A 141979-nucleotide genomic window follows, 5' to 3' on the forward strand; every position below is an offset into this window, starting at 1 on the left:
GCAGCTTGATAAGCAATGCCCCTTAGACTGTAGAACTCCCACTTTGCATCTGAGTTCTACATTGAACTCCACAGACATTGAAGACCTTGAATTGCAGCAGCTGGGGCTGTGTCCACAAAGACTCAATTCATGGTGATGGACAAGCATTCCGGGGGCTTTGAATGGCCTAGCAACTCAACATCGGCAGTCATAAGCCACCTAGACATGGAATTTAGGATGCACTCGGGGGAGAGTGGGTAGCGTGTGTCTGGGACAGAGGCTCCTGTGTGTCAGGTGCAACCAAGCAGAGCATAAACCACAGAGTGTCTGCTGCTTCCCGACATGGCACCAGGTAGCAACTTGGGCCAACAAAGAGCTTCTTCAAGAAAAAAAAAGTGAAGCCTGGTGTGGGCAGCAATCTTGACTTACATGGAAAGAGAATTTAGGAGGTGGGAGGCCCAGGCTCAGCAGTTCCTGCTGGCCTAAGAAGCCAGCAGATGGGGCATGGCTGACTCCTACAAGTCCTTACCAGATGTGCAACTTCAGGTGGACAGAAGTCTGTGCCCCTGTGTGACACGTGTCATGCACAACGTATGCATTCACCTTGTCTGAGGCTGTCAGCAGGACACAGCTGGGCCCTGCCAAAAGCTGGAACTTGTAGCTTTCAATGGACGGATTGCCTCTGAAAATGAGAAGTCAGCAAATTAGGTTATCATAAGGCATTCACTTGAACTTGGAATCAGTAATGAAGGCCCTGGATTTTTTGTGTCTACCAGTTAAGTCTCCCAGAGAAATGTTAAGGGCTACTGGAGAAACAACAAAAAGGATGTGAGGAGTGCAGTTTGCTGAGTTTGCACAGATGAGCATAATGTGCCTTCCCCACCCCAGAGTGGCACGGAGCGGCTCCTCCTCTCCTGCAACATCTTTACAGCTCACAACCTCATGGCTGGCTAAACCTGCATGGGAGGGCAGATTCTGCCCGATGCCAGCTGTTTCAGAAGACACCGCTGGGTTTCTCAGTCCCTGTGCCACTGTGCCAAGCTGATGACCCAGGGGCCCCTCACCTTACCCGTCCTTTAGGGTGGCTTTGGCTTCCCGACGGTGGTCCTTGTTTTCATGTCTATCTCCCCACAGGCTGCAGCTGAGTCCCTAAAGCTTATGTCCGTAGGCTTGCACGGGGTCTGCAGGAGTGCGTGTTGGGCCAGCGTTGTCTGATGGACTAAAGTGACGGAGTGAAAAGTTTGCAGGCTCACCTGCAAGCAGGAGGGTCCTTGCCTTAGGGACTCAGGGATTGCTTCCTGTTAGCTGTCCTGGCTGCCACCTTTGGCATGTAAGCCATAAGCAGTGCCCCTGCTCAGCCCTCAGCTCTGCCTCCTCCTCCCTTCCTGCCCACCTACAGCCACCCTGGTCTGTGCTACTGGTTCTGTCCCTGCTGCTGGCTGGTTTGCTCGTCTGTGCTTCTGCAGGGATCCTGTTCAGCTCCCCCAGCATCTATGATTGTCACACTTCATCACCGCTTGGAGTCTTCTAAGGAGTCCTCGTTCCCTCCTCTGCACCCCCTCCTTCCTCTCCTCTTTCCTGAACCCCTCTATTTCCTCCCTCCCTTCTCTCCCAGCTCTTTCTCTTTCTTAAGCATCTATCAAACACTGGATATGTTTGTTGGTTGATCGGTTTACTTAGCACCCATTCCCCACGCTGGAATACAAGCTCCACCAGGTCTTGGCTGCACAGGGCTGAGTTCCTCACAGGATCCAGGCCCTTTTGGTGTCAAGCAGGTGCCCTCCTATTTGCTTAGGGCATGAGGAGTTCCTGGAAGCAGTGCAGGATATGGCTTCCTGTTACCCTGTGGGTGGGTTGCTGTTCATGGGGCCTTGTGGACCATGGAGAAAATGGCTGAGAACAACTCCAGCTCATCCAGATGCCACCCAGCAGCATGTGGGTAGAGATGGGAGCCAGAACTGGGGTCCCGGCCTCCCCCTCTGCGGGCAGGCAAGGACACAGCCCAAGTCGATGCATTTCAGGATAACAGTAAAACGCATCGCAATATGAGACAAAGTAAAATCTGCTGTGAATAATAGTCTCTCCTCTAGTCACAGAGGACTCTGTGTTTTGAAAGGAAAGCACATTTTCCATTAGGAGGCCTCTAAGAATAGCTAACGCAATCTGTGCCACCTGCTCGGGTTCAGCCCAAGCATTCATTACAGGCAATGGAGGAGGTGTGCTTGTGGGAGCCTCCTTGCACAGACACACACCTCTTCAGGTGTTGTCACACTCCTTCCCAGCACGAAGTCCATCGCACCAGGTCTGGAGGGATAGAAACTCCTCGGGGGATTGCCCCAGACAGGCAGTGCTGGGGGTGTTGCTGGCAGTATTCAAGGGCCCCTAACTTAAAAGGAGGCACCCACATGGCAACAGCAAAGGTGTCTGCCTTTGGGGCAGCATTTAGCCCAGTGGGTAAGATGTTCACTCCACAATCAGCCCACTCTCTAGGCCCAGCTCTGGAACCTGGGTCTGGGCCCGGCTTCCTGGGCCAAGCACCCTGGCTCCCTGTGACCCACGAGGGAGAGCTGGTTGGAAGTCTTGGCTCCTGGATCCAGCCTGTCCCAGCACCAGGTGTTATGGGCATTTTGGGTGTGGACCAGGGGCTGGGAGCTCTCTCCTTGTCTTTCAAATATATCAAATAAATAAATAAAAATGGATAGAAGGCACTCTCCCGAAGGTTTTCTATGGATCCACCTGGCAGGGGCAGGGGCGGGGGCAGGGGGATGCCACTCTACCTTCCTAGTCTTTGACTGTTTGAGACCCAGAGACCACAATTCCTGCTCTGCTTCTCAGGAAATGCCTGGGAATGACGGAAATCCTGAGGAAATGAGAGAGATTTCCTGTTCAGATTTCTTCCTTGTCTCTGAGGGCCGGAATCTCCATCTGCCTCTCCTATATGGGTGCAGGGGCCCAAACCCTTGAGCCATCTTCCACTGCTTTCTTTTGTATGTTAGCAGGATGCTATATTAAAAGTGGAGCAGCCATGACTTGAGGCACACTCCTATGGGTTGCTGGCATGCAGGTGGCAGCTGAGCCCACTCTACTACAATGCCAGCCCAGATTCCAGGATTCTATGCAGGTTGTAACAGTGGTTGCCGGTTTGGCCTGAGTCCTCCAAGCATCAGATGTTCGACCTTGAACATCTCGAGGGTAGACAGTCTAACGATCTTAGAAACAGAAAATGGATTCTTGGCCATGGAGTTTATAACCCAGTGGGAGAACTAGCTTCCACCTTAGCCACAGGGAAAATAAAGTCAGGAGCAGCTAAGGGGTCTGCTTCTACCAGCTTCCCTTGTGCTGGCACTCGGAATGAGAGTTACAGCACAGAGGCAGCTGTCATCAAACCCTGTGTGAAGGAATGATGCCAAGATCCTTTTTTAGAAAGTGCTTCCTGTTGTGTGTCCTGAGTGGCAGGTGTCATTTCCTTAGAGTTAATGACCTGCTGTGGCTTTGCTTTGAGTTCATGTTTAGTGCCATGTCCTGAGAATCTGGCATCTCTTTTCCTCGTCTGGCAATATTAACATAATCCTGGGATGGCAAAGGAGGTATTAAAATGCTTTCAATATGTCCATTTGTTGGCTTATTCTTTATTTTTCTTACTCTCTGAAAGTAATCAGAAAGCTATGGGAGAATGAAATAATAATTTATATTACCAGAACATTAATTTGGGCCAGCTCAAGAAAATAATGCCAAAACGGGCTGGTTTATTCAGTTAAGCAGAAAAAGATCAGGTCTGTTTGACCAAGTCTGAGCATTTCCAAGGGGAGCATGTAGGAATGGCTTCAGTGATTACTGCCTTGAGCTGGTGGAGTACCCTCTAATAGCACAAATTCTAACGGAGAAAATGACTTCTCAGCTCAAGTTTTCTTTTGTTTTGATCTGATGATGTGTAAAGCTTTCCATGAACACATCCATCTCCTGGTGGTCCTGGGATTGGTCCCAGACTGCCTTCTCCCCCACCCCTGCCCCGTGGGTGCCACAATCCACATATGCTCATGTCTCTTGCATGGTATTTGCGTATACACAATGTTCCAGTGTACTTAACTACCTCAGTATTGCTTATAATACCTATCATGTCAGTGCTGTGCAAATAGTTGTTATACTATATTCCCTAGGGTTTAACAACAAAAGCAAAGAGTTTTTCAAGAGGTCTCTGTGTGCAGGGGTTGGCTCCACAGCTGGGCAGCTCATGGGTTGTCTAGCTCCAGAGTGTGCAGGAATGGGGGGAGGTGACTTTCGGGAGGCAGCAATGAACATGTGTCCCCCCTTGCTCACAGACCGTGCAGGGGGTCCTATAAACTCATTGTCCCCAGCTCTCAGTGCCACATGACTTCCAGATTTTTGCCCTACTAATAATTGGCAGCTGATGCCTCTTCTTGCAAATGTGCATTTTTCTGATCACTAATGACCCTGAGCACCTCCTGCATCTTCTGTGAATAGCCTGTTCATACACTTCACTTATTTTTTCTATGAAGTTCCTCTTTTCCTTCCTGTGTATCATGGATATTAACTTGTTGGATTTCAACATTGTGCTACCACCTCCTGGCATATTCTCTGCCCTCTTCCTTTCGTGCCTTATGCCCTCTAACTCCTTTATCTACACAGAGGCATCGCTGATATAGGAACAGGACTTACAAAATTAACCTCTCCCTGACACCAAACCAACCAGAGGTAAGGAGCGTGCAGACCTTAGCTGCAAAGGCCTGCCCTGCTGCTCAGTTAGGGACTTCCCCAACTGCACCCAAGTCAGAAAAGCCAAGTACAACTAAGAGATGACCTCCTCAGGGAGGTCCTTTTGGGAAGATTTATTTCATTTTTATACGAAAGGTAGAGTTCCAGATAGAGAAAGTGACACACACACAGAGAAAGAGAGTTTCCATCTGTTGGTTCAGCCCCACATGGCTGCTATGGCCAAAGTTGAGTTTATCTGAAGCCAGGAGACAGAAGCTTCTTCCGGATCTCCCACATGGATGCAGGGATCCAAAGACCTGAGCCATCCTCGGCTGCTTTCCTAGGCCATAGGCAGGGAGTTGAATTTGGAAGTTGAAAGCCAGGATCAGAGCCAGTGCCCATATGGGATGCTGGCACTGCGGGCACAGGATTATTCTACTGAGCCTGGTATCATAGTCTTTGAAAGTTCAGAGTCTGCGTCGACAGGGAGTTGGAGTCAGCAGTTAGAGCCAGGTGTCTGAAGTGGGATCTGAGCATCTTAACTAGTGTTAACCACACCAGACTGAACACTGGCCCCTACACAGCTGTTCTGATCCAGGAAGACTTATGGACTTGGATAAGCATTCACTTCTCACCTCTCAGTCTGTTACATCACATGGATGGACTTTCTGCTGTTGAACAATCTGGCCTGTTTGATTGCATCACGTTATTTTTTCAATAAGTTGTTGGTTTTTGTTAGCTAATATTTGATTTAGGATGTTTTGCGTCTATGCTGATAATGAAATGTGCCCACTATTGTGTTTTCATTCTCTGGTTTTAGACTTAAGATTCTATTACCCTAATGAAATGACCTAAGCAGCCTCTACTTTTTCTACTTGCTGGAAAACAAAGAAAAATCCTCCATGAGATGGAATTTCAGCTTTTCTAAAGGTTTAGTGCAGCCACCTGGGAAACCACTTGGAATTTAATTACTCAGGCAGGTAGCTCCCAAGTCTACTCCTTTAGAAGGCTTTCCAGTACAGCTTCATCTCCTGGCTTTGCTTTTTCTGTGAGTTGGTTAGATCTTCCTGTTTGCTGCGTTCTTGGTCTCCTGTCCTCTGGTGTCACTGCTGTTCCAGAGGGGTCTTGTTCAGAGCCTGCCGTGGGGCCCTGGGCTGGGATTTGGTGCCTGAGCATGGCCTCCGGGCATGGACAGTATTTTCTAGTGTGGCACTTGGAGCTGTGGCTTCAGAGAGCCCCGTGTCCTGGCAGAGGAAGGAGCAAGGAGCACTCAGGGTTCAGCCTCACAGGGCCTCTGGTCTGGTGCTGGCTGAAGCTGCCCTCGCGTCAGAGAAGCACCTTCTGAGGTGTGCTCTGTGGTTGCTCTTCAGGTAGGCAGAGAAGCATCCCACTGGTCTCAGACTTCATTCACACAGTGACCCCAGGAGCAGCCCCTGAGTTGGGGTGACTTGGAGCCTAAGCAACTCTGGAGGAAAATCAGTGGCTTTACCAGGAACCAAAAGCTTGCTCCCGCCCCCATGAGCCACAGCAGGTGCCCACACGGCCGCTTGTTCTGCTGCTCTAAGTGCATGGCAGGGCTAAGTACCTCTGGCTTGATTGATGGCAGCAAAGGCTTTGGAGTCAAACCATTGGACTGAGCCAAGTGCTTGTGGAAAACCTTCAGCAAGGAACTTAACTGCTTCCAGTTCCCTCCACCGTGGGAAGGACGGACCTCCTTTGCCCTCATGAGGCTCCAGAGAGGCTGGCATCAGTCAGATACCCGGCAGGAAACAGAGAGGCTGGCATCAGTCAGATACCCGGCAGGAAACAGAGACAGGCACAGGTGACTGGAGAAAATTACCTGGTGTGTGGAAGTGTGGGCAGGGAGGAGAGGACAACGTGGTATATCCAGGCTCCAGGGATGAGTAGCAGCAGGCTCCTGGCTGTGGGATGGCACTGTCATCTCAGACCTGCAGTGTGGGAGCCAGGAAGGGGCCTCAGGGCAGCGGGGACGGGGGGCAGTTGCATCAAGACCCCAGGGGCCAGGGTGGGGCATGGGTGGGTGTGGGAGAGCTGGCAGGGACAGAGCGCAATACCCAGCCTTCTCAGTCCTCCCCTTCCTGCTTCCTGGTAACCGAAAACCAGAGCACAGGGCACTCTGACCCTAGGGGGCAGCCTCGGCAAACAGAGGGGGCTTGGAAGACTGGAGACCACCGAGGGAGCATGAGGAGAAAAGCCAGAACATGGGAGAAGCTGCACGTAATAGGTGATCAGGAAGTGCTGGGTGTCTAAGCAACATTCAGGCGGGCTCCAGCTGGTCCAAGTTGAGTCTCCCTAAGTGTTTATGGGTGTGGTGTCTTCACTGCTTTCACAATAGGGAAGACTCTCATGCCAAAGCAAGTTTTCCCAGAGGTCGAATTGAAAAATGAAATCCCAGTGTAGCAGCAGCAGCGAGGAGAAGAGCCGAGTTTTGGGGCAGGTGCTTGAATGGAGCGTCAGACAGCCCAAGATGCTGAAGGAGCAGGGATCCTGGGTAAAGCACAAACATGTCGAAAATTGTAAACGAAGCGGGTAATTATGTGGTAATGAGACTGAGGACTTTACAAAGGACAGCACCGTTTCAACATGGCAGTGAGTTGGGAAAACCCTCCGGCTTTGTAATTACCAGTGTAGTTGCCATAACAACTTAGTGCATCTCTGCCGGAGCATCGTCTAGAGGCTGTATTTTTAGCAATCGCTGTGCCCGAGTATGTACTTTTCTTTATAGAGCAGCTAATTTTTCAAATTACTTATCTTCTGTCCCTCCCCCCATTTCCATTTTCCTTCTCTCTGCAAGTGGGGAAGTCTCAGGGATAATTAGGGAAATGAGCAGGTGCTAAGGCCCTTAGGAAGGAGGTGCTGATATTGCGACAATATTGGCTCCACGGGATGTGCTCCGCCTTGTGCACACCGCTGTTCTCATCGGGCAGTAGCACACATCTCTGCAGCTCATAATGTCTGAGAGGCCGGTGGCTGGGTAGAGCGTGTAGGGATGCTTTCAGTTGGCGTAACAAAGCTGACTTAACAGAGCCCACACCTAGGAGTGAGTGGACGGGACAAACGCTGGCTTCCCTTGCCCATCAGAAGCACGCTGACAGGTTCTTTTTATTTATTTATTTATTTATAATGGAAAGTTAGGTAATACAGAGAGGAGGAGAGACAGAGAGGATTATCTTCTGTTCAATGATTCACTCCCCAAGTGACCACAATGGCTGGAGCTGTGCCGATCCAAAGCCAGGAGCCAAGAACTTCTTCCAGATCTCCCTCATGGGTGCCAGGGTCCCAAGGCTTTGGGCCATCCTGGACTGCTTTCTCAGGCCACAAGCAGGGAGCTGGATGGGAAGTAGGACTGCCAGGGTTAGAACCGGCGCCCATATGGGATCCTGGCACGTTCAAGACAATGACGTTAGCCGCTAGGCCACTGCACCAGACCCCACTAGCAGGTTCTTGACGGAAGAAAGCAATGAGTTGTCTTTCAAGAGCATCCTTGGATGAACATGGAGGCAAGGGGAATCCTGGGCTGCCCTTTTTTTCCCCAATTTGGCTGCCTGCTACCCCTGTTGGGAGCCTGGTTAAGGTCCTGGAAGAGGTGGCACTGGGCCAAGCTCTGCTTATGCCATGGAGAGATGTCCACAGCCCTTCGTGTAGTTCCCAGATGGAAGTCACTAGATAGATGACTTGGTTGAGAACAACACGGTGTCAGGAAGAAGCACATCTTTGGCTGATTTTATGAGACACTCTAGTTGAGATGGGTGATACAATGAAGAGTTGGTGAGACTTTTCTGTCTCCCTGGCACTCTGTTGGCTTTGGGGGGTATGTAAAATTAGCTGTGATTGTATTAACCATTGATACAGGGTATCTCATGCTGTTTAGAAGGCATCAGGAGCAGGCCTTACCATTATTGCCCTTTGCAAAGATGGTTAAATCCAGGTGAGCAGGTGAACCTTGACTCTCCCCAGGAGAGGTTGGGGATGGGTAAGCATGGGTGGGTTGTTCTCGGGCCACCTCCAGGATGCTGCACTGCAGCTGTCTGATAGGTTTGTACTAACAGGGGCCAAGGAAAGAGGTGACATGTTTGGGGTTCCCTGACTACCACCATGGGGAAAGGCAGAATGGCCCTCACCTCACCTGCAGTGAGTTGCGCCTCAGTCTCCTCTGTCAAACGGGAGAGGGAAAGAGCAGTTTTAAGTTTCCCTGTGACCAAAATGACTTAGAAGTTCAAGTGCTCAGAGTCCTCAGAGGAACTGGGGGTTTCAGCGGAGTCTAGGGCTGGCAGGTTCTCAATGGGGAGGGCTCTGATGGAGGTGGTGCAGGGCACAGCCCAGGGCCTAGGCAGGCTCTGTAGCCTCTCTGGTCAGGATGCCTAGCAGGTTCATCCAGTGGCTGGAGCCTTGGGTGTGCCACCTGCTGCCAGAGCTTCTCATTTGCACTATAACCTGTGCTGATCTATTTGTTGCCTGGAGTGTCTGATTTCAGATCAAATGGGACCTGTAAGGGATGCCCCTGGAGATCTGTCCTGGAAGAAGTGGGCAGGATCCACCCAGCCCAGGCCTTCTTACATCTGGTAGGAGGGGACGGCACCCCCCTGCCCTCTCTGGAAACACCTGCTGATTGTGGTGCTGGTCCTGGGGTTTTGACAGCTCCAAGGGTTGAGAGACACCACCTCTGACCTCCTCTTACTCTGGACTGTGGCGTCAGCCCCTGGGGTTGGTTCTCCAAGGTTAGCCTGGGGATGAACCTTCAGGGTTAGCCTGGAAGGGTGGTTGCTGTGGCCACAGTGAGGAACGATGAGGTGGGAAATAGGGGAGGCCCAGGCAAACAATGGCCACTGTCCTAGTGCAAACCCTACTCACTGTGGCGATAGGCATTTAGGGGTGAGGGAGGAGCGTGGGAACTCAGCAATATTCCCCTCCCCCTGATTCCAGGATTGGAAGGTCCTGACAAACATCATATTTGGACCACTGACATGCTGGGGTCGCAGGCTCAGAGGGACTGGGAGAGAAGAGCCCTATCCAAGTCTTGTGCTTAGTCTGTTCCTAGGGTAAACATGATCCCATTCCTTAGACAGCCTCACCTGAATATCTGGAACCTTCCAGGAAGTGAGGCTGCATGACCCTGTGGACTTGTTGATTGATGAAGAGTGGACATCCAGGGGCATCTGGGTGGCTTCTTCTAACCAAGCAAGCGTTGGAAAGTTGAGCATTTTCTCCAGCTGGGAGGAGGAGATGTGGTGCAAGGGAGGGTGAGTTGAAGATGGGGAGAACTCACCTGCCAATACCCCGAGAGGTAGAATCTGCATGCAAAGGAGGATCAGATCCTTAGGAGGACAGGCAGTACATAGGACAAAGCCCAGGTTCAGCTGACAGGCAGAGTACACACTGCACCCTGGCCCTGCACCTGCAAAGAACTGAGTCCAGCCCATGCCCCATGAGCCTGGGAGAAGATTCCTCCTCAGAGATACACCTGCATCTGAGGACCCCTACCCTGCTGGCACTGGAGCCCAGTGTTGCCTGCATTGGACTGCTAGCTGCGGAGCTGTGAAGGACAAGTTGGTAAGCCATTGCATTGGTCATCTGACCCAGCAGCGACAGAAAAGCTCCCCACCTCAGTCTGGGCAGCAGGCGCTGCAGCTCTGTGCTGGGGCTCTAGGGAGATGGGGATGGGTGGGCACAGTGCAGGCCCCACAGGAGGGAGTGACCCAGGGCTCCCGGCAGGGTGCTGCTTGCACTCTGTACGAAGCAGGTGCCCTCTTGGGAGTCCAACATGGCAGCCCACGGGTACCTGCAGCCTCTGCTGAAGTCCCACCAAATCCCAACCTGAGACGAAGCCCCGCCTCCAGGGAATCCTGGTCAGGCCAGAAATTCCTCATCTGCAGTTTCTGAAACAGAATCTTAGCCGCTGGGCAGACGGCTGCTGTGGGGCCAGGGCGCTGGGCAGGACAGTAGGAGGGGCTGGACTTCGGCTCTATTTGCTTTTCTTGGTTGGATTCGCTACCTGGAAAGCAGCTGGACCTCCATGTTTCCTTGGAAGATCAAAACTCCTTGGAGTTTAGGCAGGCGCACAGCGGGGTGGCAATCTGGCCAGGGCTGCCGGCAGCCAGGAAGGGAGGATGGATGCCCATCTGGGGTGGGGGGGAGTGGGGAGCAGTTTCAGCACCTGCCCCCCACAGCCAGTAACCGCGGGATCTGCAGGAGGAAAGGCAGGGAGACTGGAAGGGCGGGACTGGGGCCCCTGTGCCCGCCCTGCGTTTGGGCGCGCCCCTGCCCGCCCAGCCCAGCCCAGCCCAGCCCAGCCAGGCGGGCCGGTCCCAAGTGCGCAGCGTTGTAGTGCCTGGCGCCCCTGCCCTGCTCGCTGCTCTGCCATCCGCACCCGCAACCTGCCTGGAGTATCGCTGCTGACCTGCCCAGGGCGCGGGCTGCCACGGGCATGACCCGCTGTGAGGCCGCCTCGCCGGCGCTGGCCCTGGTGCTCCTCGTGGTGGCCCTGACTTGTGTCGGAGTCCAGGGCACAGCTCTTGAGGATCTGGACTATCACACGCAGGAGGTTTGGAGTGTGGAGCCCTACTACACGAGGCCAGAGCCAGACCCCGAGCCTTTCTCGCCATCAAGGCCTGCTGCTGTTGGAGAGGAGGGGCATGAGCCGCGGTCCTCAGAGCAGAAGCCGCCCAAGAGGGCGCCCAAGCCAAAGAAAGCTCCCAAGAGGGAGATGTTAGCGCCAGAGACGCCGCCACCAGGCAAGTAACTGCCTGCACCGGACAGGCAGAGGGGGCGCCCCGTCCCTCACTGATTCTGTGTCCTGATGCATGAACTGTGTCCTGTGAGGCCATGGGGAGCGCAGCTGCGCTTCCCCAGAACTAATCTGAGTGCATCTTGATTCTAGTCCTGAGGCAGCCGGTCCCTGGAATCCCAAGCTTGGCATCCCCCAGGGGGGAAGGCTCTTTCTGCGGGACATTCTTCCTGCTCTGCCTACCTCTTCAATCTTTGCACTTTCCGTTTCCTGGATGGTGAATTTCCTATCTGATGGTGGAGATGGGCTGGCCTGTTCTGGCAGGTGGCTCTGGGGGATGCTCTGCCAGCCTCTGGTCACTCAGCCAGGGTGTCCTCCTCCCTCCCTACCCTGACCCATCTGCTCTCTGAGTCTGTTGGATCCTTGGCCTCTGCTGGGGAGCCAGTACCCTGGGTGTGTGCAGGTGGGCCTGGTGCTGGGAGAGCAGGGGCTTCAGGGAAGCCCAGTGGGAGTGCTCTGCCTGCCCCCACTGTCTCCCACATCTTCACTGTTTTTGCCAGCCTTGCCTTGCTGGCATGGCTTCTGCAGGGTTTATTACACATCGTATAAGTGAGGCTTTCTCTTGATTGTTCCAGACATTGTTGGCTCCAGTTGCAGGTGGCAGGGACCCTGGTTTTTCCAGAGTGGGGACTAAGCAGGGTGGTGGCCGAGTTCTCCTTGGGTGGGAGGAGGGGCTTCTCTGGAAGGAGACACATGCTGTGCAGCTCCTGGAAGGGAAACGGTCACCTGTGCATGTTGGCACAGCCTGAGGAAGTCAGTGGGCTGGACAGTTTGGTGGGGACGTGAGGAGGAGAGGCAGAGAGCCCTGAGTGCTGGCATGGGACCCTGTCCTACTGTAGCTTGCTGGTGACTTGGAATTGGCAGTTCTGTGGGTGTGCAACTTGCACGGAACCTTCCAGATGTCCTTCTGTTACTGGGAGTTTTGGATATTAAGAGGTGAAGAAGCCACTGCGGGTGAATAGCAGGAACAGGAAGGGAAGAGTTCCTTGTGCTTGCGAGCTGTGCACCGTGTGTGTGTCGGCCACATCCTTTCCTCCTCTCTCTGGCCCTGGGGAGTACAGGATATCTGCTCTGATGAGGAACCTGAGGCTGGGCCTGTCCCTCTTGCTCCAGAGTCTAGGAGGCTTGAAAGCCCCTCTCCTGATTAACCTCTTTTGGTCTGGTAACTTGGATCAAATCCACTTGCAATTACGTATTGTTGGGGGGTTGTAGGGTGCGGTAGGCAGGTGATCATGTGTGCTGGGTTTCAGAAGTCCCTGCAGGGGAGCCCATTTGGATCACAAGTGGAGCAGGTGGGACTAGAACCAGTGCCCACGTAGGATTAGCCTGTTGAGGGAGGCACCCTGGGGCCACAACCTGGGGGACATTGAACATGAACTTTTAGACTTTGGCTGTCCTGGGTACCTGCTGGGTGCTGAGATGGGAGTGGGGGTTAGAATTTGTGATGGACATGAAAATGCAACCATTGGGAACACTTTAAGAAGCTCATCGTGTGTTTTGTGTCTGCAGATGATTGAAGCACTTTCTGGAGAGCTCTGGCTCTAAGTGAAGGATGCAGTCAGGGGAAGGTGGGCGGGTCACACATGGGCCGGGATGTAGGGGTGGGGCTCATGCAACCTGGACTGTCCAAGGAGCTGAGGGTGGTGGTGAGGGGTGTTGATCTCGGTCTGCATTTTGGCTTTAGCCCTTGGCTGTTCTTTCATGCTATCAAGAAGTGCCAACATTTGCAAAGGAAGCTTAGGGAATGGAAGATTCTGGTAAATTGAGAGTGATCTGCATTCATAATCTGGAAATCTAAGCTCCCAGGGCTCCCCAACCTGCCATGTTTTGAGAGCCAATGAGGCTGTTTTGTATACAAGATTATTAAAAATATTGTAAGAAATTACACTTAGCCTAGGTGCGATTGATATAAATAACACATAAATAGGTTTTATATTTAGACTCAAGTCTCCTCCCTGAGACTTCTCATGTATGTTTCAAGCATTTCAAAATCCACAAAAATCGAAAATCCAAACCATCTTTGGTCCCAAAGACGATTGTGTTTCAACCTATTGTGTTTCCAGTGAGTGACAAGTCTCCAGGCAAATAGAGCTCTGGGATATGGAAATAGAGTGGAACCTTTAAAAATATTTAGGTTTTTATTTTTAAAATAACTATAGATTTATAGGAAATGGCAAAAAATATAGTACTGTTGAATCTTACATACCTGACTTTAGTCTTCAGTGAGATGATGCCTTGGGAACCTTGGGGAAGGGCTTGTTAAGCTTGGTCTGTTGACACTTTGGGGCAGTGTGTGTGTGTGTGTGTGTGTGTGTGTGTGTGTAGGTATTAGTATCCTGTGTGATTGGATCTGTAATCTTTTCATTGCTAAATGATGTATCTGGCAAATTAGCTTAATAGAACAAGAAGGTGCATTTTGACTCATGGTGTGAGGGCTTCATCTGGCCCTGAGGTGGCCTCAGCATCACATGGCAATGGACAGGGAGCACATGTGTTCATGTCTGTGATGACAAGGTCTCTGATGACATCATCTAACCTAATTACTTCCCCCACAGGGGGCTTAAGTTCCCACCCTATTAATGCTATTTACATGAAGCTTTGGGGACAAAACTTCCAAATGTGGGGGAGAACAATGCCCTGGGTCTTGACCCATTAGGAACAAGTAACATGCTGTGTCATGGTCTCAGGGTGCTGACCATCATGATCATGTACAGTGTCAAAATCAGAAAACAGTCATTGGGGTGATGCAACTGACCCGTGTATGGCCAATTTAGTGTGTGTGTTTGTGTGTTTTCTCGGCAGGTTTGCTACTTGTATGGATTCCTGAATCCTTCTGTTCACACCAGGATAGAACTCTCGAATCCATCTCTGAGGTCATGGGGATACCTGGGTGCCACGCAACTCTGGAGGTCCTGGCTCCGAGATGCATTTGGGGGCATTTTGGCTCCTGCGTGCTCTTTCGTTCAGTGCTTTCTCCAAGCACGGGGTGAGAAGGCGCCGCATGCCGAGTCTGAGGCCCTGAAATCTGCAGGGTGGGCAGCGAGTCACACGTGCTTGGTGCTTGTATCCAGAATCTCTGAGTCTGTGTTTGGGGCCATGTTGTGCCCCAGCCTGGGGGAAGTGACTGAAGAGTTGTTTGTTGTTTGTGCATGTCGCGTTGTAGACAAAGCCCATTCTGTTGTGTGCACCCGCAGCATTTGTAGCCAGCAAGAAGGCTTTGCTCTGTCTCTCTCCAGGTTCTTGGCAGCCCCTGGGTGAGATGTCTCTTCTGGGGCCATGTTGGAGTGGCAAGGAGGGGACTGTGCTTTTAACCTTTACAGCATGATGAGCACAGCTCCGCCATGAGCAAGAACACTGTTAGGTGTGCACTGCCTTTCCAAGTGCGTTCCAAGGTGTCAGGGGCAAGACGCTGAGGCAAGGGCATCATGGGGAAGCTCTGCGGCTCTCTAGGACACTACCTCCCTTTCCAGAATGCCTTCCAGAGTCAGCAGCCAATGCTGGCACCCTCCTTCCTGCCTGTGCCCAGGGCTCCAGAAATTGGTTTGTACATGAATTATAGAGTAGGGGACCCACCCAGGTCTAGGGTGCTGGTGTGGATGTTGTGGTTCTTGAAATAGTCACCCTGCTTCTCTGCGTGCCCACATGTGCCCATGACTGTCAGATGTCAGGGTGCTTGATGTCTTCAGTGTGGAGACAAAGGCGGCCTGTCCCCTGAGCCCATGCTGTTGAATGTGGCCTTGCCAGACATGGCGGTGCCCTCCCTCTGTGGCCCTCACATGTCCCTGCCACTTCAGCTGCCACTCTGGGTTCAGGAAACCTGGAAACATGTTTCTTTGAAAGGCTCCAGAGTCTCATGAGTGTAAGTGCTGAGCAGCCGAGCAGCTGTGCTCCTAGGGTGTGGTGGTGTGGCCACCCGGACAGGAGACCCTGCACACACTTCACTTCAGTCTGCAAGGCACAAGTTTGTAGAAGCACCTGTTTCAGTTTGTTCAGGATTCAGGGAGCCTGGGGCCAGAGCCTGGTCCTGCTGCCTATGGATGCCTGTGCCTCTGATACCCACACTTCCAGGAGCTGTGAGGTTAGATGGGTCGATGCCCGGCATCCTGAGGGGCTGCACGGGGGCATCTTCCTGCCGGTTCCTCAGGGTCCTCAGGCAAGTTGAGTCCCAGTAGATGTTGGTGCTTCCTTTCTGCTTCGCAGATGTAGCCTGCACTGAAGGCTTTCTTGTCTCAGACACTGTTTCAAGGTAGCACCAATCAGGGTCAGGTGGCCACCAAGGCTGCCCACCCCGGCGCAGAGCCTCCCTCTGCTCGCCTTCTGCTGCTGCCGCCCTGGAACCTCCTTAAAGGCACAGGATGGCCTGTGTCTGGTTACAGCCAGGAAGGAGACCGGCTCATAGAGGCTGGCAGTGGTGCCATTTCAGGAGGGCCCTTCACTGGCTTCTCAGAGTTGAGCAAGCTGGTTTCTGTATACAACGGGTGCGGTGGTTTTGGGTGACATCTGGCCAGGCTGCTTGTTCCTGTTTGCCCGAGGAGGTTGGCCCCGGGCAAGGGGAGCAGGCTGTTGTAGGTGCTGACTTTTGGGGAGGACTGGGGTGGAACACTGTTTCCCAGACTAGTTTTTTTTTTTTTTGTAAGCAAATTTCTGCCAAGAACAAACTCTGAGTTATCTGAACTTCTGGTCAAGTTTTTTCTGGACCCCAACCCAGGCATCCTGGATGATGATGCCATGACATTTCTGTCCACACAAATGAGACAGATGGGCAAGGGGGCAGGGCTCTGGGTTAGCATTTCCCCTGCAACCTTTATCAACATTCTGGCTTATTGGAGATTCTTAATGCTGTGACTTGTTTTAGCTTACATGAAAAGGTTATGTCAGCTGACATAACTCAAGAATACGAGAAAAAGAAGGTCCAGGCCCTTTGAAGTCCTTAAATTACTTGAAGATCTGAGGTTTTCTTAATAAGAACCCAACTTGGAGGGTGTTGACGGGGAGTAATCAGAAATGACTTCATTAGCAGACTCAACCCCACCAGCTGCTTTTGGTTTTTCAACTTAAAAAAAAAAATTGAGAGGAGAGAGTGAGAGAAATGGAGTTCTCCTCCCAGCCACTGATTTTTCTCCCCAGATGTCCTCAAGGGTTGATGCGGGGAGCTGGCATCTTTCCTGTGGATGGCAGGAGCTTAGTCCCCTGAGCCTGCTCTCCCCTTCCCCCCGCTGTCCAGGGGCCACATTGGCAGGAAGCTGAGACCTGGAGCTGTAGGACTCAGCTACTCCTCTGAAGTGACAGGTGGACTTCGTAACTGGGGTCTTAACTTGCCTAGACCGAGCACTTGTCCCTTTACTTCCTTTTCAAGTCTAAACTGAAGAGCATTGTGTGTCGACCTGCTCCGCCTCCTGTGCTGGTCAGTGTGGTCACTTCCTGGCCCATTCTTCTGTTCATTCATTCATTCACCGACTGCAGACTATAGTGCACCAACTCCAGGGGCGGCCGTGAGCCGATCCAAGTGCAAGCCTGGCTCCCTTGGGCAGGTGTGTTGCACTGTGATGATGCCATGTGATCCGGAAGTGGCGGAGGGTGGAGGAGCTCACCCAGGTATGCCCCTCTGCCTGCTACAGGGTCTTGGCATCACCATTGAAGCAAGGAAGCAGAGGCGGGGACGGCTGCTGTGCGTGAGCAGTGGTGGGTGCACAGTGTCTTGGGACAGTTCTAGAACTGAAGTGTCTTTCTCTCTTCAGGTAAAAACGGCAAAAGAAAAGGTCCAAGGACCAAGAGCTCTGAGAAGTATGCTGGGGATGACCACGGTGTCCCTGCAGGCCATGAAGATGTCAAAGAGAGTAAGTGAGGTCCACGAGAAGCCCGTACCTCCACTGCCACCACCCCAGGTCCACCCCTGTCCAGGGCAGGGGAGGTGCTGGCCCTAGGTGCCACCACACAGTGCAGATGCCCTGGGCAAACATGGGGCTGTGGGTGACTGCTACCTCCTGGTGGTGACAGCTCTGCTGGCTGTGACTGAGGTCTCTGGGGGTGACAGCTCAGCTGGCTGTGGTCTCTCTGGGGGTGACAGCTCAGCTGGTTGTGGCTGAGGTCTCTGGGGGTGACAGCTCAGCTGGCTGTGGCTGAGGTCTCTGGGGGTGACAGCTCAGCTGGCTGTGGTCTCTCTGGGGGTGACAGCTCAGCTGACTGTGGCTGTGGTCTCTCTGGGGGTGACAGCTCAGCTGGCTGTGGTCTCTCTGAGGGTGACAGCTCAGCTGACTGTGGCTGTGGTCTCTCTGGGGGTGAGAATACTTACACTGGCTCATACTTCCACAGAACTGCACAAGTCACAAACACCGGTCCTGGCTGGTTCGCTCCTGGCGTTTCTGGAATCCTGGAGTTCGCCATGACTTTTGTCTCCCCTGGCCTAAAGACACAAGCTCCTCCTCTCTGCAGTTTTATAGCCACCTACTGGCAAGGAGTGTGTGTATGTGTGTGTGTGTGTGTGTGTGTTTCTAATATCCCCACCTGCTCCAGGGGCTGTGAGGTCAGAAAACAAGTCCTTTACTTCCAAACTATGCCATGTGAGCCCTGAAGTCTTATTGTTAGTGAAAATAGTGTTGTTTTAATTACTTATTTAGAATGTTGAGAAATGTTGGCTCTAGACATGTCTGTAACTCTGGCCCCTTAGCCAGAGCTGCCATTTGATTAGCTATCATCATTAGTATTGCATTTTCTTGATTTCAGCTGTGTAACCCCGGCTCTCATGGTTGCTGGGGTTAGCTGTAGTCCTTTCTTAGCACTTAGGGAGCTCCCAGGCACTTGGTCCCACACTGGTCACCCCCAGTGCCTCTGTGGATCTTGTATTATCAGCATCATGATTATTATCCATATTTTAAAGATGAGGAAACGAGACATGGTAATATGGGTAATTTGCCTATCCTTATGCAACCTGTAAGTCTTTTAGAAAACAAGGATTTGAACCCAACGTTTTCTGATTCTGGCCTTTTTTCTCCCCTGAGGAATCCAGCTGCTTATAATAAACAGCATTTCACAAATTCAAATTCGCAGAGGCAAGAGTCACTTTCCCCTGCCATGTGAGGCTGTAAACCATGTCACAGAGTTGACTGTCCCAAGGGGAGTGTGCATCCCCTGAGGCACAAGATGGTGGTTTGAGGCTGTGCTTTTAACCATTGGCTTGCCGTTGAGAACATCACAGGCTTGTCTCATGCACACTCCAAGATAGAAACAGACACCCACAGTAGGAAGCTTCTGCAGCATTACGCCTCCTGTCCTGCCTCACCGATGGAAGGGTCATCCATTTTAGAGTGGGTCCCATCCTGCTGGGCAGAAGGATCCTGCATTATTAGGAGGGCCTCTGGGTCCCTCATGAGGCCAGAGCTCTGCTTTTGCTGGTCACATGGAATGTGGGACCCTTTGGGGTCTTAGCTGACTGGGTGGTTATAGGACCCCCACCTCGAATGCAAGCCTTCAATTTTGATTCTTTGTCCCTTGCCTGAGCATGCTGTTAAAACACCAGCTGTTTCTAAAGCCACGGATGCTGCAGGGCTACCCAGCTGGGTGATTTGGCCTCACCCATCTTCTGGGTTCTGGAAGTCATCAGATCTGGGCCTGTGGGGGTTAGTTCTTCACTGTCCTAGTGATTCTCAAGTGCTGGCTCTAAAACATATTTTAAACATGTGTTTTCTCCAGAATCTTTTTTCATTTTTTAATAGCATCAGCAGAAAGGTTGGTTCACATTTTCTTAGTTTTTCATTGTCTGAATTGTCTTTATGTTTTGGCAGATGCTTTGAGAAAGCTGTTTAAATGTCCATTTCTTTGCACACATACACGCCCCACACACATGCGCAGGCACATGTTGGAGCTAAACTTTTCTCATTTTCTACCTCATTCCCCTACTCCTTCCTGGTCCACTCCAGGTTGTCCTCTACTTTGCCTGCTCCAGGCTGACCTCATAGCTCCGCTGGACTGGGGTTGCTGTTCTCCAAGGCAGTTGTTTAGGTTCAGATTCACTGAACATCTTTCATGTGATTTGGGCTGGTGAAAGTTTCTCGTCTTTAAAGAGAAAGAAGGACAGAGTTCAACCGTGGAAGGCAAGAGCAGGTAGGGAGATCTTTGATGTGCAGATGTGGGAGCGGAGGGGACAGTGGTGGCTGCAGAGTGCATGCTGGGAAGTATGGTGGCCTCACAGAAATGAGGCGGTCTGGAGCAGGGTGGTGTTAAGCACAGGATGCCTCGGGTGCCCAATGGGGTGTTGTTGGGACCTGGAGTCCATCTGCTGTCAGGACACTGGGTGGCACAGAAGTCAGCTCTGGTGGGCAGTACTGATGCTAACTGCATGGAGTTAGGCAGGTGGCTGGCCGTGAAGGGCTTGTCTTAGATTATGTTCCCAAGGGGGACATCCTGTCTGAGTGAATGCCCAGCTGTCTGTGATTGGGCAAGGGTGCTGTGTCTCAGGCATTCTAGGATTGCTCTACCATAGGTCGTGGTGGAGCCCAGGGATTCATCTCTCCCTACCACCTCATCCTTTGCCATATAACGTTTCAGTCCGCTTCTTGCAGGATGACTCACTGGACTCTGGCTGGCCCACCCGCGGGCCTTGTTTAGTCCAACAGAATGCTGGGAAATGATCATGTGCTAGTCTGGAGCCAGGGGCGCAAGAGGCTAATCTTTCTTCCAAATGGAAGCCCCTGGGCCACTGGTCCAAGTGATGAGCGGCTCAAACTGCAGCTAAGGCCACCTGGCTGAACCCCACTGATCTCCAGGCACCCTAAAAGGAAGAGCGAGCCATTCAGAGCTTATGTTTGTCTTTGATCTGGCAAGAGCCAACTCATACAACAGAGGTCAAGTATTGGGGTACTTCCAAAGGTTGTGGGAACAGTGGACATGTTTATTTTGATTCAAAAACGTTTGAAGTCTGTGTGTAGTTCTTTCATCCTGTGCGTTCTCATAACACTTGCTTGCTAGGACCTCAGTCAAGAACCTTGCATTTTTTTTTAACTGCCCATGGATGGACATTTGGTTAATTTCAATCTTTTGCAGCTAGGGACCACATGGGGGCAGACTTACCGAATGCCCATATCATTTACCCATCATTGATCCCGGAAAAATTCCATCCCTGGCACTGCCTACCAGGATTTAATCTCTTTTTCCAGCTAGATGGGAGCTGGTTTTTCACGTGTCCCATGCTTTATGTCTTTGCCCCTGTGCTGTGCCCCTAGGGGACTGGTCGAGCCTTTGAGTTGGGTCTACATTTAGTAGCTGAGAGTTCCTGCGAAGCCTCTGACCTCTCCTCTGGACTAGCTCCAGTGCCTGCACCCCAACCTTTATCCATTGAGTGGGAGAGCTTGCTGTTGGGGTGCATTGGGAAGACTGTGCAGTATGCAGAGTAGGGTGCACAGCACACAGTGCACGCCTGGCCCACTGCAGCTGTGATTTTGTTTTTCTGTCTTGGGGAGTTTTGTGTGTATGTGTCTTAGGATAGGGATTGGTAAACTTTTCAAGGGTCAGGTAATAAATATTTTGTGCTTTATCAGCTGAGGCACGAAATCCAGGCGATTGCGTAAGGAAGGACTTGTGATCCATTAAAACGTAACCCTTGATACTACGAATGAAACCCTCTCCTGTCTCTTGGACTGCACGCGTGCAGGTAATGAGCTGGCTGTGGCCCTTGTGCAGGCCAGTTCCTGCCTGGAAGTGTTCTGCAGGTGCTGCTTCTAGGGAACCCGCCGTGGTCAGCACTGGCACTTTCCTCTGCCTCTTTTCTTGCTTCCACCACAGCGGTTGCTGGCTTTGTTCCGATGGGCTGTCGATATTTGGGGGCAGGGCCCTGTGAGACTTGCCTCTGTGTACGCCCAGCGTTGGCACCTGGGCTGATGAGAGAGGTGTTTACTAGAGCTTGCTTCATGCCAGAACTAGCATTCTGGTGTCGAAACAGGCATTCCCAGTAGACCCAAGAAGCTTCTCCCTGAGCCAGGACATCAGGGCTGGCCTCATGAAGGAGGTGGCCTTTAGCTCCAGGTCTGCAATCTGTAGAAAAGAAGCCTGGACTCCTGAGAAGGAGGCAAAATGGTTTATCCAACAATGTCGCCTGGTGCGTTGGCCTCATGTCTGGGCTGGGTGAGGCCTGTGCTTGAGCGCTGGCTGACGTGTGTGTGTGTGTGTGTGTGCGTGTGTGTGTGTGTGTGTGTGTGTGTGTGTGTTTCAGGCTTGGAGGTCTGCCATTCTGTCACTGTGCGGAGTGTCACTTAAGTCCTTGTTGGGAGCTGCTTGCCTTCAGTGTCTGGCACATCTGGAGATGGCTTTGTGCTTGTTCCCACCCCTAATTCCGCAGGAGAAGCTAGCCTGTCTGATGCTGCGATAAAGTCACAGCTGCACTTCAGATCCTCGTGGAGGTGAGAGGGAGGGGAGGTACCAGGATTGGGACAGGGCCACTTCCTGCTAGGCTGTCCTTGGTTGGGAAACCTGATAATGCAAGCCTTGGGGAGCCCAAGGTTTCCCTGTTTCTTTTTGCTGTTTTTTTTTCCCACTTTCCATTCCATCTCATGCAGATCTTGAAAGTTACTCTTTAGTTTCGAAAACGGAACATGTGTTTTTGAAGGCTTTCCCAAGATTCCTTTGCTGTATACAGAGGTTCCTTTTGTTCTGATGGTTTTGTGTCAGGGTCCTCTCGGGTGCAGTTAGGGCTCCTGAGCTGTCATCTGGTGGCAGAATGTGCTGATAGCAGCTGGGTGGTGTCAGAAGTCGGTTTGAGGCCAGAGCCATCATGAACTTGCCATCTAGAAAAGCTTCCCAGGCAGGGCTTGGGGCACAGAGCTCTGAAGAGCTTGGCGGCACCTGTGGGTGTCACAGGAAGGTTGTGAGCATTTGTGTCACCTGGTAGAGCCCACACATGGCTCTCATTGACAAGGACACACTGGTCATTTGTAATAGAAGTCAGAGACTTGTGTCATGATGGAGGCTAGCGTCTGTGCTGCTGCTGTTCTTGGAGATTTTGTTTTTGAAGTTCTTCAATGTACCTTTTTCTCTATTCCTTGACATTTCTGTGATAAGATTATATTTTTCTATATTTCTGATTTTTCATAAAATTAAACTCACTGTGTTATACCTTAAAACTTCACCAAAAAGACCTTTTAAACCACTTGAGATAGAAGTTATTTTAAGTAGATTTCTTTCCTGATGTATTGAACATTCCATGAAAAAAGCAGTGGAGGAGTTTTGTAGATGGTGTTGTGTTCCCCTGGAGCTGTATGTTGAACTCCCACCCCCAAGGTGATGATATTGAAGGTGATTAAGTGAGGAGGGTGGAGCCTTCATGATGACATTGGTGTCCCTGTAATATAGACACCCCACCCCAGAGCCCCCATGCCTTCCCCTTCACGTGGGGGACACAGGAGGAGGAAGCCATTGTCTATGGTCCAGGGAATAGCCCTTGCCAACCACTGGGTCTGTTGGCATCTTGGTGTTGGACTGCCTGGATTTTAGAACAGAAGTCGGTTTCTGTTGTTGGCAAGCCATCTAGTTGATGGTGTCTGGTTAAGAAACCATATGGATTAAGATGGGAAACAACTGGGATGGTGGCTAGATTCCCAGTGTTTTGCAGTGCTCCTTACACACTGCGGTGTTCCAGTTCACGTATGCCTCGCTTTCTTTTCAGGCTCACTGCTCTTTAACGTTAATTTTATTTAATGACTGTAGGCTTCCTAACAAGTCTTGATATTTGGAAGATTGAGCCTTTCTTCTAAGGTTTTCAGTTTTTTTGATCAATGTGCACACAGTGTCTGCAGCATCTCACCAAGTTCTACAAAGCTGTCTTGGAAGTTTGATCAGAGTTGCTTTGATTCTGCAAGTCAAGTTGGGGAGAATAAATTTATAAAATTGAATCTTCTACTCTGTGAACATGGTGTACCTCTGCACTGATTGGATCATCCTTAATGTCTCATAATTTGTACAGAGCTTATGGATGTTTTAATTGATTCTTCACTACTTGATATTCTGTGATACCTTTAGTTTTAATTATTTAACTCTACTGTTGCTTTAACAATATATGGCTGCTTTTCCATGTTGGTTTTATATTGAACAATCTTGTTAGGCTCTCATTAGTTATAATGTTGCCTTATTTTGAATTTGGGTATAAAATTGTATGTTAAAAACAATAATTCATTTTCTTTTTACTGTCAACTTCCTATATCCTTTAATCTCTTTTGTGCTATATTAAAAATCAATCATTAAAAATATTTAGTTTAAAACTTTTTTTATAGGAAAGTCAGATTTATGGACAAAAGGAGAGACAGAGAGAAAGATCTGTCTGCTGGTTCGCTCCTCAAGTGTCTGCAACGGCCAGAGCTGAGCCGATCTGAAGCCAGGAACCAGGAGCTTCTTCTGAGTCTCCTACGTGGATGCAGGGTCCCAAGGCTTTGGGCCACCCTCTATTGCTTTCCTAGGCCACAAGCTGGGAGCTGGATAGGAAGTGGAGGATCTGGGACATGAATTGGTGCCCATATGGTGGCTATTCTTTCACATCTGGCATTTGGTTAGAATCTTGTTGGGAGTTTTTAATGCATTTTCAAAGGTTTTTTAGGTTAGGTTTGGGGGGAGTTGCAAAAGTTTAAGGTAAACTTCCCCAAAGTCTGTGGCACTGCTGTGCAAATGGTGACTTTATGAGCTACATGAAGTGAGCTTGAACACACGGTGAGAAAGTGTCTCTGTTTAAGTTCCCCTTAGAAGCCTTTGATTTTGAAGTAATTCTCCATCTATGGGTTCTGCTCAGCCTTCGCTCTGTGCCTCCAGGGTTGACCTTATGCACAGCTGTGGTGCAGCAACAGATCCAGGGCACTGCTGTTGCTACAAGCCACAGGGCATGTTCAGATGCATGTGGGGATGCTTGCGTGTGTGTGTATGTACATGTGTGCATTACGGTTTGATTGTGTCTTCCAAAGTTTGTGTGTTGGCAGTGTGGTTCTCATGTGGCAGTGTTTACTGGCAGGGCCTCAGGCCTCCTGGACACTGCTCCTATGAGGGATTTCTAGTTTTCATGAGATCCTGAGCACTCTGATAAAAGATCAAGCTCAGCCCCTCCCCTGCTTGACTTTCGGTCTCCTCATGAAATCTCCACTGCTCGCGTGCTTTGGCCATTGTGGCAGCATCGGTCACAGGGTGACTCGGCCAAGGCTGAGCTCATGGGGCTGCCTGGCCTCCAGCTTTCAGCCTCCAAAGCTGTGAACTCATCGCACCTCTTTCTGACTTAGCTTCGGACAATTCGCTGATGCTGTGTGGGCATGCTCCTGTGTGGCTGTTTCAGGTGTACAATTTCATGGAAATGCCACCACAACAGAAACACACAAATGCCCCTCACCACAGAGCTCCTTCCATAGCCACCCCCTCCCGGCCTCACTCAGTAGCTGCTAGCTGCCGTTCATCTGTTCTTCATGTCTGTAATTTTGTGAATTTAAGAAAGTAAGAGTCATGTAGTCTGTGACTCTTGGGATTGACTTCTTCACTGAGCACAATCTTTCTGCTTGGAACAAGTAGATTGTTCAGTATGGGTGTGATATAGTAAGGATAAGCTAAATCCTTATAAAAAGTACTAAAATTCTAATGTACATACAGAAACATATGGAAGCATCGGGTGCCATCCACACCATTTACACACGATCTGAATGAGCCGTTACAACTACAGTCATGTCATGCACTGATGGTGTGAATGAGCCGTTGTAACTGTGATCACATCATCCACACATCATGTGAATGAACCATTACAACTGTGGACACACTGTCCATACCATCCACGTACATCCACGCCACTTACACACGATCTGAACGAGCCGTTACAATCATGGTCATGTCACGCACAGATGGAGTGAATGAGCCATTATAACTGTGGGCACACTGTGCACACATGGGAATGAGCCATTATAACTGTGGGCACACTGTGCACACATGGGAATGAGCCATTGTAATTATGGTTTAGGACAAGAAACAGAGGATTAATAGCGTCCAAAGCGTCCTCTTGCCCTCCGCTCATCACTGCCCCGCTCCTGCTCGAAGGCAGCCACCTTAAGAGATGGCTTTTGCCCATTTTGGAACTTAGAGCTTCATGGAATTATACATTGTATTATATTTTTCTGGTCTGGCTTCCTTTGTTCAGTATTATATCTAGGAACACATCCCAGTTATTGTGTACAGTATGGTTCATTTAATTCTGATGATTAATATTTAATTGCGTGACTGTATCACAGTTGTTTGCTCATTCTGTTGCTGGGTACTTGGGATGTTTGCAGTTTTGGGCTGTTCCATGCTGTTGGTGAGTTTCCCGTGTGTGTATGAATGCCCTCATTTCTGTCGGGTCTGCATCTCCAGGGAAGTTGCTGGAAAACAGGCCATGGGTATTTAACCGTGCCGAGCACTTCCAGCTCAGTTGTCCCAGTTAACGTTCCCACTGGCAGCAAATAAGAATCTCTGTTCCTTCACCGTTCTGCCAGCAACTGACCTTTGTCAACCTTTGGTGTTTTATTCCTTCTGGAGGGTATGTAGGGATATTTCACTAGGATACTGATTTGCATGTCCTTCATGGTTTTGACCCATGGATGCTCACGTGCTATGGGAATAACCTCTATGTAGGTATCTGCTTAGGCCTTTTGTCCATTGTTTTCCATAGTATAGGAGTATATATTTTTTTTTCTTAAACACACTCTGAGGGTAAATCTCTTCGTGGAATAAATGCATAGCGAATGTCTTTCCTCACTCCTTGTCTTACCTGTTCTCTCTAGCAGTGTCGTTAACAGATAATTTTTAAGTTTGGTACACCAATACTTGGTATTTTCTAATTATTTTTCCCAGAGCAATATGAGAGGTTTGCCTCATACTCCTCATCACTTTTTCCTACATGTTAAAAATATATTTTTTGCAGCCCAAGGTCGTGGGAATGTTTTCCTATGTGATTCTCAACAAAAAGCTTTCCGTTGACACAGACGTGCTTTATTTCCACTAACCCTATTTGATCACACAATAATGGAATCAGTAGTAGTTCAGGCGGAACAGCAGTGTGGAAACATTCATGAAGGTGAGAAGCAAGTGAGTGAGGCTCGAGAAGTGCTGTTTTGAATAGGAATTATTTTTCAGTGCATAATAAGCAATAAAAAAGTACTCACTGCCGTGATGGCACAAACACAGTGATTCCCAGTTACACTGGATCATAATGCGCATCTGTCCGTTTATTTGGGAAACACTGGTTGGGCATTGGGAGTTCGATGCTGATGGTGTCCCTGTGCCCCAAGTCCACAGCCTTCGGAGAGACTGAGCTGCGGGAAGATGTCGGCTGCGATGCAAGCAGGGTGGGTTATGTTAGCAGGTGATACTTGAGGCAAAGGGCATAGGCTGAGAAGTGGAGTCGGGGAGTCTCGGAAGGCTTCTCAGATGAAGCTATCTGGGGCTGGGCATGCAAGAAAGGAGAAGGGGTCAGGGCCTTTCAGGTTGAAGGCCCCTCCAGCCACCTGCAGACAAAGAGCCCCAGTTAGCTCCTGTTTTCCTGAGAGCATCCTTGGCAGTCCTGGGGCCCTGGGCAAGGAGCTGTGTGAGCCCTGCAGCCTTCTAGGTGAGCGACACCAGCCAGAACCTATGGAATCTCAGAAGGCCTCCTAGAGCTGCAGCAGAATAGTGGCCAGCCTCTTTCAACAGAGGTCTGGTGGGGGAGCTGGTCAAGGCCTCAGCTGCTTCACTGCTGCCCTAGTTCTCCCCTGGGGGTGTCTGGAGGGCTGTCTTCCACATGCTGGCTGGCTAAGACACTGGGTGAGGCTGGGATTGGCTCAGAAGTTTCCAGAGGGTCCAGGTAGAGGCCGACACCTGCTGGAAATCAGTCTGTCTGAGACAGGCAAGGCCACTTGCCTGTGCCAAGGGCTGCCTCACCTGTCTTGCTGGTCAAAAACAAATGTCAATTTGAGAAGGTGAAGGAAAGAACACTTCCTCTCCAAGTCATTGGCCTCATGGGTGACGTTGGGAATAAACCCAGAGGACGGCCATGAGTATGTCCCTGACAGTGACCTTGATGTCCTGAAGAATGCTCTGCTGTCCTTCAAGCAGGTGACCCCAGCTAGCCACAGGGCCTTAGAGGGAAGCACTTGTCCCAGCCTCATCTGTCCCAGCTGCATCTTTTTTTTGGTGCGGAGCATGGAGAGGAATTGAAAGCCTTCTTTGAGCCTGGTCATTATCTCCTCATTTGATGCCATGACACCAATATATTTTCATCCATCCAAGAGTTCTTTAACTTTCTGATGGCAGATTTCTTAAATTCGGTTTTGGAACACTGGTCTCCTTTCCCTCCATTAAGCTTGGTCATTCACACAACATTCATCTTCCTTAGCCCTATTTTTTGCAGGGTGGATACAACTCCCAAGGATTGGGAAGTCTGCTGCTTGGCAGGACCCTGGACTGGGGTTGGAGGCTTCTTTGAGAAGTTGAAACCAAAGGGGCTCTAATTCCTTTCTGGCTTTAGCAGTTCTTGCACTGGCAAAGTCCTCCTGTTTTGCTTTCCATGGTGTTGGGTGCCTGTGGCTTCTCAGCTGTGCCAGCAGTTGGCACACAGGATCTGTGGCGATGGTGGGAGGGAGGAAAACATTTTAAAAACTCGCATGTCTGATTGTCCATGATAGTTTAGCTAGTAAAGAGACCCAGACTCCAATTCCCTTTTCCTGGTCTTTTGCAGAGTCTCTCTTGGAAGCTGCAGCTGTAGGGGAACCAGGAACTGGCACTGGGGTCATGGCCTTTGTGTCCACCTCTGCCTCACTGCCTGGCCGGGCTTTCGAAACTGGGGAGGGTCCTGGAAGCCCATCCATTCCTGTCGGGGATTGTGTTTGGCTGCCATGGCACCAGACAAGCTGCCTTTGGGGTCCGGTTGCAGCTGGAACGCTGCCCAGGGACAGGAGTTGTTGCCTTTCTCTTCTTTGCCAGGCTAGGGGGGCAGCCAGCATGAGGATAACCACAGACCCCCGGTGAGCCTCTGCACATGGGGCCCTCTGCTGGCTTGGTGGCACGGAGTTCTGGCTCTCTGTGCACTGAGGCCTCCGGATTGAGCTGAGTCTTTTGAGTTTCTTTGTGCAGAGTGGCTGAGCAGGCTTCCCTGTGACTTGCTAATAGTCCTGGGCCCTGCTCTCCGGAGAGAACACACGGGCAGGAGCTTCCTGTTTTTGCTCATTTGCATTCCCCAGACTTGCTGAGAATTGCCAGCATCACAATCTCAGTGCAGAAGGAAGAGGAGGGAAATGAGCCAGAGTAGCAAATGTTGAGCTAGTTGGCTGAATGTTTGGTACAGAGAACATTTCAGTACTCTATAGTTTGAATTACTTTAGAATCTTTAAATCAGAAGGTCGTCTTCCTGCCCTTTATTTTCCTGTCCTTCAATTTAGAAAAAATGCTTTTTCAAAATGTGCACAAATTGCATGAAGGGATAGAGTTTACATTCAAACTGCTTTTCGCTTAGGCTTCCTTGTGAATTATAAAATGTCTTGAGTGTTTGGGGAAGGTTCGGCCAGTGCTTTTGTTTGAGTCTGCCGAGGTCCTGAGCTGTAGAGTCCAGTGGTCCTGTGTGAGCACTGCAGGGCACTTCTGAATGTTGCAGATGCAGTCAGTGCAAAGCAGGTGCATGGTGAGGCAGCTGAGTGCAGAAGGATGGGAGGGCGTGCTTAGTGCTTAAGATGGTCTTCCACGTGGGAGCACAGTCCTTGATTCCAGTTCCCTATTCTGGTTCCTGACCTGTTTCCTGCCAGTGCAGACCCTGGGAGGCAGTAGTGATGGCTCACGTGATTGAGTTGCTGATGCCCATGTGGAAGGCCTGGATTAAGTTGCTAGCTCTAGGATTCAGTCACAGCCTAACACAGCTATTGTGGACATTGGAGGAGTGGACAAGTACAAGGGAGCTGTCTGCGATGCCAGCACCCCAGGTCAGCGCTCTGGCTTGAGTCCCAGCTGCTCTGCTTTTGACTCAGCTCTCTGTAATGCACTTGGCAAGGTAGTAGATAACCCAAGTGCTTGGCCCTATGACACCCGTGTGGAAGAGCAGGATGGAGTTACCAGGCCTTTGGCCTGGCCTAGCACTGACCATCATGGTCATTTGAGGAGCAAACCAGCAGGTGGAAGGTCTTTCTCTCTGTCCCTCCACACTTCAAATACACAACTTTTTTTTCAAAAAAGAAGTTTGGTCTGATATGTTAGGCCTTTTCTGAGTCTCCCAGGAGACACGGGGTCTGGTCACATCTTCTGTGGGATTTTTCTGTCTTCCCCATGTTGGCTATGGAGGAGGCAGTGTCACTTTGAGATGTCCCAGTCAGACAGCAGGGGCAGCCAGTGAGAAGCGCAGCCAGGGTGTTGGGTGGCCTGGGTTCCGCCCTGGCTGCCATTAACGCTGTCATGCGTACGATTGGATGCTCGTCAGGGGCCTTCCTGCACACTGGTGTGTTCTCAAAGCAACCAGTGTTGCCAAGAATGGAAGGCTGTGTTGTTTTTCTGTTTATATCACTCTGGTCGTCAGCCCACACCACACGAAGGCTAAAGTCGCTGAGGCAACATCAAGTTCCAACTCATTTATAGAGTTTGACCATGGCCTTGCTCTGAAATCTCTCGGGCTTTCACCAGCAGTGCTCCCTGACTGAACGGTGTTGTAGAAGGGTCCTTAATTGCAAGCAGGCACAGATGGTGCACAGACAGCTCAGAGAAGGAATATCCGAGGGAGATGTGGACTGTTAGAATGTCTGTCCGGAAGCACCAGGCATTGCAGGGGATGTGGCTGCACTGGTGGCTGGGAGCGCCAGAGAACGGGACAGTACATAGCCAAGGTCGAAAACCAGAAGCTTCATGTGTTTAACAGGCATGTTCTTTCCAGGTTGCCCACCTCTTGGCTTGGAAACCTTAAAAATCACAGACTTCCAGCTGCATGCATCCACAGCGAAGCGTTACGGTCTGGGAGCCCATCGTGGGAGACTCAACATCCAGGTACTGGCCCCACCTGAAGATGTGGGTGGATGCCTTTGTCCATTGTTCTCAGAATGGGCAAGGGGGTCTGGGGTGGGCACCCTGTGTGGTTTCAGATACATTTGTGCTGAGTCCCACCATAAGGGAAGTATAGCATCTTTTGTAAAGACTGCAACTGTTACAGTGGTGCTGCTGGGTCCCAGCCCCCCACGGCCCCACCTGTGCCTCTGGGTTCTCCCCTTCTGCAGGACTGGACAGGGCAGGAGAAGGACAGGGACACCAAGGGCTGTGGGGTACAGATGAGCGACATGGAGGTGGTCCCCACTTACCTCCCTGTCCCTTGCTTCTAGTCTCTGCCGCACACACCTGCTCTAAGCTGCCTCCACTGTCTCTTCCTCTGCCAGGTCAGACACATCCATCACTGTGTCCTTGGCTCTGGCCTCACATCAAATCTCCCTTTCCATCATCCCAGATTCTGGGTCCTGCTCTCCTTCCACCAGTATACACCTTACAGGTCTCTTCTCAAGCAGATGTACCTGCCTACAAGTCTTCTCTCTCCACTGCGCCCAGGCAACATTAATCCTGGGTACCGAGCCGTGGTGTGAATCCCCAGTTTCTGCTGTAACAGAGCATCAACTTAGCTCCTGTATAACACAGATTTGTCCTTATGGCTCTGGGGACAGAAGTCCTAGGTCCACATGTCTCTCCCTGGAGGTTCTAAGGAGGTTTGTCTTCTCTCCTTTCCTGGCTCTGCAGGACACCCATCCTCTGCCCGTGGCTCCTCCTGGTCCAGCTGTCAGCCCAGGGCCCTTTCCTCAGCTCAGGCAGCCTTCATTGCTCCCTGCCATGTGACCCCACATTGCATGGGTCCCCAGGATCGTGCTGGGGTTGCCTTCAGGAGCTCTGGGACTCACAGACCCGTCTCTGTCTGATGGCTTTCCTTCACTCCCAGGTTGCTGTCTCCTTCCTTTAGGATGTGCTTGATTTTGTCCTAGCTGGCATGCCAGCGGAGCTGTGTGTGTTTCCTTTCCCCAGCTGCACTGTATTTTGTAGCTCCCTTGCCATTTCCCCCCAGGCACCAGCTCTAGCAAGGTCACTCTGGCTCCAAGGGACTGTCAAGGCTGTACTCCAGGGAAAGGCTTCGATTTTAAAGATCTGTTCATGTGTTTGAAAGGCAGAGTAACAGAGAAGGAGAGAGAGAGGCAGAGAGTGGGAAAGAGAGAGGTCTTTCATCCTGCACCAGCTGAGGGTTGGGCTAGGACATAGCCGGGAGTCTAGAACACTTCACCTGGGTCTCACACCTGAGTCATCCACTGACTTCTCAGATGTATTTGCAGGGAGTGGAGGAGCCAGGACTTGAACCAGAGCTTGGATTTGGGATGTGGGCTCGATCTGCTATACCATGATACCCACACTATGGGGAAGGGCTTCCGAGTGGCAGGGTGGACCCCTTGGTCCCCTGAGATCTCTGAGTGCGCCAGGGGCAGCTGCTGTTGAGGTCTCTGGCCAAGGAGCGCAGGGCATGTGGATCTGGTCTGAGCTCCATCTGAGTCCCAGCTTCCGCTCTGCCCTCCTCGCTCCCTACTTGGACCACTTCAGATAGACTTCGAGCCACCCTGGTCTATGCTTTGTTAGTTCCGAGGTTGGACTGAACATGACCAGACTCATTGCCAATGAAATAAAAGCTGCTTTATAATTAGTCGTTTCTTTTCCTTTTTAAAAATAAAAGCTGTTAAGTATCTATGCAACTAAAAACTGAAAAAAAAAACCCCACCAAACTGTCCAGAAAATTTTCTGTTACAAATGAAGCTATTTTTGAATAAGGAGTGTGTACACATTTATCCACACTTTCAGTTGAGAGCCAAAGGGCCTTGGTAATTCCTTCTAAAACTGTACTTCTTTATTTGAAAGGAGATAAGACCAGGTCAAAATCAGGAGTCAAGAACTCAGTCTGGGTCGCCCTGTGCATGACAGGCGCTTAAGTGCATGAGCCGCCACCTGCTGCCTCCTCGGGTGCACGTTAGAGAGATGCTCGAATCGGAAGTGGATCTGGGACCAGAGCCCAGGTGCTCAGATACAGGATGTTTCAGCAGGTCGGGGACCTGCCCCTGTTAATCCTGGGAGGGTGTTTGTGTCCTGCCAGGAATTGCAGTGGCCAAGTAGACAGGTAGGTGCAGCAGCGAGGGCATCACAGTGAGGTTCACTGAGTCCGGATGCTGGTCTTGACCCTTCTCATTTAGGGCCTTCTGATCCTTGTCTTACATTTTTTGAGCCTCACTGAGAGAGCTCCCATGCTCCGGTTCTCTCTGAAGATGCAGAATGGCTAGCAGTGGGCCAGGCTGAAGCTGGGAGCTGCAAACTCAAAGCAGGTGTTACGTGTAGGTGTCCGGGGCCCAGCTAGCTGAGTGTGCACTTGATGCCTCCCAGGGTCTGCGTGAGTAGAAGCTGGAGTCAGGAGTGGAGCTGAATTTCAACCCAGCTTCTTCAGTTGCAGGTGTCCAAAACTCTGAACTTACAGTCCTGCTTCAGTTCCCATCCCAAGTGCCCCACCTCACTGTCCCCAGCGAAGTCAGCCAAGATCCAGGCTGAGGCAGGTCCAGGGGCAGACACAGATTCCACGTGGCATCATGTTCACCCAGAGATGTTCAAATTCTAAGCCCCACAGCTTCAGCCTGTCAGGAATAGTGCTGCTTCTGGTGTCACGAGCTCAGGTGAGGATAGCGTGAATAGAGCAGGTGTTCTCTCAGCACGACAGAGGAGAGATGGGCAGCGGTTCAAGGCAGAAGCCAGGTGAGCGTGCAGGTTTGTGAGAGAGTGTTGCACCCTAACAGCAACCTCCCTGCCCTGGGAAAACCTCATCTCTCCCCTCCCTTGTCTTGTAGCACCCAGGACAGCATCCATAACTCGGGAATTGTCCAGGCACCTGGCTGGAGAGCAGGTGCTGCTTATTTTTTCACCTGCCTTCCCTGGGCCACCCAGGAGGCCCCGGTGGCTGGGCTGCTCTGTTCCTAATTCCCAGTCATTCTTCCTCTCTGCTTTATCCTGCACTCACAGGAGGCATAGCTCCCCTGGGCCAAAATATTGGCAGGACTCACTCTGCTGGTTTGGTCAAGGTGAGTGCACTGATGGTGTTGTCTCTATGATGTGTGTTTTTTTTTTTTTCTTTAGCGGTGTGTTAGTCATCCTGACACCCTCCGGCAAGGACATCTCCTGCCTGCACTGGAGCACGACGTAGCTGCTCTGACAGCCAAGCCCCAGTCAGCTGTCACTCTGTATGTGGACCCCATCCCCAGTAGATTACCTGGCGTTAACCAGAGGCAGGGAAGTGCTGCCTGCAGCTGTGTGAGGGGCTTCTCTCAGTTCTCTTCAGGAAGGTGACACAAGGTCAGGGCCTCCGGCAGCAGGTGCAGCATGATCACAGGTGCACAAACTGCACCAAGTATACAGCCTCACCCTGGACCCTGCAGAGGCTTAAATGCCCTTTAGAAATAACCACTTATCATGCATGCTCCGTGCTTTTGCTGGAGAATGTTTGCCAGGCTGTCGTAGAAACACCTGCCTCTCCTCACCTTACTGCTAGCAGAGGACTTGGAAAGAGTTCATGTAACTCCCAGTTGCCTTTTTATTTTTTTCCCGTTCTCAAGTAGAATCTTCCTTGTGTTAATCCTGTAAGAAGCTGGGTGAAGAAGCCAGAGGTCCACTATGACAAGGTCCATCTCCCAGAGATTCAGAGCCCAGTTCAGTGGAGGGCCAAGCCTTGGCCTCTCGCCTGTGGTCCCTTCCCCAGCAGACACAGGAGCCTAACCCTAACCTTAACCCTAACCCTAACCCTAACCCCTTTATGAGCCCAGGGCCCATTCGGAAGCAATCACTGGTCTTTACAGCCCTGAGGGCAGTGGCAGACATGCTGCAAATCCATGTTGCAAGTCTCAAGGGGAACATATTGGCAAAGACCTCTAGACTCTTGCTGGGGTTCTCTGCCTACAGACAGACTCAGGCGGTAACTTATGTGCAGATGGGCCATCTAATGGCAGCTCACCACCTGTCCGGTCTGAGGACACTGAGAGTGTTGGAGTTCGGAAGACAGCACTGTTGCCTAAGGGACATGCCCCGCCTCTGTGGGGACATTTACATGTTTCCTCAGCTGGGAAGCCTAGGACAGATCCTAGCAGCACTGGGTAGGAGCGCTAGGTTTCGGCCTGAATTTTAGGACTTTCAGGTTCTGGTGGATTTAGGCATTTGGCCCAACAGACACCAAATGGATGAGTGTATCCAAGTCTCAGCTTCACTCCTGAATCCAGACTCCTGCTGAAGCACCCCCTGGGAAGCAGAGATGGCTCAAGTGGGTTGGGGCCCTGCCACCCCCATGGAAGGTCCAGGTTGAATTTCTGGATTCTGCCTAGCCCAGCGTTCATGGTCGTGGGTACTTCTGGGGGTGGTGAAGCAGCGGTCAGGGGTGCTCTCTTTGTCTCTGCTTCTCACTCATTCTGCCTTCCAAATAAATGAAAAACTAAATAAAGGTAGGATAAGCAAGGGCCTGAGCAGAAAATGTAGAATGCCTAGGGCAGATGGATGAAACTCAGGATAGTGTCAGGATTCCTTCTCTCTGACCAAGAATGAGAGCAGAGCTTGGAAGAAAGGGCGGATATTTTGAGGTCCCTAGAAGAAGAGCAAGGCCCTGTAGGCAGATGTCCTATGCCTGTGCCATGACCCAATCACAATGGGTTGACCTTTCCTCTCCCTCTTGTCTCATGCAAGTCAGAAATGGCTCAGGGTTTGGCCCTTTGGAGACAGGAAGTGTCTGGTGGTCACAGGAGCCCTTTGGCAGGAGTGAGGCACAGCTCTTTTAGCAGGAGTTCCTTTCAAGGAGTTCCAAGGAGCATGCTCTAGATGCTGGTTTTAGGATCTGGTTCCAGCGTTTCAGTCTTCCTTGTGCCTGGAATGAGGGGCGAGTTTTGAACAGAATCGCTGCTGGTAGCTTCCTCTCCCCACCCCATGCAGGACAAGAGAACTTGCATGTAGAACAGTGAACCCATTGGGCTGTGTCCTGGAGTCCCAGCTCACATCCCTGGCACACCCCACAGGTGGGTCTCCCTGCTCCTGTTATCCCTGCTGCGGCTGGGACTCTCCCCTCCCCCATCGCCACTCCCTCACCCAAAGGTGGAGGCCACACCTTTCCTATCAGGAGGTGTCTGGACCCTCTGCTGGCGCCGTGTCCTTGGACTATGCCTGTGTGTGTTCCTGACCTGCTGATGGTGGCCTCTGCACCTGGGTGTGCGACCCTTGTGCCTGTCTGTTCCCAGGTCTCAGGGGGCTCAGCCTCCTGCCTGTCTCTGGCTGCACATATCTTTCTGGAACTCCATTGGTCCTTCCTGGGCATTGCCCTGGGCATAAAACCCTGCAGGGGCAAAAAGCCATCAGGCTGGAGAATGAACTCCAAGCCTGGGAGTGCTGAGCCTGTTCTGACAGAGGGATTTGACTGCCTTGGGCCTTGAGCAGCAGCCTGGGAGGCAGTGTCTGGATGCCAGAGCGCTGGAAGGTGGGGATATTTGCATTCCCATAGGACTGGCCAGGACCAAAATATTTAAAATGATGATTCTCTTGGAAAATGCAGCGTGGCCTTATTGTAACGACAGTGATGTGCTCAAGATGCTTATGTCCTAAACATGGGACCTGCTAGAACAAAGCAATCGAAGCAAGAGGCTGGGCCAGGCCACCAAAGCTGTCCGACCTGGGGAGCCCGGATTCCTGGGAGCCCCAGTGTCAGCGGGGCCAGAGCCGAGTCTGCGGCCCTTGCTCTGTGACTTCTCACTGTCATTCACACTGTGGCATCAGAATTTCACTGAAATGTGGAGATGCCCGGAAAGGGTCCTGCCTTAAGAAAGGGAAACCGAGGTAAGACAGGGGAAACAGGTCAGACAGAAGTGGCTTAGGGACCCGTCCCAGCATCCTGCTGCACGCAGGCTCCTTCTCTGGCTGTTCCCAGGGTTAGCAAGAAAGTTCCAGCTGCTCTGTGGTCTCCTTTACCTCCTTTTGGGGTCTTATTTCCCTGACCATGGGCATGGGCTGCTCCTGAGGGCCTCCCAGTCCCATATCCTGGGGTGTCAGCCTGTGTGTCCTGCAGCTGCTCTAACCCCACTGTGATGCCTGCTGGTGTGTTTGAGGGCAGGAGGGTGTCCTTCTGGGTCACCTGTCCTGCCCCCTTGCAGGCAGCTGGCTGTCTCTGCAGGTACATATTGGAGTTAGGTGTGAAGGCGGTTCTGTGTGGTGCTTCAGGCATGCAGCTGTGCAAACAGAGCGGGCCAGGCTGGGGAGCAGAGAAAGGGGAAGGAAGAAGGAAAAGGAGCAGGGACTTTTATTTATGGCTTTCTTAATGAAAATTCCCACAGTCCTGGGGACGTTGTTGTAGATCTTGGGGAAATCCCCATTGTGTCTGGGTTCTTGGAATGCCTCGATGGCCACACAGAGGTCCTGGCAGTCACTGTCAGCTGGAGCAGGAGCTGCAGCACAACACAGCTTTCCTAGGAGGCTGCCAGGTGACAGGTGCCTCGGGAGAAGGGAGATTGAACCAAGGACACGTGCCGGGGGAGCTGGGTGCGCTGACTCTGGGGAGAAAGCAGCTGTGTGAAGAGGGGGATCAGATTGCCTTCACGTGGGAGCTGAGCCAAGATGCTGTGGCAAGAACATTCCTGGAGGAGTGTGGGTTGAGCAAAGGTTCTGGGGTAGCAGCCTGTCGGGCATCACTAGGGAGTAGCTGGCAGTGTGGCTGGAGCAGAGAGCACCTGGGGGAGAGGGAGTCCCAGGCCCAGGGGCCACAGGATACCTGGAGGCTGAGGAAGGTTTGTAGCTTTGTTCTCTGCATCAGGTGAGCTAGAGCAAGTCCCATAAGTCCAACTTGCTGTGAACTAGGCTCACATTTCAGTGGGAGGCTCTACTGGCCACACTGCAGGGACGGCCCCCAGAACGGCTTCTTAAGAGGGCCAGGCATTGGCAGGCATGTAGATCCACAGGAACTTGATGCAGGAATGAAAAGTGGCACAGCCACATTGGAAATGTGTTTGGCAGGAAGTTGAACATTCTTGTACTCATGATGTGACAAGTTCATCGTTAAGTCTAAATGGAAGCACATTCATTCACATGCAGAAAGACACGCCAGGATGTGTTCATAGCAGCAGGAGTCACGGTAAGCCCCGCCTGGATGCAATCCACATGTTCAGCAATGTGTGGATAAAACATTTGCAGCTGCAGACAGGGCAAGGAGTACCATACTTCAGCATGGCAACACACAGATAAACCTCCCAGACGCAGCCCTGGGCAGAGTGACAGCCTTGGCAGGGCAGTCAGAAAGTGGCATATCTGTAAGACTGAAAACCAGGAAAGCTGATCTCGGGTGATGAAAATCAGAGTATGGTTTATGTTTTGGAGGAGACACATGTGGGAGTGCCATGGGGAGTGTCATGTGGTGCTTCTTGGTCCCAGCAAAGCTGCACGCCCGTGTGCACTTTGCAAGGCTCTGTTGGCTTCTACCCTCAGGACTGATGTGTTTTTCTGTATACAATTGAAAAATTAGCAACGATTTTGTGAGGAATCTGGCTATCAAGGAAGAGAGGTGCAGTTGATTTAGGATTTTTAGAAGTGAATATTCAGAATAATCAAATCACAGAAATGAGCTGATGAGCGGCCAGGAGGTATAGGAGGTGGAAGTAACGACAGCCTTGCTGCACACAGTGTGGCTAAAAAATATGGAAATACCCACACTGCACAGAAAGACACTGTTACAAAATGAACCACCAAGGCAAAGCCACACTTCTTGAAAGTGTTCAGAGGAAACATTCACTTCCAGAAAGCAGGTTGAGAGCTAAAACAAACCCCAAAGAGCAGTGAAAATAGAACAGCTAAGAGAAGCCGGTGACTAACTCAGAGAACATCCGTTCAGCGATTCAATGGACCAAACTTGGATGGCGTCATCCAGGAAGTTCAATCACGGAGCACAGCGGGCACGTCCCTAAAACAAACCGAGTCACCCTCATGCCCCCAGCAGCGGCTGCCAGTCCAGGTGTGTGCTGTGTCAGGCAGTGCACCTGTAATGACTGGTATGAACACCTCGGAATCTGCTCTGCTCCGAAAGTGTGCCACAGGCAGAGCTGGGAGGAAGCGGTAGCTGACGAGCTGGAGAGAGCCAGGACTTCAGCTCAGGCTGCGTGCACTCGGAAGGGTGATCTGTGCCCTGCTTCTTTGCTGGAGTGGGGGCACATGTCCCCAGCCCCTTTCATGGACTGCTAACAGGGAATCAGCAAGTGTTTATTTTGGGAATTAAATATGCTCCATATTTCCTAGCTGTTCATTGACTGGAGTTAGGTTGCTGCTTCAGAAGCACTGTTTCTCTTTCAATCATTGTATCTTCCATTTAAAAAAACAGTAAGTGGCATAGGGTTCCTTGAACTTCATTTTAAAATATTTTTTATTTCAAACTCTAAATGTTTATTTCTTGGCTTAGGTAAGGAAATAGTTAGCAGACTGGTTATGGGTTTAAAAATGGCCTGAGGAGCTGCGAGTGTTCCCGTGACTTCCTCCGGGGCTGAGCAGGAGGCAGGGCTTTGTCAGGTGCTTCTCACTTGGGCAGGTTTATGGGCGTATAATAGAAGTATGATAGAGAATTTGACCAAATAATGATGTCATCACTAGACATAGTAGAGATTTAATAGGTAATTTTCCAGGGAAATGCAGAATTAAGTATATTAAATTAAAAAGATAGAATTTCAACTTTCTTTGATAGCCATTTCATGGCGAATTGGTTACCTAACTGTAATAATCGGATGTCACAATTCACAGTTTTGGGTCATGATCCCTCTCCCTGTTGATAAAGTTGGAACCATTGCCACTCTGAGTTTTTATTTTTTCTCAAAAGTGTTACAGAATGACTGTCACTTTAATCTTCCTCTTTCTAAACAGCCGTGGGCTAAGTCAGCAGAGGGGCAGCTTAAGTCAATTATTCTAGGATCACTAAGCAGTTACATTTGCTGGGCTACGACTTCCTAATTTGTTGCAGCTGTGCCTGACTCGGTGCGGCCTGAGAGCACAGAGCACGTACAGTGTGGACCAGGACCACGCTGTGGTGCAGAGATGCTGGGATGCTCTATCTTCTGTTCCTGCCCTCAGCCCAGGTGCTTTCCCCATGTCTGACATGTCACAGGCATTCTGTAGACACCTGGAAGAAAAAGGAATCAGCTCTGCCAGCCACCCCAGATCTGTGCATCCCGTCTTTTGCTTTCTCAAATCAGAGTTGAATCGTTAGAAGCAAAGGAGTGTAACAGAAGGCATTGGTCCGTTACACATCCTGTCCTCTGCCCCGCCCTCAGCCACCACCAAGCACTGCGGGCAGAGCAGAGCATGCAGCTCCTTTCTCCTGTGTCTGAAATACAGCCACCTGTCGGTGCATACTGATACGGACGCATCTCTGCCATGGAAGTTGGGGGTTGTCAGCCCATTCTTATCCCTCTTTTTTTTTTTTGTCTCTAATGCTGCTCATTAACATTGTTTCTCAGTTTTTAGGCATGTCTGTATTCAAGGCTTCCGTGGTTAAGACTGTGCAAATATTTCCAGCTGAGCCCAGAAATATAATTTTGAGCCCGAAATGTTGATGTTCTGTCAGTTCCTGACCGCTTTCTGCTTCCCTAGACCTGCTCAGATTTTTGAAAACATCTCCTCCCTCCTCCCCACAGGCCCCTGCATGTGGCAGGTGTTGCTCTTGGAGATAACCTGGCTGTGGTTGTCCGCAAGGACACTCCCAGTGAGTCACTTTGGGTCTCCTGAGTAGCCTGTTGACGCACTCCCTTCTGAGTGGCCTCGGCTGCTCAGCACAGCTGTGGCATCGGGACTTCCTGCACCATCGTTTCGGGAATTCTCTCCTACACTGGAGCCCCCCCATTCCTGGAGTCCATTACATTCCGCTCTCAGGTTGTCTGCCTTCTTTGATGGGCTGTAACTTCTTGTAGCTGTGTGGGAATGGTGTGTGAGACACACATTTCTTGGTGATTTGTGAATATCAAAATGTCTTGACTGTCACGGGTGATTGATTTGAAGGGAACTCAAAAGGTTGATGAAAATGGAATTAAAACTTACATTTGTGGAACCAACACAGTAGCCTTGTGGCTAAAGTCCTCGCCTTGCATGTGCCAGGATCCCATATGGGCGCTGGTTCTAATCCTGGCAGTCCTGCTTCCCATCCAGCTCCCTGCTTGTGGCCTGTTAAAGCAGTGGAGGACGGTCCAAAGCCTTGGGACCCTGCACCTGCATGGGAAACCCAGAAGCAGCTCCTGGCTCCTGGCTTTGGATTGGTTCAGTTCCAGCTGTTGCGGCCACTTGGCGAGTGAATCAGTGGTTGGAAGATCTTCCTGTCTGTCTCTCCTCCTCTGTATATCTGTCTTTCCAATGAAAAATAAATAAATCTTAAAAAAAATCCAACTTATATTTGTACAAAAATGTGTGCTAGGGTGAGGGTGCTGGCAATTCACTTGTTTGAGCCATCACTGCTACTTGTTGGAGTCTCAGGATGAAGGGTGGATTCAACAACCAAGCCGGCTGGGTACTGCATCTGGGCAACCTGACATGGGGCGCACTTGTCTCTGCTGTACCGTACTCGTTTTTTGTACTATATTTTTAATGTTTTGGAGATTTAAAGTTTTCAGGTCTAGAAAGTTATTGTTTTTAAAATGGAGATTTATTTATTTCTAGTTGAAAGGCAGATTTACTCAGAGAAGGAGAGACAGAGAGACTTTCTATTTGCTGTAATCTCCCCAGATGCCTGCAGTGGCTGGAGGTGAGCAGATATGAAGCCAGGAGCCAGCAGCTGCTGGGTTTACCGTATGAGTGCATGGTCCAAGGTTTTGGGTTATTCTTTACTGCCTCCCCAGGCCATAAGCAGGGAGCTGGATGGGACGTGGAGCAGCCAGAGCAGGAACTGGCACCCAGGTGGGATGCTGGCTCCACAGGCAGAGGGTTAGCTGTGAGGGAGTGTGGGTGCGTGGAGAGCTGATTGTCATCTCATGCAGCTCCAGCATGGTTCCTTCCGTGTCCGGCTTCCCTGCGCTCCCTGCCAGGACCCGCCCAGCCCTGGCTCTGAGCTGTCCTCAGGTCCTGCGAGGCTCTGGCTCTCACAGCTGCAGCTTAACCCTGAGCCAGGCAGGGTTTCCGCCATCTGATTTCCGTCTTCGTCTGTTGTACTTTAGGAATCATAAATTCTTGACCAGAGACCGAGATTGTGTTTTTGGGTTTTATTTAATTTTTGTTTATGAGAACATTTTTGAGAGAGGAACACAAAAAACCTAAGGCGTTTTCTTCCTCGTCTTCAATCAGAACTCCATGTGACTCATCCGATACTGTCAGGATTTTGCCTTATTAGAGACCAGTGATTTCCACATTTTTCCTATGTGAAATTGAGTCTGTTTGGTACACTTGTGTCTTTATTCTTCTTAAGTTATACACATTGTTTCTTAACCTCTCTGGCTTGAACAAGTTAAATTGATTCTCAGTACATTCTCACCTTCCTGAAGAGAGCCATTCCTCTTGGTGATGTTTTTCAAGACAGGTTTATCCTTTAAGGAGTCACCCCTTTTATTACAGTGACTTTCAGTGAAGTTTCTCTAGCATTCGTTAGGCATTCCCATTGGACTAAGCAGCAGGGGCCACATGCGCTCTTGCCTTGGTTCCTCAGCGGTGTTGCTGGCATGTTTCTGACGGTGCTGGGTTGCCCTGCCCACTCTCTGAGTCCTCCCCAGCACTTCTAGGTGGCTCATGCTTGCTTTGCTCAGGTGGCTGCCACTTCCCCAGGAGCTGTCCCCAGGGCTCGCCATGGTCTGCCACTTTCCTGCACTTTTTTTTACTGTCTAGTGTGTGCAAGAGGGCTGAGATGGGCAGCAGAGGTCAGGTAGGCAGGAAATGGCAGCCTTAACTTTTCCTTCCATGTCCTGACTGGAGGGCTAGCTCCGTGCGGCTCCCACAAGTCCTCAGGATGGGTGGGTGGAGATTCTGCTCTGTCCGGCTTAGTTGTAGACCGGGGATTCTGGGACATGGCCCTTCTGACACTTGGGTCAGGCAGTTCTTGGGGCGGTGGCAGGGTTTCCTGTGCGTTGTAGGGTGTTTAGCTGCATTCCAGCCTCTCCTCCACCGGATGCCAGCAGCAACCCCTTCCTCTAGCTTCACAGCAGGCAGGTGAAATTATGTCACCAAGGCTGCAGCAATGAAGCCTCTTGTGCCCCAGAGCACCTTAGTGCCCACCTGTGTCATCTAGCAGCCATTGTGCCAGCCTAGAGGCCGTGATGGCACAATCACTCCTTTCCTACCCTCAAGAGCAGGTGCGTTCTCCGTGATGTGGTGTGGTACCTCCAGCTCCCTGTGACAGGCCCTCATGGTATCTGGGTGCTGGCTAATGGGGAGGCTGGGCTCAGAAGGACATTGGCTATTAGCTTTCTCAGTCGCTGCCACTGAGCCAAGGGTACCCTCAGAAGAGCCTGATGTGTGAGGCATTTGCTGTACCCTACACCAGGTGCCTTCCTTGTTGTTTCAGGAATGGGTTAGAAATGCATGCAGGGGGTGTCTCCAGAAAGTCTGGAAAATGTACATCAGGAGAAATCTGTGTTTCCATTTTTTTTTTCTTTTGGCACCAAAACAGTCATGCCTTTGAATTCTACTTTTTCTGTGTTCTTGTTGAAGAGCCCCCATTCTGTTGTTCAGTGTTTGTGCAAAGCCTGTGCCAGCTTCTGCAATGGTGGCAGAGCCTGCCCATGGAACCCTTGGCCAGGATGCTCATCTACAACATTGGGGATTCTGAATTTCCTGCTTCTGTTTCCTGTTAGCACAAGGGCTTCCCCCAGAATGTGAGCTGAGACGAGATGGAGCTAGGGGAGATGGGCTGACCTGTTGTTTTGATCACTCAGCCCTTTCCTTGTCTGATTACACCCTTGTAGCACAAAAATGACACTCATGCAGAAAGTCTTAGGTGAAGCCAGAGTTGTGCCTTTGGGTTCTTCGTATTTTATTTTTGTATGTCATGGTGTGAAATCTTCAGATGGTGGTGATAGAGGGGCAAGTCCAGAGATTTTACCTACCTGTTTTGGAAATTCAAATCCAATAGGATTTTGATAGCAAGAGTAACTGATACTGATCATATGACGTGGCTTGAACCCAGATTAACTTGTCCTTCGATACCTAGCTCAAATACCACTGGGAAGGAGCAGTTCACCTTTGCATCCTGGCAAATGGCAGGTGTGGACTGGGATGCAGTGGTGTGGTCAGAAGGCTGAGTACCAGGAGCGCTCAATAAATGTCATCTCTCCTGGGACCCACATTGGGCTGCACAGGGTTGAACTGCCACTTGAGACATCACATTCCATATTTGAGTTTTGTCAGTTTTACTTTTGATCCAGCTTCCTGCCAGCGCACCGGGGAAGATAGTAGAAGGTGACCTAAGTGCTTGGGCCTCTGCCACCCATATGGGAGACCTGGATGAAGCCCCAGGTTCTTGGCTTCAGCCTAGGCCTGATCTAGCTGTTGCAGCCATTTTGAAGAGTGAAACAGAAGATCTAAGATCTTTCTTTGTCTCACCCTTATCTCTCTGTCACCTGCTTTTCAAATAAATAAATAACTAGAAATGAAAGCATGTTCATATCTTATAGTGGATACAAAACTGACATGTGCTAAATGATAATTCCCAATGTGTTACTGCTAAGCTGCCACCTGTGTACGGCAGAATAAGGTACTTAGGATACAATGCCCTTTCATTGACCTCCAAGCCTTCTTAGTTTCATCTCCCATCCCCTTCACTTTCCTGCCTCCCTGGAGAAAACCTGGGTGCCCTTTCCTCCCTCAGGACCTCTATGAAAAACACTACTCTTTCCTCTGCAGGCTGGGATCAACGAGAATGATTTCTATGATGGGGCATGGTGTGCCGGCCGCAGTGACCTGCACCAGTGGCTGGAGGTGGACGCCCGGCGCCTGACCAAGTTCACGGGTGTCATCACTCAAGGAAGAAGCTCACTGTGGCTGTAAGTGGGCCTGCCCTGAGCTGTCTGGCATGCTCCATGTCTTGTGTGCAGGGGTTTGGGTGGACGTGGATGAGTGGTAGGCAGGTAGCTGGCAAGAAGCAGTGGATGGAAGAAAATGCAATGGGTACAGGAAGCTCACAGGAGAACCTGGTGCTGCTGGGAAGGTGTGACTGTTACAACCACAATACCTCCTGGACAGTCACAGAAAGCAGGACATCCCCTCCCCCCGGCAGGTTCACTGGAATGCACTGATGGCCAGCAGCACAGTGCTGTCATGGGTAATGGCTGCTGTCTTGGCTCTGGGGCAGGAGCTCTGGGTAAGCAGCCAGTGCAGTCCTGAAGAAGAGGAGGCCTGGATGCTTGTGCAAGTTCCCCAGTGAAGAGCCATGAAGGAAGTCAGAAGCCCTGAGTCAAGCTTGAGGCTTGGATCTGATGAAGTCTCTGTCCCAAAATTGAGCCTGGGGTCTGGGCTGGGTCAGTAGCAAGAATAATTTTGATGAGATTCCGGGGGAAGTGGGCTATGCCCCCTGAAACCTCCATCTCATGGAATATGCATGTGATGGAGTTATTCGGTCTTATAGGAAGGGCATTCTGACACCCGGGAAACTTTTGGGGTCAGGATGGTAAGTACAAGGCAGACTGCACAGATGGGGTGTGATTCTGGGTGATGAGGACCCAGAGGAGTCAGCAGGGAGAGGCAGTGAGGAGTTCGTGTCTGGGTTTAAGAGCTTCCGCTGGGAAGATGGGAACGGCTGGAGATGACGGTGGCTGTGGCTGCAGGTGGATGTGCTTGGTGCTCCAGAGCTGTGTACCTGCAGGTGATGTTATCTGTGTATGGGATGACAATAAATGAGGTAACAATAAATATCTATACACATAAATAACATGCATGCACATAGAGACACATTTATTGGAATACCCTCTGGACCTCAGCCCTGGCTGGTTGTGGAGTCAGAAGGCAGGTGCTGCTACATGGGGCTGTGTGGGACCCCCAACCATGTAGACAGCAGAGAGTGGGACTTGATAGGGTTGGCAGATTCTGATTTATTTCTTAAGTTTTAAAACTTATTTTGCTTTTTGTTTATTTTCATTTGACTTGGGAAGAGAGGGATGGAGGGAGAAAGAAGGAGAGAGAATCTTCCATCCACTGGTTTACTCCCGAAATACCTGTAACAAATAGGAGTGGAGCAGGCTGCAGCCAGAAACCTGGAACTCAATCCAGCTCTCCCACGTGGGCATCAGGAACCTAAGTACTGGAGCCATCACCTGCTGCTTCCCAGGGTTCTCCTTAGCAGAAAGCTGGATAGGGAGCAGAGAAGCCGTGATTCAACCAGGTGCTCCAACACAGGAGGCCAAGATCCCAGACATCTTCACTCCTGCACTCAACACCCACGTGCTTTCTGACTTCGAGACGTCTTGAGTTCCTCCAATATCTGTCCGCACTTGGGAGCTAAGGGCACAAATGCCCTGTACTTTAACATTAGGAAACTGACCGTAGGCCTTATCAGGACTCTCCCACCCAACAGCCCCTGCTGGTCACACAGATGCACTGCACTGTCCAATCACATTTCTTGGCATCTTTCAGTAATTCCTAGCTGACTGCAGTTGATGGTAATCTGTAATTTACAGATCAGTTTTGGTTTCTGGAAGGGCCAAAATGAATAAACAAACTGGTAAGTGATGAACAGACTTGCTGTCAGTGTCCCACTCACGCACCTGCTCTCCCTACAAAGGGGCTTCTCTGATACAGCAGTCATCGGCAGCCACTCAGAGCCTGCTTGCCTCTGATGTTTCCTGGTTGTGTGAAGACAAAGTTAGAGCACTTAGCAAGGTGGGTGAGGCTTGCCCAAGACACCAGGCTTTATGCAAACAGAATGTGTCACATGTGGCAGTCATTTAAAATCCAGTTGTGTGTGTGTGTGTGTGTGTGTGTGTGTGTGTGTGTGTGTGTGTGTGTGCTCCCTTAACTTACCAGGCAGTGTGTCTCATGCTGGTACTCAGGTGCTATGCCTCAATCGTCATCCCAGTTTCCTCTTGCCACACATCCCAGTGCAAGAAGCGTTTTCATTCTTTCATTTCCCTTCAGTTCAACTAAAATCTCCAGAGCTGAGATTTGTGCATTTTAGCAGCACTTGGTTATATATTTGTGCCATTTTGTGTATCATGTTTGTATGTGTTCATAGATGCTGATTTTTGCTCTGTAGTACATTTTGCTCTAATTAGTGGCTTCTTACCATGATAAATATTTTCACTGTTTAAGTTCTGGAAGGCAAAAATTTTGGCAGGAGGAATTTGGGTTGCTCAAGGGGAAAAGAAACTTGGAAAGAAAGACTGGTTTGGGATGAGCCACGGGGAGGAAAGCTGGACCTTGCCTTCGTGCTCGGATTAACGTGTCTGACCATCAGTGGTCAGGGTTTTACTGGATTGGAAAAGAAGACTAACATAGGTATAGCACATTACATTTCAGCAAGCAGTATAGGAGGGCTCTGGGCAAACGAGACTCCACAACTTAGCTAGGCTGGGGCAAGGGAAGGAAGGGCCTAGAATTCCTTTTAAGAGTCAAAGCATGTTTGGTTGCCTGGCTGTACTCCAAATCAGATGAGTCTGCAGAGATAAAGAAGGGATATCCAGTGTGTTAGGTTTGTCCCAACCTCCTGGACCCCAGGCCTGATGGGGAGAGACAGCACGGAAGGGTCCTGGGCTCTGAGCCTTTTTCTCCTGGAGGCACAAATGGTGCCGGTGGGCAATCGGGTCTAACACAGTAGGGCCGGCAAACAGGTGCATGGTGGCCATTTTCCATCCCAACAGAAGACAGGGTGAGGGTGGGTGAGGGAGGCAGATTCCCCCTCCCTTCCTCTATCACAGCCCAGTGCAACCCGTGTGGCCCCATAATTCAGCATTCTCCCTTGAACATTTGGATGATCTGTGTCCCCTGACATTTATGGGATGCTCAGGCTGTGAGTCTTCTATGGGGTATCATTATGCAGGGATAGTGTAACAGAGGGCCTCTGCTCACTGAATGGAAATGGATTAATCTGAATGACTATGGGCAGGGGAAGAGGACTGGCAGCTAACAGGATCTGCGGAGGTGGCGGTGGGTAGAACTAGCTCTGGAGGCCCTGTGCCCTTGCTGGTTAGGACACCTCCATCCTCTGAACCTCAGTTTTTCGTCCCCCCAAATGGGATGACTTGTCTGTATCCCAGAACGATGGAGGGAGACCTCGTTGAGATGCTCTCATTGTGTTAACTTGGTGCTTGGAGATGGCAGTTTGTTTCCACTGTGCCTGTTGGATTTATCTGGAACTGCAGTTTTCAAGCCTCCATTTAGCTGCAAATCCTTCTCTCAGTCTTTCTTGGAAACATTGAGAAAACAGATGAGGCTGCTCTGTCTACATCTGGAGGTGGAGGGCATGCAGCCTGCCTGGCCCCACCTCCCTCCCACTGGACAGCTCTGGAGAATGAGTTCATGAGTGTGTGTGGGTAGAAAAGGCTGAGGCAGCTCCCATCCTGCCTGCTCCCGTAATAGCCACTCACAGCTTCCCAAGTCCTGCAGGACCATGGGTCAAACTGGGACGAGCAGTGGCAGAGCTGGAAGCTTAGGGTTTGACCTAGGTGTGCAAACGAGACTTTGTCTCAAAGGTGTCACATTTTGTTAGCAATGCTTTTGAAACAGGAAACATGGGGTCTAGTGTGATGGCTCAATGGCTAAATTCTCACTTTGCAAGTACCAGGATTGCATGTGGGCATTGGTTTGTGTTCTGGCTGCTCCACTTCCCATCCTGCTCCCTGCTTGTGGCCTAGGAAAGCAATAGAGGACAGCCCAAAGCGTTGGAACTGTATCCATGTGGCAGACCTGGAAAAAGCTCCTGGTATCAGATTGGTTCAGTTCTGGCCATCGTGGCCACTTGGGGGAGTGAACCAGTGGATGCATGTTCTTTCTGTCTCTCCTTTTTTCTGTAAAAGCTGATCTGCTTTTCCAACAAAAATAAATACTTTTTTTTTTAATGGGAAGCACAGCCTCTGGGAGTTTCCCAAACGATGTTATTGTCTACCATGGCTTCTGGTTGATGTTGCCATGTTTCCTTGAGGATGCTGTTGATGCTTTTCCCTCAGAGGATGTTGGTATGTTGGTATGTTTGAACGGTCATTCCTAAACTTATCTGTCTCTTGTCTGTGAATTTCTCCATCTGATGTTTGCTGAACACCCTGTAGGAAGCATCAGGGCTGCTACAGGGAGAAGTGGTCCTGTTTCCAGGGACTTGCCACCCAGTGGGAGAACCCCAGAACGCAGTAGTCTCCTAGAACCAGCAAACCATGGTTGCCATGAGACAGGCACTGGGAGCTCCCATTGGCACAGGAATGAGGACTCTGTGAGGTTGGGAGGCTTGGCTGCCACGCTCTCCCCACCAGTCCATGGACAACTTGAAGATGAAATCTGCAAGTCCAGTTTTAATCATCTGTCACAGAATCTACGCTATCTGAAAGTAATAAAATGTAATTGTTTTTGTGCTATTGAATAATCTCTATTTTCCGCCCATATAAGCTACCCCTCCCCTACTGCCCTGCAATTGCCTCCCCCTGACATATTAGCATACCAGTGAAAGCTGCTCTTTAATTTCCCTAATGACAGAAAGTACACCAGATATGCTGGTGTGCAGCTGCCAGCAGTGATGACTGGGAGCTGACTGCTGTGTCTGAGGTGAACAGATGCTTCTGGTGACCTGGAGAAATATAGGTGCTGTCAAACCACAGCCAGTTCGTCCCTGGGCTGGCTGAGACGAAGCGATGCTGCTGAGCCTGCAGGTCTGCTCTTCATGGGCAGCAGTAGGTGGAGTGGTGGGCTTGGCAGGTGAAGGGGGACTGTGGGCTGACCTCAGGAAAGGACTTGGGCTGGGCGTGGCGAGGAGGGGTCACAGCAGGGCTTGGGGCTCCAGACACGGGGGTGGGGACACTCCCTGAGCTCTAGGACGCTCTGCCTGATGGTGAGTCTTAGCAGGGCTGTGAGTATGTCTCCTCTGAGCGCTGATGCGGCTGGAGAGGAGCAGGTGGGGTCCCAGAGGAAGGCAGACGGGGTCAGGAATCCTGAGCTTCATTTTTTCTTCCTGTATGGAAGAAAGCGATGTCTGTACTAGGAGGGGAGGATTCCATAGGAAGGGGTTGGTGACAAGGTAAGTGTGTGTGGATTGCAAGGTGACCCCAGGGCAGGGCCTGTCTGCTCCTGAGATGACATGAGGACATAGGGGCCAAGGGGAGTTTGGAGCCCTCACCCAGGGGTTTCTGATCTAGAACTGAGGAGTAAAGTCTTGAACAGAGTGAGTGTTGCAGCTTTAGGGACTGGCAAGTTAGAGAGTGTGAGACTCACGTTGACAGGGATCTCCATCCAGTTGCACAGGCCTCCATGGGAGACGGGAGCTGGGAGGGTGTAGGATCCGCCCCATCCTACTGAGAGGCCCTGGTGGGGTGTCCACTGGCAGTGGGGGTTGGTGAGGTTGCAGCTGGAGGGGTTCAAGGGACCAGGGTGTTGGAGTCGCTGGAATGTGGATTGTGGTGAGGTTGGGGTCTGAGCTGACAGAGCAGGAGTTGCAGCCGGAGGAAGGTTCAGGAGTCCCCGAGAGTCCTGGCTGGGCAGGGTAGTGGCAACTTGAGGATGCCCAGGTGTTCCAGGTGAGAGTGATGGAGTCAGGGTGCAAGAGGCTGAAGTGGAGCTGGCAGAAGGTCAGGGAGGGAGGAGCAGGTGCCTGGGCATCAGGGGATGGCCTCTGGGGCAGGTGGCCCAGATAGCCGGAGGGACACTGGGATGTGCAGTAGAAGGAATAACACAGGTGAGATGAGGCTGAGGCCAGCCGAAGAGCAGCTGCAGTTCTGGTCCAGTCCCAGGGACAAAGTGGGGCCTTTCTACAGCCTTGCTTGTTCCAGGGCCCATCACCACAACAAAAAGGGATCCCCAGCTTCCTCCCACCTCTGAAGCTGCATCTTGGTTTTTTCCTCCCAGGTACAGTAGCTGTCACCAAGATGGGAAGGGAAAGGGCAGGGGGGCTGGTCCAGGAGTGTGGCTGAGTGCAGTGGTGATGAAAGGGAGGCCTGCAGGTACTCCATGAGCTATGTGAGAGGGGCACTGTCTCCGGAATGTGTCATGCCTGCCATGTTTCCTCACTCAGCGTTGGGGAGAAATGTCGGGCACCTGTGGGGCTGGGCAGGGAGAAGCTCCCATCCCCTCCTCCAGGTTCTCCACAGCTCTTGCATGCTCTGGGTGGTCTTGGAGCAGTTAGCTAGCAGGCAGCAGTGGGTGGACGGCCTAGGCTGTGCTCTCATTCTGCCAAGCCTCACTTCCCTGGCGGAGAGAAGGTGCTGAGCGTGTAGGATGGCACGTGCAACCTTTTACCACAGCAGAGCCCAATAAGCTGGAAGCTGCTTTTTTCTAAACAGAACCCTTCTCCCCCAACCTGTGCCCACACCCCAGGATCTCCAGTCTCCAGAGGGAACCCAGAAAAGGCTGCACCGTAGAGTCCCGCTGTGGCTAAGAAGACAAGCCTGATGTTTGGTGAAGCTCCTCTTAAGTTTCATTTATTTGGAAGGTAGAGAGAAATAAGGAGAGAGACAGGGGCACAGAGCAAATGAGCTCCATTCCATGTTCATCCCTAAAAGCCCACAGTGTGCTGCAGCAGGCCATAATGGGGGCGCAAACTTCCCAGATGTGTTGTGTGGGTGGCAGAGACCTGAATACTTGGGCCTTCGGCTGTTGCCTTCCAGGATGCAAATTGGCAAGAAGCTGGATTGGAAACCCAAGGTCTGGGACTAGCATCAGGCATGCTGATATGAAATGAGAGCATCCCAACTGGCATTTCAAGCCCTGTGCTTGCTGCACCTGCTTTTCACTGGAATGCATTGGGCTGGCAGGATGCACCTGCAAATAAAGACATCACTTCCCTGCATGACTGCAGTGCACTTCTCCCATGTTGTCTCACCGTACCTCTGCCGGCGTACGTGGGGCTGTCTCGTCCCCATTGTGTGGGTGAGGAGAGGAAGGCTGGGAGAGCCCCAGTGATCCACCTCAGCCCCTGTGCCTCCTGCTGAATATCATGGTCCCTCCTGCAGCTGCCTACTACCCCACCACTCCGGTTTTCTCCCTGCTGTGTAGACATCCACAAAGGGACCCATTTGGTGTTCATCTGGGTGTGTTTCTGAGTCTGGGGGCTGCCTCCAAGGCCAGCATATCACTCAGTGACAGGAACCAGCATGCCCAAGGAGCCAGCATGCCTAAAGAGCCAGCATGCCCAAGGCCTGGCGACTCATAACAGCCTGTGTGAGTGTTTTTCTTTAGAAAGCAGAAAGGGGGAATTACACTTACAGGCTGCAGAAAATGTTAATATACTCATCTTGATGCCACTGTAGTCTTAAGAGCTTTCACGTCGTTGAATGGAGAGGGGGGCATGGCTGGCAGAATGAGGCCCCGTCCGCCCTCCTCAAGGTGTCACCTTCCTGACCCCTGGCACCTGTGAGGATGCCCAGTCCCAAAGTGGAGATGAGTGAAAGCTGCGGAAGGACCCAAGCTGGCCGCTCAGCTAACTTTGCAATGCACCATCCTCCAGGGTTGTCTGCAAGTCCAGTGTCATCCCAATGGAAAAAGGAAAAAGACCAGCATGTGGATTTTGCTTTGGGGCCTTTGGAGAGAACCAGCCTGGTAGCCGAGGGCACATCCTGATTTTAGGATTTCTGAGGTCTGGAGCTGTGAGAGGGTAAACTCACAATCAGCAAGTCTACAGCAGTCGTGGAAAAATTGTGCATGCATGTGCCAAGTGCCCGGGACCCAGAGAAGTCCTGATGTGGCCTGGCCTGCCAGACCCCAGCCCAGCCCCGTGAGCTGCATGGTCAGCCACGCTGGCGCCTCCATCTTTAGGTAGAGCCTGCCAGGCCTGGAACAGAAGGAAGGCCGGCCCTCTGTCCATTCTTCAGGATTCAGATGTGTTTTCTTTGGTCCCTTTTTTTCTCAGTTCTTTCAAGCGACCATTCTGGAACTGGGGGCGCTACATGTTTCCATTTTACTTGTAGTTCTTCACTCGGAATTGCATTCGCCCGTGCCCAGCTTCACTGATACTTGGCTCCCAACGTGGCATTTACACCCCCTCTCTCCCTGGTGGACTTTTTTGCTAGGGTAACGGAAAATAGATAATATTTCTAAGTTAATGACATCCCCTTCTAGGCGTTGTGTTCTGGAAAAGCTGTGGTAACCAGTCCAAACTGCAAAAATCCAATAAATCAGTGGGCTGGTGTCCCACACAGTGGCTGTTCTGAGAATGTGGCAGAACCATTTAACTGTGTGATGACAGTTCCAGCAGAGAGGCGGGGGCAGCGAGGGAGGGCAGGAGAGCGAGGGCACACACTCCTGTCTCAGAAGGTGTGTCTGCCTATGCCTAATGTAGACAAAAGACTCTGTGTGTGTGTGTGTGTGTGTTGTTTTCAGAAGCTGCTAACAGCAAGTTGAGGCCTCTTGGGATCAGCATTCTTGCCTCGAGTTAGAGCTCAGGCCCAGGCAGGATTGGAACATGCCAAGCTCTTGGAACACAGCTACGTCAGGCAGTGATGGACAGGCAAGGGGTGCTGCCAACTGCCTCACTGCTCCGAGTGAGAACTGGCCCCAGGCGAGGAGAGCTTTCTGGGTTCTTTGATTGACAAGAGACTTAACAGCTTTCACCACTGGTGGGTGGGGAGGGCAGTGCTCAGGGATGCTTGCAAGTCAAGGTTGGGGTTGATTACCGACTCTTTACAAATGGGGGGCCCCTTACCCCAGTGCTCTGGGCCAGAGTGTTTCAGGTTCATTTTTCATTTGGAGAATATTTGTAATTATGAGAACATCCTGAGGTATCTTGCAAATGGGATCCAAGTCTAAGCATGAAGTTCATATATGATTCACATAGAAGTTATGTGGTAGCATGGAGGTAATCTTAGGCAGCAGGTTTGGTGCACCTGTGTTTGCCTGTAACCCATCTTACAAAGCGAGTGTGGGATTTTCTACCTGTGTCATTACACTGACATTCAGAGTTTCACAGTCTGGAGCATTTTTGATCTGGAATTTGGAAGTAGAAGGGCTTTGTACTCAACCCATTGCCTGAGACTCATGAAGTTTGTTGCAGCCTGCAAGGTTTTTTTGTGTGAATTTGGAGAGATTCTCCTGTGAGGTGGAGGGAGAGCAGGGCACAAACAGCGAGGCCAGTGTCCGTGAACCTCAGGGCGATGGACCTGCATGGGGCTCGATCTTACCTGTGGCTCACAGTATGTTCAGTTCCTGTGCCAACTTGCTGGCAATAGGATAGCTTATGAGGGAGGGAGGGTTTTGGGCATCCACTGTTTTTGAGCCTGGGAAGTACAGGATGAGGAAGGTATATATGGCTAGGGCTTCATGCTGCTTCAAATCCTGGACTGAAGAGAAAGAGAAGTGGTGCACAGGAAGAGTGGAGACTTGAGGGATGGTGTCCACTCCTGGCCCCTGCACCTCTAAGCCCTTCAGTCATGATCCATGGTCCTCCATCCCTCACTCATGACCCTGCACCTCCCAGACCTCCACTCATGACCCCTGCTCGTCTGAGCCCTTCATTCATGACCCCTGTACTTCCCAGCCCTCCAGGATCCCATATGAGTGCCAGTTCTGATCCCAGTAGTCCCACTTCCCATCCAGTTCCCTGCTTCTGGCCTGAAAAAGCAGTTGAGGACAGCCCAAAGCCTTGGGACCCTGAAAGGGTGGGAGACCTGGAAGTGTCTGGGCTCCTGGCTTCGAATCAGCTTAGCTCCAGCAGTTGCGGCCACTTGGGGAGTGAATCATTGGATGGAAGATCTTCCTCTCTCTCTCTCCTCCTCTCTGTATATCTGACATTCCAATAAAAATAAACAAATTAAAAAAAGAAGGTGGTATTCCAGAATGCTAATTCACTCCTTAAATAGCAACAATAGTCGTGGCTTATTTAGACCAAGGCCAGGAGCCTGGAGTTCTATCAGGGTCTCCCATGTGGTGGCAGAGACCCACGTGCCTGAGCCACGTTCTGCAGCTTTTCCAGGTGCAGTAGCACGAGCTGCATCGCAGTGGAGCAGCTGGACTCTGAGCAGTGCTCCTCTATGGGATGCCAGCATCACAGTTGGAAACAGCCTGCTGCTCTACATTGCATTTTTCCATGGGCATCTTTGCTGTCAGTGTATCTTTAGGGGCCTGTTTCCATGTTCAAATTGCATAATTTTGTTTTCTCTGATGAGAAGTCTTTATATATTCTTCATATGTATATTATCAGATATTGGGTTTATCAATTTTCTTTCCCAGACCATATGTTGTCTGTAACTTCAGCTTGGTTTCACATTGACTTTAGAACCAAAGATTTTGTAAAACTGAAGATCAAGTCCAACTTACTGATTTTTTTCTCTTTGCATCATGCTTTTGCATCTAGACTAATAATATCTTTTTAAGTTCTACATCTTCAAGGTGTTTCTGCTGCATTACCTTCTGAAAGTTTTTAAGATTTTGTGTTTAACATTTAAAAATAGTATTTATTCTTCATCTACTTGAAAGGCAGAGCAACAGAGGGAATCAATATTTCCTCTGCTGGGTCAGTGAGGGTTGGGCCAAAGCCAGGGGCCTGAACACCATCCTGGTCCCATCGTGCGGCTTCCCAGACTGCATGAGCAGGGAGCTGCGTTAGGAACAGAATAACCAGGACTCCAGTCTTGACATTGATGCAAATTCCCTGACCTTCCAGAAGGTCTGTGTTCTAGCCCTGGCACTGACTGGAGAGCCAGGAAGTCGCAGCTGTGGTTTTACATAGTTCTCCCAGCACGGCTGCTATGGACTCCGTCTCGTAGACCCCCTTAGGGACCGGGGCTCCGTGTCTGCCGTGCTTCTTCGTAGTCTCCTTCCTTTTTGTACTCCTCTTTTCAAGTCTAGTGACTTTTCCCAGTGTTTTCCTTTGCATCATCAAGTATTCCAATACTTTGGCTACTTTTATTATTTGTTTATCTTGAATAACCTCTCTCATCTGTGTTTCGGCCCTTGGACCAGGAAACTTTTTGTAACTTTTCATACCTGGTGGGGTTGTCGTCTAGAGAATATAGCAGTCCTGCCAGGTGGGGTCTTCTCTGCCCCCTGGGTGGGAGAACTCAGCAGTAGAGGATTTTATGCCATGCAAGTTTGGCATTCAAATTAGCTGTCCCTTGGCATCCCTGATTGGGTTCAAGTCCTGGCTTTGTTTCTGGTTCTCACTTCCTGCTCATGTGCACCCTGGGAGGCACCCTGGCTCATGTGGTTGAGTCCATGTTACCTATCTAGGAGCTACCAGCTCATGGTTACAGAGTGGCACAACTATATGCTGTGGGCATCAGGAGAGTGAGCCGGCAGATAGGATATAGCTGTCTCTGCCTTTCCAGTTAGCAAAATAAACCTTGGGGCGGGGGAGAAGGATCTAAGCTTAAAAAAACAAAACAAACAAACCAACAAACTCTAACAGGTTCTGTAGCCTAAGTGTGTTACTTGCTTTTTTTGTGCCTCGGTTTCCTCATCTGTAAAATGGGAATAATTCCCATGCTTATCCCATTGTGTTGATTAAATGAATTGCGCAAGTGCAGCCAGGAGAGCTGTGTGTAGGTGGTCAACACCCCCAAAACATGCAGTCATGCTCCAGTGATCTTGTTCCCTGAGGGTGTAAGGTAGTGGCATGGCCCTGCCACCTGGCTGGAGTGTTTCTACAGCAAGACACCTGTCTGCAAAGCCTGTCAGTTTCCACACCGGGACTGGAGACCTGGGAGAGGACTTTGCAAAACCCAAGATCCTGCCCTGTATTCAAGCGTGCCAAACAGCCTGCTCTGAGCAACAGGTGGAGGCAGCTCGGAAGAGCGGTGGCTGCTCCTGTGGAGAGCAGGACAGACCCCTTCCTCTGAAGGTGGGGCAGGGGTGAGCGCCTGCTGGCGGTGCAGGATGTGATACTGGAGAGGAAGCCTCAGTGGTCTGCTGTGTTTGTTCTTTAGCACAGAGATGGTGCATAACGGAGGCTGAGCAAGTGGCTCAAGTGAGCAGAGGGGAAGAAGGTGGGAAGAACAGGCATTGTGTGCTGGCCCACTGTCTCCCCATGCGCAAATAGTTACACGCCAGGCTGCCCTCTGTAGGAGCCAAGATACCTTTGGCTATATACTGGCATCACCCCTCTTTTTCCTGCCACCCTCTCCACCCGCCGCCCCTGCCTCAAGCACCCTCAACACCCACCGCCAGCATGAAATGTCGCCTGTGGATGGTCCATGTTGTGCAGTCCATTTGAGTGATGCACCAGGCAGAATTTAGGCTCCGTGGGGAAATGTTTTCCTTTCATAATCTGCCACCTCGAAGCTCCTGGCCTTAGGCTTTCTGGTAAGTGTCCAGCCTTCTGTGGAAATTTCCAAGCCACAGCTGGTCATCTTGACTTGGAGGATGTAGCTCTCAAATAGAAAAAGACCCTGGCTCATCTCCCTAGTTCTAACAAAACACAAGTCAGCCAAGTACCCGAGCCCCTGCTGCCACGTGTCACTTAGCGTGGAGGGTGTTAGTGCTGTTGTAGAAGAGTGGCAATGAAATGGCTCCTCTGGGGGGGGGGTCAGTGCGTAACTGCCCTTGCACTTAGGACTTGTGCCTGCCTGTCCCTGAGAGGCACTGCCCACACATGCTGTCTTGTTCCTGGTGGCAGAGCAGGTGTCTGAGCCTGGTTCTGCCTGCCTGTCCCAGCGTGCAGACATGCAGGGGTGGACAGTGGCACCATGGCTGTCGGCCCCACTTAGGATTCCTGCTGCTCCTGAGAGCACACAGCTCTCCCAGCGCTCCTTGAGTGTGCTGTGCCCCCTGGGCACCTGGTGAGGGCTCCCCATTTTCTACCACCTCGCATCTGGCAGGGGAGGGGCAGCTTTGATGCAGATTGAAGGGCTGGGTGCACCGATGACTTTTCCACACAGGGCTCAAAGGTTAAAAATCTTAGCTAAGTTCCACAAAGCCGTGACTCCTTTTCCTTTATCAATCCCCTCTGATCTCCAGGCTCTCAAGTCCCATCCGAAAGCGTGCAAGAGCAGCTAGTTGGCAATGCTTTCAGAGCTCGGCCAGGCCGAACAGAAAAACAGCTGCTCCCCAGCAGCTCTAGTAAAACCCGCTGCCTTCCTCTGTCGGGCTGCAGGGAAGCTGTGCCCTCTTACAAGCAAGAGGAGGGAGGTCTACCCTCCCGTCCTGCTTTGATTCTATAACCAAGGTGGAGGAAATCGCTCTCCATGCTTGCAGGGGGAGGAGCATGCGCCTGCAGTGAGTGGAGTAACCGAGCAAGTGGCAGAGTGCTGGAGTGAGAATGCGAGCAGGGAGATTTACATGGGTGTTGTGTAATTAATCGGTGCCTTGGTGGTTGAAAGCGCTAGGGCCACCCCTGCGGTTGCACCTCGGGGTACCTTGTCTTGTATCCTGCCTTCTGATGCCTGGTTCCCCAAGCTCCTCAGCTCCTCTTTCTTTGGTCTGATTGTCCCCATCCTTTGTTTCTGCATAAAATGAGTTCAAGACTATTTCTTCATTGTTCTTTTAGATTCCTGGTTACCTCCTGACTGCATTGTGAGAGGTGAGAACTGAGTCTCACAGACCCACCTCTGTCACACATTCCCTTCCCTTGCTCTGCCCTGGCATCTCCCTCCACCACCCTAGCTTTCTCGCCTCCCTCCTGAAGAAGTGACTTCTGTTAGATTAGCAGCTCCCTCACGTCATTTCCTCCCAGCCGTCCCCTGGCCCTGAGCAGACCTCAGGCCGGCTGCTCAGCTCCTGTCCTTCACGTTCCTCTTCCAGCCCTCCTGCCCCGAGGTACAGTCCATTTCTGTGATGCCACGTCTCTCTGCTTTCCTTTTCGTTTTGGAAGCATGAACCTTCCGGGCACCGATCTTGGCTGGTAACGCCCTGGATTCCTTGAATGTCTGAGAGTGCATTTTCAGTAGCCTCACTCTGGATTTGTAATTTGGAAACACTTTCCCCTAAGAATTGTTAATAGCTTTATTAAGATCTAATCCCTGTGCTGCACGACCCACCCACCTGCAGTGTAGCATTCAGTGCTTCTAGAATATTCACAGCACTCAATTCTGGAGCCCTTTCGGTATTCCAAAAAGAACCCCACCGCTGCTATCCCTCAGCATTTGGAAGCATTTTACCATTTGCCCAGTGTTGGGGGGTGGTGCTGAGAGTGGTCATGCGTCCAGACCTTGGAGTCCTTCCTCAATGCTGTTTTCAGCGTTGTTTCTGCATACCTTAGACTAAGAACTGAACAGGTGGTGCCTTGTAGCTGGTATGTGGTATGACATTGAAATATGGACACGTGTATTCAGCAGTTCTGGAAAGTTCTATTTTAAATCTCAGCTCCATTTTTCCTGGTTACTTTTTTTGGCATTATTATTTGCATATTGAATCTCATCTTTTTTTCTAATTTAAAATGAATGCAAATTAACCCATATCCAGTTACTTCCTATGTTCTTCACATACCACCTTATCCTGAAATGCATTCCCAACCGACGCTGAACTGAATTGGCCACCATTCTTCATGCATATGCATGCTATATATTTTTTTTTCATTCTAGTGCTATCACCATTGCAGTTCAATAGTTAATGCTTAATTTGAAATCCATGAGAGGTTTTTTCTTTTCATAATATTGTAGACTTTTGAAGACCTCGTACATGCGTGCATTTCCCAGGAAGACTCATTTTTAACATGAATTTTAAAGGTTATTTACTTGAAAGGCAGATTCACACAGAGTGGAAGAGACAGAGAGCAATCTTCCACCTGCTGCTTCAATTGCCAGATGGCCACAATGGCCAGACCTGGGCCAGTCTGAAGTAGGTTCCTCTGGGTCTTGTACATGGGTGCAGGGACCCAAGGACTTGGGCCATCCTCTGCTGCTTTCCCAAGCACATCAGTAGATAGCTGATCGGAAGTAGAGCAGCTAAAACTTAAACCAATGTCCATAGGGGATGCTGATGCTGTTGGCAATGGCTTTGGCTGCTATGCTACAGCATCAGAGTCCCTCTCCCTCCAAAATAAACTTCTTTATTTCTACTTTTTGTTAAATTATATATTTTTTAATTTGAGAAGCAGAGAAAAAATAATGAAGCAAGCTAATTCACTCCCCAGACTCCCACATTGGCCAGCTGGGGAGCCTCAATGGGAGCTGGGTACTCAGTCCAGGCTTCCCACATGGGCAGCAGGGACCCAGTCACTTGAGCCATCGCTGCTGCCTCCTAGGGCCTGCATTGGCAGAAAGGCAGGGTCAGGAGCCAGGTACCAAGCTCAGGGCATCGGCTACAGGACATGGGCATAAAATGTTAGGCCAGCTTCCTGCCCCACCACGGGCTTTTTCATGTTTCTGTGGAATTAAGTTTGCAGTCTCTGCCCTCCCCACATTACTATAAACTGCACCTATTTGTGAATCTTTCTTTTTTAAAAAAAATTATTTATTTTTATTGGAAAGGCAGATATACAGAGAGGAAGATCTTCTGTCCAACAATTCACTCCCTAAGTAACTGAACCAGTCTGAAGCCAGGAGCCCAGTGTCAGGAGCCACGAGCCAGGAGCCTCTTCTGGATCTCCCACACAGGTGCAGGGTCCATGGCTTTGGGCCATCCTCGACTGCTTTCTCAGGCCACAAGCAGGGAGCTGGATGGGAAGTGGGGCTACTGGGATTAGAACCGGTGCCCATATGGGATTCCGGCACATACAAGGCGAGGACTGTGCTGGGCCTTGAATCCTTCTACTTCTTTTTAAAAAATAAATATATTTGAAATACAGAGTTATGGAAGACAGAGAAACAGATTTTTTAAATAGGGACACAATAGGTACATAACGAAAGAGCTCTTGTATCCATTGGTTTACTTCCTAACGAACTGCAATGGCCAGGACTGGCCCACGTTGAAGCCAGGAGCCAGGAGTGCCATCCAAGTCTGGTGTGGGTCGCAGGGCCACATCAGCCGGAAGCTGGAGTGGAAGCAGTGCAGCTAGGACTCGAACAGGTGTTCCACGCATGATGCACAAGCACCACAGCCTTGGCCCCGAGTTTTCCTTTTCTTTAGGTAAAGCAGTATGTTGAAGTTCTTGGGTGTCTCCAGGTGCCAGCACTGTGACCTGTCAGTTCATACCAACTGGGCCACCTGAGGGTGAACAAGAGGAAGGGCCCCTTCCAGGAGCACTGCTCTGATATCCTGTAGAGGAGCATTGGCTCAATTATTTTGAGAAATACCAGGAAATTTTCATTGCAATGAGTGGACTTGGAGGGCATCCATTGATGTACCAGGTGGAAAAGAATTGCTGACTGCGTTTTTCACTGTAATGTCCGCATTGCAGGAGAGGCTGTGCTATGTGGCTGAGCACAGGAGCTACTTTACCTTGGCGGTGGTTTTCCTTTTGTTGACAGAAGAGGGAGTTTTGTTGGACAAGAAGACAGCACCAGACGGGACCCTCCAATCTGATTCAGGAGAGAAGACAAGAGTGAAGTGAGAGCCAGAGTGGGCTTCCAGAAGTAGACGGAGGCCCTCTCACCAGGCAGCCATGCCCAGTCCCTAGGGATGGTGGCAGTTTCGTCCTGCAAGGCAAGAGGGAATTTTGCCAGCATGATTACACTAAGGCTCTTGCGACGGGTTGGATAGTTCAGGTGGGTCCAGTCTAATCACCTGGCTTTAATCCTGTGATCAGAGGGATGCCCCCTTGCTGGCTTTCACCAGTAAGAGAGGCGGCCTCTGGCCAAGGCCCTTCAGTGGTTTGCAGAAGCCAGTGAAGGACAGAAAGTGGATCTCCTTCGAAGTTGCAGAGAAAAACCAGCCCTGCTGGCAGTGTGACCTCAGGCTGAGGACAGCCACATTAGATTTCTATTCTACAGAGTGTGTTGTGTGAGACCCCAGCGTGGATGTGTCGTAGAGCAGGCCTGGGAAGCTCAGCATCTCCGAGACCTCAAAGGCTGTGGCGAGAGCTAGCAGGCAGAAAAGCCCAAGTGGTATGGAGGGTGCCAAAGCAAGATGCTAACCCTGGGCCTGCTTGGCATGTGTGCATGTGTGTGTGTGGTTAGAAACACGGAGGCTGGCAGGCTGGGCTTCTTTGAGCAGAGACCCAGAGTCGGGGTATCCTGGAAAGATGTGCTTCCTGCTTACAATGCAAACACTCTATCCTAGTCCATTACTCATTCCTCTTCTGGCCATGACTAAGCTTGACAGGGACTGGGATGGTGTCCGCAGTGTGGACACTGTATCCTGGATGCCGACTTCGGTGCCAGTATGTCCATGACCTCACTGAACAGTCACAGCTGGCAGGAGCTGTCAGTACTGGTGCTGAGCTGCCCTGAGACTCTGCTCGGTTCAACCAGAGTGTGGTGCACGGCTCTGGGAGAGATTTAGGGAGCAGGTTAGCGGATTCTTTGGCTGTTCCAAGATATCCCTATCACAGTAGTCTCCGTGTCCCTAAATCACAGGCGTCCCTCAAGTTTCAGTGGGGACTTGGCCGCCACCCACCAGGGCACTGAGTCACGTGTCTCTCAGCAGGCCAGATGTCCAAGTGAGGCCAGTATGGCTTTTCACCCTGCCCTGCCTTTGCCCTGCTGTTCTTTGCTGCTTCCAAGTGCATCAGCATGGACTGGAGACAGTCTCCCCTTGTGAGAAACATGCCAGCAGAGCTCTAAGCTGTAGCTGGCCTGTTTTAGTACCCTGCCCTTAGCTGTGTTGTTCTGGGCTGTTGGGACCAGTGGCCTGGACCAGGAATACAGCAATAAGTGGCTTTGTATTTTGCTCTTGCCAAGCTGAAGTTTGCAGCTCCCCAGGGTGGGCCTGTTCCTCTGCCTAACCCTCACTGAGCAAGTTCCACGTCTGAGGACAACAGCACCTTCACTGCCAGGTCCTCAGCAGGCTCCCTAGGCTGCCCGGAATGCTGCTGGATACATCAGTTGCACAGGGAGGAGGGGTGGACTTCAGCTTCCCTGCCAGGGTTTGACCCATAGGGAATATGTCCGAGGGTCTCTGAGCTTTCCTCTCATGCACCTCTGCACTTCCAGCAGCGCCGTGACAGAGAATGGGGTTGTTTCCTCGCCCAAGGTTACAGTTTGAGCTGAAGCTGCCTGTCTTGGTCTCACATTCTAGCTCCCAGGGAAAAAAATGATGTGTGGTCCCAGTTGCAGTCAGGAGCCCGGGTAAGCTGGCCAGCTGGAGCTGTGTCATCTCAGCACTGCAATTGGACTCATTTCTGCAGGGTGCCCAACCTCCAGTCTGGGCCTCCCTGCCAAGGTGTTGTATGGGGGCCGGGTTAGGGTGGGACTGCAAAAAGTACCACTTACTCCAGGAGGGCAGGGGGCAGTGGAAGGGTCTGCGTGGAAAGGTAACTCACAAGCATGGGGCTTAGCCCACAGCACGGAATTCTCGTGTAGACACAGTGAAAAGAAGGTTCTGCCTGCCTAGACGAGACCTTTTTTTTTTTTGCTCTTCTTCAATTATTTAAGATTCCACCTCTTTTTATGGAAGCTAACTGATGTTACACAACAGTCACCAGAAAAATTTATGAAGATCTAGATTTTATATGCAGTTGATGCATTCGGTGTTCCGTTTCTCAAGCTGTGATGACTCTTGCTGGTGATTCATCAGCCCTCATGTTGCATGGCAGTGCTTGGCTCTTCTCCATCATGGGCCATTGGGATATTTATAAGACACTCCTGGGCCCTACAAAATCATCAGCTTAAACATTTGCCTGCTGTGGATATATTGAACTTCAAGTCCCACTTGAGGTTGACTTGGCAGGACCAGACCAAATAATGTTTATAGGCCTCACGTGGCCCACGGGCCGGACGTTCCCTGCTCCTGTGAGAGGGAGGCTGCAGCAGGCTGAGAAATGCTGGCTGTGTGTTTAAAGCAGGAGCATTTTGAGTAAGAGCGACAATGATTGGTTTTGATTGAGATTAAATGTCAGTGACTGATCTGGGGACACCCAAATCCTGTATCAAGATGCTCAGGGGACGAGGAGGAGGCAGAGCAGGAATAGCCATGGCCTGGCCGTTTTCACAACCGTGGTCTGTGTGATGAACTTGGCTCGTTCTCCTCAGATGGAGTAAGAACATGTAAGTGGGGGTTGGAGTGTTTTGTTAAGCAGATGTGTCTCTAAGTCACCACTAGAGAATGGAGGGGGGGATACGTGCTCTTTGAGGGGAAAGAAAAAAAGCATACAGAAGAAATTAAAAACATACATATGACTTTAAGAGTTGAATGTAGCATCTTTATATGCATTTATTTCACGATGGAGAACTGTGGCATTTTCCCCTGGTCCAACATGCCGGTAAGCTGTCGATGTTCCTCACAATCAGATAGGTAATGGGTTTGAAACAACAAACGGGTCTGACACATGAGCTGTACAGTCAGTCCAGCACTTGCGAGCGCACACGTCCTGATGAACTTGAACAGTGTTGATGCTGAAGCCGTGATCTCGTGCTCCCTGCAGCCTCGTCTTCTGCTGCCTCCCCCGACGGAGCCGTGCTCCTCTGGGCAGTGTGGCGATTCCTTTGCCTTTAAAAAAATAGTCTTGTCAAGTACGTATCACACATGAAAAACTACTTTTTTATATAAATGATTTTGTACCATATGTAGCTTTAAAAATTCTTGTTATTTGAGAAACAGGAAGAGAGCAAGCTCTTACCTACTGCTTCACTCCCCCCAGCTACCCAGTGGCTGTGGCATGGCCAGGCCCAAATCAGGCATCAGAACTGTGGTTCAGTCTTCCATGATGACAGCAACCTGATGGCGTGAGCCGTCACTGCCTCTCTGATGGTCTGCGGTGGCAGACGTTAGAGCCCAGAGCCGAGCCTGGGTCCTCTCGTGTGGGCACTGCTAGGCTCAGTGCCAGCTCCTGTTGCCTGGGCATATGTCTCCTCAACATCAGGCTTCCAAGGATGCTGTGCTCTGTTGCTGTTCTTGCAGTTCCTCCAACTGAACTGCTGCTTAACCTTGGAAGATGCCGTCGTTTGTGCATGCTTTTCCGACGGAGATTTCACTGTTCATTCTCAGGAATAATGCTGTGCTCAGCCTTCTCGCGCCTTCTGGGGCATATGTGCAAGGGAAGCCCCAGTTCCTGCCCACAGGTGCAGACTGGCAGGGCTGGAGGGATGTGAATGGTGAGTTCAACAGGATGATGGCAGTGGTTCTGCAGCGTGGGTGACCTTGGCCTCCTCCTCCCAGCAGCCGTGTCCTGGCTTCCTGACGCTCCACTTGTTCACTGTTTACTGCTGTTCTCAGCTCCCAGGGCAAAGGGCTGAAGGCCTCACTTTGACCATCACCCTTTGGGAAGCGTGCGTTTCCTTAAGCAACACCGGCTAGAGCTCTTGGCTGGCGTTTCCCTGGCATTCATGTTGTCGTTGCTGTGAAACCTTCTGCCATGCTTCTCAATGTTTTACATTGAGTATTTTTAATTGTAAACTTACAGAACTGTGACAGCATCTGCTTCACACACATCCTTTGTCATCTAAATGCAATCCTTTGTCATAATAGATACGAACTACTTCCCTTATGGCTTTCTTTATGGCATCTTTGAAAAGCCAAAGTTTTAAATTGTGGTCTTACCTTGAAAAGATAGATTGCTTGTGGCCTATGTGTAAAAATGCCCATGACACTCATGGTTTTTGGAGTTATTCTTGTAGATGTTCTTGAATTCTAAAAGTTCACTTCTCACATTTAAACAGTTTAAACTGTTCTGACATGGGTTTAAGGGAAGGGTGTGAGAGCTGTGGTCCTTTCTGAGCTTCTGTTTTGCTGGATATCCAGGTGACGGGAGCTCCGTTAACAGCTTTGTTTCTGACTTACATGCAAGCCATCCCCTCATTCCTCTCGAGTTTCTGTGCGGGCCTGGAGCTCTCAGCTCTGTTCCGTGTTTCAGTGCCCTGGTGATTAATGCTGATGGTGCACCTCCATAATGGGCCTGGGCGTGGGCGGGGTGAAGCAGGCAGTGGTCCTTGAACCAGGCAGGATCCTGGGCTGGACAAGTGGAGGTGACGGCTCTATGGAATTGTTTGTTAAAGCAACTCACATCCCGGCTAGCAAACAGGGGCTGCAGGTTCTCCAGGCGCAGCTGCTGGTGTGTGCATTGGTGTTCATTTGTATATGTGGAATTTGTCTCATCTTGCTGAGCTCTGATTCATTCTGGTAATTTTGTAGTCTTTTCTGACTTTTTTTAAAAAAAAAAGTGTTTATGTATTTGAAAGGTGAAATTAGAGAAAGAGAATGAGAAGGAGAGAGAGACAGAGATCTTCCATCTGCTGTATCTTCTCACAAGGCCACAATGTCCAAGACTGGGGCAGGCCAAAGCCAGGAGCCCCAAACTCTGCCCACCCCCGGTCCCGCATGTGGGGACAGGGCCAAAAACACTTGGGCCATCTTTCTGCTGTTTTCCTGGGCCTATTTGTAGGGAGCTGGTGCGCAAGTGGGGCAGCTGGGATTCAAACTGGTGCTTATCTGGGATGCTGGCTTTGTAGGTAGCAGCTTAACTGGCTGATCACCACGCTGAATCCTTGTTTTTATAAAGTTTGTTTGTTATTATTTATTTGGAAGGCAGAGTGACAGAGCAGGGGAGACGTCTCTTCCAGGCACTGTTTCACTCCCCCAATGCCTGCAGGAGCCAGGAATTCCATCCAGGTCCTAAGTGCTTGAGCCATCAGCTGCTGTGTCCCAGGGCTGGAGCAGAGGCTGGGAGGAAGCAGGCCCTCTGGTTGGAGATGTGGGCACTGCAAGCAAGCACTTGACCTTGTGCCCCAGTACTGCTCTGGCTCTTCTTTGTAGGCAATGACATGTCCTGGAGCCATGTCAATATTCCTTTTCAATCCTTAAGTGGTCTACCTATTGTTGTTGCATTTGTCTAGTTCTAAATATGTTCAATACTTTATGCTGATTTTTTCCCCTATTCTAGAAGTTATGTAGAAAAAGCATATCTCAGTCTCCCAGCACTTCAAAGTTATCATCCTGTTACAACAGCTTCTAACTTAGAGATGCCGTTTTCTGAGTCTGTGGCCTGCATCGTGCCAGTTCTTGGGAATGTTCACAGCTCATTGTGAGGTCATTTTGCAAACGGTCTGGGTTTGCTTCAGAAGTCAGTCTTTAACTTTTACGTCCTGAGTTCTGTGTGCATCCATGAACGTAATTGTATTATTAAAATTGTGTGTGTGTGTGTTACTGTTATGTGTCAGCACTTGAGACAGCTCTGTGATGACAGGATGATAGTGCTGTCCATTTCTGCGTGTAATTTTACGTTATTTTACTCTTGCTCCCTGGAGCCCCTGGGCTGGGGGATACAATCTAAAATGATTTTCCTTAAAGAGCAGGCCCCTCGTGACAGCATCAGACCTGGCTCTGTACCCCGGAGCCCTCTGGGTCTCTGAGCTCATTTTATCTGTCTCGGCTGCCGTTCCCCCAGTGTTCGCTTAGCCTTTGCTCACATGGGCTGTTTTCCCTCTCTTTCCTGCCTGTCTTAGTATCATACTTGGCACCCTTGGCATGTCTGATGCAACCCCTCACGTCAGTCTTCCAGCTAACTGGGTTAGCTTGAGCCTGGTGGCCTTATGTGTCCATTTGTGCGAGTTTCTGCTCTCTGTTGCTCGCTGCTCTCTTGTCTGCCATTGACTGCCTCTACCACACTGGTTTTAAGTAACACACTATGTTGTTCTGGCTTTTATTCTTGGAATTTTCCCAGGCAAATGTAGCAAAATTGGCAAGTTAATCTCTTGCTAAGGTAGCATTTTCTGGTCAGTAACATGGTTCCTGAATGTCTCAGTTTCCCCATCTGTAACATGAAGGTGAGAGCGTGTCACAGTGTCAGCATGATGATGAAGTGAGCACATGCAAGTGCCGTGAGTATCTCTGTGTGTGTACATGAATGTGCTGTGTGTATGTGTGGGGTTATGTCTGTGTCCGTGCGTAGCTCACGCACAGGCGCGTATCTGTACCCTCTGCCTTGGAGCAGTGTCTAGGGTGGAGAAGCAGCAGGAAATAGCCAGTATTCCTATTACTTTATTCCTCTCTTACAGGTGATTACTACCCAATATTGTAGCTAAGTTGTCTCACCTCCAAATCAGTCCTTTTATATGAAGAAGTCTTCAGAAAATCCATGCTATGTATATGCTATACATGGACTTTAAATGTATTTTCTGCAACAGAAACGGATCTTTTCATGCCATTTCCATAAATGCTTTGACGTGCCCTCCCCATACTTCAAATAATATTTATTCGTTTGCCTAAAAATCAGTTTCTTTACTCCTTGTGTGTTTCTAAATGGTGACTGACTTGATGTGTCAGCACAGAAGGTTGACCTTCCTCCTGTCAAGTCACTTTTTGTTCAAAATATTCTCTCTTAAAGTCCCTGTAGTGAAAGCATGATGATAGCAAGCTCTTAGTTTTTATTTTGTAAGAATACCTTTGTTTCATATTTACCATTTTATTAAGATAAAATTGTTATTTGAAAGGCTGAGAGATTATTTATTTGTATATTTATTTATTTGAGAGAAATATCTTTTCTGTTCCCCCAAAGAGCTGCAATAGTTGGGTCTGGGCTGGGCTGAAGCGAGAAACCAGTTCCATCCTGGTCTTGTTCGTGGATGGCAGGGGTCCAGGTACTCGGGACAGCCACTGCATCAGCTGAACAGCCAGGACTTGAACCAGGACTCATTTGGGATGCTGGTGTTACAACCAACAGCTGCACGACCATGGCAGCTCCTCACTCTCATTCTTGAAATACAGGTTGACAAATTATTCCTTATTAACCATTTAACTATGCAAGGGAACTGCAAAAAGTTTCTAGAAATGAAAAAATAAAAGTAAGAAATGTGAATTTGTGTCTCCCAGCATGATCTCTATCCAGTTCAACACTTTTTGTCGGCAGATGCTAGCCATAACCTTCATCTAAGACTTTGGGACGTTGAGTTAAAATGGGTGCCCTACAAAAGTTTTGTCTTAAGATCAGGAAGCAGGAAGTCAGAAAGAACTGAAACAGGACTGTGTGAGGAAGCCTGGATGATGATGTGCCTGCTGATACACATTGCAACTCCTGTGCAATTTCCCTCATTCATTCAAGGAGAAGGAACGTGAGTGCTGTGGGGAAGAACTCTCTGGGGTGTCTTTCCTGCATGTTTCTCCAAAAGAGCCAGCATTCCTCAAACTCTCTTGATAAGCAGGTATGAGCACCCTTCAGAATGCCAACAAGCAAAGCACCGTGAGCATCCCTCAGTTCCATGGCCAAGCCTCCTGCTCTGGTCCACATTCTACTTTGGCTGGGCCACTTCCATCTCTGAGCAGCGTTGATGGTGCTTCGTCTCACCTCCTGATCCAGCTCTTCAAAGAAGAGCCTCGGCATCTTGATCCCACCAGTTGGAAATTCCCACAGAGATCCCAGCTTTCCCGTACAGCTGCTCTGGGAGCACCGGTTTTGGCACCCACAGAGCAGGATGTTGGCTCCACTGTAATATGTCGGTCAGAGTTGTGCAGCATGAATCAGCCGAGATGTCTATGGAGAGCTCATTGAATTGGCTGTGGTTTCTGTCTTTTGTTTGTTTTCTTCAGTTCAGGGGAGGATAAAGTTCTTCCTTGCAGGTTGATATGGATGGTCTGCCAGGGTGGTCTTCATTTTCAACATTTCTTAAAACGAGTTGTCCAGGTAGTGGTTATTCGACACGTGTTTAAAGTGCTGCTTGGGATACCAGTAGCCTATAGTGGAGTGCCTGGCTTGAGTCCCAGCTTTTCCATTTCTGACGCCAGCTTCCTGCAAATGAATGTTGTGAGAGGTTGCAGTGATCGTTCCAAGCCAGACTGGAGTTGAGTTTCGGGCTGTAGGCTCCAGCTTAATCATGCCTCAGCTCCTGCGGACCTTTTGGGGATAAATCAGTGGATGGATGGGTATTTGTCTCTTTTTCTTTCTGGGATTAAAGAGAACTTCTTTCATCTGAAGAGAAACATCTCCAGAAATTTTGTGGTTGAGTACAACCAGCAGCTGTTCAAGGAAGCTGAGATACAGGGAAAAAAAGCAAAAGAAGGCAGTCCAAACACCAGAAGGCATACCTTCCTAGGAAGTGGTTTTAGAGAAGCTGGAAGATATTTTCAGCATCTTCTGCACATGACCATGACATGGAGTTGAAGCAGCTGTCTTACATTCTAGATAAGGAGTATGAAGATGACATCAGTTGATGTGTTGTTAGACCTTTGAGCCAAGCATGAGAAATGCAGATCTTCAGACCTTTGGTCTAGATAGGAAAAATGGGGTCCTTTGAGATCTCCTGCAGCATCAGTTGGAATGCTGAAATAACAGGGTTGAGCAGTGAACATCTACTGAGGTCGTTGTCAACCAGCTGAGTGCCAGCAGCAACAAGCATCCAGATGCTCTTGTCATGTGAAGAAAAAAAAAAAAAAGAATTCATCTTTGATTAAAAGCAAAACAAATGAAAAGAGAAGGAATATCCTGCAGGTGGCAACTTGCCCAGTGGTGAAAGAAGGAAGCCTTTTCCTCAGTGGCAGGATGTGATGAGGATGCCTGCCTGACCATTCCTCTCAGCTCTGGGCTGGAGATCCTGACCAGTACCACAAGCAAAGGAAAACAAATTGCAAAACTGGAGGGCTGTCATTCTTCTTGGATAATACAAACACCCAGAGCATCTACAAACTGTTAGAATTAATTGAAGAATTAGCAAGATAGCCTGATCATATTTCTGTATCTATCAATGGCAAACAAGGAAGAAAAAGAACAGATACAATATATAAGCTCATCAAAAATGTCAAAGAGATGAATGAAAGTTGACCCAAGTAAATAATGAGCTATGCCATGGTTATGCTTAGAAATTTTAATATTGTCAAGATGTCAGTTCATCAGATTAATCTGAATATTTAGTGCCATTCCAGTTAAAATACAGATGACTTCTTTCTTTTTTTTTAAGATCTATTTTATTTTTCATTGGAAAGTCAGATATGCAGAGAGAAGGAGAGACAGAGAGGAAGATCTTCCATGTATTGATTCACTCCCCAAGCAGCCATAACAGCTGGAGCTGAGCTGATCTGAAGCCAGGAGCCTAGAGTCTCTTCCAGGTCTGCCACGGGGGTACAGGATCCCAAGGCTTTGGGCCATTCTCCACTGCTTTCCCAGGCCATAAGCTGGGAGCTGGATGGGAAGAGTGATTGCTGGGATTAGAACTGGTGCCCATATGGGATCCCAGCACATTCAAGGTGAGGACTTTAGCCACTAGGCCATCACACTGGGCCCCATAGAGATCTTTAGTGTCTTCAACCAGGTAAGCATTGAAAAGAACACAGGTATTGAAAACCCTGAAGAAAAACAAGTTATTTGGGCCACATTAAGATTAAGACATTATTTCCATCAAATGGGAAAAGGGAGAAAAAGATATACTAGAGAAGATATGAAGGTATTTATGTGTTTATTTACTGATGAGTTCTCCACCTGGCTGTTGCCCTCCTCTCCTCAGGCAAGGCAGTCTTGGGTTTCTGTGGAAGTCATTGGGCATACCCTCGTGTCCTCATTGGGTCCCTTCTGACTTGTTTCTCTGTGTGTCCTACTCTTAAACCATATTTAAAAGAGATCCATTTTTCTCTAGTTAATGTACAAAAAGCTGCCTTAACCTTGTTGGATTCTTAGTATCTTCAGTTCTTTTGGGATGGACTCAATGGCTTCTATTGTTGCTTACAAAATTACATTGAACTTGATGGAAGTTACATTGAGAAATAACACTTCTATTTTTTAAACTGTGTTTTTCACAACTTTTTAAAATGTCCCCTTGTTTGTCTATCTTGTGGCCCTGAAATTCCACACTGAACAGAAATTTATGTAAATCCACTGAAGGACACTTACAGGAATAGCTGCGGAAGCTCTGCCCGTAGTGTTTCCAGCTGCAAACTACGGAATACAGACACAGGCAGCATGCTGAATTCTCAGAGGGGAGTGTGAGGAAGCCGTTGGAAAGCTCCTGGATGCTGGGCCATCGTGGGATGGCTCACCACGAAGCTGAGAGTCCCATGAGCAAAGCTGCTAAGTTGCAGAAAGGGAAGTCCGCTGGGCCACTCCCGTTAGGACAGGAAGTCAAGGTGCTGGGAAGGAGAGACACACCCGTTTGGAGAGCGCTGGAGGGCACACCAGATAGGCCCTGGCCAGCAGGTGTTCTGATAGGATGGACTTCTGGGAGGTGGAGCAGGCTTTGGTCTAGGTCCTCAGGGATGGTGGGCTGTGCCTGTGGAGGAAGTGTCACCTCCATCACACAGCCTGCACATCCTCCCACGCGTACCCTCCTGCACCTGCTGTCTTGGGAGCAATGGCTTCCTCCCTGTTCTCCCCATGACATGGTCTCTTGCTCCTCTATCTACGAGACATGTCAATTGTGATGGGGAACAGACACTCTTGGATAATTCCAAAGAGGAACTTAAAGTTACAAAATGGAATAAACTATCAAAGAAACATAAGGAAAGGAGTCTGCCAGATGGGAGGGTTAAGATGTAAATTTTGATAAGGTCTGGTGTTCAGGGTAATTTGGAATTCGACTGGGCTGGGACAGGCAGAATGCAGGCAATGAAAAGCCGTGAGGCAGGAGAGATGATTCAGGATCAGGAGGGAAAGAAAGGACAGAGAACATAGACCCAACCTGGATTTTGTACAAACACGATAGTAAGAGAGTGCCTAACATAAGAATACTTCATATTCATGAGGGTGATGGGATCATGTTTCATTAGAAAAGCAAATCGGTCATAGCAGACTCAGCAACCAGACAATCCTTTGAAGGGACTTCAGTAGTCCTGGGTGGAGAGCATGGGCTGGCCTGGGGTCATGGGCATAGAGAGAAGTGGATACGTTCTAGAAAGATGTAGGAGGGACATCTGATGGAACATGATGGACTGAATATAGGGGAGGAAGGACAGGTGAGGGCCAGGGTGCCGGTGGGGGGTTTGCCCCCTTCCTGGTGGATGGAAGGAATGGGGCAGTAGGTTTGGGGAGGGTTACATAGGAGAGGGCACTGGAGAGGAGGTTCAGAAGGTCAAGATCAGAGAGGCCAGGCAAGAGGCCCTGGAGGTCAGGAGAGCCAGGCTGTGTGGACTGTGAGCTGCCAGGAGAAGGCGAGGGGAGTTTGTGTTTCACTTTGAGGAATTGCCACATCACCTTGACACCTTGATTTTGTTCTTTGTCTCCTTTTGTTGAAGTCAGTCAGTGCAGCGTTTTTCTTTTCCGCTTCATACTGTCTATGTGCTGCTTTCCATTGATGGCTTCGCTCCCCCTGGGAGCTCTCCCTGCCTGGGCTCTGCTTTTATCCTAGCCGTGCTAGGCTGCTGGAGCATGGCTGTCAGCTGGATGTGGCACACAGCAGCAGGAGCTGTGTTACCAGCCCCTGGGAATGAACCTGAAGGTCTAGAACAGGTTGCTATCAGGGGAATGGGTGATTTTCCGGAGCAAAGGACATGCACTGTCACCAAGGTGTATCCCAGAAGGCAGGCTGCTGTAGCTCTGTGTGCACCTGCTGGGGCTCTGTGTGCACCTGCTGGGGCTCCGTGTACACTGGCTGGGGCTCCGTGTGCACTGGCTGGGTGTGCACTGGCTGGGTGTGCACTGGCTGGGTGTGCACTGACTGGGGTTCGATGTGCACTGGCAGGGGCTCCATGTCACTGGGCTGGACTGAACTTCTCACAGGGGAAGGTGTGCTTTGAGAGTCTGGGTTCTGGCAGACACTCAGAGCTGAGCAGGGGGAAGGAGGAAGTGTGAGATGAGAGTGGCTTCCGAACGTGCAGAAAGTATCTAAGAATAATCTTGTGACAAGTCAGTGAGATGGACCTGGCTGAACAGAAGCGACTGCTCTCTCTAAATAAACTTTGCTCGACAACCTAGACTCGGAATGGGAATTCAGAGCCTTTTCGGGATGGGGCTAGCTCCACAAGGCCAGACAGCTTTCAGGGGAGGAAACGGATTCCAGATACTTCACTTGGCAGGATCTCCCCCAAAGACTAGCACACTAGCCGAGGCTTCATTCCAACATTATAAAAATTAAAAGGCGGGTGGGGGTAGCTGTGCAGGAAGACTCTTTTTAGCTTTTTCATAGTTTATATTATAAAGCACCAAGGCTAAGGCAGGGAGAAAAAAGGGATTTTCCATGGGAAGTTTGCTTTTATTGGCCAAGTTCATCAGCGTGGCCTCCAACCTGAAGTCATTTTCGGGCTGCCTCTGTGGTGGGTTCTGCTCTGTGGGACACGGTGACAAGGAGCTGGCTTTGGGCCAGCCATCTCTGCATTCTTGCCTGTGTGGGAATTGTCTGCGTGGCTGTGATAGCCAAGGGTAAAGCCAGCGTCTTCTGTAGATTCCAGTTAGTGTTTCTGAAGCCAGTGATCTAGTTTTTTTATATTCCCAAATTAGTTCCCCAGATGAAACTTCAAGACCAGTCGGTAACTTCTGCTTAGATTGTTTTGACTCAAGGGACCCCATTAAGCATCTACTGTGCACAAGGTAGCCATTCGGTACCGACAGATAATGTGCCCGTTCGTCTGTCTTCAGGTGTGTGAGCCATGTTCAGTGCTCCCAGAGGTCAGGGATTCCTCTGAGGACTTAAATGGCCTTACACCATTAAGTGCTCAATAAATCCTTTAAGGCGGGCACTTTTATGAGTCTCATTTTATGGGTGAGTAAACTGTGGCAGCGATGAGTTATTTGTCTGGCCAAGGTCATAGAGCTGTGTCACAGAGCTGTTTGACCTCATGTCATCTATCTCTGACACCTGCTCTTCTTACTTCTATGCATCTTTTAAAGAGTGTGATCCCAGGAACGATGCCATGGCAGAACAGGCTAAGCCTCTGCCTGTGACACCAGCATCCCATAGGGGTGCCAGTTCATGTCCTAGCTGCTCTATTTCCGATCCAGCTTCCTGCTGATGGTCTGGAAAAAGTATCAGAGGATGGTTCAAGTGTTTGGGCCCCTGCATCCATGTGGGAGACCTGGAGGAAGCTCCTGACTCCCAGCTTTGAGGCAGCTTGGCTCTGGCTATTGTGGCCGTTTGGGGAGAGAACCAGTGGTGGAGGTTCTCTTTATCTTTCTGTAACTCTGCCTTTGAAACGAAAATAAAGTAAATCTTTAAAAAATAAAGTGCATGATCCCAATGTGGCTCTTTTTTTCCTTGTAGAAGTGACTGGGTGACCTCCTACAAGGTCATGGTGAGCAATGACAGCCATACCTGGGTTACTGTCAGGAATGGATCAGGAGACATGGTGAGTCCCTGCTTCACTCCGACCTGTCCTTGGGGCCTGGCTGGGTATGACTGCACAGAGGGTCCATGTGGGCCCTGCACCTAGGAGACTTCCCAACTGCCTTGAGAGTCTGTGGATGGTGCCGCCTTTTCCATGCCGTGAAGCTCAGCACCAAGTGACCTTGGCTCCCATCTGAGGGCTGCCGGATGCATCCTGTACACTTGCAGAAGTGAGCTTGAGGGTGATGCGTGGCCCACAGGGTGTGCTGGGCCCATTGGACACAGCAGCTCAGTGCTGAGGACCCTAACTTTCCTTAGGGCCCTGGGCCCTTTCAGCTCCATGAGTGGTTCCAGTGTCATCAGCTCCGACCATGTGACTCTCTTCCCCAGATTCGCAGGCATGCATTCCTAGCATGGTACGTGGCACCTTACCCAATCTTACTGCAACTCTTTTTCCAACCTTCTTGTTTCTCTCAGTGCTCCTGCACATAGCTGCATTTCTGGAAGAGTGAGCCTGCCTTGCTCCATCCCCACCTGTCTCCATCCTCTGTTGTTCTTGCTCTTTGAAGCCCCTCCATCCCAAATCTAAGCTGTGTCCTTTCAGGGGCAGGTTGAGCAACTCCCAGGCTGGATGGGTTGATGGCTGTGCCTGGTCTTCTCCTTCTGATATCCCACAGCATCATGGCCCTCCCTCTGCCAAGATCCTGGTGGTCTCTCCTACACTAGCTAAGCACTGTTCCCCTGCCCTTCCAATGGGGCTCCCTGAAGGCAGGATACAGGCCCCACTCCTTTTTCCTTTCCACTTGGTAAACAACATGTGGCAGGTGATCCTTGGCAAGACCCTGTTGAAGGAATGACTGATGGACTCATCTGTCCCTTAATTCCCAAGCGCTGCAAGATTTTCTTTCTTCCCATTTGAGCATAAATAGATATTTGAAGGCAACAGTGAAAAGGAGATTCCAGTTCTCAACATGCTGCCCGTACCCATGGTGGCCCGCTACATCCGGGTGAACCCGCAGTCCTGGTTTGACAATGGGAGCATCTGCATGAGAATGGAGATCCTTGGCTGCCCACTGCCAGGTGAGTTTACTCCTTATATGCCCTCCAAGGTGGGGATGCTGGCAGGAAACAGATACCTAGTCAAGGTGACTAACAGTAAGCCAAGCAATCTTAGTTTTCTCCTGTAAAAAATCAATCAACATGTTTGTCTATCATCTGTATATCAGTATAAGAGTATACGTGTCCATGCATCTATTGTCTATTTGCCTATCTGTCTACTTATCCATCCACCATCCATCATCCATCCATCCACCTATCAATCCGTCCATCTATCCATCCATCCATCCATCTATCTATCGATATGTTTCCTGCAGACTATTTCAGAGACCTAGATGAGCCAAAAGGAAAATAAATAGAAATTTCTCCTAATCCACTTAGCAGCATTATGAACATTTGGGGTTTTTAAGTCCCTTGCTAAGTATAGCTTGGTTTATTGTGATTTCAAGATGATTGTTTCAAGGTTGAACACTCACTCAACACTACCATTGAGTGGTGAGCAAGGAAAATATATTAAGACTTTTTGAAACACGTGTAATTGTCCTTGACATACCTTACTCTCCTAGGCAGTGGAGGTGTGGTAGGCAGTGAAGAGGGTTTGCTTTAAACTTGACTGTACTCTTCCTCAAAATAGCTTTACCTGGGAGCCTTGTCTTGAGGTATATGTTTGCTCCTTCTGGTTGCAGGTCCCTTGCCCTGTTTGACACAGTGGCATCTGGGTATGGCAACAAGGTAGCAGACAGAAAGGGCCCCTTGTGATCTGAGCTGGCTTCTGCTCTGAATGGACTGGTCTGGCCTGGTGTGTTACAGCTTATGCATTTGTGGCCTAGGGGTCTCTCTGTGCTGACCATATGCTCCCAGGGAAGGCGACTGGTCCTGCCAAGAACCCACCTGGAGCCCCTTGCCAGGGCCACAGGTGTTTCCACATTTCTGTCTCCCCATAGTCAGGCCATGGGTCGTGAGTCCTGGGTACTTGTGGGTCTCCCAGTCCCTCCCAGCTCTGCCTGGGGTAACACTGCCAGCTCTTATGAATATCTGTAGTCACTCCAACATCATGAGTTTATTTCACTGTATCTTCTTAGCATAGTGAGCTGCCATTTGCTGACTCCTATAATGTCTGTGGTCGTGCTTTGCCAGCCACAGGTGTTTAGAACAGAAAACCTGCACTGGTAAGACAGATCTAACAACCTACCTTGCTGCCCTCACACCCAACAGACTTCTATTTCATCTGTGCCTCATTTGGGGAGATGGCAGAACATCTTGCCTGGCACTAGAACTATTCAAGATCCTCATTCTAGTCCACAGGCACAATCCCACATCCAAGATCAGCTGGGTGTGGGTGGGTGAGCCGCTGTTCCAATGTGCTGATTCCAGCCCCACCTCCGCAGTGCACAGCCTTTATTCTTAGTGTGCATATCCACATCTTTTTTTTCTGAGGTTAGATTTTGGCTGTGGGTTGCTGGGGTGGAGGATGGGCGTGTCATCAGAGCTGATACGGAGAGAGCGTTGAAGCACCACTACAGTCAGGGGATGGGGCCTGCCTTCGGGCAGGTTGCTTGGGCGTCCGGGGCTCTCCCAGACCTAGGGATCACACAGGTGTCAGCAGGTGTCTTCAGGGAGACAGTCATGGGCTCTGCCCTCTTCTCCCTGGACTGGCTCAGCACGTACCTCACTGCTCGCTTTCAAGAGCAGGGGGTCTTTGTTTCTGTTTTCCCTCTGTTGTTAGTGAATGTCAAGAAGAGCCAGCGAGCATCTCAGACAACGAGTGTTCTCTCTCTGGAGTTCTCCCTGGCATGCATTTCCAGAGCAATCCCGAAGGCATTGGAAATGTCGCAGAGATGGAGTTGCATCCTGAAGCCCGGGACTTAGCATGCTGATTGCCACATCCTACCTAAAGTGCTGGCTGCTGCCCAGGTGCAGACTGTGTCTCGCTAGAGACAAAATCGCAAGATCGTGCTGTTCTCTGTTTGTTAAGGTAACAAAGCAACAGGCTGGCCCACTACAGATTAAAAAAAAAAAAAAAAAAACCAGACAACCTCTGGATGGGTGTGAGCCAAAGCTGTGATTCCTAGAAGCAGAGTTGATTTTAAGCTGCATGATTAGGTTGACACACAAAGGGAGCCGTTCTCCTTGGTGTCCCTTGGGCTGGCTAGATGTGAGCAGCATGCTCATTTCCCTGGGACCAGGGAGCTTCTCAGGACACGGCAGCTTTAGTTAAAACCAGCCTGTGGTTAGACCCTGTGTCGGGGACTCTGCACTGCCTGAGGCCAGCTCCAGCCGAGCTTGGAGCTTGAGGAGGGAGTGTGGAGTCGACGATATGAAAAGACCAAGCCACTTGGTGCCCTCTTGCAACAGCTCAAGAGGAAGCTGTCCTTTTTATTTACTCAGACACAGTGTAAGCCTCTGCACAATCGTTTGATTGTTCTGTTTTTACTTCATGACTAAGTGGGTATGCACAGATGTTTGATTATTTTATTTTTTACTTCATGTTCAACCAGGTACTCTTAAAGATAATTCTGTAAGTTACCATAATCATTTTCTTCAAAGCAAGCCATTATTCATTCTTCAGCAGTGGGCACTGGGTGACAGCCAGGACTCCAAGGCCAAGGCACATGGTTACTTGCTAATCAGTAACGCATACCTACTACATTTCTTTTTCCACAACTTGCCCATCATTTAATGGGATAAACATGTTACAAGGGAAAAAAACGTAAAAATCCAAAACAAAAGTTTCAAATATTAAATCCCCCTACAATTACAGGCTCTATAACCCCATAAGCAATCAAACAATAATCAAAAGCATATCTCTGATATTAATAAAATCACCCTATAATTCCTCTAGTTAAAACAATAATAAAAGCGGCTAAAATGGCTACATTTTCTACGCTCTAAAGAGTTGCAAGCACAGGCTAACATTTTACGGTCACAGTAGCTTTATTTTTTGCCAAAGCAGTTTCAGTTCATACTCCCATCACTTTTGTTAGTTTGTAAGATTCTTATCAAGCCATTTCCCAGAAGGCATGCTACATGTCTGGGCCAGATAACAGGGCAATGGGTAGGTACAGAATAAGGTGTCCAGAAAAGGCATGGGCTTAATTGTACTCCTGTGTGCAGTTAAAGGCCCACTCACCCAGACATTATCAATAACAGTAACTCCCAAGCTCACACCAGTTACAAAAGCCACCTCACAGGACCAATCAACAATGCCTCAACAGATTACAGAATTGTTAGTGGGGTGCCTGAGTGTCCACGCAAAAAGGGGGTGAGACTGCATCAAGGTGGTCAGAGAGAAATCTGCTGGGCCTTGCCAAATAGCTGGAAGCTGCCCGGGTCCTGCCAAGCAGGGGAGCTGTTCTCTTCACACCTTCGTGTCATCCACACCTACTGCACGGACCCCAGCACTGCACTTACTCCTAAGGGCTGGGGATCAGGAGTGTCCTAGGAAACAGTGTGTGCAGAGGATGGCCTGGCCCATGACAGCCGAGGACATCAGCGTGAGGGCAGTAAAGGATGGAGTGTTTAGGCAGCAGCAGAGATGGCACTGTCCATAGACGCTGTAGGATTTTCATGCTCTGAAGGCAACAGCCTTTGTGGTCAGCACTGGAGACCATCAGCAGACAGAGTTCAGCTTGAGCAAGCACTTCTAGTCATTGCATTTGCAAACAGCAGGGTGTTTTGTGAGGGGGTGAGTCCTTCAGCTTCAGAGGGTCCCAAAAAATTTCATCAAGTGCTCCCAAAAGCTCATTGAGGGGAGGACTGTGAAGTTGATTTGGATGCAAACACGTGAAATCCATGTATAGTTTTTTTTTCCTTTTGGTAGCTTATGCATTCACCATGAACTTTTTTTTTTTTTTTTAAAGATTTATTTTTTATTATTTTTTATTGGAAAGGTGGATATACAGAGAGGAGAGACAGAGAGGAAGATCTTCCGTCCGATGATTCACTCCCCAAGTGAGCCGCAACGGGCCGATACTATGCCGATCCGAAGCCAGGAGCCTCTTCCGGGTCTCCCACGCGGGTGCAGGGTCCCAAAGCTTTGGGCCGTCCTCGTCTGCTTTCCCAGGCCACAGGCAGGGAGCTGGAAGGGAAGCGGGGCCGCCGGGACTAGAACCGGCGCCCATATGGGATCCCGGGCGTGCAAGGCGAGGACTTAACCACTTGCGCCACCGCGCCGGGCCCCCCACCATGAACTTTTAAAATAGCTTTGTGTTCTTGGATCTCAGAATATTTAGCACCAAAATAAGTGATCTTTCCATTCTGTTAGCTTTGTGCTGTCCCCTTGTGCTTGGAAATAGATTGTAGGAAGCCGATAGGAGGCAGCCCGGTGACTGATTCTTGAGAAGAGTTGGGAATCATGAGTGAGAGTGACCAGGGGCTTTTGCTGTCCACAAGGTGACTGCAATGGCAGGTCCCTGAGGCTGGACATATCCTGGGAAGTGAAAGGAGCAAAGCCGCAGGTGTCACAGTCAGAGGGGAGGTAGGGGCAAGGCTGTAGGTGTCACAGTCAGAGCAGAGGTAGCGCTGTGCAGCTTTGTAGCACCTTCCTGGGGCTGTCACAGTAGAGAACCACACCCTGCATGGCGCAGAATGAACTGGCACCTTATGGTTCAGGAGGTGCAAAGCCTGAGGTCACCTTGCCAGTGGGGTGGGTGGCATCCAAGGCTGGGAGGGAGATGCACCTGTTTCCAGTCTGTCTCCCAGCTTCTGCCGATGTGCTGTCCACCTTGGAGTTTCCTTTGGCTCAAAATAGCCACCTGCTCTCTGCCTTGTTCCCTCAGGGCCTTCTCCCTGGATCTTTGCATTTGAATTCCCTTCAGACGGGTTCTGTCCCAATGCCCTTGTTTTAACTTGGTGGCCCCAGTGAAAGCCTTTCCTCTGCAGGAGGCCTCGTGTTGAAGCAGCAGGGGAACACTGCAGTGTGTCTCTTTGGCAGAGAGGAGGATGTGAAGGGCTGAACCTCCTGGCACGGTGTGGCCAGTAGAGCAGTTTGGACAGCAGATGCTTGAGTGGCTTACTAAAGGGCAGAGGGTGGGGAAGGTCACGTGGGGCCCCACCCTGGGGGTAATGGACTGCCATCACGGTGGTGTCCCAGAGCCACCTCTGGCCTCCAGGCTATGGGATCTGCAACACTGAGTAGACCAAAGAAGCCAGACGAAGGTTTGCTACAGGTCAGTGTGTGTGAGGAGTAAGCCTCCAAAACACTCAGTCAGGATTTCTTTCTTTTTTTTTTTTTAAAAGATTTATTTATTTTTATTACGAAGTCAGATATACAGAGAGGAGGAGAGACAGAGAGGAAGATCTGTCCGATGATTCACTCCTCAAGTGACTGCAACGGCCGGTGCTGCGCCGATCCGAAGCCAGGAACCAGGAACCTCTTCTGTGTCTCTCACACGGGTGCAGGGTCCCAAGGCTTTGGGCCGTCCTCGACTGCTTTCCCAGGCCACAAGCAGGGAGCTGGATGGGAAGTGGGGCTGCCGGGATTAGAATCAGCACCCATATGGGGTCCTGGCACTTTCAAGGTGAGGACTTGAGCCGCTAGGCCACGCCGCCGGGTTCCTCAGTCAGGATTTCTGCTGCTAATGTCAGAAGTTCCCCAACCAACGCTAGGGAGAAAGAAAAGCTGGATTGGGGTTCCCTCAGATGGAAATTCTAGGGGCAGGCCTGATTTTGGCTTGAGGCACGAGAGGGGCTAATAGCTCAGAGCCTTCTAGATGGGAACAGGACTCCCTTTTTGTCACTGACATCCCAAATCCGCATCCTCCCATCCCACAGATGTGAGGCACAAGGCACCTGCTGGGCCATACTCCACCCTGAGATCACCGAGGCAATGGCCAGGGCCTGAGGAAGGTGTGTTGTGATGGATGACTGTCACAAGCTCACACCTGTGCATGCTGGCCAAGGATGTCCGTCAAGCACCTGGACCAATTCCTCGTCGGGGAAAAGGGCTTCTTTAGTCCCTGCAGCCAATGCACTCAGTCCTCATTGCCGAAGTGATGGGCTTCTCCTAGGGCCTCCTGAACACTTTGTCTAAGTACAATAAATGGGATGTAAGGAAATATTTGTTCAAAATATGGGAAGGCTGAATGTTGTTTTTTTTTTTTTAAAAAAAAAAAAAGGGAAGAGAAAGAAAAAACAAAAACCCATGACTTGGAGACAGTTCTGTAACTTTGAAACCATCTCTGTTGGCAAACTGAGTTTCATGAAGAAAAAAAAAAAAGGCTTGCCAGACACAAAGCCCTTTTGTACACATGAATCTGAGGGTTTCTCCAATCCTTAACAGAACCTTCTAGGCCTGTGTTCAAAAACAAAAGGGGCTTTCAGGACACTTGGAAAAAGGCCCATGAGGCTGGGGCCTCTGAGCCGCTGTTGGAGCACCCGGGCAAGTGAGTGTCCATGAATGTGACAACTGCACTTGACCTTTGCTTTGAAACCTGCAGGCATGGGGACAGAAGGAAGGCAGCATGCCCGGGGTGTGGTCAGCTTGCGTTCCCAGAAGAAAGTTCTGGAGAAATGACCCAGAGGTGCTTGGCAGGGCTCCGGTGCTTCTGGCTCTCTTGCTGGGACAAGAGCCTAGTTTGCCTTCCTGTGGCATTCCCTTTCCCATGATAATGAGCAGTACTGGAAAACCTCCGGTGACTACTAAAGAGCCTGATTGTTTTGGTCTTTGGTTTTTGACTTGTTGCTAATGACTACCATGATCATAAAGACCCCATCTTGAAGGGGGCCCTGCTCAGTCAGCTGTGCCAGTTGTGCCCAGGTCTGTGAGGGCACAGGCGCGTGGCTGGCTCAGCTAACAGGTGCGCCATCCTTCCCATATGAGCTGTCAACCTGGGGTCGGCTGAAATTTTTAGGATCCTGCTAGAATGTGGCATCTCAAGCAGTAGGTCTGGCTGGGGCCTGACAAGCTGCCAACATGCCTCTTACTTGTTTGCCTGCTGCTGTCCCGTCTTTCACCATGGCCTTGGAGCACAGCATCCAGCAGTGGCTGCCTGGTCCTTGCCTAACCCACAGGGCATCTTCCTAATTAAGTGCTGTTGTCTCTGCCCCTTGGAGGCAGCCCTCCACAACTGGGGACTGGGATGTTGCAGGTGGCTCAGCGTGGTGACCTCTGCCCCTTGGAGATAGCCCTGCGTGGCCTGGAGCTGGAACGCTGCAGGTGGCTGGGCATGGTGCCCTCTGCCCTTTGCCCTCAGAACAGGAGGAGCTGGGGTCGCAAAGCTCCATCCTGCTCTCTGCTTCCTTGCTCGCCCTCCTCCAGGGCTTCTCGTTTCTTCTGTATGTTCCTCATTTCTGTGATTATTGGAGTACTTGAGGCTTATAGAAATGAAAGGAGGCATGGGAACAGAAATGTAGTCCCCGAGGCCAGCTGCCAGGGCTCACCCCGCTATCACATGTCCGTGATAGCCACTGGGAGCTGCAGCTTCCCCTGCTTCCCTGTCTGGGGTCCTTTACCCTATACCATTCCAAGTCCCCAGGAGAAGGTCGGCCTCTGTAGCTGCTTTGGGAACTCTCAGAGGTGTTGGACTTCAGTCGTGGAGCCCAGGCTGTCCCTACCACGGTGGGCATCCCAAGCTGGTTCCTTGTGGTCAGACGGCCACACAGCAGCAGCTGGACAGAATGTTTGTCGCCTTATACCTGGAAGGGGCTCTTACTCCTGCCACCTCTGCCCTGCCCTCCAATCAAGATCAGGCAGAGTAGCTGTGTGCTGCTCAGCCTGGGCCAGCCATCTAGAACTGGAGATCTCCTAGATCTTCTAGAACTTGCCTTCTTCTAGACATGAGACAACTTTCACAAAAGCACAGGGCTTCTGTTGGGAGAGACGGCAGAAGGTGGGTACCAGGCGAGAGGCTGTGTCCTTGCATCCCCAAAGGCCCATGAACCTGCATGCAATGTTACTTCTCATACATTTATTAGCACCAACAGTTTGCCATCTGATATCAACCAGAAACCAATAAGAGAGGCAGCATTCACTTCCCTGTTTATGAGTGTGAAGCAAGGGCGAGGATGGCTCAGGTGTTTTACCCAAGGGTGCGCAACAGCTGTGTAGGACATCAGGGATGTAGGCCCAGGAATTCTGGCATGTGCGTGTGGGCCTTGGCTCAAGCCCTGACAGAGAAGCTGCAGTGCTGGGGTTTGAGGAGTGAATATAAATTCATCTCTCTATTGACTAGATCCCAATAACTATTACCACCGGCGGAATGAGATGACCACCACCGATGACCTGGACTTCAAGCACCACAGCTACAAGGAAATGCGTCAGGTAAGACTGGAAGTGGGGGATGTTGCTGCGAGCCTGCACTGGAAGTTTCCCAAGGAGCTATGTGTCACGTGGCCATTAGACCTTATTTTTTGAGAAAGTAGGATGGTGTGTTAGAAGCCTGAGTGAACGTGTGGCTTCACAAAGACACATGGAATATTAGCAGGTTGGGGATGCCTTATCAGAGTCGGGTGATCAGAAGAGGCGCCCTCGTCAGCGGAGGGGCACTGAGTTGGTGCAGGTGTTGCTAGGAAGTTAGGGACTGTTATCATCCTTCCTGTGCAGATGGGAAACTGGGTCACTAGGCACTGTGACCTGGTCCCTTATTGTCCAGATTCTCTCTCTTGGTAGCACATTAAAACCATCAGGGGGAGTTTGAAACCATCTCTGCACTTGACCCCACCTCTGAATAACGAAAACAGAATCCTTAGGAGAAGGATCAGGGAATGTGGAGTGGGGAGCAAGTTTTTGAAAAGCCTTCCTTTGTGTTTCCTCAACTAGATCTCAGAACTTCCGGATGATAATTGTGATGAGTAGTTCTTAATATCATGTGGCTCTCAATCTAGTTAGAAAAGAAAGGACAACTGCAAGAAATCATCCCCAGGTTCACGGACGCAGTTTGGAAGCCTTGGCAGCATTTGCCAAGTGGGTGCAGGAGGGAGAAGGGACTGCATGGTTTTAGGACAGTCTGAAATGGGAGTCCCTGTGCCAAGTGCATTCCCTCTAAACTCCTGTTCCATCCTCACCCCCAGCAGGTGCTAGCCAACACAGAACAAGCAGAAATGTGCTCACCTACACTCGTGCAGGACAAGGACTTGCCAAGGGCAGTTAGCATGCGTGTGGCTCAGAGGGGTAGGGTGCGCTGCCAGGTGTCAGGGATGGAGCTTCTGAGTTTGCAGCAGTGTAGGCTGCACCCAGCCCCAAGGGATGAGTGAGCTCTGTTTCTCTCATTGTTGTTGAACTTGAGACACTCACATGCAGCTTCTAGGCACCTGTCTGTCGGTGCAGACTCGGAGGGGGGATATGCTGAGGAAATCTCCCTGTCTCACTCTTCAGAGACGGAGCTGATGCATTCAGACTGTGACTCATACACACTGCTCTGCCTCACAGGGAATTTCAATGCCTGTGCTCACCGCGCCACTGTCCAGGCCCCAGCGTGTTACCTTAGCTTGGCTTGCTCTGCATCTCATATCTTCTCGAACCCAGAAATGAGACAGATGTCAACTCACTTGGTGCAATTAATGTTGAGAGCAATAAATCTAAGTATGCTGAATGTGAGCTGCACAGAGGGAGTCTGGGGAGCTGACATCTTTAAATGATTGTCCCACGTGTGCTCACTTGGGCAGCACATATACTAAAACTGGAACGATACACAGGAGATTAGCATGGCCCCTGCGCAAGAGTGACATGCAAATAATTGTCCCACGTGTAAGAATCATTATTCTAAGGAGAGTGAGAGCTAGTGCAGTGTGTCTCAGGTCATTTGAGCCACTCAAGTGATCCCCACCACTTGGCGGACGGCAGAGCCGGCTGTGCTGCCTCCCCCCTGTGAGGCCCCCTGTGAGGCCCCGTAGCCCAGGAGCTCTCAGCCGGAAACTGCCCCAAGCAGCAAGAGTTGTCAAGCCTGGACAGTGTTCAAGCCAGAACTGATTGGCTGCTTGGGCTCCTGGCTTATGGGGATGAGGCAGAGGAGAGCATGTTTCAGCAATTCTCCCACATGCTATTTTCTAGGTTATTGTATGAATCTTTCCATCAAGGGCAAACTGGATAGCTTGTCCTATTGTTAAGAGAGGCATTTACGAGCAACCAAAACTGAGAAGTAGCAGCAGGAACCTGGAAGAGCAAATAGGAAAGCTAATTAGCTGTGTAAGAGGATGGTGATGAGACCGCATGTGGCTCTTGTGTGCCGTGAATGTCTTGGCAACCGAGTAGCACCTTGCAGGTGGAAGAGATCTGCTGGTGGGGCGGGGTGGGGAGGGGGAGGGAGAGGAGGATTGGGGCGGGGAGGGAGAGGGAGAAGTTCTTCCTGCACTGAGCAGATGGGGAGCAACCAGGGCCTGTGGCCTGTTCCCGAGTTTGTAGTTACTTGGTTGTTATCTGCTATTCACTGTGTTGCCCATTGGACTGGTGAGGTGCTCCATCAGAAATCTGTTCTCTGCACTGTCCCATCTATGTGGTTGCAGTCTGCTGCACAGTCCCATTGTCCAGTTCTTGTGGACTTGAACCCACCATGAAGTTTGCAGCAGGTTTGTGTGTTCACAATTGACCAGGACATTGGGTGGGAGAATTGGCTGATGGAAGATTTGCGAAAGATTGTCTGAGAACATCCAGGGCCCCTTCCTCTAGTCTCCATCCACCAGCTGATCTGCTGCAGGGATGAGGCCCTGTGGAGCACCTGCCTGCCCACCACCATCTCCTGGGGTGCCTGAGTGTCTTTACTGTACTGGCATGACATGGTCCCATGGCCACTTCAGCCTCCACCGGGAGCAATTGCATCAGCTGGTGCCTGGAGAGGAACAGGGACATCAGTGATGCCTCTGAACCTGACCTTTCCTTAGGGACTGAGCCCAGAAATCCAGGATACTTAAGAGCTGACTCAAAGCTGACACCGTAGTGTAGCAGGTGAAAGCCACTGTGTGTGAAGACAGCGTTCCACACCAGCGTGCTGCCCTGCTTCCAGTCCAGCTCCTTGCGAATGCACCCGGGAAAGCAGTGGTGGATGTTCCAAGTGTTTGGAAGACTTGTGTGGAATTCCAGGCTCCTGGCTTTGGTCATTTGGGGAGTGAACCAGCAGGTGGGAAGATCTCGTTCTCTCCTTCACTGCTACTCTACCTTTAAATAATCTTTCAAAAAGAAAATAAAAAAGACAGCTAGCAGGCTCTCGAGACAGCGCTATTTCTAGGCAGCAGGTGTCACTTGTCCTCAGCCTCCGAGAACCATCTCAGGCCTGTTGCCTCCACTGGTACTTGTCTTCTTGTTGTAGCCCTCAATGTCAATCCCATTGGCTGGTGGTGAGAGCAAAATGTAGCAAGCAGCCTGAACAGTTCATGTTCTTGCTGACACCTGCTCTCCCCAGTTTAGGACCACAACTCCATCTTTGGTGGCCACATCACACTCTGCTCACTCAGCACCTGTGAATGGGGTCCCCACCTGTCTCAATCCTTGCTCCACTAGAAGCTCCGGGAAGCACAGCAGCCCTTATTTCCTCAGCCTGACAGGAGAGTGTTCATTCCTGTGATGAAGCGGAAATGCACCACAAAATACTTTCTTGGACCAAAATGCAGCGATAAGAGCGAGGTGTGGCCTGTCCCCTTGAGCATCTGCAAGCTGGTGGGGGCACATGAAGAGGATGGGGAGTCACAATGGAAAGGGAACCTTCCTGGCTGAAGGAAGTGATGCCCACGGCCAGGGAGGACAGTGGCTTTGTCTGCTCAGGCTGGGATAAGAAACACCAGAAGCCAAGAGGCTTAGGAACCACAAGGGTATGCTGTTCGTGTGTCTGGAGGCCAGGAAGGCCAAGGCCAAGGTCCTGGCAGGTTCTGTGTTGTGAGGCCTTTTCTCAAGTTCCCAGCTGACACTTTTTTGTCATGTCTGCACAGAATGGGAGGGTCAGATGAGCTATCTTGAGCTGGCTCCTTCTCTCTCTACACTCCTCGCTCCCAGCTTCCTTTCTTTATACAGCGAGAGATGACAAAGAGAGATCTTTCACCCTGCTAGTTCACTCCTCAAATGCTCACAGTAGTTGGCTGGAGTCAGGAGAAAGCCCTGGAGATCAGAACTTTAAATCTCTCATGGGTGGCAGGGACTCGAGTACCACTCACTCCCAGGGTGCGCGTTAGCAAGAAGCTGAGAAGGGGACAGTGCCAGAACCTGAATCCAGGCAGTTGGATTGGGAAGGCGGGCATCCCAAATGCAACATCAAATACCCGCCTCTGTTATAAGGGCACTGATTCCTTTGAAGAACTCCACTTTCACGGCCCAGTCATTGCCTATAAGTCCTGACTCTCAGTCTTACGCATTTGGAATCAGTGTCAACTGACCTCAGACCTGATGCCCACAGCCAAGGGGCCAGGTGGGACAGCAGTAGCCCAGAGCTTATTCCCAGTGGGTGCTGGAAAGGAGAGTAGTGTTATCTGGAGGGGGGACAGGGACTCAAGGAGAGGGGAGAGCATCTGGGGAATGATGAAGGTTAGGGTCAAGGTGGCTGCCTTCTTGGGCCCCCCTGCCTATGTGTTACCTAGAATCCTGGCCTCACTTTGTTTCCAGCTGATGAAGGTTGTGAATGAGATGTGCCCCAACATCACCAGAATTTACAACATTGGCAAGAGTCACCAGGGCCTGAAGCTGTATGCCGTGGAGCTCTCGGATAACCCCGGGGAGCATGAAGTTGGTGAGCGTACCCCTCCAACCTTGGCTCTGGGTTGCTTTCTCGAGCAGTAATGTAACCATTCCATCAGGAGGACACTGAACAAGCCAGTGTGACTAGTCCACTCGGCGACCTCACACTCGGACCCTGCATACTTTGGTCCTTCATCCCCTTTCATCCCCTCATCTTTGGGGGGCGGGTATGGAATTGCTCAAGCTGGGAATCTCTCCCTTTCTCCAAGTGGACAGAGTTCCATTCTGTGTTCTCCACCTTTGAGAACAGTCGCAGTGGGCACCAGAGGAGGCACCGAGACAACATGAATCCTTTCCTCTCTCAGGTCATTAATGGCACAAATTGGAGGGAGGGGGTACACCTTTTTAAAAAAATAAAATCTCCTGCCCTATTTTCCTGGGTTGCAGCACTGCTTGTGCAGTCGCTCCCCTAGCTTGTGCTCCTGCAGTGGAAGGGGCTCCTGCTGCCTGCAGGGAGCAGAGGTGGTTCTCCCAGCCTGGAAGCATGAAGTCCAGACCCAGGTGCCAGCAGACTCAGTGTCTGCCCAGGCACCTGGAGACGCCTTCCTTCTGCCCTGTGAGGATTCAGCTCATGTGGACGAAGGGGTCCAGTTGGTTCCCTCCAGCTACAGAGGGGGTTATGCCAGCCACAGAGGCCCCTCCCTCATGACGACATCATCCCACCTCTTCAAACTGTCTCAGGCTCCCACGTTTAATCATGACACTCCAAATATTTCATTTTCTTTTTTTAACTTGGCTTTCCAAGGCAGAGAGACAAGAATCCCCACTCTGCTGGCTTGTTTCCCCAAACATTTACAATGGTTAGGGCTGGGTCAGGCCGAAGCCAGGAGCGGGGACAGTCCAGGTGTCCACGTGGGTGGCAGGGCCCGGCTCCTCAGACTATCCACCTGCTATCTCCTAAGATGCACAATGGCAGGCAGTTAGATTCAGGAGCGGAGCTGGGATTGAATCCGGTACCTCAATATGGGGATACAGGCATCTTTACCACTAGGCTGAGTACTCCCTCTTCCCATTTTTGACAGTTCAAACATGTCCAAAATTGAGCTGTGAAGTAGAAAAGACTCTGACACCCCCTTTGCATATTGAGTCTCCGTGGACTCGCCCCGTGGGACCGTCTCTGCCTGTCTTTGTCCCTGTAAAACTTCACACGAAGTTCCTTTAGGCAAAATAATTAGTCTCCCCCAACTCTAAGCACAAGATACTTATCCTGGCTCATGTTTAACTGGCGAATGGCCAACCCCTAAGTCCTGTGTTCTTTTGGCTGATCTTGCAAAGACGTAATAGGATTATTACCCGGTGATGAGTGTCATCCATGATTTTTCTACACTTTTATCTACTTGACCATTTAGGGAATAAACCACTGGTCCTGGGATAAGTTCAGAGGTTTATTGGTAAGAACAACAAGGGCCAGCTGATACGCCTTGGAGGTGTCTCCCGGCCCGGCCTGGCTAGCGCTCTCTGTGTTTCTGAGTGCAGGTGAGCCTGAGTTCCACTACATCGCGGGTGCTCATGGCAACGAGGTGCTGGGTCGGGAGCTGCTGCTGCTGCTGCTGCAGTTCCTGTGCCAGGAGTACCTGGCCGGCCACGAGCGCATCGTCCGCCTGGTGGAGGATACCCGCATTCACATCCTGCCGTCCCTAAATCCTGATGGCTACGAGAAGGCCTCCGAAGGGGTAATGTGCCCACTCTTCCCATCCCACGCCTGCAGGACCCTCTGCCTCCCGAGTGGTTCTCTGCTGAGGCAGCAAAGCCACGGGGTTTAGGAGCTGCTGAACAGAGTTGAGCATCCCTGTGGCCCTGAGGAGGGCGGCCCATCCACCACATGAAGGATGTGGCAGGGAATCGCCGTGTGGCAGGGCCAGGGCACTTACAAAACGGCCTGGGAAGCTGGAATTAGAAGATAACTTCATTTAGGGTAAAAAAAAAAAATTGAATTCGTGCATGGCTTTTTTCATTATGTCAATTTCCATGACCTTTTGGAAGGCTTTGTGTCTGCGGGTTTCAAGATTTTTTTGTGCTCAAATGAACTTCTCTCAATTTCATTTTCAATGTACTTTTCAAACTACCCTCATATATGATAACCAAATGTAACATATTACCTTACCCGGAGCACCGAACAACAGCATACACTGACCCTAATTATAACCTTTCATCCTCTCGTTAGTCCTCCAAGGAGAGTTATTATTGTGATGCAGTAGTGTATAGAATTTAGATATGCTATAGGTATGCACAGCATAGACAGAATTACAGGCTTACAGAATCATGTGTAGAGTAAGGCTTCTGTTAGGTCACATTGCATATCTGCAGAGGCATACCACAGGAGCGGGGAAAGAAAAGCCATATTTAAGACCAAAACACCTGTCAAAGGTAAACTATGCTACAGAGATACGGATGCAGGTAGTTGGTTAGGGATTGGGGATGCTGACCAGAATCCTGGAGCAGGTGTATTGATGCTGCAGGATAGGAGCGTCCTGCATTGGGATTGCAGTGGGAGGGTGCGGAAGGGAGGAGGAAGAGTCATGCAAGGAGGCTCAGCTTTCCGAGCAGGCCAGGAGGCCGCAGGGGTTGTCTGGGCAGCATCTGTGGAGGGCCTGGACTGCGTTGCCTACCGCCCACTGCCACCATGTGCTCCCAGCAGGCTTCTCACCTTGCCCTTTGCATGCGGACCTTGGGCCCCAGGGCGTCCTGAGGCTTAGAGATGCTGCCTGCACGGGGGTCTACCCCGTAGACCGAGGGCTTAACATCCTGACCCCTCTTCCAGGGCTCGGAGCTGGGGGGCTGGTCTCTGGGGCGCTGGACTCATGACGGGATCGACATCAGCAACAACTTTCCTGACCTCAACACATTGCTGTGGGAGGCCGAGGACCGACAGGAAGTGCCCAGGAAGGTGCCCAACCACTACATCGCCATCCCTGAGTGGTTTCTGTCAGAAAACGCCACGGTGAGTGAGCGCCTGCCTGCTCCTGTGCAGAGCTGGCGGGGGTGGTGGGGGGGTCGGAGAGCAGCCCCGGGACGCGCAGGCAATGTGACATTTCAGAGACAAAATCAGTTTACTTGTCCTCAATAAGAAAGCATGGTGTTAGCAGTAACCAACTTTTGGGCTGACCTTGGGGGCATTTTTCGCAGAAATGGCTTCATTCTATGTCTAAGCAGAGAGTGCTTGGAAAGTAGAGACTCCCCTGCACTGTGTGTGTGCCACTAACATAATGACCCTCATCATTGTCAATTACACGACTGCAGAATCACTCCGAGTCCGTGCTGATGGCTTGATGTATGTTATTTTCATCTTAATGAGAAGTCTCCATGGGTTCTTACTTGTGGGTTTCTTTGGAAAGTAAAAGGGTATTCGATGAGAAATGTTTTACTCCATTTTCTTGTTTCACAAAGAGTCTGTGTTGTTGAAGCAATGCTCCCAGAGCAACCTGGGTCTGCACAGACCACAACAATCCCCCTCCACACCCTAACTCTCCAGCTGTACGTGACCTTCACCACCACACTGTTGGGTTCAGCGGCAGCTCCTGAGGCAGCAGAATGACAGGAGCTTAGCAAGGGATCTGTCCATTTCTTTCCTCACGCAAAAGGACTCTCAGGACCAAGAGAAGCCTGCTGGTCATCAGGGAATCCAGGGTTGGGGCTTCCTCTTGCCCTTCCAGTTAATATGTGACCTCCGTCCGGCCTGAGGCCCACCAACTCAGGTCACAGTTTGTGCTGGAGCTGCCGTGTCTGGCAAGGAAGAGGAGAGGAAGATCCTTGCTTATATTGTACAGTTTCCTCAAACCCACTGTGTGACCCCTTTGCTCAGGCGTCATGGGCCGGAGTTCATCTCCTGTCGCAGAGACAGCAGGGACATGCTCAACATGCAAGCTCCAGCAACACTCGGTGTCCACAGCAGGGACATGCTGAACTGGGCTGCAAGCTCCAGCAACACTCGGTGTCCACAGCACGGACATGCTGAACTGGGCTGCAAGCTCCAGCAACGCTTGGTGTCCACAGCAGGGACATGCTGAACATGCAAGCTCCAGCAACGCTCGGTGTCCACAGCAGGGCTGTTGAGGGGGTGGCTATGGGAGGGTGACAGCTCTACTGCTCTGTGTGGGAGGCTCTGCCCGGGACAGCAGCGTGGCCGCCACTTACTGCAGGGGGCCAGGAAGGGACCACAAGGCAGCGCAATCACTCATGGGTGGACAGTGTGGCACACTGGGCTAAGCTGCATCCAGTGTGGAAGTAACAGCATGAGTTCCAGCTTCTTTACTTCAGGTCCTGCTAATTAATAATACATCCTATGAGACAGCATATTATGGCTCTGGTGCTTGGGTCGTCATCCGCAGGGAAACCAGGATAGAATTCTGGGCTCCTGGCTCCTGGCTTCAACTTGGCTCAGTCTTGGCTTGTGCAGGCATTTGGGTGGGGAAGGGCGCTGGCCTGCATGACAGTTCTGTCAGGATACTCAGGCAGCTGCTGTGGGTAAGGCTGTCAGTGTCCTCTGGTGCCCCGAGTTTCATCATTCCTGTTCCCTGTGGCCACGGTCCCTCTTTCCCCTGAGTTGTCACCCTTGCACACCAGGGCTGTTACTAGTTGGGAATGCCAGGATCCAGAGTGGCATGTGGTGGCTGACCTTCTGAGCTCTGAGCTGCTGGAGAGAAGTCCTCACACATGGCTGTTTCAGTGCGCTCACACAAAGGTCCAGGATTGACCTGGCATTTTGAGCTCGCTCTCTGGAATTGAGGAAGAGAGGGTACACTCCTGTCATCCTAGTATCTTTCTCAGTTATGGGTATGTCAGACAAGACAGCGTCAAAGATGAAAATTTGAGTAAAAATCTAACAGCTTTGACAGGGGGCCCCACGAGAAGTCTAAGGACTATTTTCTGCTGAGTGCTGTAAACATTTTCAACAACTGATGACATGCAAGGCCGCAAAGGAAATTCTAACCGCCTTCGGGGAACAGGAGTTGCAGAGACCCTGGCCTCATGACCACACAGTTAAACTAGAAGACAGGAGTCAGGCTAATGAAAAGTATTATCATGTGCTTTTTAAAAAATGAAAGCTTCTAAATAATGAGCCAATGAAAAGGACTGCACAGGGCCTAGCGCAGTGGTTGTTGCACGCGAATCTTCTGCCTACAGTGCTGGCATTCCGTGGGAACACTAGTTCATGTCCAGGCTGCTGCACTTTCAATCCAGCTCCCTGATTTTAGCCTGGGAAAGCAGCAGAGGAAGGCTCAAATCCTTGGGCCCCTGAACCCATGTGGGAGATCGGGAAGAAGTTCTTAGCTCCTGGCTTTGGATGAACTCAGCTCCAGTCGTTGCAGCCACGGGCGAGTAAAACAGCGATGGAACACCTCCCTTGCTCTCTTTCGTCCTCTCTGTGAATCTGCCTTTCCAACAAAAATATAACTGTTTTCAAAAAAAAAGGGAGACTATGCTTACAAATACAAAGTTATTAAAACTGGATAATGGTGCCAACATTATATATCAAAATGTGTGGCATTTAGGGGAAAAAAAAATAGTGCCTTAGAGCAACTTAAACCTATGGTGATCAAATTGCTAAAGGAAAAAGGCTGAGAATAAATTGAGAAGTGAGAAAATGAATACTGAAAGAACCCCAAAGAAAGGAAGAAGAATGATGCAAAGAGCAGAGATCAAGAAGATAGGAAACAAAGGCAGAGAAATGAAACCATTTATGCAAAAATGTGAGGTCGAAATTAATCATCACTCAGCCAGACCGTCTACAAGATAAGCAATTGACATGTGAGGCCAGGAAGACCACTAAAACGTAATATGCTCGACATCGCTCATTCTATAAAAGTTTAATAAATTCAGCTTCATCAACATAAGAAAGCTTGCTCTTGAAAAGATTTTAGATATTCCAGTGGCAAGCTAAAGCCTGGGAGAAGTTATTTGCAAATTATGTAACTGAGAAAGCATTAGAATTTTATGCTTTGTAAAGAATAATTAGAAAAACTGAACAGCTCAGTAGAAAAACAGGCAAAGATGTGAAGTGACGAATGGAGGAGGAAACCAACCATGAAAAAGCATCCAATGATGCTGCCCGGCCAGCGCCAACCCTGTCGCCCACAGATGGGTGAGGCTGGGGAGTCCAATACACCCGGGGAGACGGGGGTGGGCATGGAGGGTGGTCCCCTATCTACTCACACCTGCCGTGGAAAAGGCTGTAGGGTAGCTTTGTTCAGCATAGGAAAGTCTTATGTAGAAATTTAGTGTGACTAGGACCACCCCCCAAACTCCCTGTTTAAGACTAAAAGCAAACAACCCTGAAGGATGTATTAGGCAAATTCATGCAGGAGAGAGAATGAGAACTGGTGCCCAAGGGTGCATGGTCTCCTCTGAGGAGAAGCAGAAGGCATGGAAGGAGTCACACAGGCTCTGGTTAGGGGTGGGGCCTGGGCTTGGGGAGTGGCTGGTGGCTCACAGGTGAAGTACGTAACAGCCAAGGCCAAACACAAGACAGTCATGATGGCGTGGGAGGAAGTTCTGTGGTTAGCCCAGGCCAGGGCCCTGGTGTGTTTAAAAAAAAAAAAAAAAGAACAAAGCCTAAGGAACCCATCGGGTCCCTCCTGTCCCCTCTTCAGCATTCCGAGCAGTGTTGCATAGTCCTCTGCCATTTTAACTTTCATTTTGCTGAAATGATTCACATGAAGGTTTGGAATTTAGGATAGATAATTGGATTCATTGAGCAGTAGCTGAATGGCTCGGGTTTCCCAGGTAAGTCCTTAGGAGACTCCTTTCCGTTTTTCCCTTACCTTTTTATCATTAGAACGTTTTATCCAGTGCAGAAAAAGCTCTGAGAAAGATTGTGAAGGGCTGCAAGGGCCATGCCATTTGACTACGTCTGTTAATCCGTTGGTTGCATCCTCTTCCTCCCTGGATAACAGAAAATTCCAGGTGTTTCTGGAAAATACGGACACTCCTTTAAATTGCAAATTATTGCAGATTGAGTACCCCTCATTGGAAGTATCTGGGATCAGAAATATACATTTTACATTTCGTGTTTTGGGGATCCAAATATAAGCTCCAAATTCTCTGATGTTTTATAGTCGCCTTACAAAGCCTATTGTAAGTAATATTTTAATGAGTTTATGCATAAACAAAGTCCCAGGATGTGCAATTGCCCACTTGGGGCTAAGAAGTTTCAGAATTTGCATTTTTAGATTTGGGATGCTCAACCTATACCAGTATTCTATCAAAATAGTGATTTGCTAACATTAGGCACTATCCAGTGTCTCTGAGGACACGGAGACTTTTTTTCTATCATTCTCTCCCCGCCTCTTCTTGTTTTAGCTCAACATCCAAATAAGGCCCATTCATTCTGACTGCTTTGTGAATTTTGCTTAAAAGGATTGCTCCAACAGGTTCCCTCCTATTTCTTGCTCTTTTGTTTCCCCGGGGATTTTATTATTGGTGGTCTTGTTTCTCTCTAATCACAGAGCATTTTTCATCCTCACATTTCTGTGCACCTGCTGGGAGCTGGGCACTATGCTGGACACTATGCTGGACCAGTTAGAACAGGAGCTGGCAAGCCCCGTCCTGCGGCCCAGCCCCTCCTGGGCCCCTGTTGTCAGTGACTCACTGCCTCACTCATGCCCCTGACTCTGCCTCTGCAGCTTCTGTGTCAGAGCAGAGATGAGTGGTCCAGACAGCCTGAAACCTTTCCTGTCTGGCCTTTCACAGAAAAAAATCTGCTGCCCCAGGAGTCAGGGCTGGGCCGGAGTCGGGCTTGCTGGATTGTGGGTTTGTGTCTTTCCATGGGTGGCACACCCTGGTTGGCTGTGTCTCATTCTTGGGCTGTTGGTAGCTGACGATGAATAGGCCTGGTCCATTCATGCATTGGGTACAAAATGATGCTACTCCAGTCTCTGGGGTTGGATGCCAAAACTTTACATTTTGTTAGGGTTGGTTCATGAAAGGGCTCTTTCCCCACTTCCCGGTGTTGATCAGCTCTGCGTGTTCGCAGGTGGCCGTGGAGACCAGGGCTGTCATAGCCTGGATGGAAAAGATCCCTTTTGTGTTGGGCGGCAACCTGCAGGGCGGAGAGCTAGTGGTGGCCTACCCCTACGACATGGTGCGCTCCCTGTGGAAGACGCAGGAGCACACGCCCACTCCCGACGACCACGTGTTCCGCTGGCTGGCCTACTCCTACGCATCCACCCACCGCCTCATGACAGACGCCCGCAGGAGGGTGTGCCACACGGAAGACTTCCAGAAGGAAGAGGGGACGGTCAACGGGGCTTCCTGGCACACCGTGGCGGGAAGTAAGTGCTGTGTGCCCTGCCTGGCGTCAATGATATCAGGGTACTGGGCAGGAGGAGCCTGCAGGTGCCTACAGTTAGAGCTACCAGGGCCAGGCCCTGGACACAGCGAGTCGTGGGCTGGGAGCGCCTCACTCCCTGGTTCACAGCAGAGATACTGGGGTTTCTGAGGCTCAGGGAGAATTCCTGCAGGGAGCAGGGAGAGAGCTGGGGTCTGTGTCTCAGCTGCTGCTGCTGCTGAGCTACTCAGATGTCACACCATCAGAGTGTGGCCCCACATGAGCCCCCAAAAGGAGCCTTGTGAAGGAGCGGAGAGCATGAGGGTGCTGGTGCTGGTTTCCCCAGAGCCCTTTTGACTTGGGGGCATCCCCTGCTTTGAGTCAGCAAGGCTGGGCCTGGGGCCCCAGCCCGGCTGTGAAATGCCTTTGAGCTGCTAGACCAACATGTGGGAAGACCATTTCCTGCATGTCTGAGGCTGGGGCGCATGGCCACACTGATCCTGCACCATGGGGCATTTGAGGTGTCATTCCTGGTGTCCCTGGGACTACAGAGAGACCCCCATGGATAGCTTTACGACAGCCAGAGGACCCCATGGTTCAGAGAGGTCAAGATAAGCCTTCGCCTCCTATCTTGACCTGGTCCCAGCCCAGGACTCAAATCCAGCCTGGGTTTGCAGATATAGCGTTCCCCAGTCTCCTCTGCACCAGCCTTCAAGCCACCATGCATGATGTACAATGCTTGTCTTCTCTGTTTTGTGGGGATTCCCTGTCTGCTAGACCTGGGTTCAAATCCTGAGATGTGGTTCAGGGGCTGTGTGACACTGCGCAAGTTGCTTGACCTCTCTGGAGCCTGGTGGTTTTCCATCTGTGGAGAGGGTCATGATGTTGGCGGCCATGTTCCTGGTGCTGATATCTGCTTCCCAGCGCTGTAAGAATTACAAAGGTGGCGGACCGGGATGTGCGTCTTCAGGCTTCTGAGAGAGGCTCTGTCGGGGGCTAACATTTCCTGCCATCTGCCTCTTTCCACAGCCTGCTGCCTGCAGCCTCTCAGTATAAGCGTGTTCTCAGCTGCCTTACACTCATGCAATGATCTGACGTCTGGGATGTCAGCCCTCGCATGCTTGCGAGTGTGTCTCCTGCGGGAGGAAAAGGAAACACGTGGAGGGGTTTGTTTCCCTGGCACGGACAGCGCGCCAGTTCTGCTCCATGACAGCCCGAGTCGGGGCTGCTGGGACTAAGTTGTGTGTGCATAGCGGCACTCGCCAGCGTCGGTCTGTCACAAGGGGCTGAGTTGTTGGCCGCCACATGGTCACGGGGTGGCATTTTTTCCCCTGCCAATTATGTTTCCATAATTTCAGGGACTTAAACGGCAGAACCGTGTGGTGGTTTGAGCTTTTTAATCACTCTTCCCACGGCGTGATGAAGTCTGCAGATTCATTTCTTTGGAGATTAATGAAATGGGATTTCTGTTTCCTCCCTGCTCCCTCGCCCGCCCATGCATCTTTTGTCTGCTTCCTTCTCACTCATGAGCGCGGGGCCCACGGGCACTCGGGGAGTGGGGAGGGCGGCTGGGAGCACGGCTCAGTGCATTTCAATGAGCCTGTGGAGCTCTCGCTCTGCTCCTGCCAGCGTGCAGCCATCACAGGAACCTGCAACATCAACCACGCACCACTGTGTGCCCTGTTAGATTGATGACAGGATTCTATTCCAAGAAGAAGCACAAAGTGGGCTCTGACAGCCCCCAACCCCAACTGGAACTTTAAACTGCCTGGTCGTGCCTCCTAGCTCCTGGTAAACCTGCACTGTAGACAGGAAATGAAAAGTTTATTTTTGAAGGCATGCTCTGGCCAGATGTGACCAAGGCAGCCTCAGCAGGATGACATATGGCGAAGGACAGTGTGGGCCCTGTGTCTCCCTGCCGTGAATCTGCGTTCTCACCATTCTGTGGATTCTTCTAGAACTGCTGGTGCCCTGAAGGAGTCATTGCTAGATGTCAGGTCCATGGCAGGATTTCCAGAAATCGTGATGATGTCAGCACACAGCTAGGCCCATGAGTGTGGAGGTGGCCATCATTCAGTGTGCGCAGAGGAAAGGAAGGCAGAACCTGTGCTAACTGTGTTAGTTCCCAAGTACCTGTGCCTGTGCCCTCTGTGACTCCACGGTGCAGGGCTGGCAGGGTGAATGGGCCCCTGGCCTTCCTCCTCGCTCAGATCTCCATGCTATCCTACTCTTTTTTCTCCCCAAAGATGTATTTATTTACTCAAAAGACAGTGACGGAGGGAGACAGAGAGAGGCCTTCCACCTGCTGTTCCTCCCCAGATGACCACAGCAGCCAGGGCTTGGCCAGGCTGAAGCCAAGAGCTTCTTCCAGGTCTCTCAAATGGATGTGGGTGCCCAAGCACTCAGACTGCTTGTCACTGCTTTCCCAGGTGCATTGGCAGGGAGCTGGATTGGAAGTGGATCAGCTGGGACTGCGTGGGATGCTCGTGTTGCAGGCGGAAGCTTTGCCTGCCATGCTGTAGTGTCAGTCCCTACCCTACCCTTTTATTCTACTGATGGATCCCAAGTACGACCAAAGACGGGCTGGTGACATCAGCAGCCAGTCTGGAACCCGCTAGGCAAAATGTGCATGTTGTGTACCCTGTGGCCTCAGATCTCAGGGATGAGGCAGCCGTCCCACACTGAGCTGCCCTTGAACCCAGAAGCCATGAACTTAGGCCAGTACCTGCACTGAGCACAGCAGGAGGGAGTGCGAGAAAGGGCGGCAGAGGCCAGGGCTGCTGGAATCTACATGACCTGCTTGTCTCACAGTCAGCACAGAGCCCAGCTCACTCGCCTGTGCCTTGCGTGGCTTGGCTCCTTGGAACCCTGCACCTGGGGAGAGGCCATGCTGCAGACAACCCAAGACACTGCTTGCTGCTCATTGTACTCAAAAGCAGCAGAAAACCCTGGGCACTGCCACCCAAAACCCTTTTACCTCTTGCATGAAGCTTGAGCGATGGTCTCCAGGGAAAATCGGTCTTTGGAGGAAAAAAGGAAGGGAGGGAGAAAGCAAGGAAAAGAAAGAGAGAGAGAGAAGAAAAGGGAGGAAGGAGGAAAGAAAGGAGGGAAGAAAGGGAGGCAGGGAGCGAGGAAGAGAAAGAGAGAGAGAGAAGAAAGGAAAGACAGAAGGAAGAAGGGAAGGGAAGGAGGAGGAAGGGAAAACCCAGAGCCGTTGCTGTGGTGAGCACCACAGAGATAGATTTAATTGACCATTTCAAAGCCGTAGCATTGAGGCTGGCCTGTGCACAGCAGGTTAGGCCCGGTGATGCCAGCATCCCGTAGGAGCAGCAGTTCCAGTCCTGGTTGTTCTGCTTCCTGTTCAGATTCCCTGCTAATGTTCTTAGGAACGAGCGGAAGATGACTCAGGCTTGTGAGCCCGAGCACCCACCTGGAAGACCCAGACGAAACTGCAGACTCCTGGTTTCAGCCTGGCCCCGTCCCGGCCATTGTCATTTGGGGGAGCGAGCAGGCAAGCCAGCGAGCCAGAGGAGGGAAAATCTTTGTCTTTCCATCTATCTCTGTTAAATAAATAATTCTTGAAAAAAATAAATCCATAGTGGGGCCCAGTATAGTAGCCTAGTAGCTAAAGTCCTTGCCTTGCACATGCTGGGATCCTGTATGGGCGCCGGTTCTAATCCCGGCAGTCCCACTTCTCATCCAGCTCCCTGCTTGTGACCTGGGAAAGCAGTCAAAGATGACCCAAAGCCTTGCTACCCTGACTCCTGGCTTCGGATTGGCTCAGCACCGGCCACTGTGACCTCTTGGGGAGTGAATCAGTGGATTGAAGCTCTTCCTTTCTGTATATCTGACTTTCCAATAAAAATAAATAAATATTTTCAATTCCATAGAGTTGATGTTACTGACAACTCTATTCTAAAAAATGGTGTGTTAAACTGTGTTTGATAAAATACATATCTATGTGCTATGCCAGCCTGTTATCAAAGATGTTTTTATATGAGTAGGGGTCTGTCTTGATGTAAAGCTGTGTGGTTGCCTCCCTGCAGCTACACACACTTGCTGTATTGTCTCACTTTATCTGGAGTGGCACTCTCCACCTCCCTGTTGACAGGTAGTCCCCAGAATGTTCTAGAATGTTCTAGAATGTTTTAGCTTCCTCTCAGCACCCCTCACGGCATGGTTTCCTTGTTGACTTGCAGGTCTCAATGATTTCAGCTACCTTCACACCAACTGCTTCGAGCTCTCCATCTATGTGGGCTGTGATAAATACCCGCATGAGAGCCAGCTGCCCGAGGAGTGGGAGAACAATCGAGAGTCCCTGATTGTGTTCATGGAGCAGGTAGGGCTGTGGGCAGGGGCATTCCCAGGCTGGGGTGTGGCTGGGTTGTGGCTGGGGTGTGGCTGGGGGTATGGCTGGGAAGTGTGGCTGAGGTTGTGGCTGGGGTGGCTGGGTGTGTGGCTGGGGTGGCTGGGTGTGTGGCTGGGGTGTGGCTGGGTGGCTGGGGGTGTGGCTGGGGTGTGGCTGGGTTGTGGCTGGGGTGGCTGGGTATGTGGCTGGGGTGGCTGGGTTATGGCTGGGGTGTGGCTGGGGCATGGCTGGGTTATGGCTGGGGTGGCTGGGTGTGTGGGTGGGGTGTGGCTAGAGTGGCTGGGTGTGTGGCTGGGTGTGTGGCTGGGGTGTGGCTGGGGTGGCTGGGGTGTGTGGCTGGGGTGGCTGGGGTGTGGCTGGGTGGCTGGGGGTGTGGCTGGGGCATGGCTGGGTTGTGGCTGGGGTGTGGGGGGACAGGGCTGTCTTTATGGATGACCCTTTTGATTTCTTTCCCCATCTGGCCTTTATGACCGCATAGGGTAGGTAAGTAAAAGCAAATGTGCCTATAAAAAGTAAATGCCAGTTTCCAGAGAATGATGTTTTTATGCCATCTCAGAAGCTAATATTTTTTAAGCTTCTGGATTTTAAAAATTCTCCTGGGGCGCTCTCTAGTGTACAACCCCCAGAAGCAAGGCATGGTCCCTGCAGAAGCAGGCAGCCTGAAGCGGAGCATGAGGCCGTGAGCATTCTTGGTGGGGACTGGGCCTGCCCTGGGTTGCAGCCCCCTGCCTTGGAATGGTGGTGGGCAGGGAGACCTCACCCCGGATCTCACCGTGTTTGCTGAGCAGGTTCACCGCGGCATCAAAGGCCTGGTGCGGGATTTACATGGAAAAGGCATTCCAAACGCCATCATCTCCGTGGAGGGCGTCAACCACGACATCCGAACAGGTAACTGGATGCGGTTCAGCTACGTCTGGGTAAAGAAGTCTGTTTGCTGGCAGGGTCTCACATGGGTTCTGATCATGTTGTGAAAACAAGGAATGTCTTACCTAGACCTGAATAAAGGTCTCCTTGCTTGCTCCTTCCACCTGCCCAAGACCCTTGCCAGCCAGATTTCCAGACTCAGCTCCCCTGGATGCCCTCTGCCTCTGCCCTGTGGTGTGCTGGGGGCAGCTGCCAGACTCCCAGTGGCATTGGGTATTTCTGACAGGTCAAGCAGGTTGCTCTGCCCCTGCGGGGCTGCTCAGCTCTCAGACAAGGATAGAGGAAGGACTGGAAGGGATGGGGAGGCAGGCAGGTGCCCCTAGAGGGGACACTGGGCCATGTTTGTGGCCTTGGAGAAGCAGAGCGGGGTTCAAGGAGGCAGTTCCCAGGTCATAGCAGTCAGGGGCCAATAGCAGTGGGGGTTAGGATCCTGGACAGCAGTCCCAGCATATCCAGACCTGGCAGTGCTGTTAGCTCCGTCACTTTCCACAGCAATCTCGTTTTCTTGAGGCGCTCACCAGATGAAGCTGTGAGGCCCTCAATGAGATCTCACAGGTCTGGCTACTGAAAAGGGCCAATGGCTGAGGTTAGTGACTGTCAGTGCTGTGTCCAGGTGAAAGGGGTCAGGGCTTGAATTTCTAGAACCCGAGGGTGATAATCGGAGGGTAAGGAAGATGGTCTTTAAGAGGCATTGCTAAGATCTTTGTCCCACTCTCTCTGCTATCACAGACCAAAAATTCAAGACCCAGTAGATGACACCTCAGCCTCCAGCTCCTAAAATTGTGACATTGTGTCATGTTTTCAGGTGGGACTGTGCCATGGCCATGTGACCCTGGGACAGCCAACTGCTTGATGACGCTTGCAGGAGGGGGTCATTCCTACAGGACCCTTTCTCAGAGATTATCCACGCAGGTGTTCTCTTATGTCCCTTTTCACCCTCTGAGGGAAGCAGGCCACTCCTTTCCCCTTGTCCTGATGGGGAACAAGCCTAAAGAGGCACCTTGACATGTGAGGAAGGGGCAACTTCTGGTCTGACTGCTGTTGCAGCCGGAAGCTGCTAACCTCTTCACAGAGTAGAGCCTGACACGAGGGCAGAAGAACCTGGGAGGTCCCGTGTTTCCCGCTGTGACCTGGGATGCCCCGTGTCTAACTGGTAGTCCTGTGTCCCAGGAGTCATTCTGCCCCCTTCCTGTCCCCCTGTCACAGCTCCTTGGGGCTGGAGAGCCACGTGCTGGGCTGTCTGGCTGCTTGCTGCGTCTATCTGACTCATCGTGCCCTCAGTTCTTCCTTACTCTCTCTGGATCCATGCCCAGATGTCACCTTCACGCAGCTATCCTGAGCCACTCTGTCCCCACACAACTGCTCTGCCTGTGCTGTTGGTCCCTTCTATCTCTCCCAGTCTGATGCTCTCCCTGCTGTGGTGCCATGTGCTTGGCACTCGTGTCCGGTTAGCTCCCATCGTGAAGGCAGAAGGCCTCGACTGTTTGTTCCTGGGTGTTCAGTCATGAACCACACAGTGATGAATGTTCAGGTCTTCAGTAGGCGTGTGTGCTCAGGGTTAAGGTTAGGGTTAGGGTGACTGCCTCTGGGACTGGGGTCCTGTGCGAACATGTCTGGCGTGGTCCCAGCAACCACAGTTTCTGTAAGTGCTCTCTGTGGGGTTTGCCTCCCGTGGTGTTCTCAGAGTGTGTCCCACCACTGAGCAACGCATGAATGCAGTTTGCGACTCCAGATGCTCAGGGAAAATGGAATTGGAAGATAAATTTGCTTTGGTGCAAATTATTTTTGCAAATAGCATATTTGAGGACTCTCCAGGAAATCACAATAAAACAAATAAGCACATGTCCTCCCTTATATTTGAGAGCTAAAAAGAGAGACAGAGAGGAAGGAGGGGAAGGAAGGAAGTGCTGGCATGTATCAGTTTTCCTGCAAATACAGTTTCCATTAAACTTTAACTATTGGTTAGTAGGATTTATACACAACTGTGTCACAATGAATGTGAACAGTTCATGATTTACCTTCAGTGGGTCAGGATGCACATCTTCCATTGGTGATTGAGCATGACCCCTGCCTATTTTCCTGCTGGCCTGTGGTCCTCTTGTTGGCTAAGTGTTTGATTCTATAAAGTCACTCAAAATACGTTATTTCAAAAATATATCTTAATAAGTTTATGGAAAATATCCATCATGAAAAACTACCCATGGGTTTCAGAGGCTTTTGTTTAGATTCACTTTATTCTTATTGGAAAGGCAGACACACAGAGAGGAATATCTCCCATGCGTTGACTCACTCCCCAAGCAGCCACAGTGACCAGAGCTGTGCAGATCCAAATCCAGGAGCCCAGAGCTTCTTCCAGGTCTCCTATGTGGGTACAGGGTCACAAGGCTTTGTACCTTCCTCAGCTGCTTTTCTAGGCCACAAGCAGGGGGCTGGATGGGGAGCAGGGCCACCAGGACACAAACTGGCACCCATATGGGATCCCAGTATGTGCAAGGAGAGGTCTTTAGTCACTAGGCTACTGTGCCAGGCCCCCAGAGTGTTTTTTTCTTGATTTCAACGAAGCAAACTTTATCATACAATGCCACTTTCCATGAGCTTTCGCACGTGCCTACCTGTTAGGAGCACATTGCCGGAGAGCTGAGATTTGAGCCTAGGATTAGAGACTCCACATCCAGTGCTCCTCCTGTCATCCCCACACTCTCGTCTTCTTGGGAGAGCATTCTCTATCCATAGGTCCTGTCCCCAAAATAAACCAAGCCATGTGACCCACCAGTGAAGGGAGACCCTGGGACATGAGGATGCAGTGAGGCAGAGACCCAGGCCCGGTCCAGACATTTCTCAATGCCAGTCTGCCTCTCAGCATGTCAAGCACAGGAGCCGATGACTTGAGTGGTTGAGATGTGTCTGAAATGCTGCAGAACAGCGACTGCTGTGTAATGCTGTCCGTTGCATTCTTTCCTTTTGATTATCGATTGTTTTACTGGTTAATATTTTGTTTGTAAATCAAGCAAAGGGATATTAGAGATAGACAGTTCCCATGTGCTGGTCCAAATGCCCACAGCTGCCAGGGCTTGGCCAGGCCACAGCTTGGAGACAGGAATTCCATTGAGATCTCCCGTGTGTGTGGCTTGAGCCGTCACCACTACGTCGCAGGGTCTGCATGAGCAGGAAACCCGAGCTGGAACCCAAGCCCAGGTGCCCAGGTACACAGGACAGGGTGTCTTGAGGGTATCTCAAGCGCCAGGTAGCCACCAGCCCCATAATCATTTCCTCCAGCCGATGGCCACAGACCATGTGGTCCCATAAGCCCCAGCATGAACATAGTGCATAGCACATAGCAGCCCCTCGCAGGCATCCATGTATCCACTGGTTTACCTGCTCCCCCACCCAATCAGTGCATGTGGGGCATGTGCCCACAGCGTGCTAGGGGCTGTGCAGGGCGCTGGGCTCACTGCAAAGGAAGAGCAGGCTCTGGAACTGGTTCTGTACAGGATTTTATCTGAAACAGTGCTGACGAGCTCCTGTAGAAAGAGCCTGGAACAGTCCTTGAACGATCGAGTGCCTCACACAGTGTGAGAAAACCTGAGTTTTAAACTGAATGAGAGACAAACAGGCCCTGGGGTCCCCTAAACCAGGATGAGAAAGAATGCTTTGTTTAACGGCCTCCGAATTTCAAGCCCCTATAATCAAGGAGACGGTTTGGATGAGCTAATGGGACATGTGTGTCTCTCTCTCTTTATCATCTTCTCCGTGAATAATTTCCCCCAGTGGATTCTCACGACAGATGAATTCCACGCTTTACTCATTGCTTTTTATTTTATTGGTTTCCACATCTTCCGGTGCTCAGCACAAGCTTGGAGTCTCCCTTGGTTTCTGTCTGAGGCTTATGTGATCTGACAGGTTTTATTTCAGGAGGATTTTGCATAAAGTAAACGGAGATGTTAAATGGAATTCCACAAGGGGAGAGAAACTAGTATGGGATGCATATAAATGTGTCAGCTCAGCCCCTGCCCCGATCTCCCTGTGGCTGTCCCTGGCATGGTGGACAGCGACCTGACCTGCTCACCAGTGCCACCAGCGCACATTGGGCTCCCATTGCTTCTTCTGCCCACAAGTGCCCGGCAGTGCCCACTGTGCACAGACCTGTGATTAGGATTCTGTGAATGGCTCCCACGGGCATAGGTCTGGTTGGCCAGAGGGACAGGTATCCGACACGGTGGCCCCTGCACTTGACAAAATGGCTGATCTGAGGCTTTCCTGGCCATTAGGGTGGAAGTAGAGGGAAGGGAGCCTTAGAGTTATCCAGGGAAGTGGCAGCCTCGAACTCCAGAGAAGCTGCACCAGGCAGAGAGAGAGACCCAGGCAAGGCTGGAAGCCTTCAGGTCCAGGAGCTGAGACTCTCTGACCCCAAGCCTGCAGGGTGCTGATGACTTCTGGCTTTCCTTTAGCATGTCTTAGGGGGCACCTAGTGCGTGCCCGGTGAGTACTGCTGAGAGCGAAGCGAGGGTAGGCCAGGCCACGGTGAGCATGCATCCTCCTCGAGGAGGCCTGTGCAAGCCTGAAAGGGCAGATGAAGACGTCTGCTGCAGGCTGTCAGGAAGGCCAAGGAAGGTCCAGAGTCCGTGAATGAGGAAGCTGCAGGCGATTGCAGAGTGAGGGGCTGGGATGGCTGAGCAGGGCAGGAACCTGATGTCCTGTGGGCGGGAGTCGGTGACACGCTAAGGCCCAACCCCACTGGGGACTCGGAGGAGCGTGGTGAAGGCCTGTTGAGGAATTAGTCACAAGAGGCACCCAAGGGTGGCTGGCCAGTACAGGAGCTGGCGAGGCTGGACTGCTGTCTGGCAGTGGTAGCTCTGAGGTCTCTTGTCTCCCACCTGTGGGAGGAGGTGCAAGATACCAGCCCCGCTAATGCTCCCTGAGCTCCAGGGCTGTCCCTCTTGCTGTTTAGAAGTGTCCTTTGAAAACAGCTTCTCTGTGCTAGTAGCCTTGGAAGCTGTGGCCTGATGGCTTTTCAAGATGGCGCTGTGTGTCAAGGACAAGTTCATGTCTGTAATGCTTGGCTTGTGTTGTCAACCGGGACAGGAACAATGGTTTCTCTGTCTCCTCATGTGTATTAGCACCATGGCAGGTCCCACTCCCCAAACACCTTCCTGTTAAAAAGCAGACACGTATCTTCCAATGAGGAAGCTTGGCTTCCAAAACACATTCAACACCTGCAGCGTGGGAGCTGGAGCCCTGCGCCTTGGAGCCCCTCCGGGGCAGGGAGGCCACTCCTGGTGTCTGTACTGGAAGGAGCCGCTCTGAGCTGCCCTGGTTCTCTCTCCACAGCCAGCGACGGGGATTACTGGCGCCTCTTGAACCCGGGAGAGTACGTAGTGACGGCCAAGGCAGAAGGCTTCACGGCATCTACAAAGAACTGCATGGTTGGCTACGACATGGGGGCCACTCGCTGCGACTTCACGCTGAGCAAAACCAACCTGGCCCGGATCAGGGAGATCATGGAGAAATTTGGGAAGCAGCCGCTCAGCCTGCCAGCCCGCCGGCTGAAGCTGCGGGGACGAAGGAGGCGGCAGCGAGGGTGACTGCCCAGACCCTCGGGGCTCGACTTGGACCAAGGCAGACGACAGCAACCCCAGGATAGCTGCCTCATAGCAGCCTTGCTCACTGTTGTCCAGAGGCACCCCCAGGAGTGTTTGTGGGCATTGCCAGGCAGAGCCCAAAGGGCATTTTCTTTTCTTTGTTCCCATTTATCTGATCCTTCGGGCAGCACAGCAGAGAGAAGTTGGCGGGAGGGAGAGAAGTCAGTGAACCGAGCTGAGCATCAGAGAAGGAAGGAGCCAGCCTGCTCAGCCTCCTTCGGCACAGCCCCTCCTCCTCCCTCGCGTGACAGCAGGCATTCCTGGGCATCGACAGTGGGCCCAGCTAAAGCACTGTGGGCCCCGAGCCCTGCTTTACCCGGTGCTGCAGTTCGATGCCCATGGCCATCCTGAGAGCCTCCCCTCGCCGGCCCCAGGACATTCGGAGCTGCTGCAAAAGGCCCTGGTTTCTGTGGACAATAGGCATTTCCTTGTGAGCATCAAAGCCCCTGAATGCACGTTCCCAACGGGGAGGCATGCTGCTGCGGGGGGTCCAGGGCAATGCCACACCACAGCGGAAGCCTGCGTGCTTGTCACACGTGAGCTTGGTCTACAGGGAGCCCTCTCGGCTCTTCCAGATCAGGAGTGCTGGGGATCGCAGGGTGGAAAGACCAGAGTGCCAGCTTTGCCAAGGGCCCACACGTGTTAGTCTGGCTCTCCTGTTTGGCCTGCTAGGGCTGTGAAGGAGCCAGGAGGAGGCTGAGCTGGCAGCTCCATCTGCTCGAGGTGTCGCCCCTGGCATTGGACATCCACATTCCTGAGCTGGCCCTACACCAGTGTGCAAGTTGTTTGCAATGTGTGGCATGACCTTCCAAATTAAATGAAACCTGATGGAAAGTTCTGGTGATGGTCTGTGATCTGTCCTGTCTTTGCAAGGGTGACTGAACAGCTACACATGGAAACGGCCATGCGTGGGAAGGGCTGTACATGAACACCCACCCCACTCTGCCCCACACAGAAACCCAGTGCTGGATGCCTCTCTCACCCAGGAAGGAACAGCCTAGCATGCAGGCTGAGCACGTTCAGTGGGGAGCCAGGGGAAGGTTTCTTGGTACACAGGCAGCCACCTGAGCTCCTGCTGAGAGCGGGCACCCCCAGAAAAGGTGTCTGCTTGGGAATGAGCAACCTCTGCCCCATGAAGCTCGGCACCAGTGATAATGCTGCTGAGTTCCTGCCTCCTCCCCCGGAGAGAGGGGTCTGCAGCCACTGCTGTCCCCCAGGGGTGCCAAGAGCATCTTTGAACAAAGAAGCAAAAACCTACTTACTTATGTGAGAGGCAGAGAGATGAGGAAGAGAGGGGGAGAGAGCGACAGAGAGAGCAATTGATTCCATCTGCTGCTTCACAACCCAGATGGCTTCAGGTACTAGGCCAGGCTGAAGCCGGAAGCCAGGAACTCAATTCAGGTTTCCTATGGGGGTGGCAGGACTACTTACTCATCACTGCTCCTCTCCCCCGCTGTCAGGGAGCTCATTAGAAGGAAGTTGGACTCTGGAGCCAGAGCCAGGGATCAAACCTAGGCACTCTGCAGGATACAGGCCGGTGCATTAGTTGGAGTCTTAGCCACTAGGCTGAAAGTATATGCCGGCCTTAGTATCTTCAAAGTAAAGAAGCTGTGTGCCTTTTTGATGCCCACTGCTTCATGGGACACAGTTGCTCATTCCAAAGTAGGCACCTTCTTTGGGCTGCCCATCCTTAGTGGTCAGTGATGTTTTTTAGTAGGAGAGAGGGGGCTGGCATGGCGGTACATAGCTCATCCTCCAACCTATGCTGCCATCATTCCCTATGGGCGCTGATCCGTGTCCTGGCTGCTCCACTTTTGATACAGCTCCTTGGTTATGGCCTGGGAAAGTGGCAAGGATGACTCGGGTCCTAGGGCTTCTGTACCTACACCCAGGTGGGAAACATGGAAGAAGTTCCTGGTTCCCAGCTTCAGGTCAGCTAGGTTCTGGCTGGTGTAGTGATTTGGAGAGTGGACCAGCAGATGGAAGACCTTCTCTCTCTATTTCTCCTTCTCTCTATAAAAAAATCTGCCTTTTAAGTGAAAATAAATAAATCTTCCAAAAAAGAGAGAGAGAGAGAGAAAGAGAGGGAGAAGGGTCAGCATTGTGGCACAAGTAAAACTGCCACGTGAAACCCCAGCTTCTCCAGTGGCCCCCCACTTCCAACCCAACTCCTGCTAGTGCTCCTGAGAAACCAGTGGAAGATGGCCCAAGTGCTTGGTACACTACCTACTTCGCAGGGGACCTGGGGAAGTTCCTGGATTCTGAGACCATGTCCAGGTTCAAAAATAGCACTGCCTCAAGTACCTGTGCCTGCTGTGGGCACAGGCCAGATGAGACTGGAGTGCCTCTTGGACCCAGACATGGGAAGATGCAGGCCCAGGGAGGGCATCTGGAGTTTTGGTCTGAGACAGGGGTCCAGTGTCTCTCTGGACAGTGTGCTTGGGTTCTGGGGTAACACTGGTCTAGCTGGTCTGAGCCCCAAGGTAGAGAGGGGTACCCTGAAGCCCTACTTGGCGGCTCCTTTGCCACCACAGAGGCTGGACATGATGTAACAGCTGGTGACATTCTGACGGCCAGTGGGCACGGCAGCACGGACTGGTGTGGCATGGTGTTTCACCCATCTGGGGAGCCAGCATCGAGCTCTGTTGCCAGCATTACAGCTGAGGGATGCTGCAAGACCCCTCCCCAGGGACGGCTGGAGCAGAGGAGCACTTCTGAAATGGCACTCTGTCCCAGAAGGCAGCCAAGTGTCACCCCTACGCAGAGGATTGTGGAGCTGGCATTGAGCACGGCAAATGTTTGCCAGCTTTGTCCCTGGAGCCAGGAGAGCTGGGCTCATATCCCAGCACTGCAGCTTTCTTCCCGCAAGACCTTGGGTGAGGCATGTAAACTTTGTGGATCTCAGTTTTCCTGTCTGTTAAATGGGCACAGCACAAGGCTTGCCTCCCCTGTCTGTTGTGAGGCTCCTATAAAGAGGCACCCAAACAGGGCACCCAGCCCATGGTGGCATTCGGTGCCAATGCAGCAGCTGAGCAGGTTTCTATTTTTCAGGACTCTGACCCATCACTGTGCAATTCCTCAATCTCACAGCTGCTACTAACTGTTTGTGTTACTACCATTTCTCCGACAAGGAAGCAAGCTTCTTGAGCCTTTAGAAGTCAGTCGCTGTGATGGATGCTTCTTGATTTGTGCTTCTAGAGCCCTTGAACCCTGCATGAGCCACATGGTGAAGGACAAGGCAGTGAGCGAGGCCCTGAGACCCAGAAGCCACCCGGAGTCTGCTTTCGGTGAGTCCCCTCTAGAGATCAGGGCCTCCTCCCTGACCCTACCTCACTCTTCCTCCTCCCAGCCCTGAGCATGGGCTGCCAGGTGCCCACATGAGTCAGTATGATGGCAATGCCAAGGTCCCCCAGTTGCCATCCAAACCCCAGGGAGCACAAGTTCCCCACAACATCATGGTTCAACACTATATCTCCTGGGTATTCCTAGAAAACACCCACAGGCAGAGAGCCTGGATGAATTAAGGTGCTACTGGAGGCCCCTGTGTCACCAGTCACACTGCCTGGGGTCGAGTCCCATGCCTGCTTCTGTTTGTAGTTTTCTGCTAGCACACTGGGAGGCAGCTGGCAGTGGCTCAAATAACGTGAGTCATTGGAGAGCTAAGCTGAGGTTCCAGCTCGTGCTTTTGGTCTAGTCCAGCCGTGGCATGGATTTGGGGAGTGAACCAGCAGGTGGAGGATCTCTCTCTCTCTGCCTTTTAAATAAAGAAAACAAAGCACATGTACGTGATCGGATCTGGGGAGACGGGAGGCTTAACCTCCCTGGAGAAGGTCTGCCCCTTCAGAGGGGCAACAGAGCCCACTTGTCATTGCCCCTCCTGGGATGCAGTGCAGGCCAGAGGGCGAGAATGAAACTTTGACAGCTTTAGTTGGACCCCAGTGCTGCCTCCTGCCCTCTGAACGACTCAGCCAGTGAGGTCATTGCGGCTCCAGGATTTGTTTCCCCGACTCTGAAGCACCAGGTAACTCTGCCTCTTGGGGTTGCTCTGGGGGATTCAAGTCCTTGCAGCCTGTAGCGCTGAAACGCTCTAGAAGCCAGTTATTCTAAAAGGCAGCAGGAACATCTTTATGATGCTCAGCCAAACATGTGTTCCCACCTGATAACTTCCTACAGCCGCGTACCTGTTCCCTTTGCAGCATCTCTCAAAGCAGGAAGAAAGTGCATGCTCATGAATGTGATGCTGAGCAGGAAAAAGTAACGAAGACCTGCAAGTTCAGTGTGCTTCACAACCCGCGTGCTGGCGTCCATCTTCCTTAGCAAAGAGCTCTTGGTCCACTGCGCATCCACTAACGTAAGTTGATGTGATCCAAAGGTTTACATTGTGTAAGGCTCTTAAACATTACTGTCAAGGTGGTACTTTATAAAATATAACTACTTCTTAAATTTTAAAAAAAATTAAAGCATTTTATATTTTATTATTATTATTATCATTTTATGATACAGTTCCATAGGCTCCTCGGATTCCCCTTATCCCCACCCCAGTTCCCCCCACCAGTTCCTCTATATCATTACTAAGGTATAGTTCTTCATACACAGTCGTATGTCCATCATTGCAGGCATGGACAATGGCAGAGAGTCCAGCATCCTGTTGTCAAGATATAGTAAACAGTTTCATTGTAAGTCCATCTTTGTCTGGAAGTAGAGATGCATACTGCACTATATCCTCACATCTGGATGTGATAGTCTCCGTTACACAGTTACTATACATCCTCTCAAATGAAAAGTCATAATACAAAATCAACAATAGAAAGAATAATAGAAATTTACAATGCCATGAAGTTAAATAACATGTTACTAGATATGACAGTCTCCATTACTCAGCTACTATACATCACCTTAAATGAAAAGCCACAAAACAAAATCAACGTCAGGAAGAAAAAAGAAATTAACACCATGAAGTTAAGTTACATGCTACTAAATGACTAACATGTAGCTAAAGAAATGAAAATTCAGAACCTTCTTGAAGAAAATGATGCTACTGTATGATCTATGAATCACTGAAGAATTTAATCAGAAGAAAGTGTTTTGAAGAGATGAAACCAACAGAAAACAACAAAACCTGTGCAATATAGTCTCCGCTGATTTTTGTTTTGGTGAAATGTGTCTCTTCTAGACAACAAATAGATGGGTTTTGTTTTTTTAATCCAGTCTACTAATCTATGACGTTTGATTGAGCTTAAGCCATTTACATTCAGGGTTAATATGTATGGGTGGTACTTTGGTCCTGTCATTTTAGGACTGGGTTGTTCATTGATTTAGTCATCTGTTGTCATTTTACTGGGATGTTCTTCACCTTTGCCTTTGGTTTTGATGGGTACTATTCCTCTTCTCTGTCAAGAGAACATCTTGAAGTATCATTTGTAGGGCAGGTTTGGAAGAGGCAAATTCTTTTAACTTTTCTTTACTGTGGAAGAATTTTATTTCATTTTCAAAGACGAAAGAAAGCTTTGCTGGATATGTTATCCTAGGCCGACAACTTTTTTCTTTTAGAATCTGGACTATGTCACTCCATTCTCTTCTTGCCTGTAGAGTTTCCTGTGAGTTTGATCAGCATTCCTTTATATGTCAGTTGATTTTTTTCACGTGCACATTTCAGGATCTTTTCCTTGTGCTCAATTAAAGAGAGCTTGATGATCATGTGTTTTGGTGAAGATTGCTTTTGATCAAGCCAGTTGGGAGTTCTGTGCCCCTCCTGAATCTTGTTTCCCAATTCTTTCTCTAGATTAGGGAAATTTTCCTTTATTATTTGATTAAATACATTTGTAAAACCAGTTGCTCTTTCTGCACCTTCTGGAACTTCCATAACTCTTATGTTAGACTTCCTAATGGTGTCTTTCAATTCTTGAATACTTTTGTTGGCCTAATCCAGCTCTGCTTCCAGCTTTTTGTTTGCTTCCCCCTGATGACAAAAAATATTTTCCAATTCTGAGATTCTTTCTTCTGCTTGCTTCATTCTATTTTGGAGACTCTCCACTGTACTTTTAATCTGCTTTACTGTTCTAATTTCTGATATATCAGCTTTGATTTGCTTTATTGCTGCTATTGCTTGTGTAAAATATTCCTTAAATTCTTTGAACTCTTGTATGTGCTTCTCATTGTTGATCAGAAGCTTTAAAATGAGTTTTCTGAATTCTATGTCCCCCATATTCTCGATGTCTTTCTCAGTTAACTCTGAGGTTGGCATAGGGTTTTGCTCCTTTGCAGGGGAGTTTTTGGTAATATTCATTGTGCCTTTGTCTCTTCTTTTGTTCTTGATCATTCTGGTTAGCAGAGTCTTCTCCTTGGGGCAGGTTTCTAAGCTGAGTCACTCACAGGTCTACAGTTTGATTTTACTTATTATAGTTGGTACATAGCTCTTTGCTTGCATCCAATTGTGCCACTCCCTCAAGTGATTTCCAGGTCTGGGTTCTTACGTTAGATTTCCACAAAGAGCTGCATAGTCCCAGCTCCTGGCTCACCAAATCTACCTTCTGTGATACCGTGCTGAGGCTGCACTGTTGTCTGTACAACCTTTCTCCTGCTTCTGGATGGAGCAGGTCCCAGGATTAGGGAGACACAAGGTGTCCTATATAGCTAGGCTGTTGGTGGTGCTGATCTTGCCGGAACCTGTTGGACATTAGGTCTGGGTGCCATACGAACCTATTTTGACCTGTACAATGCCACAGTCGGTATTATTTTCCTGCGAGACCAGTGCAATCCACTGAATTCAGTGAGTTCTCTTGAGCTCAGCACATGCGCAGTTCACTGTTGTACCCTTTAGTCCTAAAGCTTTTGTCACAGTGTCCAAAATGGCACCTGACATGTCCCTACTAGAGTTCTTGATCTGCTGGCCGTCAGGTCTGAGGGCCACCCAGACCTGTGTTGGGTAGAACTTGTAGAATGCCACGTTGATGCAGTTCACTGAGTCAGAAAAGAGCTCACTCCCAGCTCAGCGTATGCACAGTCCTTTCCCTTGCCTTTGCCTCCTTATGCAAAATGGCGCCCAATTCAGCTCTAGGGGCTGACTGGGCTGTGAAATCCACCCTGCTCTCGCACTGGCCATCTGAGATCTGCTGCTCTGTCTTTGCTCCTGGTCAAATCAAATGGACCAGCAGGACAGATAGTTCTTTGTCTGGGTTCACCTCCCAAACTCCCAGTGAAAGTCCCTTCCCACCTGGTTGCTGGTGGAATTCAGATTGCTGGTAGTGGAATGCTCCTGGAGTTTCAGTCACTGCAACACCACACCGTTGTGTCTGCTGCTTTCCTGTGTCTGTCAGTCTCCAGGTACCCTCTGCTGTTGTTCTGTCCTCTCCTATTTCCTGGAACGTGTCCTCTCTGCTTCATCCTGATTAAATGTTTTCCCCGTCTGTTTAAATGTGTCCTTACCCTATTCCACCATCTTGATTCTCCCCAAAATACAACTGCTTTTGAAATACAGAGTTTGTCAAAATAATTATTTAAACACAAGTTTACATTTCTATAATCTTAAACATTAATTAGGAATAACATTAGCTTATTTGACCAGTAGACAAGAGTATGTTTAGGAAAACAAAAACACACCTAGTAACATAAAATATAGCTCCTGTTGTACACAGAATTAAGAAGACACAGCTGTTGTTAGCAATCCAAATTTTTTAAATTGCCTTGCTTGCCAAAGATTTACCTTAATTATCCAGAGTCCCCAAAATGTTTCCGTATTAATTTTGGTTGATACATTTAAAGAAGTAGAGAGTTAATGTTCTTATTTTCTGACAATTTCAGGAACACTTAAATTCTGTGCTGGTTTTCCTATGCCAATCATTGAATACCTCCAGTAATCTCAGAGCTTGTGGATTTAATGTTAATGCCCTCTGGACTGAGGGAAATAATGACATGGTGGCAGTCTGGAGGCACCTGGGGGCTTGTTCCAGCCGCTCCCTGCATCGGCTCTGCCCCAACCCTCCAGGGGCTTCTGTTTTCCTTCTCACTAGGCACCAAGTTCCTTCTCAGTTTGCATAGTTGAGCCCTGGACAACTGCAAGCCTTGCACGTGGCTCACTCCCAGTGGCCAGCACCACCTGTCACTCCTCCCAGTCGGACACCCGCCAGGTTTCTCTGGCAGGACACTCCTCCGAGCCGAAGACTCCGTTGCCCAAGAACATTCTTGCGTGTACTTCCCAAATAACCCCCTTCACACAGGGCCTCATCCCAGGGCTGCTGCTGAGTGCTTCCAGGAACCCAGCCCATGGTTCCGTCTCATCTCCCCCTTGCCCTGAGTGACAGGAGCCTGGGCATTGGCAGACAGTGATACTGTGAGACAGGGATTTATACTTAGAAATATAATCTGATCTCCACCCCAGGTCTTAGTACCGAATTCTAGGACCTTGTAACTGCTGTTGCCCAGAGGAGCTGGATGAGTTTTCCCCTCTTGATATTTGATCTTCGACCTCCATGCCTGCCTGACCCAGAGCTCCCAACCTCTTGGAATTTTTTGAGCCCTAGGAGCACATTTTGTTCCCATGAGATACCTCGTTCTGGGCTCCTGCCTTTGGTGTGGCACTGGAGGATGTGCCAGCCATCAACCTGAAAGACACAAAATCCCAAGGCCTTCATCTCTAATGCTGGCATTCTGAAAGCTCAAGAATGCCAAAACTTCAAATTCCTACCTCTGCTAATGACAGCCTAGAAAGACTACAGTCTGGAATGTTGAAACACTGGAAGCCAAAATTCCAAAGATCAGAATTCCCATGTGCGGGGGCAGAGAGAGGAGAAGGTTATGTAAGAGCTGTGGCAAGCTGGATTCTGGGAAGGCCGTTGGTCACATCAGATCAAAGCTGGAGCTTAAGTCTGAGCCGAGTGTCTCCCTGGCATGTCTGCCAGTGATGACATGCCTGGAGCTTTACTGACTGAACGCTGAATCTGCCTGGCAAAAGTTGCAAAATTACTGACTAGCTTGAAAGCAGTTCTGTGCAGGATAGAGTGAGAGGATCTTCAGCACTGCAGTCCTGGGGGTTCATCGCACACAGAGGTTTCTGTGGGAGTGTGTGGGGCGGGGACGAGTGCTCCAGCAACACAGAAGCACAGCGCAGGAAGTGAGAAATACTCTGCAGGTGTGTGTCCGTATTCCACTGGTGGCCGTGTGCATTGACCCACAGGGTAGTGAATGTTCAGGCACTCACAGTGATGTGAGAGGTCCTGAAAGGCAGCAGGCCACAGGGATGACCTCCGGGTCTAGCCTACTCCTAACACACTTTCCCATGTGTTGAGTTTCTTCTCCAGTCGCTTGCTTCCTGTTCCCTTTAAGTTTCCACTATTTGCTGCACTGTGTATTTCCTCCTTGTGTCTTTGCCAAGCGTGGTGGGACTCGGTGTGTGACATCGCCGAGAGTGCTGAGTCACTGGGTACAGATTTGCAAATCTGAATTCTCCAGAGTCATTCCTGCCACACTCCCTTGGTGTGCATGCATCATGCGTTGCGCAACTTTTCTGCAGATCTCAGATTTTTGCACCGGTGCCTACTGACCTTGCCTCGCTACCCATGTGGGAGACCTTGAGGAAGCTCCTGGCTTCTGGCTTTGGATCGGCTCAGTTCCTGCCTTTGCAGGCATGTGGGGAGTAAACTGGTGCAACAAAGCTTTCTCTATCTTTGCCTTTCTCTGTAACTCTGCCTCTCAAATAAAAAAATGCATAAATCTTTAAAAGAATGTACAGCATTGCCTAAATAATGGGTTTTTATATGTTTCTCATATGGAATCCCCCTTTTAAAATGCAAATCAATATCTTTTAAAGAATTAAAATAAATGTTTTTTCTGTATTACATCTTTGGGAATTTGAGCTTTAGGAGTTTTAGGCCTTTGGGGTCTTCAACATTTGAGATGACAGTATTCAGCAAGGCAGCGTTCAAGGTTTCAGTTCAAATCCCATCAGAAGGACCAAGCCACACATCTCCCATCAGCCTCAGGAGGGCAGAAGGGGTGGAGGCTGAGTTAGGAATTAGTTGTACCCATGCAATGACAGCTGCGTGATGACATCTGTGTGATGACACCTGTGTGACAATGTCTTCAAAACCCAGCTGCACAAGGGTCCCAGAGCTGCTGGGCTCAGAATGGCCCCCGAGGGCACTGAGGCTGATGCCCTGCGACCCTCTGCCTAGCTTGGTCCAGCTGCCCCTCCATGTCTGTGATGTAAAGGCTGATAAGGAAGGCGTTTCCTATAAACCATTCTGTTGGGCTGACAGAAATGTCGAGTGGGTCCTGGCAGCTTCTGCTTGATGGGCATGTGAAGTGGATAGTCTTGTGGGGGACCCAGCCCTTTCTCTCTTCTTTTCTTCTGTCAACAGAGCTGTGAAAGCTGGTGTTCCCAGAGCCATCTTGTACACTGGCCTTGAGCCTGGAGGCGCAGACCCCAGATACTGCCCTGTCGTTTGTATGAGAGCCCTGAACTGGGCCCACCCAGGCTACCTCATCTCAGCTGTGGTGACCATGGGTGTCCTGGGCCATGCACCAGCCTTTCGTCCTAACTGACAACACAGATCTTTCCAAAGTCAGTTGCTCCAGGACCCTTAGCAAGTCGGAGCTCAGGAAAAGTTTTGCATTTCTCTAATTTGGTCTGCCCTAGAACTTGGGAAGCCAGAAACCAAAATGCTTACCTGTGACCGGGGTATTCTTAGCTCTGGGTCTCAGACGCTCCCTTGGTATGGAGGCCATGATGCAAAGCCTTGCCATGTCACCTACAATTGCTGACACTCCTCAAGCTGTCAGTGGGCTTCGCCTCGTAGCTCAGCAGCCTTTGCTAAGCATCAGAAAGCGGGACTAAAAATGCTGACTTTCTGGGAGCTAGGGAGGTCACTGTGTTTACACGCTGGGGTGGGAACTTTCTGCCTTGAGTTATTACTACCCCAGTCAGTGTTATGGAGAATATCGTGTTTCCAAGCAATGCAATGCTCCCGTCGTTGATAAAGAACTTGACAAGCTGCTTCCTTTGATAACGGGATGGTGATGATGTGTCTCGGGGTACTTGCATCTGTGTGCCTCGTTACTCCTCTGTGGAGGAAGTTATCTGTTTTAAAACCCTACTAACAACAGGTGGCTCCTTCGTCAGGGGGTAGGCTTTGAGTCAGATCAAAGAGCAGAGTGAGAGACAGAAGACACACATGGATGACAGCCAGACCATCTAGACTCTGAACTTGGGCCCATGATGTGCAGAAGCTGCCCAGCAAGCCAGCTTGCATCAGACTTGAGTTACAGAGGCCAAGCAATAACTCCTGTATCTGTCTGTCCCAAATGGCCAGGACTTGAATAAGAGACGGTTCAAGCCGCTACTTGTGATCCTGGCATCATGGATCAGAATGGCAGATCTAGTCCTGACTGTTGAGCCACAGAAACAGCTCTTTGCTCATGTGCCTGGGAAAATAGTGGAAGAGTGTCTAATTGCTTGGGTCTCTGCCACCCACCTGGGAGACCAGGTTGGAGTTCCTCGCTCCTGACCTTGTCCCAGCCCAGCCAGCCCCAGCCATTGCGGCCATTCAGAAAACGAACCAGCCAATGGAAGATCTCTCTCTTTTTCCCTCTCTCTTCTCTGTCACTCTGCCTTTCAAATAGATAAAAATTAAAATTTAAAAAAGGTAATAATGGATAACATCCCTAGTTTTTGTCACTGCTTCCAGTATAGAACCAACCAAAGAGTCAGCTATCCCAGCATCCTGATGTCAGCTGTTCCTGGTTAGGGCATCACGTGAGCCTTCCCGTTCTCGCACCTGTGCCTTCCTCCTCCCCCAAGGCTAACCTTTTGGTCTGTCTAAAAACCCCCGGTACCAGAGGGCTGACTCCTCTGCTTGGCGAGCTCTGAATAAACACACGAATGGCTCTGCTCTTCAGCCTTTGTGTCTTCCTGCAGGAAAGAGGAAGGGATTTGACATCAGACTCTGTCCCCAGCAGGTGCTTTGGTTTTGCTCGGGCCCAGGGACCTCATTTTCCAGATGCAGCAGCCAGGATTTCTGCCAAGGAGGGAGTGGACCCAGCACCCTTTCCAGGACTGGCAGAGAGCAAGCGTGTCCCGGAAGGGCCCTTCTCCTGCATTAAACCCACGTCTGTGAGTCAGCAACCTCACCTTCATTCCCTTGCCTCTAAGGACACCAAGTAAATATTTTTTCATTCCATGGCACTTTGCAATTTACAGAGGATTTGCAGTTCGTTCTTGTGTTTGCTCCTTCTAGCACCCCGACAGGGTGGCAGGATGCATTCCTATTTGTCATGTAAGGGATGGTGAGGTTGAAGCAAGAAGTGGGAACTTGGTGCCCCGCTTCCCTGTCAGCACTGTACAGCGGGCTGTGCTGGCCTCTCCTGACCCCTGTGAGGATGGATCAGGCAAACCAGATGTGTTTGCTTGACTCCCAGGACTGTGTTGAAGGGCCTTAGCCCCTAGGATCACCCTGATGGGTTCTGCTGATGCAAGTGGAGATGCCTGTCAGCTCCCAGCAGGTGCTAACAGCTCCCCAGCTTGCCCAGCCTGCACCCCACCTCCAGCCAGGTCTGTATGGTGTGCACACAGTGACCTCCATACAGCTGGGATCACCGCGTGTTGCAATGATTAGGCCCTAGCTCAGGACTCAGGAGTGGGGCGAGGGCTAGGAAAGAATAGGCAAGGCAGGCCTTGACCTTGACAGTGGAGTCTTTCCTTTGTGCCCCTTGAGGGTCCTTGAGATGCAAAGACACTGCTCTCATCACCACTCACCTAGACCCAGGGGTTCCTCTGACCAGGTGAACCTGTCTCCTAGAAGTGATGAGTCGCAGAGTCCCTTCAGCTGTGGTTTGTCTTGAGCTGAGCTGTGCTATTCAGTCTTTATTGAGGTTGGCTGTGGACTTTCGGTGACAGGCACCAGAATCCCTGACCTGGCAGGGAGGACTCAGGTGAAAGCTGCAGACTCTTCTCTCAGGGGATCAGGTAAAAGGTAACCCTAGGCCAGGATGTGAGAGATGACCTGGCTTCACTTGACAAATCAAGGAGAAAAGTGCTTGCTGGTGTCTCCAGGGAGGGCATGCATGGGAGTGTGGATACACAGATGTCTCATGTTTGCAGAGCTCTAAGAGGACCACATCATAGGGAGGGAAAGCTGGTTGGGCAAGGCAGAGGATGCCGAAGGACAAAGCAAGGGTGGGATGATGCAGGACTTGCCATGGTGCATCGGGCGGCTGTGAGCTTTGCCGTGTGGGTGCTGCAGGCCATGGGGCACTCAACAAAAGCCCCCCACACATTTCCAAGTGATTCCAAAAGTGTAGGGAGTACAGCTTCCTGCTGAGAAGAAATGGGACCATTGCGGAGAGCGGTTACTTCCATCTAAAAATAACCATGTTAAAAAGCTTTCTTTGAAGAAATGGAGTGGAAAAATTGTTTAGTTCTTATGGAAGGAGCATAAATGGACTTTTGGAAAAAATTCAAGTGGTGGCAGGTTGGGCTTTAGGATTTAATTGCAAACCTGACTGTGGCACATCTGGTGCCTTCACTTCCCACGCATTTAGCTCGCCCAGTGCTGCCTCTCTGGAAAGCAGTGAGAATGGGGAAGACAGGTGTCATGATTTCCATCTTGCTGCTGGGAAAATGAGGCTTGGGGATGGCCAGGAGCTTGTCTCAACTTTTTTCTGTCTGTCAAGAAACAGCAGATTTGAACGAGCAGTGTTTAGTGAAAGAATAACAGAGCTTGGCAAGATTGGAAGTAGGGCTGGGGAAATGTCCACAATGGGATAGTTCTAACTAGGTGCTTTGGTTTGCGGTTTCATCAAGGCAAAGTCTGAGACCAGAATGTGGGTGTAGGGGTCTGGCCAGGGGCTGGGGGTTGTTCCAGGATGCAGAGGGAGAGGAGTGACATGAGGAACGCAAAGCTGAGAGGTCACTGCTGTGAGCAATGGTGGCTCTGGCCACTGGGGTCATTCAGAACAGAGGATGCTCCTCTTTGGTCCACACGAGGAGCACAGGCTGAAGCTTTGGTCCCTCTACTAGCCAAGGATTGTCCCTGGAGGAAGTGGTGTTAGCCGCCCTGCACTTGCTGACTGTGTCTGTCTGAAGCCATGCGGGCCCCTGCGTGCTCCTGGTGTGCAAAGCCAGCCCCCCATGGAATCCTGGAGGAGAAGATGCTTCCAGCAGGAAGTGCCAAGAAGCCAAGCTCAAGGTGTGCTGCTAGTGCTGCTTTATGCTGGGCCTCTGCCTTGCACCTGCCCTGTGGTAGAGGCTTGTAGGTGGCTCCTTCCTTTCCCAGATTCCTCCCCCACCCCCCATTCCAGCTGCTGTGAAATCTCCCTTCCTAAAAAGTAGAGCAAGGGAACTGGAGAGCGACCCATCTCCAGCACTAGTGTCAGATCCCAGAGGCGTCTGTGACAGCAAGTCAGGAGAACATGATGGGAGTGTGACAAGTGAGCGGATGGCCTGACTGTCATTCGCACCTGCACACTGATGGAGACCCGGGTGGCTTCCCTTCTCTCATCTCCAGGAAGCACTGTGGGTTGAGGGAATCCTAAACCAGTGGGAACTCGAAGGTAGGCAGTGAACTCATGCAACAGGTACACACGAAACAGCTGCTGTTGGCCAGGTGCTGTGCTGGCTTTGAGAACTATCTCTGTCCCTGTGCAAAGGGCAGGACTGGGGTCTCTGTAGATGCTCCAGCCCCAGTGGGCTTGCTGTGGGAGTGCAGATGATGGAGCTATTGGACCATAGGTGCAAGGAGTCAGGTGAAGCCACCCCTGTTTAAACGTGCTCAGCTACTATGCAGCGGGGGACATTCTGGAAAGAACATGGGTAGTGACCTGTAGGGTGCAAACTGGTATATCCATGGGCATGACCTTCTGGAAGGAGTTGTGAGCCTGAGCTGCACCCCAGGCCTTCTGGTGGGCTACAGGATGGTGAGATGAGTCAGGGCCCTCCACGCTCTATTGGTGAGATCTGGATGGGTCACTAGGACCTGCTGTTCATGTGTTGGCACCTAAAGGATGGCTTCATGTCTGTAGACACACTTTCAAGGCCAAGAACGCTGGAGGGCGCTGTAGAGCCACAGGTGGATCTTTTTCCAAGTACTTTGTGTTTTAGGAAGGAACAGGAAGGAGAGAGTTAGTGGGGGAAAGAGCTGGGACAGGGAGGAGATTCCTGTGATCTCCCACACCAGTGCTGGTGGAAGGTGATGGTCTAGACCAGTGCGGCAGCTGTCAGGGATGTGGGCACACCTGTCAGACCACCTGGGGTTTGCTCAGAATGTAGGTTGCAAGTCCAACATTCCTGACTTGTCAGTGAGTGCTTTGTAAGTGTTAGCTAACGCTGAAACCAGATGTGGCCTCCAGTGGTCCCATGCTGGCTCCCCCCCACCCCCATCACACTGGACTCTACAAGACTGGTCTCTATGCAGACTGGGCGACTCTTCCCTGTCCAACTCCCCCCTTGCTCCCAGTAGTCAAGGCTATACTACTCTGAACTGACCTCATGAAATCCTTTGGCTTTGTTCAGACAAGCTGGGCTGCTGTGAGCGGCCATTGAAAGCTCCTCCTGCAAGCAGAATTCACTTCCACTCTCCCAGTTCTTCAGTGAAAGGCCACTCTGCCTCGTCTCTGCACAGAGCAGAGGAGGGCATGAGTCACCGTGTGCTCGGGAGAGGAGCATATGCTCCCATTTCATTAGTTGGCTGTACTTGTTGGAGTTGCGCATGCTGCTTTTCTGTGCATTGGAGAATGACATCAGCAGTACAGCAGGTTTGGCCTACATGGCACAACCAAGCAGAGAATACGTTTTCAGTTATTCTGTGGTCCTTAGCTATTCCACTCTGGAAGTCAGCAAATGTTTCATGCAAAATGACTCATATGTATCTGAAATGGAAATGTGCTTTCTGTGTGAGAGAAGACAGTTGTTGACGGGCACCCTGGCCTGCAAAGAAATTAGAATTCTCCCGGGGATGTGTCAATCTCCTGAAAAATTAACACTATCAGATCACACATTTAAGTGACTGCCAATCATCCCACTGGATACAAATGCCAGGGGCTGATTGATGTTCTTGTTCCTGACACGAGTCTTGTGTTTAACATTTATCAGGCAATAGAAAAAATAACTAAAGGCATGAAAAATGAGAGGTCCTTGGCAGGGGCACCCCTTGCAGGTACGGCGGTTCTGCTGCTGGACCCCAAAGACCCTGGGAGACAGCTTGTGCGTGGGGGAGAGCGGCTGGGGAGAGCCCCGTCCACTGCACTCTGCATCCATCTGCTCCAGGTAGTCTTGCCAACAGGAGGCGCCATCTTATTTTCTCCAAGCTGAGCCCCAATGATGGGAATCACAGGAGCATCTGGTGGGAAGCAGGGTGAATATTAGGAATGTGTGGTTGTGTCATGTTGGGTCTTCCCGTGTAAGCTGCTTCATGGGGTCCTTGATATTGTTAAGAATGAATTGAATTAGGACTTCCTAATACCTATATTCCAATTCTTCGGGAAAAAGTTATTGGTCCTTCCTCTTTCCCTTCCTTCTTCCTTCTCTTTCTCTGTCTCTATCTAACTCATTCTCAGGTTCAATAAACAATAAAGTAGAGGAAGAAAAGGAGATAGAGAAAGAGAGAGAGCGCTTGGTCCCATCCATGAACTCACTGTCTTAATGCCTGTGGTTTCTGGGACTGGATTGTGCCCAAGACATAATCCAGGAATTCCATTCTAGCACGGCTGCTGCCTCCCAAGGTTCACAACAGCAGGACACTGGAGCCAGAACCCAGAGCTGGCACAGACTCCAGGCATGCCAAGGCACAAGGGCTTCCTAACTGCAAGGTTGGCATTTGTTGCCAGCCCCAGCCCTTTAACCCAAGGGCTTTGTTAAGATGGCCCACATTGACATAGCTGTACTAGTCGCCTGCTGGGAAGGATGGAAAGAGAAGGAAAAGCAGTCCAAATCCTGGGACAGACTTCTGGGTGGCTGCACATCTGCCGAGATGCTGGGGGCTCCCTCAGAAGAAAGGAAGATTCGGGGGAAACAGGGGCTTGTGGAAACTGTACCCTTGCCTTGTCAGCACCCAGGCTATGGCCCTCAGAGGACAGGACTGTGCTTCTGTGATTGTCATCCAGGTCAGGGGCAGCAAATGGTATGTGCCTGGAAGCTAACCAGAACTGGCAGGATTACCCAGCACCATGCCGGGCTATCGAGGGTTCTGAGTTTCAGAATTTGTATGTGGACCACTGATTAGGAAAAAGAATGCTGTGGACCAGATTTGGTTTCTGGACATTAAGTGATAACCTCTGACTGGAAGCAAATCTCTTAGGATCAGAAGTTTGAGTAGTTAAGACAGTGCCGGGACACCCATACCTCCTATGGGAGGGCTTGGGACACCCACACCCCCTATGGGAGTGCCTGGGTTCGAGTTCCCACCCCACTCCCCAGGCCGGCCAGCTGCTAATATGTGCCTGGTGAAGTGGCAGCTGATGGCTCATGTACTTGGGTCCTTGTAGACTATGTGTGAGACCAGATCAAGTTCCTGGCTGCTGACTGTAACCTGGCCTCATCCTGGGTATTGCAGGTGTTTGCGGGGATGAACTAGCAGGTGGAACTGAGACCTCTCTCTCTCTCCTTCCCTCTCTCCATCTCACTCCTTCCCCTCTCTCTTCTCCCTCTCTCTTTCTCTGCCTTTCATATAGACAAAATCAAATCATCTTAGAAAAACAAGAATCAACTTTATTCCTATTTTCTGGCCTTTTCTTTCTCCCTCATTAGCCTAGCAGAACCAATGCCTGTAACCTAAGGCTTCTGAAAGCCCAGTCATAGCTCTGGGAAACAAGGGGCATTTTTTATTTTAACTGTGAACACCTGATACAATCTTTTCAAAGCATTTGAATTTAATGACAGCCACCAAAATGTTGTCACTGGGAAATAAGAGCTCGAGGAGATGAGATTACCAGGATTGTATTTATAGTGTTTTTTTTTTTTAATTAGCCCTCTGAGCAACAAGCCACATTTGTCTCAAACCAAGTGAAATAAAAGGTCTTTTGTGCTCGAAACTTATTTATAAGCTCTCCCCCTTCACTGTTCCTACTCTTTACCCATTCTCAGTGGAAAACCGCATTCTATACCATACAACACACACACACAACACACACATACATAACACACACACACACACACACACACACACACACGTTTTCCCCCTTTATATTGCTCCTGGTCAATTCTCCATTGACAGGGAAGCTGAATGAGATGGGGTCCAAGGAGGAGTAGGAGAGAGGCCCTTCCCAAGGTGAGGTGCCTGGTGCCATAAATGTTTCTAAGGGAAAGACACCAGGCAGAGAAGGCTGCCTAAACTTGCCTGGCCAGGCCCCGGCAGCAGCATGGTGGGAACTGGAATGAGGGAGGGGAGGCGAGAGGAACACAGGCAGAACTGCAGCTGGCGGTGGGCATGTGGGAAGCAGGGGTCGAGTGGAGTGGCCTTGCTTTCCTGCTGGATTTCGCGGTCAAGGGTAGCTCCACTTATTTTTATTTCATAGAGACAAAGGCAGAGAGCCCACATCTCCTGGTGCACACCCCACACGTTTCCTAAGGCTGGAGTTGGCTCAAGCCAAAACCAGAATCTGCAAACTTAACCTGAGTCTCCCACACTCAAGCCAGGACCCAACCGCTGGAGCCATCCCTTGCTGCCTGCCAGGGTTTGCAGTAGCAGGAAGCTCCCTAGGAAAGTCGAGGCACTGTCTCCAGGAAAGGATGGCTCTTGGGCTGCTCAAGGGGCATCTAAGCCCCAGGAAGGCAAGGACTAGCCATTCTGCCGGCAGTGGCATCACTGGCACCATGAGATTGGAGGAGAGCATGCATGCTCTGCTGGCAGGGCCCCTGGCTGAGGGCAGGAACTCTGTCACCTGAGATTACCCCCTCTAATGATATCCACAAAAGGAGGCTACTTAGGCCTTTGTGTTCCCTTCTAGCAGTAAGCATTTCATCAGTAAGATTCCCTAAGCCCCACATGGAAAACCTCTCCAGGACTAGAGCCTTGAGTGTGTGGTGTGTGTGTGTGTGTGGTTACACTGGGGTCCCAATTAACAGCAGCCTAACACAGAGCAGCTTGGGGGGGGCAGATGGCACCCCCTCTCATCTTTCTGCTGGTCCCTTGCAATCTGTAGAAAAAGAGCCTTTTCCCTGGGACACCTAACGACCCTAAATGGAATGCTGAGTTAGGGGTCTGGGGCAGCAAGGACTCTGGGGACAAGATTAGATAACACAGTTCTTCCGCTTAGGTAATGCTGTGACCCACACACGCTCCTGGGTTGCTTGTGTTTCCCAAAGCCTGTCCAACTCCACATGGCCTTGGAGGTCAATGTCCTTCCTGAGTCTGTTTCAGAGATAACGGGAGCAAGAAGGGGCCACTAGGGTGGACATTTGGCATCAGTGAAGAGACTGTGTCCCAGTTGGAGTACTTGGGTTTGGCATGCAGCTCCGACTCCTTGCTCAGAGCTCCAGTTCAGGGTTAGAGATCCACATGTGAGACCTGGATTGGCTCCTGGGGTCCAGCCTGGTCCAGTCTCAACAGTCATGCCAGGCACTTGGTGAGTAGAACAAACATTGGGAGCTCTGTCCATCTCTCTGTCTCTCTCTCATACACACACACACACACATACATTCTTTTAAAAATTGGTACAATGTCAAGGGGATATAGCTCAGCACTGCATCAGGGCTTTCCTTGTGTCTCTATCAAGGGAGAAATGCAGTCAGAGATGGCACTGTAGGTCAATCTCTGTCCACCTGCTCATGTTCCTTATACTGGCCTCACCCCAAGCCTGGTCCAAAGTGGATTCATTAGGGACACAAGTTTCAAGTTTTCACGACCCTCGTGGAAATGTCCTGGGTAGGTGCAGAAATGCTGGGAGCAGCTGTTCAATGGCAAGGAAGTCAGGCTGTTTTTTCTTTGGAGCCAGATGATTACAGTTGAACTTAGGGCTCATCAGATTTGGGGCAAATGTTTGGGTCAAGGTCTAGAAAGGATGTCCAAGGTGTAAACACACTGGGTCAGACCTCCCAGTGTTGCTAGGCACTCGGAGACCTCCTCCCCACACCCCATGGCCTAGGCTGGCTTGCAGTGTCTGCTGGGAAGGTGAGTCAGCCCACAGCTGTGGCTCCCTTCTCACCAGTCCTTCATGCCAGTGCAGGCAGCAGGTCCAGAGACTGGAGTCCTCCTGGATGCACTGCCAAGTTCTAGCTTCCCCTTGTTGGCGCCTGCCCTCCTCCAGCTCCCAGCCACTCCTCGCTGGCATGCTCTGCTTCTGTCCCCTCTTGCTGAGGCCTCCCCATCCTCCCTCCTCTGGTTCTGTGCAGATGGAGCTGTGTCTGCAGCACCCACAGGAGGCAGGTGGCCGCTTGTGTTGACTTGCTCTCCCTTCACCATTCACAACTCCATGAGGTGCAGTGTAATCTTAGTCATTTAGAGATCTTAACCTTCAGGAACTGAAATATTTCCATTTTTTAAAATGGGGAGAATACCAGCACTTCAGGGATGTTAAAGGATTAAAGATGGCTAAATACAATTATGTTTATAAAATGCTTGACTTACAAGAACACTTCACAAAGCTCATGAGAAGTAGGCATTGTTGGGAGGCTGCCCAGCCGTGTTGCAATGCCTGGGTTTGACTCCTCATTCTAACTCCCAATTCCAGCTTCCAGGCAACAAAGACCCTGGGAAGTGGCAGGGAGGGCCCAAGTGGTTCAGTCCCAGATCCTGGGCTCTTGGCTCTGGCCCAGCCCATTGCAGGTCTTTGGGGAGTGAACCAGGGGATAAGAGTACTCTCCCTATCTCTATTTCTTCTCTTCTCTTCCCTTCCCTTCCCTTCCCTTCCCTTCCCTTCCCTTCCCTTCCCTTCCTTTCCCTTCCCTTCCCTTCTCTTCACTTCCCTTCCTCTATTTCTATCTTTATCTCTACCTCTGTCTCTGAAAAAAAAAAAGAAACGAAAGAACTCATGGAAAGAATAAAAGGTAAGTTTGATGCAGACATTGGAATTCCATCTGTGTTGTCATAATGTACATTTCCCATAAACTTTTTGAAGACGTCTAGGACCTGTGATCCCTTCCTCTGTGAACTACACGTCCTGCGCTCCCTATTCTTTGGATCTGGGGAGCATCTGAGCATCCTGTCCTCCCTGACTGACCAGGAAAGCCCCTCGAGTGGGAGGGGCAGCTCTTGGTTTCTCAAGGGAAGGTTGGCACTGTCACTGTGGCCTGAGAGCTGCTTAGACTGCCCAGGTCCAGCCTCCTCCTAGAACTGTGCTCCAGCCATACCATCCCTGTACATAATCAGACATCCCGGTGAGGTTTGGCTTGCCCATCCACAAAGTGAGCAAGAATCAGCTCAGGTCTGTTATTCTCTCGGCATGCATCCTCTGAAGGCCACTTTTTATTTTAATGAGATTCCGACGTATATTTTTTAAAGGCCCGTATCCTCTGGTTTTATACCTCAGGTCACACTTATTTATGCCTGTATTTCTTCTGCTAGCCTATGACATGTTACTGGGGGGAAAATCATTGCCAAGCGTTTATCTGATAAAGGATATATATTCAGGGTACATGAAGAACTTAATGCAGAAGAAAAAAAATCTCAAAGAACAGGCAAAAATTTTAACAAGCTTTACCAAAGACAGATAGCTTGCAGGAAAATGGAATTAAAATGTATGTATATTTGGGTGCAAACCACTTTTGAAAGTTTTTTCTTAATAGGCATCTTCCATGAGCTTGTTGAAGCTATCTCATCTGTGGGGGGAAATAAGCACATAAAAACACAATCAACGTCATTAGCCTTAGGGAAATGTAAATCAAAGCCCAGAAGAGATGTGCAATGCCTGTATGAGAATGATTGAATGTTTGAAACAAATTAACGCGCCGAGCGTGGGTGAGGATGTGGAGGAGTGGGAGTTCTCACACTGTGATTGAATCATCCAGATAACATTTCGATATCGCTACAAGCTGCCGATCCTGTGGCAGGTGGGCCTGCATCTTCACATTCCCAGACCTTCCCTCTGCTGAGGGCAAAGGGCCTTCCTCGGGGCAGAGTTATACGGGGGCTGCTCTTTGATCCACTCTGTCCTGCGTCCGTCTGTCTTCTCCTGGGCGCTTCCCCACTCCTGGGCTGACTTGGGGCCGACTCCATCCCGAGCTGGACGTAAGCTCGAGCTCAGGTCTGGTTGATGGACACTCGGTAGCTGACCATCGTGTTCTCTTGTGATTTTCTGGCTCGACTAGGGTCAGCTGGGAGGCTGCATATAATGATGAGGCTGTGGCCATCTGAGAGCTCTGCTAGGCTGACCTGGAAGAACCATCATGGCAGTGGTGCTGGTTGTTGGCTCGGCGCTCGGTTGCAGCTGCTGTTCCTGTGACTTGGATCCCAGAGCCTGCTCAGTGAGCTCCAAGGCAAATGCGCCAAGAGGGAGAGTCCCCATGTGCTGTCACCCAGACCTGGCTTATCAATTCAAAAATGACTATAGATAAAATTATCTGTAAGGTTTTTGACACTGATATATTTTTCACCCCTAAAAGGTCCGCTCAAGATGTGGTGGGAATCTATAGTTCATTTCTTTTTGTTACTAGGTAGCTTTCTGTGACATGGGTATATTGAATGTTTAGGTTCTTTCCTGGTTAGGACTGTAACAAACAAAGCTGTAATGCACATTATTACATACCTTTATGTGTACCTCTTGGCATGGACATGTGACTTAATCTCTACAACTGGATCGTTTAGTAGGTCTGTCTTTAACATCAGAATGTCCTCCATACAGACAACAGTATTTTACATTCCCATGTGGGAAGATGATTCCAAACCCTGTGTGGCTGGAAGGAGCCAGCCTTGCAGAAGGGAATGAAGTGGGTCCCTCCAACAAGTACAAAGCTTTCTCTCTCTCTCTTTTTAGATATTATTTATTTTTATTGCAAAGGTATATTCTAGAGAGAAGGAGAGATGGAGAGAAATATCTTTCATCCACTGGCTTACTCCCCAAGTGGCCATAACAACCAGAGTTGAGCTAATTCAAAGTCAGGAGCCAGGAAATTCTTCCTGGTTTTCCATACAGATATAGGGTCATAAGGCTTTGGGCCACCCTCCACTGCTTTCCCAGGCCACAAGCAGGGAGTTGGCTGGGAAGTGGAGCAGCTGGGACATGAACCAGTGTCCATTTGGGATCCTGGTGCTTGATGGGGAAGATTAGCCAATTGAGCCACTGTTCCTGACCCAAGTGAAAACTTTCTAATCCTCCAAGCATGGCCACAACTTTGTCCTCTGGGCTCTCAATTGCTTTGCAGCATTCAGCATCATGGTTTCCAATCCTTGGCTTTTTTGTCTACCTCACTATGTAGGCTGAGATGCGTACAAGAAATAGCTGCATTGCTTTCAGCAGCATGTGGCTGGCCACTGACTGGCTCAGCACAGAGATGTTCAGTGAGAGAGTGGAGACTCCTAGAGAGAGAACATATGCCAGGGACCACGGATACCTCGTTTCGGTCTCCTTTCCCAAACCGCAAGGAAGAGAAATTGCATGGAGAGGCTGGCTCTGCCATCTGTAACAGCAGAAAGTCTGGGCTCTAAGAGACCGAGCTGACCGCTCCTACCTCTGTCTGCAGCAGGCCAACTACTCACACTCAAGCCATGCACAGGCCGATAAATGGAGCTGGTCACAGTCCGGTGCCAAAGCCAACAGATCTACCAATCCAGCCACCAAGTAGCCGCACCCAGCACTCAGCCACGAGAACTCACATACTAGAACCTGCTGGAACCCAGCCTGTCCTGCAGATTTCCCCAAAGTCATCCAGGGCATGTGTGGTGACTTTCTGCTGTAATTTCAGAATTACGTTGTCTCATCAGAAAAAGAACCAGCTGTGCACCTGTGCATGCCCCAATATAACAACACACCTCTAGCACACACCTGTGTGTGCACACACAGCCACATCACCCATCTGTACTCTCACATAACGCCTCTTGCTGCAGACGGAAGGTGTCAAGGCTTTGGAAGCTACATCTATCTTCATCCTGGTCTCCATGGAAACCTGGAAGGCAGACAGGACTAGGCCAAGCTCAGCTATTTGTCTCCTAAATGAGGAGCTACAGCAGAGCCTGGGCCCTGGGGCTGTGAGTTAACAAGACAACAACTTTTCAAATCGGTGTATGCAACACTTCTCTACCTTTACCAACTGGGGCCACAGAGACTAGGGATGGTTCCTTTGCGGAAAGCTAAAGGTGCTCAAGAGTAGGTAGGGGCTCCTGTCTGTAGAGGCAGGACTATGCCTGCACGCAGTGCAGCTCCTCCTTAGTGACAGAGTGGAAACAATAGCAGCTGCTCAGAGCTGAGCACTTCCTGTGTGCCAGGCCCTGGGTCAGCTGCTGCCTGCCTCCATGTCAGGGTGCCTGGGTTCAGGCCCTATGACTGCTTCTGGTTACGGCTTCCTGCTGACGTGTGCTCTGAGAAGCAGCTATGACAGAAGTGCTTGGGTCCCGGTCACCCTCGTGAGACAGACAGTTCTAGGCAGCTGGCTTAGGCTTGGCTCAGCCCTGGCTGTGGCAGCTACTTGGAGAATGAGTCAGTAGACAGGAGACCTTTTTCTGTTGCTCACCCCTGCCTGTCAAATAAAAAGAAAGAAATAACCCTTTTAAGAGAGTAAGAGTGAAGTGAACAGATTTAAATAAATAGAGGGAGTTTCCTAGGCAGGGCTGGCTCTAAGGTGAAGTGAGTGCCCAGGGCTTTAGCAGTGCAAGGTAGGAGGTGCAGGGTTAGTGCCTAGAATTTAAGTTAGGAAGAACCCTTACATTTGGCCCCTAAGAGCCACCTTCATTCTTGGTCCTATTGCCAGCGAAGATTCCAACCTGGGAACTGCTACAGGGCACAGAAAGATCAAGCAGCAAACAACCCCACAAGGAAAGCACGAAACATCAAAAGACATGATGAGTCAAGGGGCTAGAAAATACCAAGGTGAATCCACATATTTTGAACACGTGAAAAAGAATAAGACAGGTGTGGACTTGATAACAGGGAGCCGGCCAGCCAGGCGGCCGTGGCATCTGAGCAGAAGCGGAGATGGGGTGTGAACTGCACCAGAGTTCTACCACATGCTGCCTCCTGCTGGCCTCCCTTGGGCACTGCGACCCAGACAGCCCTGCATTCAGGCCCCCTGAGCCGCGGTGGCATGCTCCACTGGAGAGGCCACAGGCATCTCCACTTCACGTCCTCACAGACCGTCTTTTGGCTCAAATGTAGCAAAATGTTTTAAAGTTTGTAAGGACAAAATGACTATTCACTATCTGCAGTCCATTTCCAGATGTACTCCTTAGCCTAACATAAGTAATCAAAATATGCATTGAATGATTTTATAACCATTTTGAAATTTAACTACCCATTTAATCTGAAAGACAGACACTCCCATAATACCTCTAACAGCCAGACTAAGCTGAGCCAGCCAAGAGCTGGGAATTCAACCTCCCAAGGATTGCGGGGACCCAGCCACATTACACAGGACGCCGTACCGTGACTGAGCCACCACCTGCTACCTCCCAGGGCGCACGTTAGCTGGCTGCTGGAATCGGAAGTGGAACTGGAATTTGAACCCAAGTGCTGCACTGTACGATATGGGGACTCCAAGTGGTGTCCTCAGCGCTGTGCCACCTGCCTGCCCCCTTTAGAACCATCTTGGTGGAATGTGTATCGGAGCTTCCTTCTGGCTGTTCATTCCTTCATCCTACAGATGCTCCGCGAACACCTGCTAGCTTCCAGTGTTATCCTGTGCATTGGGAGATAGGCAGTTGTGGGATCAGCTGTTGCTGTGATTTCGGCCCCTACAAACCCCGCTGTCTAGAATTATGACTTTGAGATAGTTCAACTATTAGCACCCTACGAAATGCATTTCCTTTTGCAAACCAGTACCTGCAGGCAGTCACTATCCGTGCGTCACAAAATCTCGGGCACTCCAGGACACTGTGGGGTTTCCTAGTGTGTTTTGTTTGGGTTTTTTTCTTCTCCTTCTTAAAGAAAATCAACTATTGCAACCTCTTCAGTTGATTTCACAGCCCACAATCATTCAAATCAGACCTGCTGCCTGGAAAGCACAGACTAAGGCAGAGGTGCAAAACTGCCCTGGCCATGGAGTCTGTGCACAAAACAACACGCATAGGATGGAAAGGAAATCCCCGCATGACACCTAGCTAAAGGTGTTTCAGCCGGTGGATGTGTGACACAGCAGCCCGTGAGTTCGTCATTAACGCACTGAACACAAGATCCGGCAGCTGACTTACTGAAGGAGCGAAAGCGTGCGATGAACACACGTGGCTATTTTTAGGACTCTGCAGCTGTAATGTGATATGAAAATATCTGTAATTATTATTATCAACAAATGCACAGGTGCTGTGGTGACAACTCTAGAGTGTCGCCCACGCTCATAATGAAAGGAATGCTAAATGTTTCAGTCAGTCCCCGCGAAGAAGTTTTGTTTTTCCAGACTCATAGTAGGTCAAAGAGCCTGGAGAATGCCACGCTGGGAATCGCCGGTCCAGTGCATCTGCACCTGACCTCAAAGACCTGGAGCTCTTATCGTAGCCCAAGCAAAACCACAGGTCTCTCATCCTTACAGTGAGGGGACTCTGAAAGGAAAAGAAATTCCATGTATCTAGGCACAGAGTCAGCCAGGGGGCCGTCCACAGCCCAAGGCTGATTGTTCCCCGTGGTCGCCTGAGTCTCATGGTCAGACTGAGGCGTGCTGTTCTGCAGCGCAGGTGCTGGCTACAAGGGAGCGTCTGAAGTCTGAGGCTGCAGGGGTGTGGCAGGTGGGGGAGCAGTCAGTGTGCTGGTAGGGTCGCAGGGGAACTCCCAGAGATCCCTGGCACCCTCCCCCTCGTCTATCATGAGCGGCTGGGCAACAGGTTGCCCGCCCTACCATCTGGTTCATCTCCTGTGGCCACATTCCCTCGGGAGGGAGAGGAGGCTGTGTGGGCATCTCAGCTACAGGTCACTTCCTCTGTGATAATGGATGTGTGGCCTCAAGCCACACAGGGAATGCACCAATTCAGTCTCGTTACAGACACTGAAAGAAGTGAGAGCAGGAAGGAGCATTTCATCACCTCCCAGCCTGCTTGTCACTGAAAAAGTATCTGCTCGCCCACCCGGCCTGGAAGTCAATTTGAGGGTATCACTGTTGGATAAATACCAAGCTGCTTTCCTGAGGTCACGAGAGGCCTCCTGACCCGGGGGGACTGGGGGACATGGAGTGGTTGTCCTTCTCTTGTTTTCACTTGACCTCGTGCAGAGGGGGCTCCTGGATTGCCTTCACTGGGGAACACCCCACCGTGTCTTCTGCCTCTGTCTCCATCCCCCATGCTCTGACTTTACCCACACCTGGCCACCTGCCACCCACCCTGCCTACACCCAACGCAGAACACCCAGGGTGCCGCTGCTCCAGCCATAGTCACGTGGGCGGCCTCCCCTTGCTGCTCCTTCCTGCCACACCTTTAGACACTTCTTGGCTTCTTGCTCTTCCAGGTCACAGTCGTGTCTCTCTGTGACTTCCGTGTCCCCACCTGCGCCATGAACGATGCTGTTCTCTGGGGCCCGTCTTACTGAACACACAGGTGCTGGGCGTCTCCACCCAAGTCTGGTCCCAACCACCGCCCAAGCCCCAGTGATGCCTGAGTCCTCATCTCTATCTGGAAGCTCTCCCCCTTCCTTAATTGTCCTCTGGACCTCCTCCCACCCCAGCAATGGGTGGCTCCTCCCCTCAACAATCCCCACAGGGACCTGTAAGGTCCCCAAGATGGCGGGCAATGGACTCTGTCCCTGGAGGTTCTGGTTCCAAACCTCACGACTTTCCCACTCATCACTACTGGCACAGGCATGAGGCACAAATCCAGATTCAAACAAAGCAATATCAAACTAGCACCTGTTATGTGAGAGGTGCATGAGGGGCTCCCATGAGCCCCAGGGAAGCTGGCAGCTGGCGGTAGAGGTGACAGGATGAGGGGAGGAAGCCCGGGCCCTGGCTTGTGTCCAGTGGTCCGCAGGACCTGGAGTAGAATGTTTGGAATACCTCCCCCACAGGAAGAGGGATGTGGTTGGGAGGGAAGGAGAGACCACTGGACCGGGTGTTAGGTGAATCCCGAACAGGCTGGCGCACAGGGTCCTCACTGCCGTGCGTGCTTGTCAGAGCGGTGCTTCATTTCCACTTTGCCTTCCACCACCATCCCATCTGCTGCTCTGTTTGCCTGAACCCCCCACTAGAGGCACGGGCCTGCCGGCACCCAGCTCCCACGCATCTTCTTGTTCACTTTCTCTGCTGGCTTTGTTTCCCTGGGAGGCTCTGCTTTGAGCTTGCTTTAAAACCTGCAATTACAAGGAGGTACCTAATGAGGCCAGTTGTGCACGGCACAGTTATTTTTTTGATAAATGGGATAAAGAGGGAAATAGCAGACACAGACATCTCCAGCAGCTCTCATCCCAGACTTCGGCAGGAGCTTGGGCAGCCAGATCTGTCTGCTGCTTGTCATGGCTGCGTCCATTGACCTTGCCTGCTGCCTGTGACCAGGTCTCCTCTGGTTGGCTTCTCCAGCATGCTCCTAGGCCTGGGACATCCCTGGCCAGGTCACGGAGGGTGGCAGCAGAGCTCTGACCTCAGCCACGGCGTGGCAGCTTGACCTAGAGGTGTGTGTTTTCTTCCCCAGTACATTATGGGCCTGTGACTCCAGGGTCTGCAGGAACCTAGTTTAGCGACAAGAGACTCTATCAGGAAAACACCACTCACACATGTAGCTAGTAATAGAAATTCAATTAAAGGAGCATTTATTTAGTGCCTGCTGTGTACCTAGCCCTGTGCTAGGTATGGGGCGAGGAGGGGCAGGATGAGCAAAGAGAAACGATGCATAAATCGGTACAGCAAACCAGGGTCTCTGCCTGCCCAGGTGTCCCAGAGGGTCCCATGAACAAACCCTGCAGGGTGGGCAAATGTCTCAGAAAAGGCAGCTGTGATGCCAGCCGCATGGCTGCCTTGATTAGCACTAGGCTCGTTGTGGTATCGTTCGCACTGGGATTGTTGTTATGACCCACTTCAAAATCAGGCACCTAGTCCAGGACTCTCCTCCTTCCTCAGGCTCCCACCCCAGCACAAAACAACAGAGGCTTCCCCAGCAGGTGTTCTGCCTGCTGAGCCTGCCATGCTCTTCCACCTTGGAGCAAGTCCTTCGGCTGAGATGAGCACTGATGCACCAGGCTGCAGGCGATCCAGGGGAGAGGTGAGAAGCTGACTGTATCCCTGAGGCTGAGCAGAGGGGCAGGGCTGAGGCGGCAGGGCCCAGCATCAGCTTGGCGGATCACTGCTGTGCGGCGAGGGGCGCACTCAGAGGCCACCTCTGCAGAAGCAAACTCAGCTCTGGCTTTGCTTGTCTTACTCATGCGTGGGCTGAGCCCTGGGCACCCGGATCCAGGTGCTCAGCCCAGCTTTGATCCTGTGACCATCATGTTACCAAGTCTTGAGACCAGGATGCCGCCTCCCACAGCCTCTGCCTGGGAGAAGTCCCACCCCGCGCTTCTGCCCAGGCCTCTGGCCATGCCAGCTTGGCCTCCAGTGGAGCTAAGACCAAGCCCCTCCCTACCCTGGCCACACACCCTGCTTACAAAGAGTGGAGCCAGGCTTCAAATTTTTCTTGAACCACACACCCTCCCTGACGGCTTTCTTTCACTCTGCCCCCAGCTCAGAGCCCAAGGTGAGATCAGAGGTGTTGACCCAATGTCTTCCCAAAGGCCCCAAGCCTGGACACATATTGGCACACCTGGGTTACTTGTTGGCATGGCAGGCTGTGAGCCCCTCTCCCTGGAGAGGTGCTGGTCACGTGACTGGCCCTGGAGCTGAGTGAGTGCTCCAGGGAACCTGACTCAGGCTTGTGCGTGAGCCCTGCAGACCCAAGGGCCAAGCTGGCTTCTCCCCCTACCTGCTGGGGTTGGCAGGGATACATGAAGGCAGAGATAGACAGGAGATTTTCCATTTGTTTGTTCACTCCCCAGTGCCCACTACAGCTGGGCCTAGAACCACCACGGGTGGGCCAGGCCAGGGCCAGGAGTCAGAAACTCCACCTGGGTCTCTGACATGGGTGACAGGGGCCTGTGTGTATCACCCACTGCCTTCCAAGGAGCATGTTATTAGTAGGAATTGTTAGCAGAGAGAAGAGTCTGGACCCGAACCCTTACTCTGATATGAGATGTGGGCAGCCCTTCGGGCATCTTGAGCACTGGGCCAGACACCCGCTCTGATGTCCGTTTTGATGAGGCTCCACTAATCAATGTGCTGTTTTATGGTCATGTTTCTTGAATTCTATCAAGGGCAACTTTATGTGCCCTGAAGTTGTCAGATCAATTTCCTGTGTTTTCTTCTGAAGTTTTACATTTTAAATGCTCACACACAGGTCATGGCTGAGACATGTCAGACCCCGCTTAGTACATAAGAGGAGGCACTGGTGCAGGTTGGTGTATTTGCTTTTGGCTGTGGGTGCCCACGTATTCCAGCACTATTGGAGGGACTGTTTTCCCACCCCACGTTCATTGGCCTCCTCTGCAGACAAAGTGTTTCCACAAGGTCCTAGAGGCAAACATCACGAAACTCTATGAGTGCATCTGGGTGTGTCAGTCTATCAGACTCCATTCTTTTTCATGTCTCACTTCACACCACAGTTTTCTTTTCTTTCTTTTTCTTTCCTTTTTTTCTCTTTTTTTAGAGAGAGGGAGAGATGGAGATCTTCCATCCATCGGTTCACTCCCTAAAAGGCTGCAACAGCTGGAGCTGGTACAAAGCGGGAGCAGAAGCCCAAGGACTTGAGCCATCCTCTGCTATTTTCTTAGATGCATTAACAAGGAGCTAGCTTGGAAGTGAAGCAGCTAGGAAATGAACCAGCATCCACACACTGGTTCCACAAGCAGCATCTTGACTAGTGATGCCGCAGAGCCAACCCCTGCAGAGTTCTTTTTAAAGATAAGAGAAGTAGGGTTGATTAAGTAAGGAGCCTCGTGCAAAGCTAAACTAGAAGTTAGATCCAGAAGAAAGTGGCCCTTGTAAATATCTGACTTTAGTTCTTACTGGGAAATGACAATGAGGGAAACTGCAGTGGACAGTGGTGTGGGCACAGGGCTGAGGACAGTGCCTGCCATGGGACACCAGCTTGCCTGGATGCCCCTGTGGTAGAGAGAGGACAGTGGAAGCCAGAGAGGGACCCTGACAGGGTTGTACCCCATTGACTCTGATGCCGGGGTTGCAGTCACAGCAACTTGACTGGGGCAAAGGAGCTGCTAAGGTCTCTGATGTGACAGATGGGGCATAGCAGCTGTCCAGGGGCCTCCGCTACCCACCCCCTTAGTGCGAGATCTTCTTCCCAGAGCAGACCCTGCAGGCGTCCTCAAAGGTGCCTGGGGTCTCAGGACACCCCATTTCCAGGCATAGCTGCCTTCCTGCTTTCTGAAGGCCCTGGAGGCTGGGACTGCAACAAGGCTCACTCACAACTCTCCTGAGGACACCCCAGTCCTGGTGAGGAAGCTGGGGTGCTCAGCTGGGCTCTGTAGGGTGAGCAAGGGCTCAGATACCTGGAGGGAGCATCAACCTGGATCCTGCCCCAGAGGATTCCTGGGGCCCACGGCCAGCCTGCCAGCAGCAATGCCTCAGTGACCATGTCCGTTCTAGAAATCTCTTTAGGACCATTGAGGTCAAGACCAGCAGTGGGTACTGGGTGGTCGAGCTGGGCTACCCAGTTCCATGGTGTCTGGGTCTTGTTGGGGAGTTTTTCAGTGTGTAGCACCATGCTCAGAGCTCTGTGTGCGTGTGTGTGTGTGTGTGTGTGTGTGTGTGTGTGTGTGTGTGTGTGTGCACAGCCTGTCTGATCCTCGGAGCTGTCCTGGAATGAAATGCCCTCCCATGCCTACCCAGGGAGGGTGAGATGGTGCCACTGAGAAGTGAAGGCCCTCTGAGATCTGAACCAGAAAGGAGTTGAATGAAGACAGTGTAGTTGCCTATGGCATGCCTGCACTCTGAGAGTGTAAAGCCGCTTCCCTCTGCGCCTCAGTTTCCTTGTCAAGAGAAGGGCCTTGGCTAAGTCACCTCTGAGGGCATCTTTGTGGATTTGGTGAAAATGCAAGTTTAAGGTCAGTCATGGGTTCAAATGTCCAGATTCTGTCCAGCTTGATGCAGCTGGGCAAGTCGCTGCTGTTTCTGAGCTCAGCCTCTGCAGCCCTGGCCTGAGGATGTCCCTGCTCTACCGCTCTCCAGAGACACTCGGGGGCCCCAGCAGGGACCACATACACAGGAATAAGCAGCCAACGTGGGACTGCTTCCAGCCAGGCCCCGCCTATGCTGCCTCTGAGATCCCAGTAGGCAAGTGGACATCTCACCAGGGCCAAGAAGACACCTGACCCAATGTGGCTGGAGGTGCAGAGTTGCATGCTTTAAATGTGCCCCCCAAAGCATGAGCTGGATGCTACCCCCTCCGCCTAATCCCCAAAGCAAGTGTTGGGAGGTGAGTCTAACAGGGAGCTCCGTGAATGAATTAAGGCCTGCTATAAAGTCGTTCCTCCATTTGGTCATGTGACATCCTAGGCAGTGAGAAGGTCCCCATCCAGATGTGGCTGTTGACCTTGGAGCAGGGTCTCTGGTCTTTGTACGTCATCCAGCAGTACCTAGCACCTGCGGGGAATGGGAACACGGCTCCTCACAGGCATGCGTGTTTGGGATGGGATGGCTGTTTTGGGATTGGGTAAGGTAAGCGATGGCTCCACTTGTACCACTCAGCAGACTGGGAGTGGCCAGGAACAGCCGAGGAAGGGGGTGTGGGAAGGAGTCAGGGGAACGCTGTCGGGGATCGGCAGAAAAAGAAATGGACACTTGGGGTGTCATCACAGCATTAGGGAGAACTCACATGTCTGCCACGGGAACTTGTACAGAAAAATGTATTCTCACCAGCTCATCCAAGTGTGGGTTGGATTTTATAACATGAGGGTTTTATTCGACAGAATCACAATATATACGTTTTCCTCATCTTAATGGTCAATTCTATTCATAAAAATATATTACAACATTTGACATGTATTCACAAAACACAAGCCATTGTAAACAGAGCAGGCGGCAGCCTGGGATTCAGGGTTTTGAGTCTCATTTCAACAGAAGACGGCGGTCAGCAGAGGTGCTACAAGAACGGCCATCCCGCCACACTTGGGGGAGGGGAACATCTGGTAATATCTGTAGAAAATAAATGGAGCAGCACTTCTAGATGTTAAATTAGAACAAAGTGGGGCTAAAGTGACAACAGACGTGACAGGGTGCTAAACCTTGGCGTCTGTCATTTGTTGCTCAGTGCACAACATGTGTGTGACGATGTCCATCCACGTGAAAGCACTCTCAGCATGGAGACTTGGGGCTCGTGCTTGCTGCGGTTGGCTCTAGCACAACCGGAAGGATGCACCCCTCTTTCCCGTCAAGTCTGAAAAAGAGGGAGTGAACTCTGCAGGACCTGATCACTCGCAGCGCTCTGTGTCCAGGAATGGAAGCTTCTCTTGTTTTTCTAAATCCTGATGTCCGAATGCATCCTTGTAATGTGTAGATGGGAGTGTGTTCCTGCATGGAGGGTTTACTGAGCTGGCACGCGCTTTGGGCCTCCTGAACATGGGTGTTCCCGTTACTATGATGTACTGGTTTCTCAAGCTACAGTTGATGTAAGTTCCCCTACCACACTTGGCGCGCACGCGTGTGCGCACACACACACACACACACACACACACACAACAATGACATCTGTAAGAACCCCGGGGAACCCAAGTGTTGGATTCTGGTGCTCCCATGACTTGGACTCCCCTGGCGTACCAAGGAAAATGTGATTCCTCCTGGCACTAGAAAAGAGGCATGCCCTGGCAGGGAGGGCAGGTCCATGTGGTTGGACCTGAGTTCAGGCAGCACAGGGACAGATGCTCCTGGGAATGTCCTTCTTGTGGTGAGTAAGACTCATCCAGATGGTCAGTATGTAAATCAGATAGTCAGTATGCAAATACCTTGACTCAGAAAATGCGACCAACCTGATCCGACTCCAGCCAAACTGCCCCAGAAATCCTGAAGTGAGGCAAGGTGTCTTTTTGGATCTGGATTCGTGAGGCTGTGATCCAGCATGGGCCAGGTTTCCATTGTGGAAATCCTGACGGGGCTGGCCAGACACCAGGCCTCATAAATGCCCCCACCCTCCAGAAGAGAGGCCACGTTCCTGGCTGTTGTAAAACATGATTGCTAAGGCGTAGAGCAACTTCAGTTTGTGAGGGCACTTGGTATTCCAAGGGTACTGAGCAGGGACAGGGGGATTGGACTTAGTAACTATGAATAATTA

General features: G+C 50.6%; 1 protein-coding gene and 1 non-coding gene across 2 annotated transcripts; both read left to right on the plus strand.

Moving 5' to 3' along the window:
- The first annotated feature begins 11066 nt into the window (after nucleotides 1–11066).
- CPXM2 (carboxypeptidase X, M14 family member 2) lies at nucleotides 11067–108418 on the plus strand. The gene is made up of 14 exons (XM_040991741.1): nucleotides 11067–11444; nucleotides 17236–17334; nucleotides 30366–30475; nucleotides 44357–44496; nucleotides 74653–74737; nucleotides 75645–75795; nucleotides 83943–84031; nucleotides 88295–88418; nucleotides 89903–90099; nucleotides 91188–91367; nucleotides 96399–96696; nucleotides 100892–101031; nucleotides 101850–101949; nucleotides 107314–108418. Exons 1-14 carry the CDS (start codon nucleotides 11138–11140, stop codon nucleotides 107565–107567), a joined length of 2274 nt encoding a protein of 757 aa, XP_040847675.1. The 5' UTR covers nucleotides 11067–11137; the 3' UTR covers nucleotides 107568–108418.
- On the plus strand, nucleotides 85359–85460 carry LOC121164411. Its single transcript, XR_005885085.1, has one exon. It is a non-coding gene; the product is annotated as a U6 spliceosomal RNA (small nuclear RNA).
- Nucleotides 108419–141979: the final 33561 nt, after the last annotated feature.

This window comes from Ochotona curzoniae, unplaced genomic scaffold, assembly GCF_017591425.1.
Source record: "Ochotona curzoniae isolate NIBS_2020 unplaced genomic scaffold, NIBS_Ocur_1.0 contig_66, whole genome shotgun sequence".
In the NCBI taxonomy this organism is placed as follows: Eukaryota; Metazoa; Chordata; class Mammalia; order Lagomorpha; family Ochotonidae; genus Ochotona; species Ochotona curzoniae.

Coding starts and splice junctions, on each gene's coding strand:
- CPXM2 (XM_040991741.1), top strand. CDS start 11,138: ATGACCCGCTGTGAGGCCGCCTCGCCGGCGCTGGCCCTGGTGCTCCTC. Junction 84,032..88,294: donor GCTACAAGGAAATGCGTCAG/GTAAGACTGGAA, acceptor CTTTGTTTCCAG/CTGATGAAGGTTGTGAATGA. Junction 91,368..96,398: donor TTCTGTCAGAAAACGCCACG/GTGAGTGAGCGC, acceptor GCGTGTTCGCAG/GTGGCCGTGGAGACCAGGGC.